Source organism: Magallana gigas, chromosome 9 (assembly GCF_963853765.1).
Source record: "Magallana gigas chromosome 9, xbMagGiga1.1, whole genome shotgun sequence".
NCBI lineage: Eukaryota > Metazoa > Mollusca > Bivalvia > Ostreida > Ostreidae > Magallana > Magallana gigas.
Genome location: NC_088861.1, coordinates 779,526 through 923,704, shown reverse-complemented (window position 1 = coordinate 923,704; position 144,179 = coordinate 779,526). Strand labels below are relative to the sequence as shown.

Below are 144,179 nucleotides of genomic sequence, written 5' to 3'. Positions count from 1 at the left end.
AAAGAGTTAAAATTAAAAGACTTTAAAGCCCTCTTGGCCCCTAATTATAAAGGCCAGCCCCTTTTTATTAAAACAAAACAAACGCTCGTGTAAATCTTAACAACTTATGCATTACATGTTCGTGTAAATCTAAACAACTTATGCATTACATGTTTAAACAAATTATCTACAGGTTAAAAGATATTTTGCAACACGTGTTAAAATTTTGCCAAAAATTTGGTGCCAATTTTTGACCTCGGGCGTGCTTCGACACCGTGCGTATTTTCTACAGTGTCAAATACAGAGGATCATCTACAAACATCCATCTACATATTCCTGAAAGTTTCACGTTTCTATACCCTTTAGTTTCGGAGGAGTTACGTGGACAAAATGGTCCTTAAAAATTCACAAACTCTTGAAAATCACAACCGGAAGTGACGTCATCAGCTCAAAATTTTATAATCGCAAGCAAATTTGGTGAAAATCGACCAAATAGTTTTTAAGCTATAGCTCTTGAAAAATGTCAGAGGGAAAATAATATTAGTTAGTGTCGAGAGTAAATCCTTTATTAATTCCTTAGAAATTCCTTTAAGTAAGAACCGGAGTTCTTAAACCATCTACAAGAATAAATCAAAGAAAAATATTAAACAAATTGAATAATTCTTGGTAAGACTTAACAAAATTCGAAAAATTTCAAGACCGAATCAACAAAAACCTTAACAATTTTAAGAACGACCTACTTAAAAAAACCGAATGTGTTCAAGTACGAATTAACAATTTCCGAAATAGTTTAGGTACGAGTTAATTGAATTTTGAACATAACAATATTTTCTCAACCAAGAACGCGGAATCAAAGTTTCCGAATACTCATATTTTAAATCCCAATATCTCTGTATTGCATCGTCCGATTTTAAAACGCATTTCAATTTTAAATTAAGCTTTATAAAAGCTCTTTTTTGCTTTTATGAATAATATAAAAGTATTGCTCGGAAAAGAATTATTATAGAAAGACAAAGTAGCCCTTCTGGCCCCTAATTTGAAGGGTCAGCCCCTTATTCTTGATATCAAATGAAAGGTCTCGGAAATACATGTATAAACATATTTAGTTCTACATAAGTGTTCACGAATTGTTAACCATGCTCCGGATATCTGAACAACTGTGTTTTAGGGGCAGATCCCTAAACTTCTTACCAGGGCCACAAACATGAAAATTTTAGGTATCATATTGTTAAGAACATTATTTAAGCAACTATTGTTCAAAAATGCTTTTCAAAATATTTCTTTTTAAGATATTATTGATCAAAGTTTTGAACTCCTGGCCCCTTGAAACCCCTAATTACGTAACCTATGACTACATATGGTAATGCATAGATGAACAGCTGTACAATGAACACTTTTGCTTCTATAATTGATAACAAATTATTATTCAGTAAAGAGTTATTTTAAAAAGAATTTAGAGCCCTCTTGGCCCCTAACTTGAGGGGCCAGCCCCTATTCTTTAATATGAAATGAAAGTTCAAGTAAATCATAACAACTTTTGCATTACATGTTTTAACAAATTATCAACAGGTTAAAAGATATTTTACAAAATGTGTTAAAATTTTGCCAAAACTTTTGGTGCTACTTTTTGACCTTAGGCGAGCTTCGGCGTCTTGCGCTTTTTCCACAATGTCAAATACAGAGGATCATCTACAGACATCCATCTACATATTCCTGAAAGTTTCACGTTTTTATTACCATAAGTTTCGGAGGAGTTACGTAGGCAAAATAGCCTTTAAAAATTCACAAAATCTTGAAAATCTCAAACCAGAAGTGACGTCATCAGCTCAAAATTTTGTATTAGCAATAACGTTGAAGGCTCTATTATTCCTGTAAATTTAGTGAAAATCGATCTAATACTTTTTGAGTTATAGCGCTCGAAAAATGTCAGAGGAAAAAAATAATATAAAATAACTAGAGCAAAGCTCGTTGCAAAGCAACGAGTGGGTTTTCCGTTAGTGTCGAGAGTAAAACTAGAAGTTCCTGTCAGAACTGGAGTTCTTAAACCAACTACAAATGTAAATAAAAGAAAAAGATAAAACAAATCGAATAATTATTGGAACGACTTAATCAAATCCGAATGATTTCAAGAACGAATTAACATAAACCTTAACAATTTCAAGAACGACTTAATTTAAAAAATCCCAAATGTGTTCAAGTACGAATTAACAATTTCCAAAATAGTTTAGGTACGAGTCAATTAAACTATGAACATAACACTATTCTCTTAACCAAGAACACAGAAAGCTCAATTTTTAAATCCCAATATCCCTGTAATGCACCGTCCCATTTTAAAGAGGTTCGATCCTCTGATTTTGGGTAGCCATTTTGTGTCACCTCTAGTCTGGAAATTCTGTGTCATATATGAATTCTACTTGTAAATTCCTTTTTTACAATGCCAAATAAACTCTATTGAATAAAATAGTGAAGAAAAAATTCCAGATTTAGAGAGTGTAGTAAGGGACTATATTTTGTGGCGGAAGGTTTTTAAGAAGAAAATGAACATTTTTCATAACTCAGTTGTTTTAGAGTACCGTAATTTTAGCTTTCTTATTTTCCGTGCAGACCAAATTTTCAGATAGTTTATGCATTGGGATATCTTTGTATTGTTTTAAAAAACATATTTTAACAATATTCCAATATTTCTATCGACATATATTGGCATGTTCAAGTGATATTTCATGAAAGTAAAGAAAAAATAACTCCAATTTTCCCCTAACATTAGCTTATTCCATGCCATATCTCAAAATTGTCATTATAGACCCATATTTTTGGTTTTATTTTCTGAATATTTAAGTTTCTTTTGACAAGTCTGTCATAATTTGAGAAAAAGTTTGAGACTTTTAAATTATTTAATTGCATGTTGAATTGTTTATGAATAAAAATAGTATTTTTTCAGTGCAAAAAGGTCAAAATATCAATAAGGTGAAAAAATTGCAAACTTTTTCATTATGATAAGTTTAATTTTATTAATTCTAAATAATGTTAATTTGTATTTGATACCATGGTTCATTTCGATAAAAAATTATAGAGGGAAAAGCGATTTATGTGCAATTTGCACTTTCAGTGCAGAAAGGTCATATTAAATACACCGTAGCACCGAAAGGAGCATATAGACCCCAACATTTTGTTTTGAATTTTGGTTTAGATATGTGTGTAGATATTAAAATAACACTTTAGAAAAAAACTTAGAGACTTTTGATCGCAGGATCAAACGTCCTTAACACGAATTTCAGTTTTAAATTAAGCTTTATAAAAGCTCTTTTTTTGTTTTTATGAATAACGAAAAATTATTGCTCAGAAAAGAGTTATTATGAAAAGATTTAGTAGCTCTTCTGGCCCCTAATTTTAGGGGTTAGTTCCTTATTCTTGATTTCAAATAAAAGGTCTTGCAAATATAAACATATTTTGTTCTACAAGAGTTCACGAATTGTTAACTGTGTTCGAGATATCTGTATAAATGTGTTTTAGGGGCCGACCTTTAAACTCCTCCCTGGGGCCACAAACAACAAAATTTTAGGTACATATTGTTTAGAACATTATTCTAAACAACTTTTGTTCTACATTGCTTTTCAAAATAGTTCTCCTTTCTCAGATATTAATAATCAAAGTTTTGAACTTCTGGACCCTTGAAACCCCAAATCACGTAACATATGACTTAGTTTTTGTACTTTATAGATAAACAGCTGTACAATGAACATTTTTGCTCGAATAATTAATAACAAATTATTGTTCAGTGAAGAGTTATTGTAAAAAGAAATTAAAACCCCTCTGTTTCCTGATTCGAGGGGCCAGCCCCTTATTCTTGATATCAAATGAAAGGTCTTGCAAATATAAAAATGTTTTGTTCAACAAGTGTTAACGAATTGTTAACCGTTCTCGAAATATCTGTACAAATGTGTTTTAGCGGCTGACCCTTAAACTCCTTAATGAGGTCATAAAAAAAACATTTAAGGTTGCACATTGTACAGTACATTATTTTGAGCAACTTTTGTTCTACATAGCATTTTAAAATAGTTCTCCTTTTCCAGATATTAATAATCAAAGTTTGAACTTCTGGCCCCTTGAAACCCCTAATTACGTTACATATGACTTACATATGGTAATGAATAGATAAACAGCTGTACAATGAACACTTTTGCTTCTATAATTGATAACTAATTATTGTTCAGTAAAAAGTTATTATAAAAAGAATTTAGAGCCCTCTTGGCTCCTAACTTGAGGGGCCAGCCCCTATTCTTTAATATAAGATGAAAGTTCAAGTAAATCTTAACAACTTATGCATTAAATGTTTAAACAAATTATTAACAGGTTAAAAGATATTTTACAAAAAGTGTTAAAATTTTGCCAAAACTGTTGGTGCTAATTTTCGACCTTGGGCGAGCTTCGACGCCTTGTGCATTTTCCACAGTGTCAAATACAGAGGATCATCTACAGACATCTATCTACATGTGCATATTCCTGAAAGTTTCACGTTTTTATTTCCGTTAGTTTCGGAGGAGTTACGTGGACAATATAGCCCCTAAAAATTCACAAACTCTTGAAAATCACAAGTGGAAGTGATGTCATCAACTTAAAAATGTATACTAGCAAGCACGTGTAATGCTCTATCAGCCCTGTAAATTTAGTGAAAATCGACCAAACAGTTTTTGAGTTCGAAAAATGTCAGAGGAAAAATAATATGAAATAATAATAAAAAGACACCGTAGAATAACAAGAGGTTCCTCCATTGGAAACTGAAGAATCTCATAATAATAAAAAGAAACCGTAGAAAAACAAGAGGGTTTTCCGTTGGAAACGGAAGACCCTAATAATAAGAAACGGGAGACCCTAATGAAAAAAAATCCGAAGAAAAACAAGAGGGTCTTTCGTTGGAAACGGAAGACCTTAAAAAAAAGAAACCGTAGAATAACGGAAGACCCTAAAAATAGAATTAAGCGTTGGGCCAACATATAAATATTGAGTTTCCTCTCCATTTCATTGCCACGCAAGCGCAAGTAAGCATGACATATATTATGAGCCAGTGGCCTCTCATTGAAATCTGATGTAATCAGAATTACATATTTATTAAGATACACCCTCTATAACATTGATGCATATTTCTTACTACAGACATTTAATAGCTTCAATTTCAGATTCTTTTCTCATTGTGTTAATCCCATCGTTACTATTTTTAGACAGCAATGATTATCGCAATCACCTGACACTATAATCAAAGTCAAAACAACTCGGTTTGCTTGCCTGTGCATTTTCCGGATGAGTTTTGATGACTTGTAAACTGATTGATAATGAATTATGATGCGTGAAACCTTTTGAACAATAAAGTTTAGTATATTTCCTTTAATTTCCGTTGTCATAAGTGCGATAAAATTTAGGATATTTCCTTTAATTTCCGTTGTCACAAGTGCGATAAAATTTAGTATGTTTCCTCTAATTTCCGTTGTCATAATCAAAAGGGAAACACTTATTTTGAGTCACCATATAATTTTAAATTTTGGACTTTTATTCGCCATTGACAAGGTTTTTTCCGATTCTGGTGAAAGTCCGCCAGGATAATCTCAAGATACAAACGCAAATGTTAAGGCCACCAGTGCCCTTGGAGGTGGCAATCTTTGCAAAATTCTGCTACATAAATACCGATCTGAGGAACATCCGCTTACAAATATAGGAGTTCAGTTTTGAACATCATATAACTAAAAGTACAATCATTAAGATGAAATTCAATTTTACATACAACAATTATAAGTAACTGCAATAAGTAATGGACATATAACTAGAGACGAGCTCGTTGCAAGCAATGATTAGGTCTTCCGTCGTAGCTGCGTCATACTTGTGACGTAATACAAAAAATTGATAGCCGACCATGGTACAATATTAGATGTATAAACACTGAGTACAATAAACAAAGTATTATACTACAAGTTTATAAGCAAATACAGATCTATAGTTTGATTCGCCGCATTTTATTCACAGACTGGGACTCTGGTTATGCCCGGTATGTAGGTAAAAAGACCATTGGCAAACATTTTACACGCATTTTTATCGAACACAAGCGCCAATGAATCTTTTAGTATATATGCGGAGATCCTAGAAATTTTACATGGTGTTTTGAAGAATAATTTTGTTTTTCGAGGGGGGGAACATGCGCGGATCAGAAAATTTTTCCGGGGTGACCTGCAGTTAGATATTGTCAAACTCTTATTGATTATGTCAATTTGTTTTGTCTCAAAGAATCATTTTCTTTAATCAATAAAGTTTTACCTTTAAAAAAGAAAGGAATCGGACACAATTTCCAATTTTTAGTAATTTTACAATTTTATGGTCTAATAAAATTTCAAAAAACAACTCTTCATTGCTTTATCCGAAATATTGCAAGAAAAAAAAAGATTTACATCGCATTTTTTAAATTACAAAAGGATATACAATATGAACTTGGATTAACCGCTAACAAACAGGCATAAAGAGAGACTGAAAACTAATTTCTTCTCTTTTTTTCATCAAAAGAAATTCAAGAATAAATCAAAATATATTTTTTCTTTATATGCGTTAATGAAAACGTAGTTCAGCAAGTGGTTCTTTGTCGTGCAAGCACCTACTTAACAGATTGTTACACGGGTCTACAACGATGACAAATATCGAAAAGGCAATATTGTTGGTGAAGGATCAATGTGTAGTTTGTTTTTTAGGTGTATTTTTGATACATGTAATTATATTTATCTGGATCGGTTTTGTTTGTTGGTTTGTTTTTGTTTATTAAAGAGGGGAATAAAGAAAATGAGTAATTTCCATGCACGTAGCATCGTGTTTGAAAGTGGTGGTGGGAGGGGGGGGGGGCAAGCTCATCCAACAAATCTTGACAAGCAAAGAAAAAAAACCGAATTTTGAATTTTCCAAAATCCTCAAAATCTAATCCAAGGGGGGGGGGGGGGGGGGGGGGGGGGCTGTGTATATCTAAAACTTCAATTTTACTCCTAATTTCATGATTTTCATACCACTTTTTTAAAAAACATATTCCCAAATAGTGGGGGGTAGCAACTCCATGATAATTCAATTTTTTTTTACGTAAATTTAAAAAAATTAGTTGCTGCGAGAAAAAGTGGGGAGGGGGCAGTCCCCCCCCCCCTTCCCCCGATTTTACGTGCCTGAATTTTCCGATATGAAGTCAAGCATATTTTCCGATATGAAGTCAAGCATATATTTTCTTATTTTCATAGACTTAAAGCATGTTGGAAAAAAAGAAATATTGTATCTAGCAGTTATTATGCTCAGCTCATGCATGCATTCCTCTATGGTTTTCACAATTACATGTATCATTTTCTACACGTACTACACGAAATACATTTCCAAAGAGATGATATCGGTAACTTATAGTTCATTTAACAGTTAAGTTCCAGCTTGTCTTCTGTCACATGCAAACACGTGTACATGTAATCCTAATTTAGAAATAGGTATCATGACCTGGGAGGGGGGGGGGGGGGTGTCATCGCAACAAGATTGTGTACTAGCGTACTAGAGTGTACATTCATTGTTAATTTATAATTGATGTTAAATTATTATTAACAAACAAAATCATTAATTCATTATAACATGCAGTCTGGAAATTTAACTGGAAGAAGTAAAATGCCAGGGGGTTTTGTTTTCTCTATCTTATAGGGTGTAAGGATGCCCGCCTACTAAATACACAATCATGCTCACACGTCAACCGATTACAAATGACTGTATTATGGATTTATAAATCGTTCTAAAACATTCGATCTGATATATTATTGTTTACAATTCAAAATTTTGAACGATTAAATTGGTTTTTAGCTCACCTGAGCTGAAAGCTCAAGTGAGCTTTTCTGATCACCTTTTGTCCGTCGTCCGTCTGTCCGTCCGTCTGTAAACTTTTTACATTTTGAACTTCTTCTCTAAAACCGCTTATCCAATTTCAACCAAATTTGGCACAAATCATCCTTATAGGAGGGCAAATATAAATTGCAGAACTAAAAGTCCGATCTATATTCAAAGCGGAGAAAACCTTGAAACTGTAGAAAAAGGGGAGTGCATTTTTAAAAATCTTCTTCTCAAGAACTACTGATTCCAATTCAACGTAGTTTAGCATATATTATCCTTATGGGAAGGAAAATATAAATTGCAAAAATTAAGGTCAAATTCTGTTTCAAATCTGAGTTATTACGAAAATAATAATAAAGGAAAGGCGTGTTTCAATCAGTTTAATAGCTTCGGGTTTGGCATCCGGTGAAATGGATAGACAAGACTTGGCCTGGGCAAAACAAAAGATTGGCAGTTATTAATCTGCCAATCTCATTAAGGTGGCTCGACACACCAATGCATTATTTGATGGATCGATGAAGAATCATTTGTGAGAAATGATTATACAAAAATGACACCTATATCGACCTCTGATTATTTTATATGATTTTTTTTGTATTTTTTGATAGAAACCGGAAACATCGTTTTAGCTGCGAACAAGATATATTAGAGCTAAAAATTTGTTATCAATTAATGCACAATACAATTATCTATAAATATATATCAAAAACGGCCAGATAAACTTTGAAATATTTTTGTATAAAAAATATTTATGAAAATGAAAAAAAAGGATTGTAGATATTTTTTAAGTCTATGGATAAAAACTGCAGATAAACTGTTACTCGCATTTAACAATTGCTGTACAATCATATTTCAACAAGAAATTGAAACCAAATAGTGAAATTAAAGAAAAAATGGAAAATTTTAAAATCGAACCGATCCCGATTGTAATTCAACTGATCCCTAACGAAATCACATAAAGTTAGAATGAATCAGAATTTTGCAAAAATTTCAGGTTGTTTAGCTGTAAAATGGTGTCGTCATTTACTAACTTTATAATTTATATCAATTACTTAGAAAAAAACAGCAGTTTATTTGTAAAATTTCAATTTTAGAATAATTCTGATCGGGATCAGTTTTTTTTCAATCGGGATCGGTTAAAATTTGATAAATAGCAATTTTTCCAAAATTTCGCATTTTCATTTCAATTTCTTTGTAAATATCATTGTTTAGTAAATAGTTTATGTGACTATATGTTATTTTGAAAATTTTATCCATAGATTAAAAAGATATTAAAGAATTACAATTTTGATTTTCAGAAATATTTTTTTAATTAAAAAATTAAACGCTTGACCAAACGATCTTTGGCATGAGTTTATTTATAATTATATTACACATTAATTGACAACAAGTTTAAAGCTCTAATATATTCTGTTTGTCTGCCAAACAGTTTTTCCTATTTCACTGAAAAAATACAAAAAAATTCGTATAAAATAACTGAAAGCCGATATTGATCTCTGTTTTGTGGAATCATGTTTCAAAAAAGATTCTCTATCGCTCCATAAAAAAAAAATTTGATGTGTCGAGGAACCTTAAAATTTCAGGATATTTGATGGACCAGTATATTTGTATTTGCTTTAAATATTAATGCAAAATAATGCATATTTGGAATTGACGATTGCCGATCTGCCCCGGCTTTTATTTTGCCACGGCCCGGGTTTGCATACCCATTTTACCAAGACTCGTATTCCATACTTCTAAAATGAGGTTCTTTGTTTAAAGCAGCCCTGACATTATACGAAAAAGGGTCGATCTGACTATGATGAATTTGCTTGTTGTGCAACAGTTCGCGATGAAGGGAAATTTTTCAAACATGCAAAGTATTTTGGTGCCGATTTTGTGAAGTAAATTGAGGCTAAATATTTCAATGCGTTGACAGTTTTCACACATGACGTTGGTGTTAGCTTGTTCTGATTTTCGTTTCGTTTTCATTGTTTATGCTTTGTAACCTGGGAACTATCGTCTGTATTTCGTGATTTTTACGTATCAAATCAAACAGAGACTTCGGTAAATCAAACAGTTAACTGTTTACCTGCGCAAATTAAGCAAAATCTGATGTATCAAAAAAGTACTAAAATACAATTCATTCTATCGGTAATTCGGCATTATCTTTTGCGTAATGGTAGATTAATGCAATAGGTTTTGTTGAGATGCTCGGCATTTTCTCGAGTTTATTCAGTTTAAATAGCGTTTGATATCGCTGTCGGAAATATGTAGGTATAAACATGTATATATATGATTCATTTCGAAAAAATAAATTGTGTTCTTTTTTTTGTTATTATAATAGTGCATGTTTCTTGTGTTTAATTGTTTACAATTTCTATTTACTAACCATATTTGAGTGTTAATCTTCGAATTATAAGCAAGATACAGAGATTTGCTCACAATTCTATGTTTGTACACAGATCTTAAAAACTAACGATTAAAAAGGTAAAAAAAATTGTCAATATTTATTAAGAAAATTTTCAAAGTCTGTTCTTCCAGAAACCAACTTTAACAACTTATTATATTGTAAACTTAACCTTTTATCGTCATTATTACTCCTACTGTACATGTGATCCTTGACTGTGTTTGTGTACATTTGTATAAACTGATTTTGAACCTCAAATACCAGTGAACTGGCCCTGAGTGAATAAAAGAATTGAAAATCTTAGGCCATTCTTTTTTTCTATTTTAAATGCTGAATAGGAAATACCAAGTTAAAAATCTTAAGCTGAATGTAATAAACTCATGTGAACAAAATATGACTCAATCCTAGGCGAACTGTGAGCTCTGTATCTTGCTTATAATTCTACGATTGACGCTGAAATTTTGGTTGAATATTAGAAATTCTATATGAATTAGAGTATGTTAAATACTTGTACAAACAAAATAAAGAATGTATATACCTACTCTCTGGGGCCCCTCTTTATACAATAAATAATGTGAAATCTATATCAATTTTGATAGTTTTTCAGAAACGGGTAAATAAAAACGACATCTTTAAAAAAGTATCCATAGTTCTGACACATTTCTGTTGCGGCGATAAAGTAATTATCGCTATATCTAAGAAAATATCACAGCGGAAAGTTATCCTGGTTTGTACGCGAAGTAAATAACAGTCATTTAATTATAATGGAGAAGACAAATAAAAATTTTGAATGTTTTAAATTTGAGGAATTGAGCACATTGAGGTACAATTTTCTTCTTCACATCTATACATGTAGGAATTTTAAAATAAAAAAAAATAACTATTATATTTGTTTTAAAAATACAATAACTAGTAAGTAGTTGATTAAAAAAATGTACCTATATGCTTTCATATATTTTGACCGCTTTACAAAGTAGGGGGGGGGGGGGAGGCAGAACGAAAATATAGGGAATTGGAAGTTAACAACTTAACAGTGTACTCCTACCAAATGTTTAGTTTTATATCTTGCGTAGGATTTTCTTTTTCTGGTAAAAAATAGTATTTCATGAAGGTACAATGTCAAAGATTACGTGTATGCAAAAAAAAGTGTAAAATTCGAATACTTTACAATATTTTTTTTTTGTTATTTTACCGAGGGACCATACGGCACAATATCTTTTGAATGCCCATTGTTGCTCAGGTGAGCGATGTGGCCCCCTGGGCCTCTTGTTATACATACACTGACCCTCACGAAAGAATCAATTCTGACCAATGGAAATTTTATTTACAAGACTCCGCGCCAGAATGTCTCATTCATTAATTTTTTGCAGTTATAGTAAAAAAGCCGAGACACATCACCCGATGTGACCATATACCGTGAATGCAGTTTACTTTGCGTCTATTTTGTCCTTCTTATCATTGCTTGAAATTGAGGGAAAACCTTGAATATTGTTAATCTTTATGTCATATAACATGTGAAATTGTTTTCATTCCATCCACAACCTTGAAATAATGAAATAATTTTAATGAAAACAATATAAAATAGACGTCATAAATCCCATATCAAACAACATATTACCTTTTGAATCTGCGCGTCTTTTTAATGAATTTATGAACAGCGGCAAATTCTAAAATGTATTTTTAAAGGTAATGTTAGCTGCAAGTCTGTAGCCCTTGTATGAAAAATTTCGGATAGTAGTCAATGTTTCCGGGATCCAGACTGAGAGCTACATATATGCAGCTAAGGTAACTAATAATGCTTCCAATGAAATACTTTGTTTAGTAATGCAACTTTTAAGAAAGCAATACTTATATCTGTTTAAAATATAACACCCCAATACTTCGTCTTACATTCGCTATTTGTAGAACAAGCAGAACCAGTATCAGTCCGACCCTCCCCATATACATTGTTCGAATTTAATTGCCCTAGCATTGCATTGCTTTGCATGTACATTATTTCTTTTTTTTAAAAAGAGCAGAGCTCGTGGCAAAGCCACGAGTAGGTCTTCCGTTGTTGCTGCGGGTTGAAAATATATGTGGTATGGTGTCAAACGATTATAATGACCAAACTTTCAGTTCTGCTTTTGTTATAAAAACGTGTTCTGATTGAAAGCCTGTATATAAAACGTGTTTTGCAAAAGAAAGGAAGAAAATATTTTAGGAAAACTATTTGTCGAACACAGTTTGTGTAATCGTTTCAAAAATTCTTTAAAAGATGGGATGGTTAATGTTTTCAAAGGGTAGCAGGCATTGTTATGAACAGTTATAAACAGTATGTACTCATGATTCATTTCAGGAATTGTATTTTTTTTAAACCGAACCCGCCTTCAAAACACGTAACCTTTTCTCTAAGATAACTTCTTTATTTAAATCTTTCTAAATTTTCGAAGATTATGTGCAAGTTTAGAATTGTTACGTGCTGACAAAATTTAGTAATTAGTCAAAATGATGGCATCTTTGAACTTTTCTTTAGGTAAATGTGTGTCGTCTGATATTTTTTATTGATACGAGTAGACTTTGACATTCAACATAATATATAATCAGCTAAAAAAAAGACCAGCGGGAGAATTTATGCAAAAGCGAGCATCGAAATGTTACACCAGGTGGTGCTGTTTCATAGAGACACCGCTACCCTGTATTTAACGTGTATTAAATAACCTTAATTACAGAAATGAATATTACTTCCTCCGACGATGTAATAATATGCAAAATCCTTATTCTTATGTCAGTGGGTTGACTAGTTAAATTGAAAAAACTTCAATTGCGCTTGCGTAAATTGGAATTCTGGGAAGGAATTAGATAGTCCGTGTTAGAGAAATTCGAAGAAGTTATGAAACAGGTCAGTTTCTAAATCAAACTGCACATTGATGTATTAAAAGACTATCATGGGTATCGTCTGCAGCCACGGTCCGGAATCCGTATTTGCAATCATACATAGTATGTACATCGATACACCTTTACCTCCTCACCTACAGCTATACAAATGAGGGTGCAACCTTCATATACACATGCATAGTATTATAGTTCTGGAAACTATTTATTTTTTATTTTAATATATTCGGTATTCATTGTTCACCGAAAATTAGTATTCTACTGGCTGTAGCTAACCTTGTAAGTAAATTAAGTTGCATTACAACCTCATAATACACAACTTCAATTAAAAGGGTTTTTTAAATCAATTTTCATACAACTAGCAATAAATAAAATCCCCAATAACGCACTTAAGTGTAACTTTGAGAAGCGCATATATTTTTGGGAGGCAGATATGTCGCTATATTATAGTCTGCAAGTCAGGTGAACTATCATGGTCTTTCAAAGAAATAAGAAATTTGTCGACACTTGCAGTACTTTGATGATTTCTATGGCCATCGAATGCATTGCATAATGTAGTCGTATTTCCCAAGAACATAATTTTCTTTTGACTTCCAACTTTCAATTATAATATATAACTAGAGCAGAGCTCGTGGCAAAGCCACGAGTAGGTCTTCCGTTGTTGCTGCGGGTTGAAAATATATGTGATATGGTGTCAAACGACTATAATGACTAAACTTTCAGTTCTGCTTTTGTAATAAAAACGTGTTGTGATTGAAAGCCTGTATACAAAACATGTTTTGAAAAGAAAGGAAGAAAATGCTGTACGAAAACTATTTGTCGAACATAGTTTGTGTAATCATTTCAATAATTCTTTAAAAAATGAAACATCATGTTAAATGGCGAGTTAAATTTTTAAAGGGTAGCAAGCATTGTTATAAACAGTATGTACTCATGACTCATGTCAGGAATTGTATTTTTCTTTTAAAACCGAACACGCCTACAAAACACGTAACCTTTTCTCTAAGATAACTCCTTTATTCAAATCTTTCTAAATTTTTGAAGACTATATGCAAGTTAAGAATTGTTACGTGTGTACAAACTTTAGTAATTAGTCAAAATTGATGGCATCTCTGAACTTTTCTATAGGGAAATGTGTGTCGTCTGATATCATTTAATGATACGAGTAGACTTGGACATTCAAAATAATATATAATCAGCTAAAAAAAAAAAAGATCAGCGGGAGAATTTATGCAAAAGCGAGCATCTAAATTTTACACCAGATGGTTCTGTTTCATAAAGACACCGCTATGTAACGTAATGTATTAAAAAACTAGTATGTGTATCGTCTTGTAGCCACGGTCCGGAATCCGTATGTGCAGTCATACATTGTATGTATATCGATACACCTTTACCTCCTCACCTACATCCATACAAATGAGGGTGCAACCTTCATATACACATGCATAGTATTATAGTTCTGGAAACTATTTATCTTGTATTTTAATATATTGGGTATTCATTGTTCACCTAATATTATCATTCCACTGGCTGTACCTAACCTTGTAAGTAAATTAAGTTGCATTACAACCTCATAATACACAACTTCAATTAATTTTTTTTTATCAATTTTCATACAATTAGCAATAAATAAAATCCCCAATAACGCACTTAAGTGTAACTTTGAGAAGCGCATATATTTTTTGAAGGCAGATATGTCGCTATATTATAGTCTGCACATCAAGTGAACAATTATGGTCTTTCAAAGAAATAAGAAATCTGTCGACACTTGCAGTACTTTGATGATTTCTATGGATCGACTGCATTGCATAATGTAGTCGTATTTCTAAAGAACAAAATTTCCTTTGACTTCCAACTTTCAATTATAATATATTATGAATTATTCTGTTCATAACTATAGAAGTTTAGTGTGTTTAACGGGTTAATTTATTAGCCACACTCTCAGGTAACGATTCCACATCTTTAATGTAAAGATGATTGACTTCGAATAATAGTCTTATTGTTAATACTGTTATTCAATTACATATGTTCTGAGTTGTGTGTGCTAAAGCGACACAAGATTTTCGGTCGCACGTGGCGATTGAATTAACACAGACTGACCGAATAAACAAATGGGTGGGAAAGTAAAACACGTTGAATAGAAAATGTAACACATAAGAAGAAGTCACCAAAAATGATTTTCGACAGTTCTGGATATTTTTTCGCCAATTTAAAAAAAATCCAGCGCGAGCACTTGTCAGCGGGGCGGGAGGAGGAGGTGGGGACGCAGCAATGAGTTCGCTTCCACACTCAAACGAACAACCATGTATTAGAAAAACTACAGAGTGATTGATATGGGACTGATATAATCTAATCTTCAGTTGTTTTAAACTCATGTGAATATTCTTTCAAATAATCATCAAATGCCTCAATTCAGGACAATTCAGGACATTCTTTTATCGTGCTAGCACCTACCGCAAACATGTAACATTCTCAATCAGCTGTACAAGCAAAATAAATTTATCTTTTCATCTTAATCCTATATAATAGTTGAAAACATAATAAGTATAGTTCTGTCCGTGCAAAATATGAAACATGAACGCGTAATAAGGTACATGTAGAAGAACACGAGCCGACTGCGGATCACTTGTCCACTCGCGCTATATCTCCTCGGCCATGTGCGAGGGATGATCATCATTTAATATTAGGGGAGGGGGGGGGTTAAATTTTTTTAGATATACAAACCAGCCATTAATTTAAGTCTGACAATGTTTCCGATTTGGAGTAATATCGTTCATTAATTTTCATTTTCAATCAAATGTTTAATAAAATAAATACAAGATGGACAAACTTTTATAACATAACATTAAAACAGTTCTTGTATTTACGGCTATATAAACTCAAACACATTCTTCTTCATCTAAGTGTGCGTCGCGGTGTGCGAATCTTGTGTATTAGATAACCGCTTACCGCTAGGTAGTGCAGCCGTGGCTCATCTCCTTGGCCGTGGACGAAGGATAGATTACGTAAAGGTTCAACGCACAGACACGCACAGCTCAGAACCCAGGACGATTTGAAAAGTTTGCAGTATAATGACCATATTCTATCAAATAAAAGTTCTGTATTTTAAACTTAAAACCCACAATTGATCTATGTCTAATATTGCTTTAGATTGAGAATGACATTGCTTTTATTAATTAACTGAACAATTTCTTAATTGACACCGAATCGTTTAGTCGATAAACTTTTATGTGTAATCAAAACTAAAACAATTCTTGAGTTGGCGGCTAAATAAACTCGTATATGAGAGACGCAACTCTCGTGTATTAGATATCCGCTGACCGCTAGGTAGCCCAGCCGCGACCATGGTCACCCCTGCGAATGTTATTGTCATTAAAATTTTAGACCACGTGGTTTTATTTGACCCTTGAAAAATTGTACCTCGTAGTTATAGTCTATTTCATAGAATCAAGGTACTTGTAATCAAATATAATCTAGAGGTTTATTGATTTTAAACTCTATCTTCATTAATTGGTGGATAAAATGTGTTCTAGAAATAAATGTGGCAATACAGAAATCGTTTTTGTCTGCTGTTGCAACAATTAACATGCTTAGTAGAGATTCCCCTTGAGGATTAATTTTCGATCCGCGCCTGACCTAGTAACAGTATCAATAGTGAAACAGACTATACTATTTCATGCAGAATGTTCCTTGAAAATGGCAAAACAGACACCCATTATTTAAAAAAAAAAAAACATGGTATTGCACACCACAAGCATCAAACATGGCTAGGTTTTATTAAGCAACCAAATGTTAATATTTTCAACCACTCTACACGTGGTTGAACACGAACGATAACTCTGTTCTGAATATTATCGTTAAATATAAATAACCGCTAGATGGTGGAATAAGACATACATCTTAAAAGATGTTCATGCTTTAACATAAATCAAAGTAAGATATGATATGAAGAACGACCAGTACTCACGTATTTTGAGAATATTATCCGAACACTATACTTCCGCTCGAAATTTTACAGGAACTGAACAAATCTTGCTGAAGTCTCGTGAACTTTCATTCGAGCACCTCTGGATTTATTACATACTTGGCAACGATAAAGAAAACATTCCAAACACATTCGCAGGGGTGATGGTGACCGATTTTCTCGGCCGCGGGCGAGGGAGAGTTTCGTTAACTTGGCCAAATTGCCGCGAGTACTGGTCAACACGTATTACTTTTTCCCTCATATTATGCAATACCCGAACACAAAAACAGTTTTATCAGATCAATAAAGTCACAAACAACATTTTTTGCAGCGACGCCCATATCGAAAAACTTACCGTTTTAGAGTTATGAAGCAAAGACTTTTAAGGGATCTAGACCCCTCATTCTAGGGGCTAGCCCCTTTTTATGGTATCAAATGAAAGCTCTTAATATTCTGCACAACTTTTGTTCTATATGTGTCTAGAAAAAATTTACAACTAAAAAGTAATTGAGCAAAGATATAAGCAAAATTTAACATTTTTTGAAACATTAATTTCGATGTAATTTTTTAAGAAGTATACGTGGGTTAATCAAACATGTAAAACAAGGAGGACAACGTTCAAGATGTCTACATTAAGGATTTGTAAATTAAAACTACTTGCTACGGATCAACTCGGAGCCTTTGCAGGTACACGAGACCCACTAAAAAAATATTCAAAGGGGAATAACTCAAAACCGGAAGTAGCGATTTCAAATTTTTTTGTGCTATAGTAAGCTATTGTCATTGCTAATAAACTCTGAAAATTTGAATAAAATCTAATGACAAACAAGCGAGATATTACAGTTTAAAGAAACGTCTAGAAGAAAAAGAAGAAGAAAAATAATAATGAAGAATTTCCAACAGAATCAGTACAAGGTCTTCCGTTGGAAACGGAAGACCTTAATGAATTATTCTGTTCATAACTATAGAAGTTTAGCGTGTTCAACAGGTTAATTTATTACGATTTCACATCTTTAATGTGGAGATGATTGACTTCGAATAATAGTCTTATTGTTTATAAAAGCACCCTTCCAACTGTTACTCAATTACATATGTTCTGAGTTGTGTGCGCTAAAGCGACGCAAGATTTTCGGTCGCACGAGGCAATTGAATTAACACAGACTGACCGAATAAACAAACGGGTGGGAAAGTGAAACACGTTGATGACAAAATGTTTCACATAAGAAGAAGTCACCAAAAATGATTTTCGACCATTAAAAAAATCCAGCGCGAGCACTTGTCAGCGGGGCGGGAGGACGCAACAATGAGTTCGCTTCCACACTGAAACGAACAACCATGTATAAGAAAAACTACAGAGTGACTAATATGTGATTGATATGTGACCGATAGAATCTAATCTTAAGTTGTTTAAAACTCATGTGAATATTCTTTGAAATAATCATTAAATGCCTCAATTCAGGATATTCTTATATCGTGCTAGCACATATCGCAAACATGGAACTTAGATTATAATTTGATTTGATTTTTAAACTACAGTGGAGCCTCAGTTATCCGGACGCTTTCGTTCCCATGTCCAATCGTCCGGATAGGTGAATCGTCGGATATCTGAAATGTGTCTATTGTTTTCATGAATGATAATGTATTTGTATACAATGGCTCCCAGTGTTGATACTAGGTTTTTTTTGCCTTTTATACCATATAGCAACACATGCTAGAGTTGTCTGCTTATATGAACGTTTTTAGATATAAAGATCTCTGCTTTATTTTATTATTGTGGCATGAAATATTAACCGGACAATAATGATAGCCGAATCTAGCTAATTTCTTTGTGTCCAAGTGTGATATGTGTGTGATACACGGTTGTTTGCAATTTTCCAATTTTTGAAAGTGATTTGGGAGGTCAGTGCCTTTATACAAGCTACTCATAAGGGTCAAGCACGTAAAAAGGTGTGAAACGTAATTGACAGGGGTAATCTTTTGTACTGAGTAGGGTATTATCAAATTTTACTGTCCGGTTTAATGAAGCAAGATTAGTAGTAAATCAGTGTTTTGTGGTAAAAACAGACCGTCCGGATCCGGAACGCGGAATTCCGGATAAATGGGACAAAATAACGTATAAAAAATCTGTTCCCAAATAAAATCGTCCGTAAACTTAAGCGTCCGGTTATCTGGCGTCCGGATATCTGAGGCCCCACTGTACCTTGTATGCTATCGTATTATTTAAATCAATGCTTAATCAACTGTACAAGTAAAATAAATTTATCTTTTCATCTTAAACCTATACAATAGTTGAAAACATAATAAAATATAGCTCTGTCCGTGCAATATATGAAACACGAACACGTGATAAGGTACATGTAGAAGAACACGAGCCGACCGCGGATCACTTGTCGACTCGCGCTGGATCTCCTCGGCCATGTGCGAGGAGGGATGATCATCATGTAATATTTGTGTATGTGTGTGTGTGTGTGTGGGGGGGGGGGGTTAAAAAATTTAGATATACAAACCAACCATTAATTTAAGTCTGACGATGTTTCCGATTTGGAGTAATATCGTTCATAAATATTCATTTACACTCAAATGTTTAATTAAATAAATACAAGATGAACGAACTTTTATAACATAAAATTAAAACAGTTTTTGTATTTACGGCTATATAAATTCAAACACGTTCATGTTCATCTAAGTGTGCGGTGTTCAAATCTCGTGTATTTATTTAGATAACCGCTTACCGCTAGGTAGTGCAGCCGTGGCTGATCTCCTCGGCCGTGGACGAAGGGTAGATTACGTAAAGGTACAACGCACAGACACACACAACTCAGAATCCAGGAAGATTTGAAAAGTTTGCAGTATAATGACAATATTCTATCAAAAAGAAGTTCTTTTTTTTTTTTAAATTAAAACCCACAATTGATCTATGTCTGATATTGCTTTAGAGTAAGAATGACATTACTTTTATTAAATAACTGAACGATTTCTTAATTGACACCCAATCGTTTAGTCAATAAACTTTTATGTGTAATCAAAACTAAAACAATTCCTGAGTTCGCGGCTAAATAATAAATATTCTGCACAAATTTTGTTCTATATGTGTCTAGAAAAAATTTACAACTTAACAGTTATTGAGCAAAGATATAAGCAAAATTTAACATTTTTTGAAACATAAATTTCGATGTAATTTTTTAAGAAGTATACGTGCGTTAATCAAACATGTAAAACTAGGAGGACAACGTTCAAGATGTCTACATTAAAGATTTGTAAATTAAAACTACTTGCTACGGATCAACTCGGAGCCTTTGCAGGTACACGATACCCACTAAAAATATTCAATGGGAATAACTAAAAACCGGAAGTAGCGATTTCACAATATTTTGTGCTATAGTGAGCTATTGGCATTTCCAATAAACCCTGAAAATTTGAATAAAATATAATGACAAACAAGCGAGATATTACAGTTTAAAGAAACGTCTAGAAGAAAAAGAAGAACTAGAGCAAAGCTCGTTGCAATGCAACGAATGGGTCTTCCATTAATGTCGGAAGTAAAGCTGGAAGTTCCTATAAGAAGCAGAGCTCTTAAACCAATAACAAGAGAAACTAAAATAAAAAGATAAAAAAAAATCGAATTATTCCTGGTACGACTTAACAAAATCCAAATGATTTTAAGTACGAATCAACAAAAACCTTTTTTGATTTCAAGAACGACTTAACAAAAAACATCCGAATGTGCTCAAGTACGACTTAACAATTATTTTTGGTACGAGTTAATTTTACCTTAAACATTACGCTATTTTTGAAACCAAGGACGCGGAAACAAAATTTCCGGAAAAATAAATTTCTAAACCCTGATATTTCTGTAATGCATCGTCCGATTTTCAAACGGATTTCAGTTTCGTATTCAGCATAACTAACTCTACAAACTTCATAAACATTTGAAATTGAAACGTTGCGAGTAAGAATTATTTTTCTGGAGGCCATGGCTAAAACGTCAATTGAAATTTAAAAGAGCGAAATTAGTCTAAACACTGTAAAATTGTTACAAGACTGAGGCCGTTGACATGATCTCTATTGAGAAAAACATGATGAAATCAATTGTCAAAGATGACGGTCAATATAAGGGCTTTTTTATTAAATTCTCTCTAGTGTTTCAGCATAATCGGAAAAAGATTACAAATCAAATTTTAATGAAATCGGGATTTACATATTAGTACCAACTCTATGTGTGAAAATAATGTTTAGAGCGCTTTAGGCCCCTAATTAAAAGAGGCATCCCCTTTCTTTGGATGTGAATTGATAACTCATTTAATTTGAAATTTATCTTGTTTTTCAAGTGTTTAGAATTTCTTTTCATGATCAGTTCTTGAGATATATGGAGAAGAACGTTTAAGGGTCTAGCTTTTCGTCTACTTATTGGGGCTGTATATTGAAGATTGATAGGAAGAGTAATGTTAAGAGCAGAATTCTGAGCATTTTTTGCTCAATATTGCTTTTCAAAATATTTCTCCGTTTAGAGATATGATAGAGCGTGCAATTGGACGTCTAGCCCCTTCAATCCCGAATTACGTATGATTCTAGAAAATGTTTAATTAAATGTCTAGGCGTATAACTTTAAAACGAACCGTTTTCCTTCTTTAATGTATAACAAAATATTCTTAGATAAAGAGCTATCAGTGAAAGACTTTAGAGCCCTCTGAACCCTTCACTTTAAGGGCCAGCCCCTTTTTCTTGACGGCAAAGGAAAGAAATTGTCTGTATAAACGTTTTTTGTTCTACATGTCTTAAAAAATAATTCAGAGTAAAAAGGTAATGACAGAAAACTACAAAAAAATCACGGCTCTTTTTTCATCTCATTTTTCGATCCCTGCCGAGCTTTGGCACTTTATGCGCCAGACGGAATCGGATGCAAATGGCACATCTACAATATTCTGACAATCATCCCTGAAAATTTCAACTCAATGCCTTCAATGGTTTAGGAGAAGATGCGTGGACAAAACGACCCTCTGAAAATCGCTAAAACGTCAAAATATCAAAACTGGAAGTGACGTCATCAATTTAAAACAAGCATTCTGAGAGTATTGCATAAGCAATACACGTCCCCTACCGATTTGTATTATTCTATGAAAGCTTCCAAGCACACAACTAATTCAGAGCTATTGTAAACGAGATGTCATGCTTTAATCAGAGATAAAAGAACAGAGGAAATTTAAACTATATAGCTGATATAGAAATTATATGCAAAATAGGTAAAATAATACTCTTTATTTCATCTCCTGTAATTTCGCCAAGTCTATTCTGTATTCGCTGGTAAAAATTTGTGAAAACAATGCACTGTTATGCACAATATCATTTCTTACCGTCTTCTGTACCCCGAATCAAACCAAACAGTTAAACAGCCCAACCCGACAACGAAACCGATTGTAATAATACAAAAAAAACCCTGCCGATTAAATTTACAACACAATGTTTGACACTATTTTACAGAATTTATTTGTTTGTTAGAAATTATAAAAGGAATGGTACAAGTAACACACGATATTATTACTGACTACATACTGGCCTCGTTTATTCTGTACACACCGAACCCGATAACGAACCCGAACATTAAAAAATTGGAATATAAAAAATTAATTTTCTCGAAAATATGTCAATCAGACGCTACAAAAGTGTAAACTTGATCTGTAGTTTGACATTTTGAAGCTGTTCAGCAAGTTTCATATTATTCCTCAAATGCATAAAGAAAAAAAGTGTGGAAAACTGAAGTGGGACAGACAGACGGACGGACGGACGGACAGACGGACTGACGGACGCAGAGGAAAGCTATAGCCCCCTCCGGTGAAACCGATAGGGGACTAATAAGGGTGTAAGGTTCGGATGGGTAGCTTTCAGATCTGAAAGTTTCATAAAAATCGACCGAGCCGTTTTCGAGAAATAAATGGATTCCCCACCTATTTGGAAGAAATGGAATTAAAAACAGACGAACGCATTCAAAAAAATAATAAACACATGTTAAGCATGACTGGAAATTGATATTTAGTCAAAGATTTAGAGCTGTAATGCTCAAAGAAGTTGTTTGATGTAATAATGTGCCGCATAACAAAAATATCTGCTCTAGTGAAATGAACGTTTGTGACTGGGCATTCCTTTTGACGTTCACTGATGAGCCCTAATACATATGGCCAGTCTTGGAGCTTTTGATAGAAAGAATAACATGGTCCTCTAGTAATTTAACTCATTCTGACTTAAGGGGCACCACCTCACTCACTATAGGATAAGCAAAAATGGCTAACAAATATGCATCTTGAAATGATATTGCATCGTAGCATAGGCTGAAAGAGTTATTTGAGGCAAAGTAAATATGATATGAAAAATCATCTGTAATGGGCCTTCTAGTATCACTAGTCAATGTAGAGCTTTTGTAGCCACTGAGCAATATTTCTTGATCAGATATGATTTCACTGGGTTCGACCAACCATTTATATTTATGAAGAAACTCAAGCTGAAAGATAACACTTAACAAATTCTAAAATGGCGCAATCACGTTAATACCTGTATGCATTTAAACTGATAAAATGGTCAATAGGGGTTGGTCACAATTGTTGCAAAGACTTGTCTTCCCTGAATTTGGAAATAAAAACTAGACTGTGTCACTTTTAAGGGTGATTATGCGGCCATCGTGTACATTTGAGGATAAGAATGTGATCTTTTCTTAAGCTGGCTTGTTTCTGCCCGAAACCGGCCAAAAATGTTGCCAAGCGATATAAAAGCAATAGATATGAAGTCCTTCATGTCATTTTGTTTGAAATGAATGCATACAAGAACAGGACAATGCCTTCTTAATTACTTAGAAAAAATTTCAAACTGCACAGCTACAGACTTGTTTAAAGATTAAAGCAATATCATCTGTATTTTCTAGAATTTTATTTTGCTGCAAAAACCTGATAGTATGCTAAGTCTGTATGTAACTTCAACTTTTATGATAAATAAGATTTTTGTCAAAAGAAATATGTATCTTCTAAGGAATATATATCGGTTCATTTGTTGTACAAGCTTAAGACGACAATAATTCAATTTTGCTTTAATTACGGCTTCTAAAGTGACTTTTTCCGCCAAATAAAATAAGGCTAACACAAATTAAAAAACCATGATATTTTTTTGGTCATTTTAGTAGAAAATAACATATTTGCAAAAAAAATTTAACATGGAAATTTCAGCTTATATTGCTTTAAAAAATCTGAAAAAATATGTAAGTGGTTACAATATGCTGGAATATGCTGATATTAAATATCTATGCCTTTCTGCAAAGTTTTGAGTACTAGGGCTCTCAACAAGATCATGACTCTCTTATTTTGTGATATTTTGTTGTTTATTATATGAACATTTTTGGAACAAGTTGCAGGAAATATGTTTTTTCATTTCCTGGGACCAATTTAATGGCCGAGAGAACCAATTTCATTCATCACCAAATAAAACACCACAATCATAAGCTCCTAAACTGTGGGTATAGAAATTACGCGTATCAACCATAAACCAGTTAACAGTTGAAAATTTTGCAATGTCGTTAAAAGATTCTAGATATACAACCCACATTAGAAAACATAACTTTATTTTAGACACTTAATAAATTTTTTTTAGTAATATCATACAGTGCCCAATAATTCTCCTACAAAATGCTCTTCCCGCTGGTAACGCTTCTCCTACAAATGCCAGTGAACCTACCAATAATCCGAACTCTTTTTTGTTAGTTTTTTAATGCCAATGACATTCCTAATCTTTATCAGCAACTCCTCCCCTTTTTCTTTGGGAGAAAAAATTGAACCTTGCAGATAATCAATTTATAGTCATATATATTCTAAGCTACTAGACCGACCTTGTGTTTTTGGGGTGCTGTTTGAAGTACCAAATCTTCACAAAAGTCTTACATGTAAAATGTGTAGACTCTTTGCATTTACTAGAGTTAGCTGATCTAAAAATAAATCATCTAAGTTATCCATTCTCTACTGTAATTTCCAATGTAAAACATTTCATTTTTCAAACAATAAACAAGACACAGAACATCGCGTTAGTCACCACTTGTCCACGTAATATGATGTGTGTGTGTGTGTGTGTGTGTGTGTGTGTGTGTGTGTGTGTGTGTGTGTGTGTGTGTGTGTGTGTGTGTGTGTGTGTGTGTGTGTGTGTGTGTGTGTGCGTGCGTGCGTGCGTGCGTGCGTGCGTGCGTGCGTGCGTGCGTGCGTGCGTGCGTGCGTGCTTCAACCATAAAGGTGGTTCATTATCTCACTATTTTGATATCATTGTTGTAGGTGAAGCAGAAACAGCAAACGTGTATAATGGGATACCAAGAAGCATGTATTGAAGTTATCATTGATCATATTATTCAAAAGGAAGATTGGAAGGACTTAGCCATATCATCCATCATCTCCGAAATACCAGACAAAAATTGGGTACAAATTTTTATAATATGTGATCTCGTTTTTGCTGTAATTCATTGTTTCTAATTTCTATATTTTTATTTTTTATTTTTAAATAGTTTCAGGTACAGATATAGTTTCAGTGTACAATATTAAGTCTGAAAAAGTTTAAAAACTAATTTGCGACCTAGACAGTCACGTTGCATTTTTACACATATAAACTTAAAATGAATAGCAAAAACGGGGGTTCGTACATATGTATCTGGTACTTAAGTATAAGACAGTGCTTAAGTAGGAATTAATTAAGCACATTGTTAGACTTAAGTCAGTAAATAGAAAAGTGACTAGCTGGGACCTCGGCGACCAGCTGGAAAAGGTGCCTAAAATACATGTATGTCTTAGTATTGTAAGCACAAAACTTGGGCCGCATCATGAAAGATGCTACATGTACATGTAAGACTTGAATTTAAACGAATCTATGAATGTGCTTTATTCTTACTTAAGTATACCTTATGGTATCAAGAGAACCCGTACCCGAAGGAAAACTCGTACTTTAATAATAGAAGCTGCGGGTTTTCCTAGAGATGTCGTGTCCTCTCTTAAAGTAGTCATACTCTGGAGAAATTTATATTTTCCTGTTAATGCTATAAATAGATATAATTCATGCATATCAATGTACTTATTCAAGGATATGTTGATATACAGTAATAAGTTTTGCAATTTTTGACTTTTAGATTTAATTAAAAAGTCTATTTATTGTAAACTTAGAAAGAATTAACATATGCATCATTTTTAGTTTAAATAGGGGGGTTTTTTTCGTTCATTTTTGTACATACTTTGTCCGATTTTTTTTAAGTTGCTTTCTTAGCATATCCTTTAAAACTTAAATAAAAACACAACTGTATGACTGATTATAAGGATGAGTACACAGCTAACTGAAAAAATGATTTTTTTTATTTTTTTATTTTATTTCAATGGTGGGTATATATTGCGTCGTATATTTTAATTTTGATCTTTAAATCAAATTTCGCAATTATTTTTACCACTGTCCCAAAACAGAATTTCAGATAAAAATCTGTTTTGAATATAAAAAAAAAAACTGGGGAGGGGGTCATCCATACCCCCTCCCCATTCAACTTCCCTGTTTTATGCATGCATCACTTATTCATATATAGACTGTCCATGATTAACTACAAAATAATGTGTAAGGTTTACTACTTTACCAATATGTTGTGCCAGAAAAATATATGTAATTAAATTAATACCATATTTTAAAAGCGTTGATATGAGATTCGGGCTCATTTTAGCTAGGGGTTTATATATCCCTTTGGTTTTAAACTCACGAACTCAGAAACATATGCATTTAATAGAGGAACATTCTAAACATCTTTAACAAGCTTCTGAGGACTTCTATCATATTTAAATGCGTTCATTCAGCTTACCAGAACTTTGTCAATCTTAAAAAAAACTTTTCAAAACAATATTGTGGTGAATGGTGGGGCGTTATCACCCTTTTCTTTAAAATATACCTCAAACGAATTACAGGGCAGTGCAGGAGACCGAAAGGGCTAATATATCCAGGTCTCAAATTCGGGCTGTACGGGTACCACTATGTGATTCCGAGGGGTTTTATCATCCTTTTGATCACAAGACGCATTTATTTGTCTTATCCAGGCGATCCTTACTGCCTCCAAAGTTGTCAATTCTCCTACAAATTATTGATGCATTAATCGAGTGCTCTTAGTACTTTAATGATTTTCCTTACTGGCCGTTAGCTTCTACTGGCTTAAGAGCTGCTGCTAGCTTCAGCATGGTTCTAATACCTAAAAACTTTAATTTATAAGGGGGTCATTATTCTACAGGGGTAACCTTTCTTCGTGTAGACTGAACTCATTTTTATGAAAATGACACTTATTCTTTATGCAAAAGGGACATTTTTCTACAAAGAAAACAAAGGTCATTATTCTACGGGGGTCATTATTCCTCATTACACCGGATAACTATATCAGCGCAAATTTAGCATTTTCAATCTTAGGATGCAGTTCCGTAAATATCCATTCATTCAAATACATTGTCTAAAGAGTATATACTCTGTAACTACTTCACTCTTGTTTGTTTTTTGTCTTTCCAAATAGGTGAGATATTTACATTAAAAAATAGAAATCCTATAAGAAAATAATAATTCCTATGAGAGAAATAATTTTCCAGCAAGAAATATTGTTAATCCTATAGGATTTTCTAAAAATCATATACAGGAATTATATTTCTATAAGAGAAAAATTTAATTCAAGCATGTAGTTTTTCTAAGGAAAATTAGGATGACCGATCGGATTTTTAAATTTGTTCAAATCATATCGTATTTAAAATTCGTATAGGAAGTTTCTTTCATTCCGGTAGGAAATTCCAATTATCCGTAAAGAAATTTAAATTTCCTTTTGAAAAATTATTATATCTGTAGGAATTTATTTTCTAAAGTTAAATTTCCCACCTGACAAGTGAGATACATCAAATCAAAACTTTAATATTTACAATGCTGCAGAAAGGCAATTAACAGGCAACAGAAATTTGAGTGTCATTTGTTGAGTTATAAGCGTGTTACAGGGCTTGAAATTCCTCGCTGTGTAAACAAAGCGTTTGTTTACATTTTGAACGTTGAAGTAAAAATTTCAGTTTAAAACCTAAAATGAATGTTTTAAATGTTAGGAACTGTTTATCTATGCTAAAAATAAATAAAAAAAGATAGACAAATAAGCTGGAAAAAGATTTTTTACTGGGGCTTTGTAAACAAAAACAGGGCAAGACTTGTAAGTCCTGTGTCTTGCTTATAACTCTACGGATGACTCTCAAATTTTATTTGATCATTAGAATCGCATTTCTAAAGCATTGTACATAATAAAAACATAAAAATGGAATTTGACCAAAATCGTGACCATGCCCCTTTAAAGCAACGGTCTAATAAATGGCATATTGAAAAAAAAATTCACACCGTCGACGGTGCAAAAATTTCACCTTAGACAAAGTTTTGTACCCATATTGAAACGTGTAACGTTATAAACAATTGATTTTTATGGTTTTATTTTATTGTCAGACAGTTGGTAAGATATATTCGTAACCGGGTTTATGGTTGACCTATTATGGTTTATACGCCATGAAATAATTCCATATAAATTTTACAGATCACATTTAAACTTAATTTAAATTAACTGACCACATATTAACCATGCAAGATCAACAGCTCATAGGAGCTTGAGGACATTACCCTCCTCCCCGATTTAAACCCCGGTGGTAGTTCGACTTTTTAAATAGAAATTACATTAATATCGTGCACAAATGTTCCATTTTAAATATCTAAAAATTAACGGAAAATTAAGATTAATGTATAGCACACCTTGCATGAAAAAAAGAAAGGGATGCTAAACTCGTTTGTTTACATTACATACCTATTCGTCATTTTGGGACTATAAAACAAGTATCCGCTTTATATATCTAACAAGCACGGGATAATAATATCGCATTAAATATATCTCTTCCGAATTATGCTTTTAAAATGAATTTATGTATTTCTGTTAACGTACTATATCATGTTAAAGGAGTTTTCCGAAAACAATCTAGAGGTAATTGTGACGGAAGTCGACATCTTTCAGTGACGTAATAATATAGTCCGAGGAGATTTTTTGCTCGCCAATAAAATTAAATTGGTTTTCTCGGATGTTATCGTACCAAAGTGACCGTGTTGTTTACTTCCGTCACAGCTACTAAGGGGAGTGGCATGCTTTTCCTCTTTTATATGCAGATTCGGGTGGTTTTCAAATATGAATTCGGTTTTTTTCCCATTAATTTTCAGATATTTGATATGGAACATTAATTTTACTATTACAAAAAAGCGTCAACTACCCCGTGGGTCTAAATTAGGGGAGGGGTGGGTTCTGACCTTAAGCACCTGTGCCACAAACCTTGTAACATGTACAAATAAGGTTTTTAAACGTACATGGTTCCCATTGTGTTTTTTAAATGGTGTTCATCTATTGTTGTGTGGCATCTGTATTCGGAAGCTACATAACATTTGCGACGAGAACGGCCGGTCGAATTGGAAGAGTTGATGCTTTTGACCCCACGCTTGAAACTCATATAAAGAAAGGTTAGACAGTTATTTCTTGGTAAACGATATCGAAGATGAGAAGAAAGTTCCTGCGCTTCGGAGCCTCGTGGGCACCAGAACGTACTCACTTTTAAGAGATTTAACAGCCCCTAAACAACTAGCAGAAAAGACTTACGGGACATCAAAAAGATTCTTAAATAACACTACGCACTAACACCGTTAGTAATTGCGGATCATTTTCGTTTCCACAAACGTGAACAACACGAGGGGAGGCTGCAGCCTTGAGAAAGTTTTGTGAAGTTTGTGAGTTTAGGCCAGGAAAACCACATTTCATGAGCTAGATGACAAAGAGGAATTTATGTATTCACAGAAAATAAATGAAGAAGGAGGATTTTAAAATTCAATTTAGGTACACCCCAACAAAAATGGAAAAATTTTACCCATGTAACTTGCATTTATACAGGTTCAGCCATATCAATTATAAAGAAGATGTGTTTCAGATGTCAATTTAAAGGGTACATCCATTAACCTAAGGGCATACTCAAGTGAAAGTATCGCACTACTTGGAGTGTATACGGTGACAGCAGACTTGAATGATCATAAGCAGAACTTGATCTTGTATATGGTGTACAAAACGAAGGACTCAAATTGCTTGGTTTAGAATAGTTAAGAAACATAAAATTAAACAGGACAGAAATCAATCGGGCTGTAGAAACTGTGAAAAAAGGCGTCGATGGCTGTTTGGACAGATACACGTATTCTTATGCGGATCAATTCAAAGATCAAAGTTAAAGAGTTAGCGACACAAAAATTATGTAAAGCTCGTACGGTTCCATTCGCACTGCGGCCCAATTGGACAAGGAATTGGATCGTTTAGTGGAGGCTGGAATCCTTAGTAAAGTAGAGCACAATGATTGGGCTACCCCCATTGTTCCCATACCAAAGAACGACGGGTTAGTGAGAATCTGTGGGGACTTTTAAGTTACCATTAACCTTGTCCTTGTCGTGGATCCACTTATCTTCAAAAGCTAAGGAATATTTCTACTAGAGGTACTATGAGCAATCTCACAAATGATACCCCCGCTAAGACAAAAATCATAACTCAAGTATAAGGAAGTATAACTACTATAGAAACTGACGGATGATATCTATTTAACAACTGCTCTATTTTTTTCATTGTTAATGCAAATATGAGTACCAAACCAATTTCTAGTCATTAAATTCCATTTTATTTGAACTTTACTGCACATGCATGATGACATGCATGTTGCATTCTATCATGTTGCATTCTTATGATAGCAAGCATGACTGGAATTTAACGATAATCCACATGTCAAGCAGCCATTAAATGTTTTAAATTTTTGCTATACCGAGCCCGATTTTTTTTTCTAAAAAAATTTTCACAAAATTATTTTCTCTTCTAAAAAAGGTTAAAAACAATAGGGCGGGACATTTTAAAGGTGCGAACGGGGAAGAGAATCTAACAATTAATTTCAAGTGGCGAGACACAAGCAAGCTTTGTGTCAATTTTTACTTTACCTTCTAATCATTTTCATTAATACAAGAAATGACTCAGGCAGGAATTAAGCATTTTTAAACCTTGACCTTACCCAGATTACCTTGGTTCAAGGTCATGACACGCTTGCTGGTCATAGGCAACCATTGTGTGAATTTTAAAGAACTTCCAATGTTTTTTACATAAGAAGAACCGGAGACGAATTTTGCACTTTTTTCCACCAGTAACTTTGATCCTGCAAAAATGAATTTTAGTCAAGGTCATTACACAGCCTCAGGGCATAAGCAGTCTTTGTGTGAGGTATTGTCTTCCATGTTTCTCCATAAGAAAGCTATGGATCGACACGAATTTTGTACGTTTCTGTTAGAGACCTTGCCCAAACCTCTAAGGTCAAGACCAGGATACTTCCTCAGGTCGTTAGCAATCTTTCTATGATGTAAGAACTTTCAATGTTTCTCCATAAGAAGGATATGAACCGGACACAGATTTTGTACTTTTTCTGCCAGTGACCTTGACCTTGCCAAAATGACTTTTGGACAAGGTCATGACACACCCTCATTTTAATTGCAATCTATGTGTGAAGCAAGAACTTCCAATGTTTCTGCAACAGAAAGATATGGACCTGACACGAATTTTGCACAGACAGGCGGACAAGGTGATTCCTATATATCCCCCAATTTTTGTTTGCGGGGAGTATGCAAATAGATTTCTAACATAATGCATATATGCAAACAATTGTCAATATTCTTTATATAAAAAATCTTAAAGTCAAATTGTTGCGTTGTTTAAAAACTACTCGTCGTTGTTTTAGAATAAATAATGGCATTCAGAAGAATGTTACAAAAAAATAAACAAACGAAAACATAATCACGCAAGGTAAAAATGCAAACCAATTTTTCTGATACACGCACGCATGTTACACGAACGATCACCTACGGTACAGGAACTTTGCAACACGTTTGGATTGTCAACAATATCGAAGTAACCACTGTATTATGTCATAGACAGTATGCATGAACGACTAATTAACCAAGTGATTATCAAATAAAGAGTTAAAAGCATCAGATTGATTACATCGTCGTACTTCTTGATTCTATCGCTTTGAGCAGAATACAATGGTTAGGTACATTTGTAATATACTCATGTTACCTTGAAGTTTTTGGAATGGATATCAACGATACTTAGCAATTGTATCTATATTAAACAAGTGCAAGTACAGTTCGAGTGCGCATAACTTCGTGAAGCTTCTTACTTTTGTAGGTAAAAAGTTATGTTTTGTTTGTAGTGTGTTTTTTATTCGAGTTGTAATTTGAAAACTTTATTCTATTACAAAGATAAAATGGTGCTAATGCCAACATCGCTTTCCTGTACATATAGTGTAAACTATGCATAAAGCCGAAGAATAATTCGCTCTGTCATTAATTTAAGGCAGCCATGAATTTTCATGTAGAATGTTTTAACAAAGCATAAAAAAATAATTATGATACAATGTTACTCTGTGTAAAAAAAACAGCTCAAATTAAGATCGACATATCAAATATTTATGTTGGTCATTAATATATCTATTTTAGGTACAGGCATTGATCATGCGTTTGCTCCAACGAGGTGCCAACCCGTCGGCCACAGACAGAAATGACTGGACCCCTTTACACTACGCCGTGGAGAAAAAAAATAAAGGAGTTTGTCTAAAACTGTTGGAACACGAGGCGTTGCCCGACGCACGTGGCAGGGATGGAATCATGCCGTTTACACTGGCGTACAATGCCACAGATGACGACATCGCCGCAATGCTCATTAAGTTCATGGATAATGAGAAGTATGTTAATCATAACATTAAAGTTCAAAGTATTTTATTTTACTACATGCAAGCATTATTTTTTTTAAGTAAGAAAATTTATAAATATATGCAAGGAGTACTTTATGTCTCATAATACCCCTATTTAACCAAAGTTACTCTCGACATTAACAGGGCACAATATCATGTCGCATGAAAATATTACACCTCTATACTATATTTTTTTATTTCAAATTATTTGTAGCTACTTGCTATTTGTTTCAGAGTTCGAGAATTATACAGTTCTCAAGAAAGGAATGCTGAATTTAAACTTCATGACTTGCTTGATAAAAAAATGACGGTACGTAGAATTCATCTCTATTGCTGTTGCAGATTTGCTAGCACCCTTGCATCCATTTTGACAGGAAAAACGCTTGCTCAGATAAATTCATTAATTATTATAAATTCCGGTAAATATGCACTCGTGCTAATTTTTATCTTTGTCTTTCTGCAGTATATGCTTGTTAGTAATTGCATCCCGCTCTAATTAAAATGACGTATTATACTATATACTACGAAAGCTCGTTAGGCTTATACGATGTTCCAAATACAAGACTCGAGATTTGAAATTCGAGATTCAAATCATGGATTTAAAAACCTGTATCGTTGCAATTCAAACTGTTTTGAATAAAGGTCATTCGTTCAGATAGGTAAAGATAATTACTAGTAACTGGCTACTAGTAACTGGCTACGAGAAGTAAGAAAAGCTAGCTACTAGTAACTGGCTACGAGATGAAATCAAAGTTGGCTCCTAGTAACTGGTTACTAGTAACTGGTTACTAGTAACTGGCTACGAGAAGTTAGAAAAGCTATCTAGCTACTAGTAACTGGTTACGAGATGAAAGTTGGCTACTAGTTACTAGTTACTGTCCAAGTGAGAGAACATACCTAGGATTTCTATTTGTATTCTTAATATGTACATTGCACTATATCATATTTACTCATATTCATATCATACTCTCATCGGTAATTGGTGCATTTCGTTTAAAATATATCTATTTTAGACAATATTGTCCAGTTGACTCAAGTAGCTGTACTGATAATTGAAAATATCAACAAGTGTTATTTTTTCAAAAAATTTATCAAGTTAACCGTATGATATAACAACAAAATTACTCAGATATCTCTCTTAATCTCGTCAGCAACCAGTGCATTTCGTTTCAACTACTTAGTATCTCTACTTTAAAGACAATTTTTTCATGCAACTGCATAGCCGTGCATAAAAAATGAAGACAAAGTTAATATCAACATTGTATTAGGTTATTACGACTCAATTACTCAAATATCTTTCTAGTCAGCAACTATTGCTTTTTGTTACAAATATCTTTATTTTTTGGCGGTTTTGTCAATATATTTCAAGTAGCTGTATATGTATATATTGAAGATATATGCCAGTCTTGCTAATATCATCATTCCTTCAAGTCATTTACATAATATTAAGACACAATTACTCACATATCTCTCTTTATGTCATCAGCTATTAGTGCATTTTCCTATAAATATCTTTTTTTGGCAGTTTTGTCAATATATCTCGAGTAGCTGTATATATAAATTGAAGATATCTACAAATATGGTCAATTTGAACATTTTATAAGGACACCTACATGATTTTATGACACAATTACTCACATATCTCTTTAAATCTTGTCATCCACTTGTACATTTTGTTATAAGTATCTTTATTTTTGTAAGGGTTTTGTCAACATTTCTCAAGTAACTGTATATATAGATTGATGATATGTACCAGTATTTGAACATTCGATGAGATGACATTACGGCACAACTAATCAGATATCGCTCTTAATCTCGTCAGCTACTTGTGCATATCGTTACAAGTACCTCAATTTTTAACAGTTTAGTTCACCTCAAGTAGCTGTATTTACAGATTGAAGATATCTACAAGTGTTGTTATTTACAAATGTACAACATTTTATGAGGTACAATGTAATCTACATGATATTACGTTACAATTTCTCAGATATATCTCTTACGAGGAGTATGAATTGCCAGCTCCTAGTACCTGACTGCAAGATGAGTAAGAATCGGCTACTAGTAACTAGCTAATAGTAAGTGGCTTCAAATTAGATTTAAAGAGATATCTGAGTAACTGTGTCGTAAAATCATGTAGATGACCTGAATCAAGTTTGAAATTGACAACGCTTGTAGCCATTTCAATCTATTTGTACAGCTACTTGAGGTATATGGAAATTGTTCAAAAAATATGGATGTATATATTTCTAACGAAATGCACAAGTAGCTGACAAGATTTAAAGAGATATCTGAGTAATTGTGTCATTATATCATGTAGGTGACCTTTTAGAATGCTCAAATTAACCACACCTGTAGATATCTTCAATCTATATAGACAGCTACAGTACCGATAAGACCCAACCTAACAACAGAGAAAACCTCGACTAAACTCCGGGTTTACTTTTGGGGTTTACTCAGGGTTCACACTGGGTTTACTTTTTGAAATTTTGGGTCCACCAAAGGTTTACTTTGGGTTTACTTTGGGTTTACTTGGAAATTGCTTTTAAGGTCAACTGGACGCACTTAAGTGTAAAGCAGACCGTCTTTAATCTTTTTATCCTACTGCCTGTAATTCCTGCCCCTTGTGTATTCCGAATACAGAGTAAGCGTCTGCTTTCAGGGGTATACTTCTGACCACTTCTTTATTCTCTGTGTCCACTCTGGGTTAACTTTGGGTTTACTCTGGATCCACTATAGACAACCCGGAGTAATCACAGAGTTAACCCAGAAAGTAAACCAGGGGTTTAGTTGGTGTTTACTTTATGTTAGGTTGGGCCTGATCGGTACTGTACTTGAGATATGTTGACAAAACCCTAAAAAATAAAGATATTTGTAACAAAATGCACTGGTAGATGACGACATAAAGAGAGATATCTGAGTAATTTTTTCATAATATCAATTGTATGACCAGATAGAATGTTGAAAAAAGCAAGACTAGTACGTATTATCAATTAATATATACAGCTACTTGAGATTTGTTGACAAAATCATAAAAAAATGAAGATATTTGTAAAAATTCTTAATAGTAGCTGACGAAATTTAAAGAGATAGCTGAGTAATTGTGTCATAATATCATGTATGTAATCTTAAAAAATGTTCAAATTAACCAAACTTGTAGATATCTTCAATCTATATATATAGCTATTTGAGATATATTAACAAAACCGCCAAAAATTAAGATATTTTTATGGAAAATGCACTAGTAGCTGACTACAGAAAGAGAGATATCTGAGTAATTGTGTCGTAAGATCATGTGGATGACTTGAAGGAATGTTGATATAAGCAAGCGAGGCATGTATCTTCAATTTATATATAAAGCTACTTGAGATACATCGACACAACCGCGAAAAAATTAAGATATTTGTAACAAAATGCACTAGTAGCTGACTAAACTAAGAGAGATATCAGAGTAATTGTGTCGTAATATTATGTAGATGACTTGACAGAATGTTGATATTAGCATGTCTGCCATATATCTTCACTTTTAATATACAGCTACTTTAGATATATTGACAAAATCGCAAAAAAAGATATTTGTAATAAAATAAACTAGAAGACGACTACATAAAGAGAGATATCTGAGTACCTGTGTCGTAATATTATGTGGATGACTTGACAGAATGTTGATATTAGCATGTCTGGCCTATATCTTCAATTTATATGTACAGCTACTTGAAATATATTGACAAAACCGCCAAAAAATAAGGATATTTGTAACAAAATGCACTAGTAGATGGCTACATAAAGAGAGATATTTGAGTAATTGTGTCGTAATATTATGTGGATGACTTGACAGAATGTTGATATTAGCATGTCTGGAATACATCTTCAATTTATGTATACAGCTAGCTACTTGAGATATATTGACAAAACCGCCAAAAAAAAAGATATATGTAACAAAATACACTAGTAGCTGACTACATAAAGAGAGATATTTGAGTAATTGTGTCGTAATATTATGTGGATGACTTGACAGAATGTTGATATTAGCATGTCTGGAATACATCTTCAATTTATGTATACAGCTAGCTACTTGAGATATATTGACAAAACCGCCAAAAAAAAGATATTTGTAACAAAATACACTAGTAGCTGACTACATAAAGAGAGATATCTGAGTAATTGTGTCGTAATATTATGTGGATGGCTTGACATAATGTTGATATTAGCATGTCTGGAATATATTTTCAATTCATATATACAGCTACTTGAGATATATTGACAAAACCGCCAAAAAATAAAGATATTTGTAACAAAATGCACTAATACCTGAATTCATAACACAGGGCGAAAAACCATCTTTAAGCAAGTCCTTAAAGGTGGCTTAAAGGTGACTTAAAGGAGCTTAAAGGCTATACAACCTTTAAGCCGCCATTAAGTCACCTTTAAGCAAGTGCTTATAGGTCCTTAATGTCCAAACTTCTTTAAGCTTCCTTTAAGCCACCTTTAAGCCACCTTTAAGCATCTTTAAGTGGCATTTACGCTCTCTTTACACTGCCTTTACACTGTCTTTAAGTAGCCTTTAAGTCAATATTGATCAAGCTGAACAATAAAAACATAAATTAAATGCAAAAGCTCTTTTATAGAGATGGGAGGGGGTCATCCGAGTGATAATATAATTTCCAAGGAAGGGGAGGGGGGGGGGGTGTTCCAGGCGGTTTTAATCGTCGCTCCATTAAACACAGATCGCTATCATCAGCACCGCTCTGATGGACACAGATTGCCGTTATAAAATTCTTTATAATTTTTTGGGGGTTTCAAAATTATTGTAGGTATGAGCGCAGTCTCTGTATCTTAATATGTGCATAAAACTAATTAAAGTATGTTTGTTTCCTATTATAAATTAATCGGTGAAAAAAATTTCTCTCTCTCTCTCTCTCTCTCTCTCTCTCTCTCTCTCTCTCTCTCTCTCTCTCTCAGTTCATCCGGTTATTAAACAAAATAAAGATAATGAACCAAAAATGCATGATTTAATTTGTTAATCGGTTTAAGGTTTGTATTTTTTTTCAATTTTCATTATTTCTAACTCTAGATCTGCTAGATACATGTTAAAGATGAAAAGACTCTCAACTGCCTTTGTTATATCGGGCAGGATATTACTGCTTTGTTTGTATAGACATAGTTTTGTTCGTTTGTGTATATCTAATTAGAGTCTATTGTTTGTCCAACTTAAGAAAACCCCTGGAACTAACACAGAATATACAAGATATACACAGCAGTTGTGTCGTGTGCCCAGGTGCATGTTTGTGTATATCTAATTAAAGTCTATTGTTTGTCCAACTTAAGAAAACCCCTGGAACTAACACAGAATATACAAGATATACACAACAGGTGTGTCGTGTGCCCAGGTGCACGTCAGGGTTTCTAAAGGCGTTGAATCTTAGTATGTACAGTGCTGCTATCGTGAAAGTTGACAAAACTATCCTATCCTATCCTATATCCTGTATCCTGCATCCTATCCTGCAAATAAGCTCTATCCTATCCTATCCTATCCCATACTTTCAAAATATAGGAATGCAAGTTAAATGAAACGAAATTTAAAAATAAAATGATCTTATCAATTAATGTAGTACTCAAAATGCATAATTAAATCTTATAACCGAATATTCATCGAGCGGGATAACTTACTTACCTGTGCTACGGTAAAATTAAATCGTACGCGGGATGGACACAATAACGTAAACAAACAGGTAGGCGATTAGATTTTTGATTTAATTATATTTATGCATAAAAAACAGATAAATAACTTCGATGCACTTATTGAGGAACTGTTTAGTCACATATTTTTATCAAACTATTTTCTTATCACATATAACTGAGCGTAATTCTCATTATTCGAGCGATTCGTTCGGCGATAAATGTTAACACGATCTGAAAATAAATAATTCCTTTAGGAAGTTTATATCGTTTATAGTTAAACCACTCGGAGTTATTTTTAAAGTAAAAATTCTTAAGCATTTATAGCTAGCTAACATTTATTAATTCGATATGTTCAGGTTAATATCGGACCAAAATATATGTCCCTTTTATTGGGCATCGAAGAAATTATACGAAACGTGGAGCAATGTCTGTTTCTTGTATACATGTTTATCTTTTAAAATGCCAAATAAGTCGTTTATAAATTCAAGCTTTTATTAATTTGCAGACTTTTAATGAAGTAAATACAGAAATCTATTTCTGACGTTGTCAAATGTTGCAACGAATTCTCGCAGTAACTCCGTACTTGCGTACGAATGGACAAAGATGAAGCGCCGACATTTTAGCGCGCATTGATGTTATGCACCGCGTTCTTGATATAATAATTATTTTTAAATGGTTTAACTTGTAAAACGTATTAAATTGATATTGAAAATACATTGTTTAGTCAAGTTTCGTTTCGCAAAATAACTCTGAAATTTATACTCGAATCTGATTGGCTACAGGATGCAGGATAGGATAGGATAGGATAGGATAGGATAGGATAGAACTTAACTTTTATATTTCTATCATGTATCGTGCATCCTGCATCCTATCCTATCCTATCCTTGTTAACTTTCAGGATAGCAGCACTGTACGAGTATACGATAAGTCTAGTGAATAAAAGTTAATTTACATTTGTAATTCATTTTCAAAGTATTATTTCCTAGCTCTGGGTTTCAAAGATGTTACGTCTACAAATTAACGATACATGTATGTAAGAGCAAAATCTTGAGGCTAATTAATTAATGTACCGGTGATCATAAATAGGGGTTGATTATTTAGATATATGTATAAGGGTAAATATGTCAAATATACCCGGCCTGCCACATCATACAATTGTATGTACAAGTCATTTGCAATTGCCACATGCAGTAAATACGTCACCGGTAATTGGTAATTTTGTTTGTTATGGAATTGATAGTTTAAAAATCATGTACATGTACATACAAATACATGGAAATATTTAAACATATTGGAACGGCGCCGCGATCATGAAAACCGGGAAATTGCGGGAAATTGAACAAATACCCTAATAGTATCAATGCATTTAATAAAAGAAATGATTTCATTTTCTTTCTTACATTTTTAAAGCTATAAATTAGATGAACGTATATCTACTCGGTTTAAATTTATTAACTAAGAAAGCCTACTATAGTGAACCTAACGGTTTCAATTTAGGTATAATATATTTTTGTTCACTGAAGACGAAGTTCCGTATTTCATTCTAAATACATGCATGCATGTAATTTATAAATTAGATATAATTGATTGTTACAAACTGAATGGTTTGTCAAAATCTTTTCAAGCAAACACATTCAATACAGTGATTCAATATCCACTGATATATAGGATATAAAAACGCTCATAGTTACGTAAGTTGCCGTGGCGCAGAGGATGTGTTGTGATGCTAGTAAACTAAGGGTCCCGGGTTCAATTCTCGCCGTGGCCGGTTTTTTTTTGTGTTTTTTTTTTCGTTTTTCTTTCTAGAACAAAAACCGTTTTAATACCTTTTCTTTCATAAAGTTAATACATTTTGTTGGAAATTAAGCACAATATTGAATTAAATTTTTTTTAATGGCTTAAAGGTGGCTTAAAGGTAGCTTAAAGGTGGCTTAAAGGTGGTTTAAAGAAGTTTGGACATTAAGGACCTATAAGTTGTCCTTAAAGGTAGCTTAAAGGTGGCTTAAAGATAGTCTTTAAGCTGCCTTTAAGCCATCTTTACGCTTTCTTTAAGCCACCTTTAAGCAATACTTATAGCTTATAGGTAGCTTAAAGGTGGCTTAAAGATCGTCTTTAAGCTACCTTTAAACACCTTTAAGCTATCTTTAAGGAGGACTTAAAGATGGTCATTCATCCTGTGTAAAGAGAGATATCTATCGTATTATCTGATACAATGTTGATATTATCAACCCTTGAAGATGTCTTTATTTTTCTTATTCTTTATGTACGCCTGCTTGAGTTGCATGAAAAAAAATTGTCTTTGAAATAGAGATAGTTGAAACGAAATGCACTGGTAGCTGACAAGATTTAGAGAGATATCTGCGTAATTTTGTTGTAATGTTAAGCGGATGACATGATAGATTGATGATGATTGATGGATGAACTGATACAATGTTGATATTATCAACCCTTGAAGATGTCTTTATTTTTCTTATTCTTTATGTACGCCTGCTTGAGTTGCATGAAAAAATTGTCTTTGAAATAGAGATAGTTGAAACGAAATGCACTGGTAGCTGACAAGATTAAGAGAGATATCTGCGTAATTTTGTTGTAATGTTAAGCGGATGACATGATAGATTGTTATAATTAATAACATTTGTTGATATTTTCAATCTATAAGTACAGCTACTTGAGTCAACTGGACAATGATGTCTGAAACAGAGATATTTAAACGAAACGCACCAATTATCGATGAGAGTATGACAGGAATATGGGTAAATAATGATATAGTGCAACGTACATCTTAAGAACACACATAGAAATCCTAGGTGTGTTTTCTCACTTGGACAGTAACTAGTAACTAGAAGCCAAGTTTCTTTCATCTCGTAGCCAGTTACTAGTAGCTAGCTTTTCTTACTTCTCGTAGCCAATTACTAGTAGCCAGTTAATAGTAGCTAACTTTACCTAACTCATTCGTTCATGCTCTTACCTACAAATAAATATTTTATCTAATATAATGGTTATATAATGGTAACATTAATTGTAATGAACTACCCCACACAGTAAAAGAAATTGAAGTAGTGATAATATTCTGTGCTTCGCGAATCTAAGTGATTTTGCTAATCATTTATGTATTCTCCCGAAGATACATTTTACCCGGAATGTATTCGCCCTGATTGCGTGCAAATCAGATTGCGAAGAAAGCTAAAAAAAAAAAAAACACAGGCCTTGCCGGTCACCTGAGTACCATAGCCATTAGATTGACATGTCAGCGTCTCATATTTGCATTCTAAATTTCATATCAAGTCTAAACCCTAATCTGAGACTCCTCTGATTGTTACCCCACTTCTATTATTTCATGTTTGAATATCATTTATTTTTGAAAATGTGTGTGTGTGGGGGGGGGGGGGGGGTAGAATAGTCGGAGGAATCTCGGATTATCTATACCTTAGCTCCAGGGGCAAAAAACTGTAAAATTTAGGTAACAAGAGACCTACAGGTCTTTACTAGCCCAGCTTTAGTGATTTTCACAGTTTCATTTATAATGCCTAACAAAATATATAAAGCTTTTTCTACAAGTATACAATGCACGGGTTTTTAAAGCAGATTTCCTCAAATAGAGCACATATTTAATTTAATTCAATATTTTCAAGTGACAAATTACCATATTGTTTTCAAAAAGGAGTTTACTTTTTTTGGATGACAAAAAGAAAAAAATCTAAGTAAAAATACATGTTCAATTTTTGATCATATTTATAGCCCCCACCCCACCCCGTAATACCCATCAATTATAAAAAGCCTCAAGTCCGGACCCATTGTCCGGGCAGTGAATTTCAAAATTTGACACCAGGACATCAAGAACATATAAAAATGTATGGTTTTATCTCCCACTACTTTGATAGTAAAGAAAAGTAATATCAAATCAATATATTTTCACTACGTGGCCATATTGGCCCCTTCTAGGGTCTAAACCCCTGTCTCAGGTACCATGAATTTTACAAGCTAGAAGGAAGACTTCGTGGACATCATAATCCTGCATTTAGATTTTCTCAAATAAGTTTTGGAGTAGGAAAGAAGATTTTCTACGATTTGATACATGCCATATATTCCCCGCCCTTGGACCTGAATGCCCTTGCCAGGGTGCCCTGAATTTCATAATTTAGTATAGGACCACGTGGGTCTGTTCCTTGTTTACAAATTAAGGTCTGAGGTTTATTACCAATCTGTAGTATTATTAAAATTTATGAAATTAAATAACGCCAGTTTATGCATATTATCCAAAGTTTTCATATCCAAAGTATCTGCCCTACCATTTCCGCCATGGTGTAAATTAGTCAAACTGCATTCCTGGGCACCCTATTATTTTATGTATAATCCAAGTAAGTTCTTAATAAATGTATTCACTGTTTACGTAATCATTCAATATTATTTCATTGCAAATATATATTTTAATGCAAACTCCCATTGACTTGGATCCGCCAAAGCGTGTTCACCACCTTATTCTCCTTTTTTGCTATTTCACACTGGCTATCGAAAACGTATGTAATGTATTATACATTAATTACTTTATTACGTATATTTCAACTACAGCTTACGGACATAATATAATAAATGTTGAAGTATTAAAGGTGTAAGCAGTTACCCTGGTGCAGGCATTTTTTAGTTTGTTGACAAAAAGTATTGATATAATAAAGACGTCATACAAGAAATGGACTGTCATTGGTTTAGTGTTGTTGTTTGTTTTTTTTGTTGTTTTTTTTTTCTTTTTTAATTTTCTTTGCGTTGATGCTTAATTGAGATTTTTTTTACTTTGCTGATCGAGTTGTTACGTCAGTTTGGCTTCTTATAGAAAACAGTGGAATCAGTGTTGAATAGCATGATAGATCAAAACGAAAATGGAGGGCAAACAGTGTATTATAACATATTAGAAGCAGACGAACAGGGAAGAGACCCAGACCACAATTCCTTCGAATCTAATTCCAAGTCCGGACTTCACAAGATAGCAAAAATCGGCAACAAGGCAAGTGTTTTGTTTTATACTTTCAGGGGTTTTAAAGTCTCTTTTGTTTACATATATACAACATAAATATTAGAACAAAGGACGTGTCAGCAATCAATAAAGATTGAGCTTAGTCGTTTTTTAACACTATTATTATTAATATTATTTGAGAGTAATACCAACACGTGTAAATGAAGTATTTAAATAAACTGGCAAAATATTAAAAAATGATTTAAAAAATATCTACAATGTGTCCAAATAAATTCAAAAGTTTTCTTTTAATATTCGGAATAACTTCTATATTCGTGTTCCTTATATGCAATATTTTTACGTAAAGTCAAAGCAATATTAGATGTATTTCTATATCAATGTTTTGCTGCAGAAACTTGCTTTCGTGATAATTAAATAAGCATTTTTGATAAATACTAGACTTTACCCCGTGCGTGCACGGGTTGACATTGCATATCGGACATTTACGAAATAGGTACATCGACACACCGTATTATTGACATGTACATAACAAAGCTATAAGCCTACGATAATGCTATTAATTTCACTACACTTTTCTTAGATTGTATAATTTAACTGTGTCTCTGGAAAGGCCCTCACCACAGTTAGAATGCCTCCCATATACATGTACCTGTATACATGTACATGTAGCAGAAAATTGCAAAATCTCTCCGGAACGATTTAATGAAGTTGTCTTGATAAAAAAAAAACTAGTGAAATTCATCATAATGAACCTTTTATGAGACTGTAAATACCTCTCATCTAAAAATTTTTAATCCATATAATGGAAGAATTCAACACTTTTTCACCAACGTACACGTATTTTCTTTGCTACAGAGACAATACACGGAACGCATTCTATCGAAAAACTGGGTCCCTAGGACATAATTCATTTTTACGATAAAACATATTCTATCTTCACTCTCCTACGAAATATAATGTAAATTTTTTTGCATGTTATCAAATATTTTTTGTCATCACGATAACAAAAGTAAGTATATGTACTTAGCTGAAATGAATATTTGTTAATTTATACTTTCTCTCATAAGAAATCGTTAATACCTTATATATGAACAGAATATATAGCAAATTTCCCATGAAAATTTACCCATATTTGTATTATCATCTCTGGCTCCACCGTCACCAAAATTTTCAAATCCCCCAACTCATTCCTCAACTCAAATCCTGTAAAGAAAAATGCATAAACTTGAGGTCAAACCTCAGATTTGAGGCTGAGTTTTGACTTGAGGAAAATTGGTGACGATGGAGCCTGAGTTTATTTATGCAAATATGATATTGTGGAAACATAAACTGAAGTTCCCGTTAGCGTGAATGCACAAGCGCAAGATTGTAAAATAAAAAAAACCCAGATGATTTTCGGGATTTTTTGAGGAATTTTCGTTGATTATTAATTAGCGAAGCTTAATTGAGAAAAAATAAAAAACAAATTGGTAATGTTCAAGTACCAATGATGTTTGAAATATATAAAAACAAAAGACAGTATTCTTCCGATTTTTCGGTATTAAAGACCCAAAATTCGAGTCTATTATTTTTTAATATAGTAGTATAGAAGAGTTTAGATTTAAAAAAAAATCATAAAACATTATCAGATGAAATATTTAAATACTGAAGTGATCATTAATAAATAATTAAGCGGAATTGATAAACCCTTTTGGTTCTCTTACATGTAAGTGGAATATTTGAGAGTTCCTGTATACAGCATAGTACTTTAGTATATATCCTATCCTATCCAGTCGAAATTAATGGATGGCGGCATTTGGTTGAAACCGTAAGAAATGTTTATAAATAGAAAACATAACGTACCGGACGTCGATAACCACAATAATTGTGCAATTCTCTCCTATTTGTGCGATACGGTGCAATATTATCATTTTGGTTAGACATGCTATACGTGTTATAGGTCATGGAAACGAATTTTCTTTGCTTTTCTTGTATGATAAATAAGTAAAATATGATTTCATTATTGGTGCTTATTGAAATACTAATTGTACTTAGAAAAGAAACAGTCGAAAGGTGAACTTTTTTTTCTTCAGATTTTCTTTACAAGATAGTTTTAATAGAGCTAACTTTAATTATGTATTCTTTATATTGTAGAATATAGTGTACAACGATGTTGTTCGGTTACTCATCAGAAAAAAATGGAAGGAATTTGCAAGATTTCGTTTCATGTAAGTTCATTTGTTAGCTCAAAAAAAACAATATCAATTTTTCTGATAATTCTTGCACCTTCAATATTCATTTAATTTGATAAATTTGTAATTATAACATAAAACATCTTGATTTAGATATTGACTAGAAGTTTCCATAACATATATATATATATATATATATATATATATATATATATATATATATATATATATATATATATATATATATATATATATATAACTATATTTGTCTTTATTAGCATCAATTACTGTTTCTGTAAATTATATTCTTTTCAGATCCAACTTTTTATTTTACTTGTCAACGCTAATCACAATGACATTTTCTGCTATTGTGGCGACCAAATGCTCCGATCCTTATGTTTATGACATTTCTGCACTACAAATTGCACGTATAATCTTCGAGGTTTGGACGGTGTTGATGGCTATCTATACACTATTTTCTGAACTCAATCAATTTCGAAAGTACGTATAAGTTAATCTTCATAAGAAATATTTTAACTAATAAAAAACAACAACACCATTCTCTGCTCTCTGTTTCTTTCATATTTCAATATTTTGTCTATCTACATTTCCAACCTGTTTTAGTAATCTGACCAACCTGTTTTAGTAATCTGACGCTACAAAATTGGATTATATGAAATTGAAAATATCCTGACAAAAATACATGATATATTCTCGTTTTAGGCAAAGGTTAGAGTACTTGAAGGATATCTCCAATTGGGTAGACCTGTCCTCCTCGATCCTGATACTTATACTGCTGCCATTGCGGGCATATCACAGGAATGAACAGTGGTTTGTTTTCTCCGTTGCTTACTTGTTGTGGACAATTCGGATTATGAAATACGCATCAGTGTTTAGGTAATTTTAGTTTAAGGAACCAACGTAACAAAAACTATCAAACATCTACGTACTTTATCTCACAAACCTACGTATACAATTATCAGTTGATGGTATTGAACTGCATTCCTTTCTAAAATATAAATAAAAATAAAAAGTACATTGTAATTTTTAAATAGAAGTACTGAAGGGAGTTGATTAACATTTATTTTAGAATCAACATTATGTTATTTTGCATGGCAAGTAGTTTCTTATCAGTACTTAAATGACGCAATTTTTTTTAAAAATATGAATTCCCGGACTTGTCCGACAAGAATTTCGAGAAAATCCCATATGAATCATGTTGTGTAATATGCAAAGATAAAATAAGTATCAGTAATCATATATTTCTTGAAAATTGTATAGATCAAAGTAATGTTGGACTCTTGTCTCGTTCAACAAGACGTTCGGCTGTCTCCATAATATCCAACAAGCAAGGTAGGCTCTTTGTCGGAGATTTACGGAGACAGCCGAGCGTCTGGTTGAACGCTCTCGCGTGGGAATGTAAACAACTTTCAAAAAATATCTTAATTGTTAGTACCATTTAAAATATAACCTTTTTTAAGGGATTTATAAATATGTTTCCTTGAAAACACAACGCTTTAGAATATATAACATCGATATTATCGATTATTTTCAAGAACTAAGTCTTGTCAGCGGTGATAATCTGTGCTTAGGTCCAAACACTGTTTCACTTCCGATTTGCCAGGGTAACTGCATTAGAGATTTGATTAAAATTAACTCCTCAAAAATGCAACAGTTTTAAAAAAACAGTCCTATTAATTTTTCACAAAATTGCTTAAAGTCCTAATTACAAACCTGAACCTGTATTTGCCTCTCTATGCATTGACAATACCCATCTTCACTCTGACTAGCCCTGATATTTATATTTATTGTATACAATCAATTTTCCCTACTTGGAATTGTCAATTTAACAGAGTGTGATCCGATTTTCAGGATCACCACACTATGTTTTGCCGATTCCGTATAACTAATCTCTGATACTGATGACGTACTATGCATTACATAAAGTTTGTATTTTAGCGCGTTTTAAAAGAGTTCGTTTCAAATAACTTTCTCATATATATATATATATATATATATATATATATATATATATATATATATATATATATATATATATATATATCTATATATATATATATATATATATATGAATATATATATATTTATATATATAAATATACATATATCGCATAGCCCCCTAACTCCGTCACTACCCTAACTCCGTCACTTTCGGGAAACTCCTCGCCGTTTGAAATCAAGTGCGATTATGACGTCATTTTTTACATGTCAAAAATCTTTAATCAAATGTCAACAATTTGCAACGGTTAAAGTTAAGAATGTGTCAAAAAATAACAGAATTAAACCTTGTTCATTTTATGCACCATTAATTGTAGGAAATCAGCTAACACTTTTTCACGGGTGCACTAAAATATCGATATTTCTGACATGCGGGCCCATTCGATCATTTACGGTGGTCAGCCATTTTTAGAGAGGTCAAGCTGAAACATTTCACATGTAATACATTTTTGATTAAGGTAATTAATACATTTTTTTCAGTCCGCAATAGCCTTTATGCACTACTCTTGATGATAACGTCAAATCGCTCATGCCGATACTTTTGCCTTATACAGGGTATAGATATATCCGGTTTATCGCTATTTAGAATATGCTACATTTCTAAAAATGTAATAAATAAATAATATAATAAGTAATTAATTAATTAATGATATAAAATATTTTAAATATGTAAGGACATAAATCAAACGGCATCCATACATTCTGAAAAGGCCATTGTGATTGTTGTTACATGGACCCATTTTTTAATCGGGCGATCATTTCATTTCGATGAAATTAAATACAATTTAAATTGTATGCACCATTTTTACTTATTATAACTTGGCCTAGATACAAATGGAGTTTTAACTAAATTGTTAATGTGTCTTCATTCCCTGCCATATCATAGAGCATGTGGGTGACGGAGTTAGGTTCATAAGTTATGATAGCACGTGTGATAAGCGTCGTATTCAGAGGGCTTATTTGAATAAAAATAAAAAATATTTTGGTAATAATTTTATAAATTATATTGTTTCAGATTATATTTAGTGATTGCAAATGATAAAAACCACAAAAAATAATTTACATAGAGACGTGGGAGGTTTTCTGCTTATGGTGACGGAGTTTGGGTACTCGGGGATATATATATATATATATATATATATATATATATATATATATATATATATATATATATATATATATATATATATATATATATATATATATATATATATATATATATATAATAAAAAATAACAGAAAGCCGATTCAAAACTCCACCGGTTTCATTATAATCTTCAGGAGTTTTCAACAATCACCATAGATACATAAGTACATACATTTCAAATGATCATTGTGACGTCATATAACATCAAGTATATGTTGCCCTTTTCAGAGTTCATTATGACGTCATAGTATAAGGGTTTTGTAATAATACAAGGAAAACATAATATATTCAAATATTCTATAATTGAACAAGAAAAACATAAAATATATTCAAACATTCATAATTATAATGCATTCAGTTTTGGTTTATATAATGAAATGAAATGTTTTGTTTCACGCTCTTTTTCGGTTGTTGTTTTATAAAATTTATAGATAGGACACACTGTAAAGTTCGGAAAAATGTTCTTGGCACATTTCAGTGTCTCTTGTACATAACTATATACATGTATATATATATGTGAGGAACACACCATGCAGCGGCCATTTCGATATATGCGGAAGTGGACTGTTTTATATTTTCCCTTTTTATAAAGTGAAAGAAAATCATTTTGTTAAACTGTTTAAACCTAAATTAAATTCTTAATATTTTGTATTTTTAACATCTGAATATATATACATGTATATAATTATGTACAAGAGACACTGGACTTTTAACATTATAATTGTGTTGACTCTTTTTATGCATTGTATAATGTTTTGACGTCACAATGTTTTGACGTCATAATCACGTCTTCAACAGCTTGTTTTTATTACGTTGCCTACCTAACGTCACGAGATTGACGTCATAATGTTCTTGTTTACTTTGTTTTCTAAATTTACTGAAGAGCCCGGTAGGGCGAAAGCGCTATAGATAAAAGTTTTTTGAGCATTGGACTTATTTTTGTGTTTATTCATCCCGGTACCAAGAAAAAGGATTTATTGAAAATATATATATATATATATATATATATATATATATATATATATATATATATATATATATATATATATATATATAAGTAAACGCTATGCAGTTGATTTTAGATAGACAAGGGTATATGATAATTTCTTCATTATAACAGTTTCTTGATCCAAAGGGCTCGTACCAGGCGTGGAGCATCAGATCAAAATCGACGCAAATCTGATGATCCGCGCCTTGTAACGAGAGGTGATCCGACCCTTTGGATTAAGTTACTGTTATTATGATGTGTATAGGCTAATGCTTTCTTTCAAAGTTCATTAAGGATTTTCATTTCCCAGTATTCGAAGTGTGAAAAAAATACTTTAAATCCTATTTAAACACCCGTGTTATATTTTATCATATTATCCGTAATTACAACGGACACAAAAACTCTTTTAAATAATTACCATTACATTTAATGCATGCATTTTTAACTATTGGGACTCTATAAATTTCTTTCCAAGTGTACATAAACGTATTCAGCTCTGTAATCATGCAACCTTGCTTAGGAAAATAAATTACTCGGAGAATTTGTGCCTTCCGATTAATGAAAAAAAGAGGAAGGAAGACCAGAAAATGCATGTCTTTAAATGTTCTTTTTTAACAACGTACATCTAGTCTGATAACTTAATTTATCAATTACACTTATAATATGTGCTTACTCAGTTACTAAAGATATCTTGGGAATTAATTCACCGAAAACCAATCACTGAGACTCTCTTTTTCAAAGAATTCTGTATATTAACACGCAAACAAACCCACATACAACAATTACCAATTATATATTTACTCCACAATTAGTTTCACGAGAATATACTAACAGAAAACTTGTAAAATGTTCCTTATACAATTTCATAAAATAGATAGCAAAAAGGACTTTATATGATATGGGCCTAAATTGGCCCCCTAAAATGAACATCATTATTTTACTGTAATTCTTTGTATAGATATATATGTGATGTTTTTACATAATGTTTATTTTAATTCAACTGTCCACAATTTAGAAATATGACATCGTAAAGACAACCTTTTACCGCCATTTTTGCATTTTTAGCATATAACGGCTTGTTTTCAAGCAGTTTTTCTTTCAGAAAAAGTAGAGCGCATGCTTGACAAACAAAATATTTAATCAGATATGTATCTAGCCTAGGCTAATAAGTGACGAAAAAATTTTCCTTGTTCAAGCATGTGCTCTATATTTCCCATCAATAAAAAGATTAGAAAAATGTCAATTTTTGACTGATTTTGTTTGAATTGTAGAAATGACGTCACTTTTGACGTCATATACTGCCAGTGAATGCATATAAATCAAATAAATAGATGAAAAATATATTTTAAATCAACTTTCTAAAATATAATTTAACATTTCATTGTACTCGCAACACTTTAAAAATGGCGAATTATGGGGGCCAAATTTAACTCATATCATATAAAGTTCTTTGAAATAGAAGTTAGCGATATTTATTTATTGTATGATACACACATGTTTTATGACTAATTTTACTATACAAATTTACGACAAATAGACATTGAGACAAAATTACTTGAAACAGAACTAGTAGGGGACGTTCTAAGAGTCTAATGTATCGTTTTTTATACACATAATGACCGTACAATAGAGATACTCAAAGAAAAATACATACATGCAGACCTTGACAAGACGATTTGCTGTTTAGTGTCACTTCGTGAAGTCAAATAATACATACTAAATGATATCTCACGACCATACCACTTTTAATTTTAACTTGACGATATTTTGGACAGTTTTGTTTTTGTGTCATTTTGTGTATAAATTCGGATCATAGACTGTTGCCGAAATAATTCAATATGAAAAGATAGTCGCACGAAGTTTGCACGATCTAAAGCAACCGTTGTGCGAAGCAAACGCATTAAATCGATATATCTGGCGTTTTAATGCGACTGTTGTACAATGAAAGCGAGTGTTGAAAGCGAGTGTTGAAATATGATGCGGTAGGATCACATGAAGGATCAGGTAAAGCCCCTTTCACAATTCGCGCACGAGCAGAAGCGACTGAATATTCGTGCGACCGATAAAATTAGATATGAATCGTTAACTGTTGCCGAAATAATCGCATTTGAAAAAAAGTATTCGTACAAAATTTGCACGATCTAAACGAGCGTTGTGCAATGTAAACGCATAAAATCTTGCGATATATATTGCGTCTATATGCGAATGTTGTACAAAGAAAGCGACTTTTGAAAGATAATGCGATAGGATCGCGCGAGAGACCAGGTGATCGGACGATTGATCGTGCGAAAATGCGATTGGACGTGCAATCATGCGTTCCATGGTACGAATGCTTGTGTGAGTCAGAGGGGGTATATATACCGCCCATTTCCGACGCTCTTCAGTAGACATAGTTGAAAGCGAGAGAACATGCCGTCCAAGAAGAAACAGAGAGGCAGCAGCATTTATTATTACACCTCAATATGATTATTCTATTATATTTGATTGGTCTAGAGAGTCACGTGGCAGGGCGATTTCATAGGAATGAAAAAGCCGATATGAGCATATGACGAAGACAAGTATAATTAAATCTATAATATTTAATCAATATAATTCTCTTTATATCACAAAACCAACTTAACTATCTATGATTCAGAATTATGAAAAAAAAAGTGAGAGAGTAACAGAGGAAATTAAACAATTTTTAAAAATCAATGTATAATCATATATTGTTCGTTTATTGCATTAATGCTCAGAGAACATGAAGATTTATTCCCCCTGAAAAACAAATTTTCCTTGGGCGATGCCCTGGGGAAATATGATTTTTCTTGGAGAAATAAATCTTCATATTTTCCTCACATGAAATAAATGTATATTGTGGAATTGTGGTCTGAAACAGAGATGCTTTTACAGGGTAAATAAACTAGTGGCAAAGCATGGCATATCACTGATAAGACGTGCAATGATAGTAAAACGTTGCAAGATAACATGAGAAATGTTGAGCAACAGTCTCATGGTCGCACAATACGCGCATTAACTACTACAATTTATCTTACGACCTTTAAAATCGTGCATCGCTCTTGCGAGTACACAAAACGTTGAAAAACGTTCGTACTAATGTTTGCGCTTTCCACTGCAATGATTTGGATCGCACTCGGTCGCATCTGAATAATGAGCATGTCGACTATTTATAGGAGACTTGATGCGAGCTCTAAAATGCATGCAACGAATGCGAGAGCTCGTGCAACGTATTAGAGAGCTCGTACGAATCTAAAAAATTTCGGTCACAAAATGTTGTAAAGTGCTCGTGCACCAATTGTGAAAGGGGCTTAACTAGACGATTAAATGTGCGCCAATGCGATTGGATCTGCAAAGCTAGCGCTCGTGTGAGTCAGAGGGATTATTATTAAATAGACATACGAGACAGAGATTGAAACAGAGATGCTTTTTCACGTATATACACTAGAAGGAGATAATGGCATATGAGAGCTTATAATTCGTGCAACGATAGTAAAAAGATACAAAATTACATATTTAGGCACGTTGAGCAAAAGTCGTATGGGTAACACACGCATATACATCTTACGACCTTTAAAAGTCGTACATCACTCAAATGTTGTAAGACGTACGTAATATTTGTTTAAACCATATACTTGTTTTAAAAAAAACCAAATCAACACAACATATCAGGTATGGCAAGAAAGACCAAAGATAATAGTGTTTTGCGTGTTATTGTGATAATGCGGATTGCTTTTCGTCTTGTTGCGATCACTAAATCGCATGCAAGGATTGGGATACATCGTTTAACGTATACAGAGCTCTTGCTAAGCTAAAACAATCCAGATCGGTCTTAAAAATTTCTTTAATTGTAAAAAAGTAAAAATGTGCAAGGGAGGTCCTAGGAACAGCCGCATTAATTGATATCTTTAAAAAAAACTGTTGAGGCCATACACATCGTTTTGACTGGAACTAACATGTGAAATTGTAATGGTTTTAAAACTTTTTACGGTTTTTAAGTTGTACTTTCATGATCAGTGCAAGACAAATAGGTATTTCTGATCTGATAATATACTGATGACGTTCGTGGTATATTGGAGAATAATGTCTGTGGCATCTCTTTGTTCTCAGCAATAACTGTTGTAGAATACAGAATAATGTACGAAAATGTGCTATATAATTATATTGTATCACAACAACCTCAAAACTAGTGCGTTTACATGCAACAAAGACTCTAATTAATGAGCGAAATAATTTAGAACAGCATGTCTTAAATGTTTTTTATTGATCTTACAATAAATATGAACAAAATAAATTGTGTTCTTAGTTACGTGTCTTACTTTGAATGAATCTCAAATAATATTTCAATTGAAAGTAAAGAAAATAATCTTTAAAGTGTCATTTTACACAAATATAGTAAAATATAGTAAAAATATATTAAAAAGGTCCGAAGATCTGCTTAAGCACAGTATACCTCAGGGAATGTAAGAGGAAGTCATATAAGGCAATAGGGAAAATGATCGAAAGTCAAGGTAAACTCGTGTAACGTCGGTATAAAACAGGGGGTACTCACTAAATTGTTCCTATAAAACTTTAATTAATAGAATATCCTTGCATTTTTGTTTGATAAATTTACATATCAGTTTAGTCCTTTTCATTGATATGTGTTTCAGATACACAGGGGCATATGTTCGGATTTTATGGCAGATTCTCATAAATGACATGTTCCAGTTTACAATGTTATTCGTGTTCATTCTCTTGACATTCAGTGGCTCTTTGCTGCTGTCTCTTCGAGGAGAAGGATCACTAGAACAGTTTTCTGAAACCAGGTATCTCTAGACTTACAGATTTATATTTAAGAGGATTCTACATCTTAGAAACGAAGAAACTAAATTTCTATTACATGCATCTTTAAATTGATATCCATACATTATTAGTTACATGATTTGAAGTGGACCTAATATGGATTATACGTGATCAGTAAATTTCATATCGGGCGCGAGCGGAACGTAAAGACGAAAAAAAAAATTTGGTAAATTTTTCCGTCAAAAAATTGATAAATGGAAAAATTATCAAATTTGTTTTTAACAATAATTTTAATAAAACATTTTCAATTCATAAAATATAAAGTTATTTATCAAAAATATTTTTAAAAATGTAAATGAAGCGGCGCGTATGAACACAAAACTATAACAGCTATACAATATTCAAAATTGAATCGCCTTCAGCTGATGCAAAGCTATTTAACACAGTTCTTTATTAGCAAGAGGATTTTATTCTCTTATAAATGTGCTCATTTATTTTCTTATCACATATTACATGTATTTTTTTCATTACAGTTCGTTTTTGTCAATCCTGTTTGTTGGAGTGAGGATTCTGATCGAGGCTGAAAAAATCATAGAATACACTGAACTCCAGTATGTTAAAGAATAATCAAAATGTTACTTTTTGTTTTAGTGCTATTATTTATGATTTGTTTAGCAGTATTAAATCAAAGAGCATTACGATGTCCACTTTCACATACCCTAGTATACAAAAGAATTTGAATGAGTCACTCGGGTAACCTATTGTCTTCGTCGTGCGTCGCCCAGGGGCATATTCATAATTTTGGTCATTTTTTTTTTGCTTACTATGCTTTAGTTTTGCTTTCTAATGATCAATCAAAATTTGAGTGTCATCAGTCGTTGAGGTATAAGCAAAATATAGAGCTCACAATTCTTTTTATGTAAACATAACTTTGTTTATTTACATAATTGCTCAATACACCCGTAAAGGCTCTTTTTAAGCTGATATTTTTATCTGCCCATTTTTTTTTAGATGAACAGTTCTCAGCGTTTTCCACATTCATTTTAGGTTTATCAGCTTACCAAATGTAAACAAAAAATGACATAAACTGTGTATGTATAGTAAACTGACTGTGAGCTTTGCATCTCGCTCATAACTCTACGACTGGCACTGAATTGTAGTTGACTTACATCTCCGCTAGCCACGGGTTTCTGATCCGAACCGCTTCTCTCTAGCTCATATCGTGTCACCTAAAGTCGGGGTTTTTTTTCTTGGATGTTGATTAGGGTTTACTGAAACAGTTCGACAACTCAAAAAATGCAAATCATATTTTTTTAACGAAAATGTTTTCGTACTGTTTAGATATGAGTGTCTCCAACACGAATTGCTCAAACTCCTTATTTTTCTAGTCTTTTTGTCTGCGCCTTCCTAATGGTGTAGTAGACAATGGTGCAATAACAAGTGCACATGATTGTATATCATTAGAGGCATGCACACTTATATTAAGGAATTACCGCTCCCAGTAAAATGAATTCTATATGTAACTTTTATATTTTTCCTATTAATTAAATACACTGGGCATTTAGCGTTCCATCAACTTGCCAAATTCAATGTCTCTGAAAGCTGCCATTACTGCACATATCCTTCGTCGTTTATCCGATTTATAGAAAGGCTGAGAGATCACGGAATGAAAATAAACCCCGACTTAAAATTGCACGATATGCCAATGGTTCATGAGGAGTGGTACGGATCCAAAAGTCTTGGCTATTAGCGAAAATGGCATAGGCGTTGGAACCGGGGGGGGGGGGGCACTTTTTTTGCAAAGTTAGACCTAACTATTAAACACATAGCGTCAGGGAGGGGACACCCCCCCCCCCCCCACACTTTTTATTGCAGCAAACATAATTGTTCCTAAAAAAAATTTAAATTTACCTTAAAAAGAATGCAATATCAATTATAGTGATATTGAAAATCCCCTCCCGGATTAGAATTTCATGATTTTGAAAAAAAAGGTAGGTACTAATATTTTGTCGGATTTTCAAGATTTTCTGAACTAAATTTTTTTTTCTGCTTTTCAATATTTCTGATAATTAGTCTAGCGCCCCCCCCCCCCACTTTCAATTTGCTTCCGACGCCACTGAATGATTGACTTACTGCAGCACTGTAACCATTAAAAACGAAACAAATTAAATTTGACAAAAAAAAGTTTTTCAATTCTAACTTAGTGATAACTGCAAGGCAAATTATAACTATTTTTGTTTGAAGAATTTCTAGGATAAGCGGGAGTTAAGTTGTGAAATATATGACCTTATAACCCCTGGGCCTCTTTGGCGTGACAAATATGCAAGAAGTGACAGCTTTTCAAGATTTGTTTTTCCTACACACATGTGGTAAAGCTAAATACATAGTAAGAATAATTATCCATAAAAATGTATTTTACAAGCTATTCACAATACCCTCTACCTAAATGGGAAATTAACAGGCCCAGAGAAAGAAGTTAAGAATCTGAGGCAGGGCCAATATGGCAACAGCAAAAACAGATTTAATCTTTGAAAATCCTTTTCTTTACTCTCATATTTATTTTAGAAAAACTAAATGCGAGGTTAAAATGCCCTCGAAGCCTTTCAGCTATAATGTGAAATCCATGGCCATAGGTCAGGGTGTTTAGGCCCTTGGGCAGGGCCGATATGGTTATAAAGTGAAAATGTATCCACTTTTAGAAAAAATCTACAGTTGTAGTACATAAACAAAATGCATGACTATAATGTTCATGAAGCCTCTACTACGATTGTGAATTACATGGTTCCTGTGTCAGGGATTAATACGCAGAGCCAATATAGCCATAAAGTGAAAATGTATTAAATCTTAAATAAATTCTTATCTACACCCCACATCAGAGAAATATAATCTAAATGCATGGTTTAATGTCCGTGATGTTAAGTTTACGACCCATGGGTCAGGAGTTTGGGCCTTTGGGTAAGACTAAATTGCCACATGTGAAAAATGTGTAAACTTTAAAATATTTTCTTTAATCTCTACTTTTGCAGCCATAAGAGATTGACTATATGTAATGCATTATTGTCCTGTTCATAATGCTTAATGTCCTCTTATTTGTGAATTTATGACATATTATAAAAAACCTCATAGTAAATGCATTAAATTTCTGTTCCTTCACAATACTTTATTAGCTGATGAGGATTAGAAAGTGCAATATCAAATGTAAAAATGGGCCAGGGCTATGAAATTTCACAACCATCTCGGGTACATACTCATTGACAAGTGACCATTCAAGATCTGCAGGCCCCCTTCTCACCAAAAGTTAACCATTGGTGGCCCCTAATGCTAGGGTATAAATAATTCGAGATTCCTTTGACTCTTGCCTCTCTTTTATAAATTGATGTTCGAAACATTAAACAATAAAACGTAGATAACAATTAGATGAGTCTCGAATTTGGGTTTAAAACTTAAAGCTTAAAATACAAACAAGAGGCTTCCAGACAGGTCACTTTACAGGCAGGTGTACTCAGGAGACGTTCAAGGCCTCTGGGCCTTTTTGTTCAAAAGGTATAATTAACCGTACTTAATGTTTTTTGTTTCCAGCACGATGAGTATGATAATTATGGTGGCTTTTCTGTTCACAATATGCGTTCTTCTATTGAACATACTAATTGCTCAACTAAGCGACACGTATCAAAATGTACAACAAGATGCACAACGAGGGTTAGAGGTCAGTCTAGCTTTGATTGTGTCAAGGGTGGAAAGCAACAGTCTTTGGTTTTGGAAGGTGATTAGTTTATTAGAAATGTTCATTTTAACACTTGAATTTTAACGATTTTAGTTAACATTTTATTTTTCCTTTTTTCATGTTCAATGCTTCAACATGTCATTTCGTATAGTAAACTAAATTTTGAGTGCAGACCGTCGTGTAACAATTCTTAAAAAACGTTTACGTCATGTTTTTATGTACCTTTCAAATGGTGAAGTTGATATGAAAACATGTTGACTACCGAATATCGGAGCATAATTAACGATGCTATTAAATACGAATTAAGTTATAACCATGGGAAAGCACGGAATGTTCTATTCATAGTGTTTTGTAAGAATCTGTACCGGGAGTGAAAAAGTCGCCGATTTATATGAAAGCTTTCATGCCATAAAGCCAGGTATCGTTGTCGTGAATAATGCGAACCAAACAAATAAAATAAAACAGAGCTCATTGAACCTTTAAAAGCAATAACCATAAGCAAGAACGAATATACTAACAGGATAGGCAACTTCTACATTCGCCATGTTTACTTCCCATGCATTCACGCGAGCCTAGACAAGTTTGCAGAACTATGTGTAATCCCAGTAAAATATATAGGCTTTTAAAGCGATCTTGTTAGACCATCGTTGGGGAGTTTTCTTTTAAAGTTTTTATTTACAAGCACTGCGATTGGATCAGCTACTCCCAGCTGCAGCCAATCATAAAACGGAGCTTGTCACCGAGTTTTCGTAATGAAATCCGCCAAGGGTTTATGGGGAGCAAAGTGGACCGAAAACCCTTGGCTAGCGAAGATGATTATATATGTACAATGTATATAATTTTAATAATAACAACGTAATTGTTATTTTTAAAACGTCTGAAGATTTAATTAATGCGCTAACGTTTTACTTTATATATATATATATATATATATATATATATATATATATATATATATATATATATATATATATATATATATGTATATGTATATCAACCTTCGTCAGAATTTTAACCTGTTGTGGGGCCAAAGAATTTTTCGGGAGCCAGTGTATATTTTTTAGAGTCAGCAATATATTATACAACTTCAAACAATGCTTACATACAAAGGAGACTATATATTATAACGCTTATGCTGTTAAGAATTCGTACGTAAAATTAGACCCCCAATATTGCCCCAACTTACCCCCAGGGATTTTACTTTTTAATAAACTTGAATTTTGACAATTGGATATTTACATGTACATGAACACTTCTTGGAATTAATGGTCAAATAACATTAATCTAATAATTTGATTTTTCCTACTTGTAAATTTTTATTATATTTATATATTATATTATTATATTTTATTTTTATGATATTGTTTCAGGTACACAGAAAGAAATATTTTACATCATGTGAGATATTTGATAATATAAAGGACGTCTTAGATAAATGGGAATGTCCGCCATTCAACCAACTGAATAAGAATATCGAAGATATGTGGAAAAGTCTTGATTCTCAAAAGATGAGCTTGCGCAACTTTGGAAACAGATTATCCCGACAAGAAAACATTCTCTCTCAAATAAAGTAAGTGAATTAAAAGAACAAATTAAAAATTGAACAGTTTTAATACAGCATTTCAAAATATTTATATCAAAATACAATTGTTGATCATATTTGAAGCAAGATAAAAAATCATATGTCATTTGACGAACTGATACTAGCATGTAAAAAATTTTCTATTAACGTATGCATGACATTAAAAATAAATATTTTTTTCCCATTATTTTTGTGTTTTTTTTCAAGGGAAACATTGGACAAGCTAGACAAATAACAAGAGATGAAGACAAAAAACTGTTAAATGAAAATGCATCTGTTGATAAATTGGTTTACGTTGAATTCATTGTAATCAGAGTCGTGCGTATGAGATGCTACAGCCACGATGCGTATAAATAAGTAAAAAAAAATATTAGATAGTTGAACAATGAATGGTTAAACTTCGTTTGGTGTATAACACATTAAGGAGTAAACTTAAAGTTAGTTTATGCACTTTGTCTTTATACTTTGTATCTTCTGTGTATATTGAAAAAAATATTTAACAACATACGTTTTAAATTTACTTTGCTCTCATAATATTTTTAAAAATTATCCATATAACAGGAATCGCATTTAGTTTGTATTTTATTTACTTTATAATATTGAGTACGAGTGACATGTACATTGTGTACTTTAGAACATTGAGTACGAATTGTTTGCATAATTAATATAAATTATATATGAGATGATCAATCTTTAATGTATTTTACCTGCTCAGCAATGATATTGTTCTGAGGTTATTTAACACCTTGATAAACAATCCCGGTATAGCCACTAGCTAGCAAAAGTGTTATTAAGGTGTATTGTAGGCTTTAGAGTATAAGGTTGAAAATAACGACACATATAAACATGTATGATAAAACAATATTTAATAAAATCATTAACAGTAACTCTTTACAAGTATGCTTGCACAGAAATAAGAATGCAGTAATTGTAAAATGGATAAAACTTACAAATTCATATGTATCAAAGAGCAATTCTACAATTAATTTTGATGGACATTTCAGAAGATGCTTAGATTAAGAAGACAGCAAGCATTATTCAAACAGGGAGCAAGTCGTTCTTATATTGCATTACAGTATTAAATGCAGTATAAACATGCATTCTTGATAACACCATGCAGCTTTATATTCAAATATTAGATTCAAAACATAATTTTCAAAATATCCCTGTTAACAACTTTTAAAACATCTTTTGTAAAAAATAAAATCCTTTATAGTATTATGAGGTGGAAATTTCGGTCGGAGTGTTGTCAAATCCAATAATACCCGATGGGCTTTATGATAAATTTGAATGCCCCAACCAAACTATAACCTTATAATATTCAAAGAATGATTTCTTATTACTTAGTTTTACATTATATCCAATATCTACAGTTTAATACAGCATTTTGAAATCACTATTTTTTTCATGTAAGTGTAAGTATAAGCTAGTTAATGCAATTGTATAATAAGTTGAAATGAATATAATGCAAATATGTTTTTCGGGAGTATGATCTATTTTATATGTTGCATTAAACCGACCAGGTTAAACTGTTTCCATGAAATGTTTAATTTGGCTTTTAAGACAATAGTCTAATTTCATACATGGACTAATTATATTTGATAAAAACTAACAATTACAATTTTGTCAAAAAGTGTAATTATATTTTTATCTTTCAAAACGGTCACGCTATGCTGAACTTGTTCAGATATATGGCATTGTACCTCGACAGTAAGCGAGCAGCACACTCAAAAGAAAAATATATAGTTATATATATATATATATATATATATATATATTAATATATATATATATATATAGAGAGAGAGAGAGAGAGAGAGAGAGAGAGAGAGAGAGAGAGAGTGTGTGTGTTAGGCAAAAATGTATGATCTATGATGATTTGTCATTAATTTTAACTCAAAGTGTGATTTGTAGTGTTGGTGTACTTGAAATTAAAACTTTACAACTCTTCTGTTGGATCAATTTTCACTTACATTTCACGCACGCACACAAACGTTTTAAATTTATCCGAGCTGAAAGTTCAAGTTAGCTACTCTGAATACCTTTTGACAGGTGTCTGTTTGTCTGTCTGTTTTCTTTGTGTCCGTCTTTCTTCAAGGGAAAAATAATAAGGTAAAAATGAAATTATAGTCGGGTGTTTTTCAAATCTTCTAAAGAACAAAATAAATTGTAATAGCTAAATGTTGAAATTAGTTTTCTGATATATGGTAGAACTTATTTAGGGGGTCAAAAAGAGGCTTTAAAATTTGCCCACAGTTCATTATAGAAAACAAAAGTTAAAATTTCTTCCGTCAAACAAAAATGCTATAATGTGACAATCAAATAGAGAAAAGCTAGTATGAGGAATTTGAAATTCAATCATGCCTTGACCTCTTGTAGACATATACAGACTTGTATTATAAAGAAACGATCTTATGAAGAAAAAAGTATTTTTTCAAGTTTTTATTGTGTTTTTATTCATTTTATAATTGGGAGTATATTAATGTTGTTTCTTGATTTGCTATGTAGAAATGAAATTGATGAATCATACACATACCACTATTGAAGGGACGCTATGAAGTTATATGCATTCATATTGTTTACATAATTATGAATCATCAATGCAATAGTCTTATAATTAGTTTTGGCACGGTAATGTTAAAGTAAAAAAGAAATATCTGCACTCACTAACATTATCGGCTGCAGAAGAGGCCGATCTATTTTTGTGTCTCGTTAGAAAGTGCACATGGGTAAATGAGACGTTATTTTTCTGCTCTTCATAGGTTTTTTTTTTCAAGTTATAACATTTGTAAAAGAATTGAATAAAAAATTTAGGTTTCTAATGAATGTTTTTTTTTTTTTTTAATAGAAAAGTATAATATATTAGGACTTTTATAAGATATTTTAGTCATTTTTCGGGTTACAATAAATGTATTCCAGAAGTGGAGTGTATAAAATAAAAATCAACTGGTTATGCATATTAGTTTACAGATGTTTCTTATAAAATTGTTTTTCGTATATTCTATATGTAGTACTTTGCCCTTACTTTGCTTATTTGTTTGAAATGTTTTATCTATTTTACCTTATCTTGTAAAACGATGTCATTTTTTCGAGATAATTCTTAGCCATACCAAATGAATGCTCAATATTTATAAGTTAAAGGAATTCGGGAAATTCAGTATATTTTCTGTGACCAATAGATGAGCAATTCTGCAGATGGTAAATCCATATACCATATACATTTGATAGTTTACCTACATTAGTTTATATCCATGATTAATTTGATAGTTGTGTGTATATTATTTTGATTCTAGAATTGAACACTGGGTATTCTAATCAGGTTGTGATTTAATGATATGCGATTGTGATTCAATTCAATGATTCAATAAATTATATTGTATCTGTTTTCGGACAATTACAGAATAAAAAATCAATTATGTCAACAATAAGGAATTCTACTTTTTGGGAGTTTATTTTAATCAACTCTCCTATGCACGTACTCGGGCAAACCGAAAGTGAAACAGTGTTTGGACCTAAGCACAAATCAATACCGCGGACAACACTTAGTTCCTGAAAATAATCGATAAATTCGATGCAATTTATTCTGAAACATTGTTTTTCAAGAAAACCTATTTATTAATACCATGAAAATAGTAAGATTTTAGATGGAACAAACAGTTTAGATATTTTTTGAAGTCCAATGCATGTATTCATACGCTAGACTTCAATGTACTAGTCTCTTTCAACCAGACGCTCGGCTGTCTCCGTTAATGTCCGAGAAAATAGAGAGTCTCTCTTGCTTGTCGGAGATGAACGGAGACAGTCGGGCATTTGGTTGAACAAAACTAGAGTTCAATCTTGCCTGGATCCATACAATTTCTCAGAAATATTTCGATTACTGATACATCTTAATATGCAAAATCACATATCACTGATTTTAAAATAAATGATAATCGATAAAATCAACTCCCGTCAGTACTTCAGTACTTTGATTATTATTACTTGATCACAGTTTACATACATTTAAGGTAGAGATTGATAGGTTACATAAACAATTTACCCATTGAAATTTTCTAGATTTTATATATGTTTAAGTTGAAACATTATTTGAAATTATACTAGAGTATTAGACAATGTCATCAAGCTAGTTTTAGAGAATTATGTAATTTCAATATGACCTCCTCCAGCCCCTAAAAAACTGAAAAAAAAGATGAAATAAGTGTATACGACCATATAAGAATGGCCATAAAACAATGATTGGAACACATTAGACCATTTGTCACACATATTTTCAAAAGTCATTCAACACAAGTTGAAATTTGATATCATGTTTATATTTGGCAAGATATGTATGAAAAATTGGAAACACCTTATAAAGCCATATGGTCAAATTTGCATGAAATATCAGATCTGCAATACACATAAAGTCATGCTTTTCATTGGACTGAAAAAAAAATATCCATCAAATTTCTCACTTCACTCCACAATATAGTAATTCAATAGATATCTTAAATTTCATGTAAAAATATATAATACCCCCAAATGGAGTTCAATCTAATGCTGCCATTACTTTTATGAAACCTTACCCTGTTCAACATTAGATGCATTATTGAAGAATTACTGTGATTAATCATAAATACAAAGAATTGATTGGAAAATGCAACAAATATGTGTAAATTCTGTGTAATAAGTCATTTAAAATACAATATTTGCTGTTGGTAAAACAAATAATTCTCATCCAATCCAAAAATTGCATCATTAACCTTTTTGCACTTAAAAACTTCAAGATAATAATCTTTACAATTTATTCAGATAAATTCACTTTTTGTCACCTAATAAATAAAGGATATGTCAAAATAGATTAAAATTATTTATTAATCTTATAAAATAAGACTTTAACATGTAATTTAAATTAATCTTATAATTTATAAACATATAGTTGTAATGTATAATTGAATCATCACAAAAATTCATGTCAACAAAAGATCATCAACAATTTTCAAAACAAGTACTTCATGATTCATCAAATAATGGAAACATTTGTTTTCTACATTAGAATTAAAGACTGAGTGTGCATAGATGATACACATATTCTATAATCTTATAATCAATAAGAATTAAATAATCTTATTCTTCTGAATGTGTGTCCTCAAAGAAAGTTTGGAAACAACGTACGGTCTTCCCTTTAAAACCACGCTCCTGAAGAATGCTTTTAACACCAGCATTTCGATCTCTCTTGAATGAAAGATGTAAGTGGTTTAACCCAAGTCCAGAGTTTGCAAGCCGTCTACAGCCTTTGAAATTTTCTTTTCCAAAACCAATGATGCATAGCTGGCTCTAATTTTGCCAAATAAAAGGGAAATATGTCTATATTTCTGCAGTGACTGTGCAGTTTTTCTTCAAACAACTGGAATAAACTCTTCACGACTTCTAAATCATTATGTGCATCATAGTCCTTTCCAAGAAATGCTTTAACCAGAGTGGAGTGTTTGTAGTTTGGAATTTCACTTTTGGAGAAGACTTTCCTCGCTAGTTTTAAAGTGTCTATGCATCCACTGATTAACTGTGTAATATCAGAGGACCTTGACAACCCTGTTGCTTCAATGTCATAAGCAATTAATGTTGTCTCCTTGGAGAGAGTTGCAAAGGATGGAATCGATTCAATGACAGGAGACGTTGTAGGACTTGCATTGGTCCGATACGTCTGTCCTTCCTTTACAGTCTTCACTGTCTCCTGTTGGAAATTCTTTTTCTTAAAAGTAGTAAATAAATTCTGTTAAAACATTACTCACATAATACTTAAAATAGAAATTTTATAAACCTCATATTTACATTTGAGAATGGCCAAATCATTCAGAATCAATACTGGTGTGCGACAGTCCTCGCCGAGTACCATATCTCGCCAGTACATTGTGACATCATTTTATCAACACATAAAATTATGTACTAAAAATGACGTCACAAAGTACTGGCGAGAAATGGTACATGGCGAGAACTGCTCACACGCCAGTAATGTAACTGATTTTACGTTTACAATTTTGCCCTCAAGCGATAAGCGTCTGCGGTTATCATTGTGACATCATGGAAGCATTCACACAGAATTGAACATTTTTGCTATTCTACAGGTTCATATAAGGAAGCATATTTGCAAATGTAAATATAATAAATTTTGACATACAGTATGTATATTTCAATAAAGCTTGAAATCCTTAAAACAGAGTAAAATCACCGTGACAATGCTTTTGAAATGACATTTAGACTTTTCTAGATTGTGAGATCCCTATTCTTTGGTGCTTTACTCGCAACAATATTATTGAAGTTTTCGTTTGCTTGAGTTGAGCCCGTGCATATATATCAACTCTGATACCCTTTTCTGCAACTTGTAAGTTGTCTCATTCAGCTCATCTCTTAAAGCTTCATTTTGAAGTGGTTTGCCTCGAGGTAAGTGCTTGTACCTTAAAAAAGAAAGATGTACATATTGATTAAATATTCAATTGTATGACAAACCACTGTCTGTATGTGTTTCTTTAGAATATCTTAAGATATCTCTACAGAAACATTTATCAACCTTTAAGCTAAATTTGTTTTCTTAAGTGTCTTATTATTTAGAGTCCTTTATTTAGATAAAGATACATCTGAGTAATATTTCATTTATGAAGCCTAATTTTTTTTCTCAATTTTTTGTTCAAAAAGTATAAATAATCTGACCTGTAAGTTGATGGTGATTTGTGATTTGTAATATGTACACCATTTTGCTGAATGGCATTTACTATGGTCTCCATACAGATGGGGCACAATAACCTCCAACTTATTGGCAAGTTCCTCTGCTGTAGCACACTTACTGGAGATTGGGTACATATAGCAACGAGTCAAATATGGAATAACTCCTGCTGTCTTCAGTTCTTTATGAATCTGAGAAAGTTTGTAAAATTCCTTTTAAAGGTTTTTCTTAAAGTGATTCTTGTCATTTCTCTTCTTTAAATCCTTAAATTCTGGTTTTAATCTAGCCATTGTTGTCGAGTCACTGTCTCCATGAAGTGCGTTTACCTCTTATCCATGGGTCCGAAGATTCCTCAACATGGCTGAGGCCATGTCTGGTTCCATGGCCTTGCTGGATCCTAATAAATTTGACAGTAGAAAATGTTTCAAATTTTATTTCAATAGTTGATATGATTTATAATTGTAAGAATTTAAAACATTCCATTTAAATATTGATATACAGATTATTGCACATTGCAAGATTAATGTACCACACTAAGGGTATAATTATTATATTATTAATTACCTATCCAGTTTGAGATGCTAGATGTTTAATTTCCACAATTCTTCTTCCATCATTCGATCGGACATTTTCTGAATCGTGGTCCTCTACATCCAAATATCCAAATGCACAGCAACGTCAGGCACATCGACCGGCGATGGAGCCGGTGGACAGGCGGCATTTTTGTCATAAAAATAGTCATGGTCGTTCTCTATTTCACCTACATCCCTTTTCCTGTTCATATGTTTTAATCTAGATGACCACCACGATTTAATACAACTTGCAAACTTGCCTTTTATTCGTGATATTTGTTTCGACTCTGAATCGTCTGCCCCGTCGGCCATTTTGTGTCGATAGACTATAATGTGTAAACGGAGATGATTATCTGACGGCGTTCAGAAACCCGGAAAAATAGCTCGTGCTAAATAGCGAAATCTGTCGATCACGTGATTGCTATCCGTCTCTACCTTAAATGGTTACATCTGAATAACTGATGAATGAAAATGGTTCCTTGATGTTTAAAAAATTGGGAAGTACATATCAGGCTATCTTGCTTGAAGAATACCTTTAATCGTTTTGTATTCATATTGTATTCAAAGCCACAGACTGAAAACTAAATTACCCCTCTCTTGTGTATTCAAAGGTGCTAAGAATGTTTCTTTTACTTACGTTAATTCTCTCAAATCCTTTAAGAAAGATATTCACATTACTATTTTTGTAACCCTTGTTGTAAAACAAGTTTTGGTTGACGTCTGATTGTATTTGAAAGCCATAAATTTCAACACTTTCATCTTTTACACATGCCATAAAAAATATCATAGTTACAAAGCCAAGAAGTTCTTTAACGATGGTGTTTGAAAGAAAAAAATAATCCATTGTCAACTTCGTAACTCAGCTAGTAATTTAAATGCTGATTTATATAATCATTTTTTGAGTGACAACCCAAGTTGCGACATTTGTGGAAAAGATTATGAAACATGTTCTCACTTTTTTTTGAATGTCCAAAATACTGTGTTTAAAGACAACTACTAATCCAAAATGTAGATTCCTTAAGACTGCCAATACCTTTTTCAGTTTAACTCATTCTTATTGGTGACATTAGTCTTACTTATAAACAAAATATTGCAATATTTAAATATGCACATGAATTTATTAAATCTACCAATAGATTTAAATAATCCATCTAGTCCTTCTTATCGTCTAACAAAACAACGTAACGTGAACTTGTGAATAAAACATTTTGATTTTTTTTCTTTCTTTTTTTCTTCTAATTATTATCATAACTAGTTACTACACATTATAATATTATATTAGGTATTATTATACCTATTGTAATTTCTGGCCATATAATTCAAATATACATATATGGATATATTTATCAATATAATATTTATTGTAATATGATTGTCAATAATGCATGGCACTAAATGTTGTACAGTATATATATATATATATATATATATGACCTTGACCTTGTATGTCGGAGAGGATTTATATAGACAATGCCTGCTATCCCATCCCTTTATGTGATCTATTAAAAATACAATCGCGTCTTTAAATAGTTTTTAACTTGAGCAGGCTGAATATCTCTTCAAATGTTACGTAATTTATTTTCATTCATTCTATGTAAAGGCAGAAATCATTCAGAAATCTTTAGATTAAGAAAACTTTTTCTATCAGAATTCATCAAAATGCATAAAAGGATTTACGGTGACATGCAACAAGGAAATATAATCTGAATTAAAAGGATAGCTTTAAAAAATCCTCAAACGTTCAAACGTAAACTACACTACACAAAAAGGACATAATATAGGTTAAGCTACATATTATGTATTGTGTCATTACGGCATATGTGTTGGATGAGAATAATCTGTACAAGTGAAGAAAGAAGAGGTTTTTTATCTTTAACATAGTTTAGCTCCATTTGTATTGTATTGGTATCTCATACGGTTTAAGCACGTTATACATCCGCTCAAACACTGATGAATAAATGGTGTGTAAAAGTGAATTCAACTGACTTTCAATTTTGTTTAAAGAAAGCTTAGAGGTTATATCATTATACAATTTGCTGAATAGAATTTTTAAAAAGCCAAGGTGTGTAATATCAGACTGATAATAAGGGATGATTATTTGATAGTTTTATTCTTTACACTATGTGATATGTATCCAGTAATCTGCAGGGTAATTCAGAAGGGACTCAATGGCCTCATATAGAAACACGCTATTACGGAAATAAACCGAAACAACCTCCTTCAAATGTTATGACAGAAACGCATCGGAACCGATCATTGTGCGGAAGCACAACTCTCACTTAGCTAAAGGAAAGTTTCTGGGTGATTTGGAATCAAAGCAAAAAATGGCTTTGTCAAAGACTGACTGGGCTATAGTAAGTGCAGTAAGAGTATTTATGTTTTATATTATTAAGATAATTTAGTAAAGAAAACTTTAAAAAAAATTCGCTTTTAAATAACAGTATTAAATACCTGTAAATTATGATGAAAATTGAAGTTAAAGTAATTAATTACATGTATCACATGGAAGGAACATAACGCAAGTTATTTACAGGGCGCCAAGGTAAATAAAACATTCAAAACACTCCCTCCGTGTGCCTACACTGCCAGCAGAGGCATAGAACGATTGGCAACATTCTCCACACTGGCGAATAATGTTATCATAGAGAAGATATCTGCTGTCCGCCTCGCGGCAACTGGGTGTATATTCAACGCTGAGGAGGATTTCGTAGAATGCACAGACTGTGGAAAAATTACTCTGTTGGCCAACCGTAAGAGTATTTCTTAAAAATTAAAGTTTTAAGAATTATCATGCGAAGTATTTTTCTTTTGAAAATATGTCACCAACATGGCTTGAGTGTTTTTGTAAGAAGAACTAGAAATATTAAATTTTATGAACCTTACTGATTATTCCTATCAGATTGTATTGTTTAGAATAAAAACAACGTAAAATAAATTGTTTACTATTTTTAGTTTCAGCTGTCACGACCTTCTTCGACGTAAGGGCCCTTCATACATGCAGGCCAATGTGTTTTGGTTTATCTATACCTACATCATGAAACAGGGAAATGAAGAACGGGACGAAACCTGCAACGGTATAATTAGCAATAAAATGTCTGTAAAGCTTTAGAAAAAAACAAACTTTGTGATTAACATGGGGACATGTGTTAATCGTTTACATTGAAATTGAATGTTTCGACACAATATTGTACATTTTTACTTATTTTGAACCACCAAATCTAAATATAAGCTAGTTAATGTAATTGTTTTATTAGCTGAAATGAATATGATGAAAATATGTATGTCGAAAATTTCATTTATTTTATATGTTGCACATTAAAACCGACCAGGAACTGTTTTTCATAGAATGTTTTAATTCCGCTTCAAAGACAGAAGTCTAATTTCATACAGATATGAAATTTAAAACCAACAATCACCTTTTTTTTAAAGTGCACTTTTTTTCAGAACAGCCAAGCTATGCTGAACTTGTTCAAATATATGGCATTGTACCTCGACAGTAACCGAGTGGCATATTCAAAAGAGAACGCACACATACAAATAAATGCATACATGTATATATATATATATATATATATATATATATATATATATATATATATATATAGATAGATATAGATATAGATATACTCTTATTTTGTTTGACAGTGTAAGGCATAAATGTATGATGTAATATTTGTTGTTTGTTTGATTTTAAAGTGTTATTTGTATTGTTGATGTACTTAAAATTAAAACAAATGTACAACTCTCTTGTTCGATCAGTTTTTACTTACATGTCACGCACGCAAGCTAATGTTTTAAATTTATCCGAGCTGAAAGCTAAAGTTTGCTTGTCTGAATACCTTTTTGCAAGCGTCTCTTTGTCTTTCTGTTTTCTTTGTGTCCGTCTATTTTCAAGGGGAAAATAATAGCGAGCACAGCTCGCGGGCGTGCAACGCCGGCGTGAAGCGAGGTCTACTGGCAAGGCGAATAGAAAATTCGGACTTGCTGCACATTGATTCAACGGATTTTTTTGCCGTCAGTTACTCAGACCAGTAATGCCCTGTTTTATTGGACCAGCAGTTCTCTATAAATATGGTTTCCCATTTCACACTCTCACGAGCACAAGATAAAAATAATCAAAGACTATATACATGCATTGTAAATATACTGCTGACACAACGTAATGTCCATTACATAAGACTAACGGAGTTATCGTCCTTTTCAGTGATGTCACAATTGATTTCTTACACCTTGATCCGACAGAATTTTTCGGCGTCAGTAAATTTCGACTCACAATGCAGTTCCAAAAATGCTTGGTGTTCTCATCTTCTCGCGAAAATCAAAGTAAAACGTTTGAGAAAAATAAAAAATGTGTCATTCCAAAAACATCATGCTTTTTAAGTAAATAAAACAGTATATTTCGCGTAGTTTTTCTTTCAGGGTAGTTTTTAAAGACAGACAACACTTGACCGACGTGAACTTTGACGTCACATTAAGAGGAAACTACTCTAACTAGTTATTGTTAATTTGCTGCAATATAACCATCAAAATCTTCTCAAAATCTTGCAGAGCTAACGAATGGGGACACTTCTTTAGAGATAGGAAACAGTTGTTACTTTCTCTCATTTGGATGAATGCTCACATTTATTTTATTCACAATATTTACGGTAATTTCCAGGAAGGTTTTTTTATAAGGGTGCGTGACAGCCTCATTCAAAAAATCTTCATAAACAAAAAGAAAAAAAAACCCTGTCGGAATCAGAAACATTCTAATCCGGTGTGAGGAATGGGGAGTGTATAGTATGCATTTGGCTCTTGAACTGCTCAATGGTATCTTTCTTTTTACTTAGGGGGGATTTCATTTTCCTTATATAATCAGCAATTTTTTTAAACGAAAGTTCAAAAAAAAAAATTTAAACGGGGGGGGGGGGGTAACTCTATGATAAGTCAATTTTTTATATGTACGGTTAAGAAAAATGTCTGCTGCAGAAAAAAAGGAACTAAACTGCAATGAACATTATGTTAAAATCTTTATCATTCAGAAAACATTGTATCTGAGATATATCCTACTTATGAATAAATACAAAATTATATAAATTATGAATAATAAAAACTTACTGAAAAATAGGTAAGTTTTATTTTATTTTGCATTCAAATTCAGTTACGTTACGTTGCTACTTTTTTAAAATTGATTTATCATAATTCATTATTTAATCACATGCTGCGCTCGCCTCAATGGTCGCATCGTAAAATATATTATAAAGGTAAAAATGAAATTAGAGTCGGGTGTTTATGAAATCTTCTTAAGAACAAAATAGCTTGTAATAGATAAACGTTAACAATTGTTTCCTGATATATGATGGAACTAACTTTATAGGTCAGGCTCTAACACATAGTTAATAATAGAAAACAAAACCTAGTTTAATCATGTCTTAACCACTGTTATGCATATGGTTTTTATTGTATAGAAATATGGTAAAGAAGCAATCTTATGAAGGAAAAAATAAGTAGCTTTTTAATGTTTTATAGTGTTTTTATTAATTTTATAAGTGGTAGGAAGTTTAATGATCCTTCAAATTTTTTCGATTTTAGGGCTGTTTGTTTTAAAGAAGAAATGAAATTGATGAATCATACACATACCTCTATCGAAGGAACGTTGTAAATGACATGTGGTGATAACGAACAGTGTTCAAATTCAAAAGTCCAAAGAAAAATTACAAAACAGGAGAAGAGAGAACACGGACAACATAAAAAAAATAGAGGTAGGATCAGGTGCCATGGAGGAGTGAGCATCCTCTTCTGACCAGTCACACCTGTGGTGTGCTCTTTGTCGTAATCGGGAAAAACGGAAAAGTCCGTACACATTAGGTGATTAATTATGGTCTAACAATTAGTATGAAAAACGTCAGTCAGCATGCGACCCAGTGGAAGATTGTATTTGCTGACAAGGTCGTTGTATTGACCATAGAACTTACAATAAGATGACTTCAAACGAGACTGTTGATAGTCCTGTTTTATCGACTTGTTTTCCAATAGCTTGCCTCGCCATAAAAATTGTTCATACGAGGAACATGCCCTTGCGTATCGAATAAACTGAGAGACTAAAACACCATATGCAGGTGATAAAGGTATATTGCTACATAAGTAAGGAAAGTTGACAATAGAAAAATTGAAGTCATCACGTTTAACAAAGGTTTGTTGTTAGGTTATACACAGAACTCTATAATTGACGTCACATTTATATAGAGCGTATTCATCGAGAAATTTCGATGACAATAACACAATATGGAATGATTGACTTACACTGAAACTAATGTAAACAGTACCAGACTTTATCTTCTGTAAAATTTGCCGAAAGGGCTTTTCGTACGTATGTTATATTCAAATGAAAGATTTCGATATAGAACATTTTAGCAGGTACCTACAATTAAATAATATTTCTTGTTAAAGCAAATATTTTCCTCTTTACAAAATGTAAAATTTTTCATATGCGAGAAGCTTTATAATGAATTGTATCTAAATTTTATACATGTATAATTTCACTACAGTCATCTAACGTAAATGTACGAGTTGGTTAGTTTATCAGAGGAAGGTTTCTACCCCAAGAAGGCAAGTAGGTTATCGTGATATTCGAATTGATTAAAAATCTAAAATTTATCAAGGTTATAAGCTAATATTTTCAAAGGAACTGATTTTTTTCGGCTGTGGAAACAAGTTATTACTTGGTTTAACTGGGGATATTTGCTCATCAACAGAACGTATTTTTGATGTTATTCCACTTATGGATCGGTAACACAGCCACACATTCTGAATAAATTTTTTAGAAGCATGGCCACGATTTGGGCTAAAACGATTTCATTTTTTTCATATAGGCATGTCTTCAACATTGAAGTGTCAGTCGTCGAGTTGAATAAAGACACAGGGGTCACAATTCTTTGAAATATATTGTGAGTTCAGCAAATGTGTTTGAGTGCTGAGTTTCCATTTGAGGTGTGTTTTGTCGGTGCGGCTTACGGGTGTTATATACTAGCTGTTTCTTCTGTGAAAGAGGATTACGAAAATGGGAGCCTGGAGACAATCCATGGACAAAACATGTCCGATAGTTCAAAGTGAGACAAAAGGCCGTTTTTAAAGCGCGGTGATATTATGGTCGATATTAACATGTTAAAATACAAAGCTAGTAGGTCATTTCTCAACCAATTTTTTTTTAAACAAATCACGCTTGAATGGCGTCAGCGTGAATAATGCGCGATGAGGGAATTGCTATAGTGCATTGTATGTGAGCAAACATTATACAGTGAAATCTTTAGATTCCGTGGTGGCTCAATTTTCGTTGAATCGAGGGTACCTCTCATCCACGAATTTACATCCTCAACGAATTAATTAGGGTTTCATAGTTATATTTCCTTTTGTAGGCATAAGAGATTACTCCAAATTACGTCTTCACAAACCTGTCATATTTACGAATCCACGAAAATTGGCCCCACGAGTTTAAATGATTCCACAGTAATTGACATTTAGAAGATAAAATACTTTTAAGTCTGTTTTGATCATTTAAAGATGACACTCTAGCAACAAAGTGATGTCACATATTACGTTAAATGACGCTCGCACTATATTAATTACTACATGTAATTTATCGTGCTGTCACTTACCTTAAAGGATTATATGAAACAGAAAACATAATAAAGACTATAAAGACATAATATGGCTACTTATTCCAACCAACTTAAGATATTTCAAAAATGTTACTACAAGGTATATATATTGTAGCTGATGTATATTAACGACATGAACAAGAATCATGCAACATATACAAAAGAATGTCAGGTATTTGAAGCATATATTCAAGAAATTTTCTGATTGACTTGTAAAAAAATTCATGAAAATATTTTTCTTCATCAGGAATGCAACGGAAAGTTGTATTGATGCTTGAAATGTGAATAAGATAGACCCATTTAAGCCTCCCTCGTAAATAAAAATCCCATTGATAAAAAGGCATATGGTACACTGAATCATGAGTATGTCAGTAGGCTTGTAGGTTACTAGGTCATTGTAAACCAGGATGAAGTTCGGTTAAATATAGCAAATATTATGTCACAAGCACCATAAAATAACCTTCCTACAAATGTCACGTGGTCCTGGTAATTCTATTTTGAACCTAGTTGTCAAATTACGTAAGAAATCGTTATATTAATTGATGATAGTTTCGTAGCTTATCTTCCTAAATTAAAGGTACAAACTGCAAATCGTTTAAAAGATCGTTTACAAAACATTTCCTTGTGGTTAAAAAGATTTTGAAATCTAATTTCTCCTTAGAGGTCAAAGGATGGTGCTAGAAATACTAACATATAAATAAACAGGGGCGTTACTCGGTTTTTTTCATTTAGCAAAAGGCAATTGGTCCACAATAATCATTAGAGTATAACGCCTTCTCAAATGATCCTAAAATTGCGGATCGATACTTGGATAGTCGTTTGTTTTGAGGATAAATCCTAAATCGGTTATAGAACACACCTGAGCATTTTTTAAATTCATCATGATGCAACAATTGATACGTATCTTATAAGAATGGTAGATCTAAACGATAATTCATGTTGAACAATTTAGAAACATAATTTTTCTCACACTAAAAATATATTTACTCAGATTTATCTGATTTTAATTCTAAATAATCAATTATGGAAAGAGGTTCATTTATCTTGTAAAATGTTGTCTTGTAATTTTCTTAAATATCTCTCCAAAAAACCCAGTGTAAGCATGCATTCAATATCCTTAATAAATCCCGTAAAAAAACAGGAACAATTTTGGGAGTGACAAAAAAATCTTCTTAGAAAAATTCATAATGTTTTTATAACATCAACAGAGTTTCGCCCTAAAACTATATATCATGGATCATGATCAATACAAATCTGCACTATAGTTCATCACATCAATGTACTTAGTTCGGATTCTAGACGCCAAAAAGCTGAGCAATATATTTTCAAGATGAAACTGAAACTAATTATTTTTAATTAAACGCCTATTTTGTTTTACATTAACGTGAATCAAAAGGATAGCTTTAGAAAATCCTCAAACGTTCATCAAATTAGTCATGAACTACACTACACAAAAAGGACATAATATAGGTTAAGCTACATACTCTGTTCTGTGTCATTACGGAATATGTGATGGGTGAGAATAATCCGTACAACGGAAGGAGGAAAAGATTTTTTTTTAGCTTTAATATAGTTTAGCACAATTTTGATTGTATTTGTATCTTATACAGTGTAAGCACGTTATACATCCGCTCACACAGTGATGAATGATTAGGGTTTGTTAAAGTGAATTCAACTGACTTTTAATTTTGTTTAAAGAAAGCTTAGAGGTTATATTTATACAATTTGCTGAATAGAATTTTAAAAAAGCCAAGGTGTGAAATATCAGACTGATAATAAGGGATGATTATTTGATAGTTTTATTCTTTACACTTTGTGGATGTGTATCCAGTAATCTGCAGGGTAATTCAGAAGGGACTCAATGGCCTCATTTAGAAACGCTATTACGGAAATAAACCGAAACAACCTCCTTCAAATGTTATGACAGAAACGCATCGGAACCGATCATTGTGCGGAAGCACAACTCTCACTTAGCTAAAGGAAAGTTTCTGGGTGATTTGGAATCAAAGCAAAAAATGGCTTTGTCAAAGACTGACTGGGCTATAGTAAGTGCAGTAAGAGTATTTATGTTTTATATTATTAAGATAATTTAGTAAAGAAAACTTTTTAAAAAATTCGCTTTTAAATAACAGTATTAAATACCTGTAAATTATGATGAAAATTGAAGTTAAAGTAATTAATTACATGTATCACATGGAAGGAACATAACGCAAGTTATTTACAGGGCGCCAAGGTAAATAAAACATTCAAAACACTCCCTCCGTGTGCCTACACTACCAGCAGAGGCATAGAACGATTGGCAACATTCTCCACACTGGCGAATAATGTTATCATAGAGAAGATATCTGCTGTCCGCCTCGCGGCAACTGGGTGTATATTCAACGCTGAGGAGGATTTCGTAGAATGCACAGACTGTGGAAAAATTACTCTGTTGGCCAACCGTAAGAGTATTTCTTAAAAATTAAAGTTTTAAGAATTATCATGGGAAGTATTTTTCTTTTGAAAATATGTCACCAACATGGCTTGAGTGTTTTTGTAAGAAGAACTAGAAATATTAAATTTTATGAACCTTACTGATTATTCCTATCAGATTGTATTGTTTAGAATAAAAACAACTTGAAATCAATTGTTTACTATTTTTAGTTTCAGCTGTCACGACCTTCTTCGACGTAAGGGCCCTTCATACATGCAGGCCAATGTGTTTTGGTTTATCTATCTACATCATGAAACAGGGAAATGAAGAACGGGACGAAACCTGCAACGGTATAATTAACAATAAAATGTCTGTAAAGCTTTAGAAAAAAACAAACTTTGTGATTAACATGGGGACATGTGTGAATCGTTTACATTAAAAATTGAATGTTTTGACACAATATTGTACATTTTTACTTATTGTGAACCACCAAATCAAAATATAAGCTAGTTAATGTAATTGTTTTATTAGTTGAAATGAATATGATGAAAATATGTATGTCGAAAATTTCATTTATTTTATATGTTGCACATTAAAACCGACCAGGAACTGTTTTCCATAGAATGTTTTAATTCCGCTTCAAAGACAGAAGTCTAATTTCATACAGATATTAAATTTAAACCTAACAATCACCTATTTTTTTAAGTGCATTTTTTTTTCCAGAACAGCCGAGCTATGCTGAACTTGTTCAAATATATGGCATTGTACCTCGACAGTAACCGAGTGGCATACTAGTACTCAAAAGAAAACGCACACACACAAATATATATAGAGATATAGATATAGATATAGATATACTCTTATTTTGTTTGACAGTGTAAGGCATAAATGTATGATGTAATATTTGTTGTTAGTTTGATTTCAATGTGTTATTTGTATTGTTGATGTACTTAAAATTAAAACAAATGTACAACTCTCCTGTACGATCAGTTTTTACTTACATGTCACGCACGCACGCTAATGTTTTAAATTTATCCGAGCTGAAAGCTCAAGTTTGCTCGTCTGAATACCTTTTTGCAAGCGTCTCTTTGTCTTTCTGGTTTTTTTTTTTGTGTCCATGTATCTTCAAGGGGAAAATAATAGCGAGCACAGCTCGCGGGCGCGCAACGCCGGCGTGAAGCGAGCTCTACCGACAAGGCGGGAGTGAATAGAAAATTCGGACTTGTTGCACATTGATTCAACGGATTTTTTTGCCGTCAGTTACTCAGACCAGTAATGCCCTGTTTTATTGGACCAGCAGTTCTCTGTAAATATGGTTTCCCATTTCACACTCTCACGAGCACAAGATAAAAATAATTAAAGACTATATACATGCATTGTAAATATACTGCTGACACAACGTAATGTCCATTACATAAGACCAACGGAGTTATCGTCCTTTTGAGTGATGTCACAATTGATTTCTTACGCATTGATACGACAGAATTTTTCGGCGTCAGTAAATTTCGACTCACAATGCAGTTCCAAAAATGCTTGGTGTTCTCACCTTCTCGCGAAAATCAAAGTAAAACTTTTGAGAAACATATAAAATATGTAATTTCAAAAGCATCATGCTTTTTAAGTAAATAAAACAGTATATTTCGCGTAGTTTTTCTTTCAGGGTAGTTTTTTAAGAGACAGACAACACTTGACTGACGTGAACTTTGACGTCACATTAAGGGGAAACTACTCTAACTAGTTATTGTTAATTTGCTGAAATATAACCACCAAAATCTTCTCAAAATCTTGCAGAGCTAACGAATGGGGACATTTCTTTAGAGATAGGAAACAGTTGTTACTTTCTCTCATTTGGATGAATGCTCGCATTTATTTTATTCACAATATTTACGGTAATTTCCAGGAAGGTTTTTTATAAGGGTGCGTGACAGCCTCATTCAAAAAATCTTCATAAACAAAAAGAAAAAAAAACCCTGTCAGAATCAGAAACATTCTAATCCGATGTGAGGAATGGGGAGTGTATAGTATGCATTTGGCTCTTTAGCTGCTCAATGGTATCTTTATTCTTACTTAGGGGGGACTTCATTTTCCTCATATAATCAGCAATTTTTTTATACGTAAATTGAAGAAAAAAATATTTTTTTTTAAACGGGGGGGGGGGGGGGGGCAACTGTATGATAAGTCAATTTTTTTATATCACGTTTAAGAAAAATGTCTGCTGCAGAAAAAAGGAACTAAACTGCAATGAACATTATGTTAAAATCTTTATTATTCAGAAAACATTGTATCTGAGATATATCCTACTTATAAATAAATACAAAATCTGATAACGTATGAATAATAAAAACTTACTGAAAAATAGGTAAGTTTTATTTTATTTTGCATTCAAATTCAGTTACGTTACGTTGCTACTTTTTTTTAAAAATTGATTTATCATAATTCATTATTTAATCACATGCAGCGCTCGCCTTAACGGTGGCATCGTAAAATATATTATAAAGGTAAAAATGAAATTAGAGTCGGGTGTTTATGAAATCTTCTTAAGAACAAAATAGCTTGTAATAGCCAAACGTTAAAATAGTTTCCTGATATATGATGGAACTAACTTTATAGGTCAGGCTCTAACACATAGTTAATAATAGAAAACAAAACCTAGTTTAATCATGTCTTAACCACTGTTATGCATATGGTTTTTATTGTATAGAAATATGGTAAAGAAGCAATCTTATGAAGGAAAATATAAATAGCTTTTTAATGTTTTATAGTGTTTTCATTAATTTTATAAGTGGTAGGAAGTTTAATGATCCTTCAAATTTTTCGATTTTAGGGCTGTTTGTTTTAAAGAAGAAATGAAATTGATGAATCATACACATACCACTATCGAAGGAACGTTGTGAATGACATGTGGTGATAACGAACAGTGTTCAAATTCAAAAGTCCAAAGAAAAATTACAAAACAGGAGAAGAGAGAACATGGACAACATAAAAAAAAATAGAAGTAGGATCAGGTGCCATGGAGGAGTGAGCATCCTCTTCTGACCGGTCACACCTGTTGTGTGCTCTGTCGTAATCGTGAAAAACGAAAAAGTCCGTACACATTAGGTGATTAATTATGATCTAACAATTAGTATGGAAAACGTCAGTCAGCATGCGGCCGAGTGGAAGATTGTATTTGATGACAAGGTCGTTGTATTGACCATAGAACTTACAATAAGACGACTTCAAACGAGACTGTTGATATTCCTGTTTTATCGACTTGTTCGGCAATAGCTTGTCTCGCCTTAAAAATTGTTCATACGAAGAACATGCCCTTGCGTATCGAATAAACTGAGAGACTAAAACACCATATGCAGGTGATGAAGGTATATTGCTACATAAGTAAGGAAAGTTGTCAATAGAAAACTTGAAGTCAGCACGTTTAACATAAAGTTTTGTTGTTAGGTTATACACAGAACTATATAATTGACGTCACATTTATATAGAGCGTATTCATCTAGAAATTTCGATGATAATAACACAAGATGGAATGGTTGACTTAAACTGAAACTATTGTAAACAGTACCAGACTTTATCTTCTGTAAAATTTGCCAAAAGGGCTTTTCGTACGTACGTTATATACAAATGAAGGATTTCGATATAGAACATTTAAGCAGGTACGTACAATTAAATAATATTTCTTGTTAAAGCAAATATTTATGATTTTTTTTTGGTTGTGGAAACAAATTATTACTTGGTTTTACTGGGGATTGTCGCTCATCATCAGAACGCATGTTTGATATTATTCAATTTATGGATCGGTAACACAGCCACACATTCTGAATAAATTTTCTAGAAGCATGGCCACGATTTGGGCCAAAAAGATTTCATTTTTTTCATATAGGCATGGCTTTAATAAGGTAATTCTCATAATCGAGCAAAACCGAGTCGAATATAGATACAGTGGTTACAATTCTTGTAATGTATTCTGAGTCCAGCAAATTTGTTTGAGTGCTGAGTTTCCATTTGAGGTGTGTTATGTCGGTGCGGCTTACGGGCGTTATATACTCACTATTTCTTCTGTGAAAGAGGATTACGAAAATAGGAGCCTGGAGACGATCCATGGACAGAACATGTCCGATAGTTCAAAGTGAGACAAAAGGCTGTTTTTAAAGCGCGGTGATATGGTCGATATTAACATGTTTAAAACCAAAGTATGTAAGTCATTTCTCAACCATTGTTTTTTAAAAAAAAATAATCACGCTTCAATGGCGTCAGTGTGAATAACATGCGATGAGGAAATTGCTATAGTGCAGTGTATATTGAGCAAACATTATACTGTGGAATCTTTACATTCCGTGGTGACTCACTTTTTGTTCAATCGTGGATACCTCTCATCCAAGAATTAACATCTTCAACGAATTAATAAATTAGGGGTTTTCATGGTTATATTTCTTTGTAGGCATAAGAGATCACTCGAAATTACGTCTTCACAAAGCTGTCAAATTTACGAATTCACGAAAATTGGCTTCCCCGAATTTTAATGATTCCATAAGATACACATTGTCAAGTAAGTTTAGATCATTTAATGATGATATTTTAACAACAAAGTGATGTCATATATTACGTTAAATGACGCTCGCACTATATTAATTCTTACATGTATTTTATCGTGCTCTCATTTACCCTAAAAGATTATATGAAAGAGAAAATATTAAGATAGGCATTAAAGACATGATATGATACCACAAGGTATATTGTAGTTGAAGTATATTAACGACATGAACAAGAATCATGCAACATACACAAACGAATGTCAGGTATTTGAAGCATAGATTCAAGAAATTTTCTGATAGACTCTAAACAAATTTTACATAATAATATTCTTCTCCATAAGGAAAGTTGTATTGGCGTTTGAAATGTAAAAAGATAGACCTACTGAGACCTCCCATGGAAAAATCTCCACATGATAAAAAGGCACATTAAAGGAAATCATGTGTACACTGAATCACGAGTATGTCAGTAGGCTTGTAGGTTACTAGGTCATTGTAAACCAGGATGTAATGCTGTTAAATAAAGCAAATATTATGTCTAAGGCATCATAAAATAACTTTCCTACTAATGTCACGTGGTCCTGGTAATTCTATTTTGAACCTAGTTGTCAAATTACGTAAGAAGTCGTTATATCAAATGTTGATGGTTTTGTAGCTTATCTTCCTAAATTAAAGGTACACACTGCAAATCGTTTAAAAATCGCTTACAAAACAATTCCTTGTGGTTCAAAAGATTTGAAATCTTATTTCTCCTTAAAGGTCAAGGAATGGTGCTAGTAATACTAACGTATAAATAAACAGGGGCGTTACTCGGTTTTTTCATTTAGCAAAAGGCAATTGGTCAACAATAATCATTAGAGTATGACGCCTTGTCGAATGATCTTAAAATTGCGGATCAATACTCGGATAGTCGTTTGTTTTGAGTTTAAATCATAAATCGGTTATAGAACACTGTACTGAGCATTTTTTAAATTCATCATGATGCAACAATTGATAGGTATCTAATAAGAATGGTAGATCTAAACGATAATTCATGTTGAACAATTTAGAAACATAATTTTTCTCACACTAAAAATATATTTACTCAGATTTATCTGATTTATATTCTACATAATCAATAATGGAAAGAGGTTTATTTAGCTTGTAAAATGTTGTTTGTAATTTTTAAACCACCTACAAAAAAATTCATTGTAAGCATGCATTCAATATCCTAAAAAGGAGAAACAATATTCCGAGTGAAAGACAAAAACAACTTCTTAGAAAAATTCATAATGTTTCAATAACATCAACAGAGTTTCGCCCTAACACTATATATCAGGGATCATGATCAGTACAAATTTGCACCATAGTTCATCACATCAATGTACTTAGTAAAGATGCTAGACGCCAATAAGCTGAGCAAAATATTTTCAAGATGAAACTGAAACAGAAACGTGCTCATTAGCGTTATACACATAGATACAAGAGAGAAAGAATATATATATATATATATATATATATATATATATATATATATATATATATATATATATATATAGATAAAAATTAAATAAGAAAACACGAAAAACGTTCAATATAGCTTAAGCGCTTTCATTTTAAAATCTTCAGAAGCTATATTATTATATAGCTTCTGAAGATTTTAAAATGAAAGCGCTTAAGCTATATTGAACGTTTTTCGTGTTTTCTTATTTAATTTTTATCTATAACTCGCCGACCACTGTGGATTTTATTGTGTTTCAATATATATATATATATATGCATGAAGATGCGTAAAAGTCTCTAAAGAAGTAATTTTTTAATTTGTTTTTAAAATCGTGAATTGATTTGAATGCTTAATATGAATAGATAGTTTATTCCATAGCTTTGGTCCAACAGTAGAAAAACCTTTGTCACTTACAGTTTTTCTTTTATGAAAATTAACATTGTAACAGCTTTAAGAACTTCGAAAGGAACGTAGTTTATGATTTATTATTTGTTTTGACAAAAGTTCTTTTAAATACTACAGCGGTTGACTCAATGACGTTTGTACATATATGTTAAGATTTTAAATGATATTCTTCATTTGATTGGTAGCCAACAAAGTTGACTCAATGACGTTTGTACATATATGTTAAGATTTTAAACGTATTCTTCATTTGATTGGTAGCCAACAAAGCTCGATGGGAGCTTCATTAGAACTGTCTTATTTTCTCTGATTTAAACCAAATTTGCACACATATTTTGAATTTTTTGCAGTTTAATTTATAAGTTTACCTATTTACATGTTTTTATTTCTCCTAGTGCTGTTCAAGATAAAATGCCGTTGCATTAATCTAAATGAGAGTAATGACTACGGTTAAGACTAAAATTTCCGTTGCTTCCTTTGTTAAAATACAGTTGATCGTTTGATAACACTGGTGTACGGCATTTTGTGTGTTTATGGTATTTAAAATTAAGAGTTTTATCCAAAAAAGCACCAAAGTTTTCTGTAATGTTTTTTGCCTTCGTAGTACATATTTCTAATTACCTTTTACCACCAAAAAGAATGAATTCTGTTTTTGATGAATTCACCATTATTTAGCGTTTTCGTCATTCTGATCTGCCTGCCCTTCTTGTTGGTATCATAAACATAACACATCTCTGTTACCTGTACCCATCATATTTAACACACATAATTAAATCAGAGTCTTCCACCATCACCAAGAGAAGTCTACATAAATCCATCATTAACTAAGCACGTGAGATGCGGGATTCAGTTGATCTCACATTTTTTCCATTGTTGCAGTGTTTCTCTATATATTAATATACAGATATTCTATATATTTAAAGGACCATCTGTGCATTCCCTAAATTTTTCGAAGGATGTTTGTATACTAATATAACAAATAAAGCGATTCCAGATATACAGTTCACAAGTTTAAATTGTTTTAACTTTACATGTATATACGACACTTCGCAAAACCGAGTTTATTTTACGTGATTATGTCTGTCAAAATGTAATGTTTTAACAAGCGGATTAAAAAAATAAGTTTACGCATGTTAAGATGTATCAAACCTTTCCAACTACTGTGCCAACGAGTGAGATTTTCTTTTTCTTATATTCCAGGAAAAAGCTCTCTATTCTTCAAATCAGCTTTTGTCATGTTTATCGATAATTGTACAAATATGGCGTGATTTAATCTGACTGATATAGCGATCGCCATTTAAAACCCACTGCATTTGTGAACAAAGCTCTTTGGATATATACCAAACGGAAAGTGTCAAACATATAGTGGATACATGTATACTTTTAAAAGACAAATTTTGCTTCATATTAAATAAGTTATTCAAAACTTTGAACAATTTGTAAGTTTCACTTTATAACACCCCTTTTTCCACAGAGCATGAAAAATGACTTCCGTGTTTTGTCATTTATGCACGCAATAATCGTTGTGTATTGTCTGCAATACAATGATGCATTTTCAACAATATCAAACAAATTCTAAATTTTGACAATTAATATTGATATAGATTCATAATCTATGTGTCTATTAAAACTTCTAATATTTACATTTAAAAAATAGATACACATATATGTATGCTAGATCCTTCTGAGATCCACTTCTCTTCTGATGACTCATTCGCCAAACATTTTTTAAACATAAACAATTAGTCAACGTGTTAGAATCATTTCTTTACAAGACATACTCTCTACGTTAGTATTTTTCTGAAATGCAAAAGGCGTTAACTTGTAAACCTTATCAAAGAAACTTATTAAAAAAATGTTGTCTTCTTATTAACTTTTAGTATATCTCTGTCTCCCAGATCTCAAGTACTCAGTAACTAATTGCGAACCAGTCATATTCAGTTAACATATACTTTTGTTAAGAGGGAATAAAAGGGTATTATTCTGTTCTTCTTGTATGCATAATTTGCATACAAAATAACATGCAGAACATCATGCTTATCGCTTTTTTATCTGTTTACAACAGTTTTGGTCAGTTCTGAACAAAAACAAAACCGTTTAAGAAATATTCTTTTCCTCAAATGTACAAGATGGCAACACATTCCGTATAGCTGGTAGAAATTGTCTAAGCATATAATAATATTAAACACATAAAATCTCTTCACTGAAACCGCACTCTTTCCAGTACACAAGTATCTCCAAAACTTTTAAAATTTAGTGATACATATCTTATCATTCCGTTGAAGCCCTTATGGCTATAAGTTTTCTTTATATTATTGATTAAAGTTTTTTATCGTTTTAACCGCATGACTGAGATTTCATGTGAAACCTTTCTGTGCGGGGTTGATCGTATAATGTTTTACCATTGCATTTATTAAACAACATAAAACATGTGTGTTAAATTATCAAAATGGCTTTTGTTCTAAACACTTAAGTGAAATAACTCTGATATGTTTTATGACCATGCATCACAATATTGACTCGTGCATTCTCCTTTAACCAATCAAATACCAAATAAAGCTAGATCATTTAATTGGCTGGCATACAACAGATAAGGTCCCCGCTAATGATACATTTATATCCCTGCTAATACTAGTGCAGCAGAATTTCTTGTGAAAAGGATTGAATCATTCCTTGTAAGTAAGTTTGAATTAGAACAATATTCTACGTTATCGATCCATTCTAAATAAAACAGAGGACTTTCTTGATAATAATATAGTATGACAGCAATTGTTTCTTCGAACGGAACAAATGAACCAAATACGCATCTTTAAAAAAATTGCAACTTGCACAACTATTGATCTTTATTATCAGAAACGAATTCCATAAGGCCATTTCATTAAATAGATCTGCTTATGTAGAAGTATGATAAAGAAAAAGAACAAATGAAGTGTTTCCGGTATTTCCCATTCGTCAAGATAAAAAAATTGTGTTATTTATCATGTTACCAATATGACTGTTATGCATCAAAAGTAGTGCAGTATATCGGTGTGAGACATTCGTAGTCATTGTGATTGAATTATTGATGGGGGAATAGATTATGATATAAGATCACATCCAAAGAACATTACAATAATAAAAGTTATATCCGTTTTAGGGGAAGTTATTATGGGAAGTTCTAGTAAAACAAGGAAGTATAAATGCTATGGCATGGTCCCTCTAAGTTATTGTCCGGAAGTTTGCAATGATACATGTAGTAAGACGCGATCATTATATAAACCTTTTTTTTCAAACTGAGCTATAACACATGTTAATGTAAAAGAGTATCACATTCACACCGATAGACAATTATACAAACATTGTAAGAACTATAATAGGAGGAAGTAATGTTCATTCAGACTATTAGACAACATGAAATGTATTATTTGATTTTAAGTCTTTATATGTGAAAATTATGTGAGAAAAAAATACACTGTGCGTTGCTCCCATCTGATTTTTCAACATGTGTTCAATTACACACACACATGATCACCGAGAATATCACAGGGTGTACACCAATAAACAGTGTTCTTTATACTTGCTAAAGTTTCCGATATGCTGATCTGTGAAGCTTTTTTTATCCTGTTTTTTTTAACTCTAAAAAAATGAACAGACTGTAGAATTTTTAAAACCTAATTAAATTGAACACAGATAATAACAAAATTAAATACGTCAAAAAGGGTTGAAATTAACAAGGTTTCGATGAAACAGTACATACATTTTTTTGTACAAAATCGCCCCTTTAATGATTCTTAAAAAAAACCGACCCAATTTATATAGTTGTTTAAAAATAAATGTCTTTAAAAATTGTCATTCATCTTATCTATAATAAACCAATAGATGTATTTTTTGCCGTTAACAAATGCATCCAAATGTTGAAAGTTTAAAATACAAGTGTGGCAACATTAAAATATGCGAGTGACAAAACCTAGAATACCAGTCAACAGTAGACCATGTCATTATTTAATGCGTGTTGTGTATGCATTTTAAATATTCTGATAACAACTGGGAAAACGGAAGCATTGGTGTTTTTTCCTTCTTTTTTTTGAAAATCAATTCAACACATCTTATTAATGTCGTAATACATGTTGTACCCACAACTTCAGACAACTACGTGTAATTTTCGTAAAAAGTTTTCAACATCAAACAATAGGAGAGGAACACTAGGAGAGGAACATGTAGGTTTTAAGAAGAACTTGTTTCTAATTCTCTTGTCTAATTACACAATAAAATATGCTCAAATCAAATCACATGCTCTATCCACAACTTCAGACATCTACAAACAATTTCCGTAAGAAGTGTTCAGCATCAAATAATGTACTTAGGTGTAAGTGTTAATTCCATCACCACCCCTCTAGCATCTAGAACATCGATATTTGAAACGTTACAACATGACATGCATTAAAATGAAGTAGTAAGTTCCGACCCCATTAAGGTTATAAAATTATTTGTTCAGTCCTTTTGATTCATTACGATGAAGACATACAGGATGTTTTGTTGGTAAAGTGAATCATAATTTATCTTCATAAGAGACGAACAAATATTTTCATTTTGAAAATTTTCACAAGGTGCATTGAAAATAAACAGATTGCCACGTGATTTAAATGTCTCCATTTATATCAATACACTCTGGTATTTGTAGTCTATTTTAGTCGTTGAAACAGAGTCAACACAGCAGGAGTGTTTTTTAAATTTTCATTCGCTGTAAGAGTCATTTTGTTCAAAGGATCTGTTTGGAGAAGGTTTATTCAATTTATGAAGTAAGTTTAAATGATTATCTCTGAAAACGTCACCTTTTACTCAAAATTAGATACGAAACATGCTGTTATTGTTTACTTTTGTTTTGACTGATGTTTTGGTGGTGTCTAGTGTTTATCGATTAAGTATGCGATGACTAAAGTAACTAATTAAGTAACTAAATATATAAATCCAGTTCAAGTAGTAAAAAGGAATGCCGGTTATTCTTAAAACGATTTGATTTGTTCTAAAGGGAAATTACCTTGAATAATACTTAAACATGATTTGCATCAAGATTTGTCTTTTATTTGCTTTTTTCTGAAAATCATAGTTTTGAAAATATAATTCCAATGGTCTTCTTCAAATTGAGATACAAGAATACTTGAATTGTAGTTTAGTTGAAAACTGGGAAACACATTAACTATACATACTTTGTCCTGTAACACATATTTACACCAATCAATAAGATACCCTACATTGATAAATGTTTCACACACAACTTTTCTCTGTTTGTGAATGATTGAGTAAGGGATTACTCGATTTGATGTCACTCGGCTTGTTTTTGTAATTATGGCTTTGAATTTAAAAACCTTAATGTAACAAGTGTGCTAACCTTGAAAGTACACTTTTTAAAACAACAAACACCTCAATTTTATTTTTAATAACATCACTTTCATTACACATTACCCTTTAGGACATCCGTTCAAATTCAACAACACAAAGAGTAAGATTTTAATTATTGAAGGGTTTGTCTTTTGCTTGTAAAAAATCAATAACTTTGAATCATTGATTCACGCTGTTTTGGTAAGGTTTGGTAGTGATACATAAAGGTGCCTTTTGTAAAAATTATAAAAGGATCCTATTTTTTTTTTTTTACTAATCAATTATTTTTATGAAGAAAGGTTTATTTGATGCGACAAGACAACGTTTTTACTTCATCATTAGTTTATTTTGGAAACAAAATCTTATTTTCATTTTCTGCATAAATAAAATAAAAATTCAGGAAAAATAGTTTCTGCTAAGGTCACTTGCAGTTATACCATGAATACAGCTGAACCCATGCAACGTTAATTATTAATTTTTATGTCACTCATATATGAAATTTAATTTGGTTTAAATGTCATAATGATCGTAACGATTTTAATTCTTTAATTCATCTTTATTGCTCTAAGATAAAGTGGTAGTTCTTACAAATATTTGATGAAGCATACCAATTTGGGCAGTTGTTTATGCTATGCATGCAGACTTAATAAAATGACGAAATCTGTGTTTGTACAAAAAACTTTCATCAGTAGAGCAGTTTATTCAAAAAACATTTTCAGATTAAAGCTTAAAAATTCACATTCTTAGTTCTAAAAATGAATTTTGAAAAAATATGATTTGATTAGTTTATGAAAAATGATAAGTGTATACATTCTAAGGACATACTATTTCTTTATACAAGAAAGTTTTATCTAGGTTAAAAAAAGCTCCTTAAAATGGTTAACCATTCAGTATAGAAGAACTCCCTCAAAATAACACTTTCTTATTTGTATTGCAGGGATTTAATTTTTCTAAAGCTCAGGGCTACCTTACCACATTCTTTAATAACAGTGTTGATTTCAATCAAAGCCTGGCGAGAGAGTTGTTCAGAACCCATCACCAATTTCGTGGTTTAACGAAATCAGTAAGTGTTATCGCTCTTTGACCAAAAAAAGACTTTCAACTTCTGTATCGTCCTCTGTATTTCTCATTAGTCTCTGTCAATAACGTTTTAGTAAACAAGGTTTATTTTGCTATTTTTATTACATTATAGAATATGAATGATGTAGAAGAGTTATATTTTCTTTTCGTATTTCTTGAATATATCTTGACATCAAAACCAAGCATGACGGCTGGTGTAGTGGTTCCTGTATTTCAATAATTATATGCAACAAATATTCACAAAATTTATATAAAACTCATTCTGAAATTTCTTTTTGCAAAATAAATTGTGTATTCTGTGATATTTACATAACAGGATATGCTAGTCCTTTATATTATATTCTCCTTATTGCTTAAAAAAACTTTCAAATATAAACTGACAGTGTAATATTGAACGCGAAGAAAATTTAATAGACTTTTGTGTTTGCTATACAAAAAATTGTGCATCAAATACAGAATTGTGTGCAGAAATTAGTAGTTTTCTGTTCTTCATCTACTGTTTTGTGTATCATTTTGTTGTATGAATGCATGGTACCTTGACTTTACATTACTTTATCGGTAACCCAATTACTTAAAGTTCTAGTTCTATGACAAAAAAAGAAATTTTCTAATTTATAAGTGTAAGAATATGAAATGATAGTGTATGTATATGTAATACATGTACACTGTTATTATGATCATATTAATTTGTTATGTTATCTAATGAAATATCAATTGACAAATATATGACTGAGGTTGTTGAAGATTTTTTTTTATATTTTTTGGAATTAAGAATTAAGAATTTTTGGAATTAAGAATTAAAGCTACATTTTAGATTGCATTAGAACACGTTTGATTGTAAAGACATCGACATACAATTTGTGAATATCATACTTTTGGCTATGAACTCTATTTAAAATGTTATGTCATTTTGTAAATTAAGAAATGAAATGATACTTTTATTGCAGAGCAATGGTATTATCCTGTTTGATATAAATGGCCTGGATACAGATATCAGTTGTTAAATTTCATCGAGACGATTATCGTTCAACACCTGTGCACTTTCTCCTGGATATTATAAGTAAAACACCATCTATTTCCTACGTGTCTGAATTGAGTACGGTAGGGAAACATCACTGCCACCTAGCTAACGGAAGTTTCTGGGGGATTTGGGCGAGTGCGGATCATGGCCTCGTACACGACAGACTCGATTAGAGAGATTTCTGGAGAAAATATGCCTGTAAGCTTGTATATTTTTAAATCAAAATTTGGATTAAGATATAATTTTGATACATTCACATATTATGGTATATGTAATAGATTACTAAGAAAGAAATCTAATTCTATGAGTCGACAAACACAAAATACCAAAAGGTATAATGTGTTTATATTTTTTATACAGAGAGGCAATACAAACAGAATGAACAGAATACTGCCTCCATGTGAATACACCGTTAGCACTGACCTACAAAGGTTGTCGACGTTCTCCAAGTTAACAGACCAGGACGTCACGCATAAAATTTCAGCCGTTCGCCTTGCAGCAAGTGGATGCGTGTACAACGCCGATGAGGGTTATATTGAATGCACTGGATGTGCAAAAGTATCCATGTTGAACAACGGTATACAATAATTTCAATAATTTTATTAGAAACAAAATGCATGACAAATGTTTAATGAAATTATGTTCTCACATTAGATTATTTGATTTATCTTTTTGTATTCCCGATATACATTTTCAACTTTTAGTTCCTCAACTCAACTCCGTAAATGACATTAAAACATACCATCAGAAACCATGTCCTCTTGTATTGGAATACATCGAGAAGCAGGAGAAAGAAATACGTGAAGGAATGATTAACCTTCACGAGCTCAAAAGATTCCACAGACGTTCTCATGAAAATGGTTGGTATACTTCATCTTATGAGTTGTTTCAATGTAGGATGATAATAAATTGTGAGACCTTGAGAGATATTAATGTACATTGTAAATGATACATAGAAGACATTTATGCGATGTAAAGAAATATAATATTTTTAAATAATTACAATTATCAAATTACGAATTTAGAAAATATTAACACTTAATTGTTAAATTTAATTGAATTCCCTTGTTACATATTATACAATGAATATATATTAGACTATGATTTCGCATTATTTTTCCTTTTTGACTGAATGGAATATCTATAAATCCAGAAAATGGGAGGGTTATCAGAGAATACTGTATACAGGAATCTTTTCGCTCCGTGTAATGTTCGCCCTTCTACTCTTGCAAACATTTTGGCTTATCTTGAATTCGCCCAGAAACACATGTGTTTAAGATAGATAAATAAGATATTAGAATTTGCCAAGACTCGTATTCTCTTGCTGAAAAGGAGGGCGAAGAGGGCGAAAATAAACGAGGGCAGTTACTCCCCTTTATAAAGTATATTAAGACAATTTTCGTACAATTGGTTTTCATCTGACTCATGTAACAGTTTGCATACTATAAATTGAAAGTTGGAAAATATTCATAAATGTTTAAAAGGTATTGTATTTCTATTCCAGAAATGCCCACTTACGATGAGCTTGTTCGGAGGTATGGCATTGATCAACGTTTAATACCAAGTGACTAAAGTTACTCAAAACAAAGTGAACATACACTGGATAATATTGATGGGTATTCCTTTGATATGTTTGACGTTGAAAACATTAGATTTCAAAAAATGTTTTATGTATATTGGTAATTTTTCTGTTTAGTTTGCGAGAGTTATCTTTCTTGCTATATTGTGACGGTGATTTTATCATATTTGTCTATATATCAATAGCATAGCTTTTGTGACTTATTTTATGCTATAGAAAATAGAAATATAGCATTGCTTTTGTATAAAGTAGCTTAAAATAATGAATGATTTTTTTGATTTATTCAAATGTATAACCAATTAAAAATTTAAAGTCTACATATTGTAATGTATCTCAAATAAGTTTGAATGTACTAACATACATATACATGTACTGCTGTTAAAAGTTAACTGACATTGTAAATTCTGCAGTTTTAAGTAAGAGTTACAGCTGAAATCTTTTTTATAATTTTTTTAATATTTTGAAAATTTATAATAAGGTCCCAGATATGACGGAACAAGAGTCGGATCAGCCTGGTTTCAAACCTTTTTGTTCTTATCGACTTTGTCATCTTTGGATAGTTTAGAAAAACAATTTGTTATTATATAACTTAAACGTATTTTAAAAACATACCATGCAGAGATATTTGCGCAAAAAGTCTATAGTCTATTAAACAGAAAACTTCAGTGTTTTTTTAAAATGACTAACACCTTACTTATATCTATAATTAGATTTTTGTTTTATTGATTGTTTAATAATCTTCTACTAGATGTATCCATATCTTATTTTTTGCTAAAAGAGCTACATTTTCTTTGTTTTTGACAACATAATACCGAAATATAGTTAATTTTGATTTATTAACGTTTATCAATATTTTCTTTTTCAAAAACATTGAAGCTATCATTCTAACAAGACATAGTGAACATTTTTATGTGCATTGTGTGTAATGGAAAATTAAAATAATTGTTTTTACCATTAAGTTCATAGACCAAGGGGGGGGGCTGTGTTGGGCTAGGGGTGGGGCTAGGGGGTGGGGCTTAGCCCCCCACTTTTTTGGGACAAAGTTAGACCTAACCATTAGGCACATAGCAGCATAGAGGGTTCAGCCCCCCCAACCACTTCTTCTTGCAGCTAAGACAATTGATACTAAATTTACCTTGAAAAGATGAAATATTGAGAACTTGGAGTCATAGGTATACTACGCTATACCTATACTGACCCCCCCCCTCCCCCCCCCCCCCCCCCCCCGATTAGGAATTTCATGATTTTGGGATTTAGGGGGGTTTGTTTTTTGGGTTTTTTTTGCTTGTCAAAGTGTCTGAGGATTAGTCTTGCCCCCCCCCCCCCCATCCTCCTTTCAATTTGCTTCCGATGCCTTTGAAGTTTAAGACCAGAATATGAGTTATCTGGTATTTATCTGTTTGTTCAGTTGGTGCAGGATTTGTGTTGGTTTACTTTGAATGTAATATGGTGTGTTATGTGTGTTATATTATATAAGGTACTGCTTATGTAAAAAACAAATTTAGTTCAAAAAGTGGGATTACGTTTTATATTGATCAATGTGAATAAACGTTTGCTATGAGAAAGATATTTTCAAAAAAATAAAGCAAACACAAAGATGAAGTGAGACCATTAAGGCCATCAAATGAAAATGTATTTTTGAAGATATTTCTCTCTACCTCAATGGTGGGGAGATAAACTGAATGCATGACATAATGTCTATGAAACTTTTTTTTGCACTGTCACATGGATAAATTATTCTTACCCTTGGGTATGGCTAATTTGTTCATCTTGTGAAAATACATAAAATGTCTTCTTCTTAAATTGCAAAATTTACTGCCAGTGGGTCAGGGGTAAAAGTAATAAAAGCCGGAGCAACAGTCAGAGGAGTCATGGATTAGGTTAAATACAGCTTAAATGCAAACATGATACTTCCTGACAGGTCCAGGCATCTACGGACTATGATACTCTGGTGATCACCAAGATCTGGGTTTTTTTATCTCATTAAAATAATTAGTGAAAAAAGATTTCATAGTGCTAAAGTAAATTATCGGTACAGTATTTTCATATCCACAGTTTTGAGCTGTAACTGAGCAATCAAATATATCTTCACTTTTCGGAAAACACGGCACATTATTCACAAGTCCTAAAATAACATTGAAGTCTTAGATGTCCTTTTTTTAAATTAAAAATCCGTTACAATCTAGAACACTGATATCGATAAGTTATGTCTATTTCACATTAGTACGGACTATACGTTTTACTTGGTCCACAAAGTGAATAGTCTGCAATCCACTGAAATCACAACAACAATTCATTATACTGAGAATCTAAACAAACCCTTTCTCACAGTATCGATTGATTGATAAAAAGTATGATACGCACTAATTTTGCCTTCAGCCAAGGAATTGATTTCCTTGTATTTTTAAACTTTACTAGACTTTGACCCGTGCGTGCACGGGTTGACATTGCATATCGGAATTTACGAAATAGGTACATCGACACACCTTATTATTGACATTTAAATAACAAAGCTATAAGCCTACAATAATGCTATTAATTCCACTATTCTTTCCTTAGCATGCGCGGATCTAGATGGGGGTCGGGGGGGGGGGGGTCCCGACCCCCCCTGGAAAATGAAAATTTATTAAATTTACATAGTAAAATTATCGCGAAAATATGCCTCGGACCCCCCCCCCCCCCCCCCCCCGGCAAACACAATTATCCTTCGGACCCCCCCTGGAAAAATTTTCTGGATCCGCGCATGCTTAGTTTTAATAATCTCGCTGCCCTCACGAAGCTCACTGGTAGGATTTTGCCTGTTTCTCATTTTTTTAAAGAAATTGATAAAATCGTCGACTCCTGTGGTGTGACATTATTCATTTTTACGATAAAACATATTCTATCTTCAATCTCATAACAAATATAATGTAACTTTTTTTGCATGTAATCAAATATTTTTTGTCATCACGAAGACAAAAGTAAGTACTTAGTTGAAATGTATTTTGTTATTTTATACTTTCTTTCATAAGAAATCATTAATATATATAAACAGAATATTATATATAGAGAGAGAGAGAGGGAGAGAGAGAGAGAGAGAAAGAGAGAGAGAGAGAGAGAGAGAGAGCAAAAGTCCGATGAAAATTTACCCGTATTTGTATTATCATTTCTGAGTTTATTCATGCAGATGTGATATTGTGGAAACATAAACTAAAGATCCCGTTACCGTGAATGTATTGCGCAAGCGCAAGATTGTAAAATCCAAAAAATCCAGGTGATTTCCGTGATTTTTTGAGGAATTTTCGTTTATTATTAATTAGCGAAGCTTAACTGAGTAAAAATAAAAACAAATTGGTAATCTTCAAGTACCAATGATGTTTAAAATATATAAAACAAAAGACATTACTCTTCCGATTTCTCGGTATTAAAGACCAAAAATTCGAGTCTATTATTTTAATATAGTAGTATAGATAAGTGTATATTGTAATAACAATATATTTCCCTTTTTAGACCGAAAGGAAAATACATAATAATCAGGATGAAGAGAAATCTAGAACAAAAACGGGCACTTCTCAATAGGTTTTCATCAAGTATGTTTTGAACGTTTAAGAAAACTATATATTTACAAATTTAAGTAATTTTGGGAAACATTCTTTATAATATATATAAGTTTTAAACAGAATATATTAGCTATATCCTAATATCTTTATACGTTTTGAATTGATTTTTTTTAATAATTAGTCCATTATATTCTCTTCTTTAGTTGAGTCAATGTCTCAAGGTTTTTATCAAACCTATAAAGCTTTGAATATAGATATCTATAGATTTGATAATTTTGAGTATTTCTGTTTCTTTGTTTAAATCGCCAACACAACAAAGCACCTAAAGTTAATACGGCATAAGTCCGCATCCAAATGAAACGAAAAAGTCAATAGTTATGTTGAACATTTTTTAGTTAGTCTGTGATAAAAAGATAACGTTAAGTCCCACCAACAATTATTTGCGTTTTTAAATTCCTTACAGCATTTTTTTTTTAGAAATGGCACATTAATTGTTATTCCACGAGAAATATGACACTGATACACCTAGTTCTCTCTCCGTTTAAAGTGCGGAACATCTAGTCATAAACCCCAGCTGTCTTCGCGTTTTCTCGTTCTAACTTGGGGTTTCCCTACCGGAATGTCCGATTTATATCGAAACAAGTTTCAGATGTTTATATTTCCCTCTGTTGATTTAAATCCAATGATATGACGTATTTATAGAGCATGCAAATAGAGAAATTCACGTGAAGTGTTTTTCAACGGATACTGGCTATTAGAAAATACATTTTGTCTATTTATTTCTTTTTAATTGTTTTATTATTTAAAGATTTTATAACGGTGCGTCTTTTTACCCCAATGAACCCCAATGATACCCCAATGAACCCCAATGAACCCCAATGATACCCCAATGAACCCCAATGATACCCCAATGAACCCCAATGTTACCCCAATGATACCCAAATACACCTAATGATACTTCTATGATACCAAATGATATCCCAATGATACCCTAATGAACTTTGAAATATTAATACCCCAGTGAAACTAAATGTGTGCATAGTTAAAAGATCTTCCGTGCAAGCGTGTGAATGAACACCGTACATGTATATAATTAATATCAAGGTTTTTTTTTTTTTCCTTTTTGTTTTTGTTCATTTTTGACCGAAAGTTTTCTTAATTCTTTTTAGCTCACCTGAGCCAAAGGCTCAAGTGAGCTTTTCTGATCACAATTTGTCCGTTGTCTGTCGTCGTTGTCGTTGTCGTCGTCGTCGTTGTAAACTTTTTCACATTTTCATCTTCTTCTCAAGAACCACTGGGCAGATTTCAACCAAATTTGGCACAGAGCACCACTAGGTAAAGGGGATTCAAGTTTGTTCAAATGAAGGGCCACGCCCTCTTTAAAGGGGAGATAATTGAGAATTATTGAAAATTTGTTGGCATTTTTCAAAAATCTTCTTCTCAAAAACTATTCGGCCTGAAAAGCTTAAAGTTGTGTGGAGGCATCCTCAGATAGTGTAGATTCAAGTTTGTTCAAATCATGGTCCCCGGGGGTAGGGTGGGGCCACAATTTGGGGATCAAGTTTTACATAGGAATATATAAGAGAAAATCTTTAAAAATCTCCTTCTCATAAACTATATATTAGGCCAGTAAAGCTCAAATTAAAATGGAAGCATCCTCAGGTAGTGTAGATTCAAGTTTGTTCAAATCATGGTCTCAAGGGGTAGGGTGGGGCCACCATGGGGGGATTACGTTTTACATAGGAATATATAGAGACAATTTTTAAACATCTTCTTCTCAAAAACTATTAGGCCAGGAAAGCTCAAATTAAAATGGAAGCATCCTCAGGTAGTGTAGATTCAAGTTTGTTCAAATCATAGTCCTTGGGGGTAGTGTGGGGCCACAATTTGGGGATCAAGTTTTACATAGGAATATATAGAGAAAATCTTTAAAAATATGCTGGGAAAGTTTTCGGTCCAAAACTTAGTACTTAGTGTGAAAGCACAGGTTATGCAGATTAAAGTTTGATGAAACCATGATTCCCTAGAGAAAAGTGGGGCCACGAAATGGGGGGGGGGGGGTATATAGGAATATAGAAAAATCTTCTTACAGGTACAACAACAAAAAAGGCTTGGTATTTACCAAAAAAAGAGGTGGATAAAAATTGGCAGATTTTCAACTTTTTTTTTTTAGCAAGATCTATTGTACTTAGTTGCCAAGATATTTTGATACTGTAATGCTTATTTGATCAGAATTAAGGCAATTGTTGCTCAGGTGAGCGATGTGGCCCCTGGGCCTCTTGTTTTAAAAACTATTCTTTAAAATTAAAATAAAAAATCCAAACCATGGCTGAATATTTAGACGAGCTGGCAGGGTTTTAAAACTTCCACACTGAAATGGATGATATATTCAATTTGTTCCAATGTCAAATTTCTCTATAATTTTTTTATTACTGTCCCAAATAAGAATTTAAAGCAATTGGGGAGCAAAATTAAAAAGCAATTGGGGAGACAGGGGGTTATCTCATTCAACTTTCCTTTTTCTGCATTCATCATTTATTCGTAAAGACGTAGAAGTAAAAACTGAAGTCTTTCTCTAATGGAAAAGAATCAATATGTCTCTTTTTCTTAAAGTTATGTTGAACTAGCACAAATGACCAAAGCTCCCATCAGGACATAATTACAGGTCACAAACAATCTTTGAGTCAAATTTTAGCTTAAAAAATTCTAATAATTTCCCATCACAAGATGTGGCCCAATCGGTGAAAAAACGGCACGTAGTTGAAATTTCATTTGTTTAACATGTTGTTACATAAAATTCATTAAGTGTATCAATTATGAACATACTTAGTATCATTTAGGTATTTCAAGGTTCATTGGGGTATCATTGGGGTTCATTGGGGTATCATTGGGGTTCATTGGGGTATCATTGGGGTTCATTGGGGTTCATTGGGGTATCATTGGGGTTCATTGGGGTAAAAAGACGCACCCATTTTATAATGTTGCGAAGTAATTGTAATAAGATTTTTATTAAAAAAAAAACAAAACAAGACAAAAACAAATATCTAGAAAAATGGATCCATTATAAAAGAATATACTTTCAACATAATGAATGCCATATCAGAAAAAAAGTATTTGAAACATATTTTAAATAAGACAAAAACTATATAATATTCAACATGAGTAAGAGCAAAAAAAACAGATCAGAATAACTGGATAGAATGTTTACAGAGGCACGTAATTAGTTTTAGTTTGGGTTGTTTGGATTCAAAAATTCAAATCAAAACTGAAACTAATTACGTGTATTATGTATAAAAAGCTTCCCAACTATACATGTTGCCTAACTTTTCCAGAAATACATCATACATCAGAGAAACGACTTTTCAACACAGCAAGCAATGTTCGGGGGCTGTTTATGCAAAAAGGAGATATAAATCGCAGAGATGCTTGATTCTGTAGATAATTTGTTGTAAGCTAAAAATTAGTCTTCAAATGAATGCGTTAATCGTTAGGAAATGTTTATCTAAGTTTAAAATGAATAAAAAGATAGACAAATCAGCTTATAAAGGTTGTTTACTGGTATATTAAACCTATGTAAACATAAACAGGGCACGAGCCTTGTTTACATGACGAAGAATTGTGAGCCCTGTATCTTGCTAAAAACTCATCGAATGGCTCCCAAATTTCATTTGATCATTAAAAATACATTCCTAAAGCATTGTAAATAATAAAAACCGAAAAATAAAATTTGACCAAAATCGTGACCATGCCCCTTTAAATCTAAATATATAATAAAAATACATGTATATCACACTTTTGCAAGAATTATACATGTACATTGTTAAGCACTACTATGACTTGTGCATTCATGTATTTTATAAAGGAGATGATGTTGTTTTGTTCATAAGTGAGATGTCAAAATTTTGATAAATAATTATAACTAAGGAGAAGATAATGGCTAGTTATTGAACATTTGATATGTTAAAGATGTATAATTTTTTTGGTATGAGTGAAACAAGGCGAGGCTAAAGGCGTAAGAGAAAGCTTGGGTCAAAACCCGCCCTATAACTCATATTCAAATAAAATGATTAAGTGATGTTAGTTACGTAAACTTCTTATGATATAACTTGGGCTTGTGACATAATTTTCTGTGATCTCACTTACATGTATACACATGTGCATTAGTGCATTACCACTTTATCAAAGAGATGATTCTACGTAAAGTAAAATTTTGGTCATTTTTTAAACAGCTAAGTTTGAGTTTTTTATATAACAATTTTAAATACACTATCTGTATCATTAGCTCATTGGAATACATTTTAAGTAAATTTACCATTTAAAGCACATGTTATCAAATTGTTGAATGAAAAAAATAATAATACCAGGTTTAATCGTCTAAGTGAATACATATTCAGGCTTACAATTGTCATCATGCACAACACACATTAACTATTGTTATATGATGCATATTTTTATCATTCTTAATATAAATCTATAAAATCAGGGCGTTGTATTTACATCACGGCATATGATGATTTATAAAATTTCAACTTCCCAAAACATGGAACAACTGTCCTTTAGATCAGTGATTGACATTTAAAATATCCAATCAATTTTAAAAAAATTCGTAGACAAGTTGGCCTTGAATATGCTTTGATTCTTCCCGCCATTGTTTGATTGATTATCAATGGGAAATTAATCTAACAACAATTTCACATCACCATTACATTGATTAAAGTAGTTGTCAAAATTTGTATTTTTTGTTATACAATATATAATTAAGCGAACGAAACTTGAGTATTAAAGATTATATAAAATTGCAATAAATAATGTATGAATCACAGTGGTATGTTGTACAGTCAATTCATGTTAACATCATGGATGGGCTTCTGTCATTTTCCTTTGTTTCCACGTCGATTTCATCTCATTCATATGTGATTAAGGGAGCTCTTCATAATCTAATGAATGTTCTAAGAAAGAACAAAAATACTTTTAAAACCTTCCTGATTTAATTTCAAATAACCTTGTTTAAAATGGGTCTAATATAACTTTGCATCACTCTAAACTGCCCCGAATCCAGTTTGAGTATTCGTTTAATATGAGCTCCAGAACCCATTTGTTTATTATATCATGTAACTAATTTTTTCTCATCAAAACTATGCATAACAAATCAAGAAAAACTTTAAAATATATTTTAATTAAGACTTAATATAATAACGTGTAACAAGAATATGAAACTTAAATTTAAAATTTAAAATACAAAGAATGTAATCGGTCTAACTTGTTTTATAACCTAGAAAGTAAGTGACATAAAATCTAAACACAGACCTTGTTGTTCAGTTGTAGAAATATCATTACTTGTAGGTATATTTCGTTTTAGATATTCATGGAGACAGGAGTAAACCAGTCCATAAGCTTTCTGTGGAAATGAAAAGTCATTCAAACGTAACGTTTATCTTAATTGAATCTCTAGTAACAGTTCTTAAAACAGAAATTACGGATACATTTTTAAGTGTTCAACTTAAAGGCGATATATGACTCAAATATGTGCTGTTTTAATATCAACCCCCTCACCACCACCAATATTATGTATATTTACCTTTGAGATAATTGACATTCGTTCATCAAGAAGGTTTAAGGTAGCCGCCGGTACATCGATGACCTCTGATCCAATTTCAATTTTCTGTATCAAGTAGTCCACTAGTACAAATATTCCACTCCATTCTACCCCAGATCTACAGAAACATTAGAATCGTTACACTTTTTGAATCGAAATGGCTTGATTTTATAATATTTACTTCTATTATAAAAAGAAAGCATGGCTTGATATTGAAAATTTGTAAGACTTGTGATAGGAAATAAAGTTCTCATAATGTATTCACTGTTTTTTATATAAACCGGTTATCTTGAGAGGAAGATTATGTTTTTAAAAAAATACTTTTTTAACAGAAGAACTATCTGAGAAAATGCTTGTCAAACATGTCTTAATTAACTAACTCCAATTTCTAGGGACCATACAGAAATTCTTCCACCATGAAATTTAAATGAATAAAGAAACTGGTACAATCTCTTAATTCCTCACTTACTTATTTTATGACGGCATATTAAAAAACACGAACAGAGTTTAGCTCTTGTTCAGCATATTTAAAGAAGAAATATATACAATTTTCTTTAAATTAAATTGGTTAAAAACTGATGAAAAAATATAATTTTCCACCAGTTTTCTATCCTTTTGCTTAAAAATCAAAACATTGAATAGTTCACGACATGACGTACCCACTATGGACCACAATAGGACTGATGTGTCTGCTGGAATGGACATTTAACTTCACACTTTTAATGCAGTCAACAATATCTTGAGCAATAGAAAGATGGTTCCAAGCATAAACATGAAACTGGGTTATTCTTCTGTTTACCCTTTCCTATAAAAAACAAAACAATAAAAACACTTTGTTTTCTTTATTAAATCAAAATATTACTTAGAAATGAATCTGAAATCAACAAAAGCGCTTTCAGTTTTTAGGAAATGTCAGGGATCCATAGGGTAATAAACAATAATATTCGTTTGTCATAAAATAATAAAGAAAGTACGTTTGTTCCGTTGCGAAAACATTATGCATATCAACTTATCAACATATAAACTTACCCTACTCACAACAAAGTGACGGATTTTCATATTCTGACCATACATAAAAGTGGCAATCACTGTGATCTTGATGTCACCATACACACACTCTCTCCCTGGTTGGCGACTGTAATACCGAAAACACTACAAAGAAAAACAATGCAATGGACAAATAGGTCATCTGAGTAAGACTTGTTTACTTTAACCACAGCAAAAAATGAATCAGTTCGACTATTTAGAAATTCATATGAATGTTGAAATTTACATTAAAATACTAGTAACTTAAGGAGGCCAAATTGGGTTTTTTTGCGGAAAAACTACAATAGCATAACTCTTTATTTTTTAACCATATGTAATATAAACCAACTCTAGTTTATTTGCGAAGGTTCATGAAAATTTTCCGCACATCAAAGCTGTTTACAAAAATACTACAATAGCTTTTTTTTCTCAAATTGTTATATTTGATTTGTAATATCATTTCCTACCTTATACGTAAAAAACACAAAATTCTACCGTCTGGTTTTTAGTGGGGACCATCTCAAAATATTAAAATGCACCAAATTTTGCTATATATTTGGATCATCACGAATGATGATTGGTATAATGGATTCATTCCAAAAATGAGGAAAATGTCCTCGAAAATAGCATCATTCTGTGTATAAAATTTCAACAGCGTACAATTTTTACTTTTTCTTTTATGTTATTTCTTATAACGTACTCCTACAAAGCTTCATTTTATCATAACGTCATAGAAGCGCAATGGCGATGCCCCCCTACCGCACAACGTAAAAATCGTGTTAAAAATAAAAAGTCCTTTAAAAATCTAAATATTTTTATCTGTATTTTGTTTATTGTGTTAGATTTTATAAATGATATCGAAAAAATTCATAAGAAGTATAAATCAACTGTATTATATTAGAATGCGCAAAAACATGCGCAATGCAGACTAAAGTCGGCCTCCTTAAATCAAGGATTTGTATAGTACCTTTCTGTTATCTTCACAAACTCTTTGCTGTGATACAATAATACTGTATCTTATTTTTGGAGTTTCATCTAATTGTAGAGAGGACTGGATAGTCGTGGCCATTTGTAGACTATATTAATTTCATTTAGATAAAGAGTTCTATTACAAGATTAAGAAAAAGTTCAACTTACTAATGGTCTTGACCAAAATATTTTATTCAAACTTTTAAGTTAGTTCTAATTGATAATTTGTTGACCATCAAGTCCCTTTAATGATAAAACTTATTTAGACATCATACATGTAACAAAACCCTAGTATAATATGTACCATTTTCATTTCATTTAATGGAGCCAACATAATTATAGTTGTGACGTTTTGCTCCCACACCATTCTCCAAAAATCCACCATCGTTCGACGTTGAGGAAACTGAGTTATTATGTATCTATTTTGCTGCAAATTTATTAAATACAATCTTATAGAAATCGCATCAATTACACATAGTTAAGTGCTATGGAACTGTGTTCATATCATTGAAGCTTCTTAGAAAAAAGCTAGTGTATTTTGACTTACAAAAACATGGCTTGCATTTATATAACTCCCTTCAAGCATTCCATTTTCATCCAACAGTTTTACTCTGTTAAAGTCATCTGTATTATAAACATTTTTCTTTAAGTTATAGATATACATGCATAAACAAAATACATTGTACTACAAAGGTGTCCTATGTTTCTGCTTTTTTTTAAAATTAAGTTCTGAAAATATCCCAATTACAATGTCATTTACATGGAATTGTTGAAGTCCTGTTCTTCTCTACATTTTGAGGGTAGTTCCCGACAGTTGCTATACAACTTGACACTAGCGCAGCTAACTCCTACAATGAATTGATAATCGAATTTTTTTTAAAAAATCTGTTACGAAGGCAGAAATACCTAATTACCTGAAGAATCAATATATAGGATACGCACTGTATATTCTTTGAATAGTTCAATTCCATCGTCTCTTAGCAGTTCGTGGACATGATTTTGGAACATATCAATTTTAACTGGTCTAAAAAAATAGTTATAAGCGTATATCAGTTAGAGTCCGCTTTGTTTCACTTAAAAATACAACCATATTTTTAGATTATATCATTAGACCTGATCTCAATCGTAAATTTGCAATAAGCAGAAGTTACGATAGGAATGATATATAAGTATTGAAGAAAAATGAGACTAACTTTATTTTAGATACTGTTGTAATGGGAGTATATCCAATGGCACTGAAAAATAAACAGGTAGTCTAATTCAGGAAAGACATATCAGAGAAAAACTAATTTTGTTTTCATCTTATGGAATGTTGAAATGGCTATAGTAACTATACATGAAACATTTAAATCTCTTTCGATTAATGTGTTTAATTCTTTTATGTTCTCATGAATTCTGGTTTGTTTTTGTTTGTCTTTGTGTGTTTGTGGTGTTGGAGGGGGGATTGGGCGGGAAAGTATTTTTTTAAATTCTATGAATAATTTAATAACTGATCTTACCTTGCAGTGATATCAGAAAAAATCAAATCGTCATAACTTTTGACATTGAATCCTCCTCGTCTGTAAAAACAATTATTGTTTGTTTAGTGTAGAGTACACTCATTGTTTTTAATTCATTTTTTTACCTTACATATGTCTCAAGATATGTGTTATAATGATAAATAATGTGAAGGTATATTTCTACTCCAGAAAATTTATGTCATTTTTCATCAAAGATAAGCGTCTTAAATGTGAAAAAAATAGAAACTACCTCTTTGTATTTTTTTAACTTTATTTAATAAACGCATGTGCAAACATGTGTATTGCTCAAAACTGATTTTCAGTACACATTCTGATAACAATTTCGTATCATCTGTAAAAACTCAAGAAATATCTTAAATATAACACATTGATTATTGTAATCAACACTTTATCGTAATAGAGTTGGATATTTTATCTTAAGAAAAAGATTGAAATATTGATTTGTACTACCCACGAAGGCTCAAAAACTTTAACAAATTTGGTTGTTTTTTTTTCAAACTTTTAATTTGACTACAATAATCAAGATGAATTTTGAGCAAAAGACATTAAACGCTTGTAGTATTTGCCTGTACACATTTTACTTGTGGATTGATTATATATAAAAGGAAAAATAGGCTTCTTATTGTTTTGGGGTCTTTCTTGTAACGATTGGTCTGTCTATCCGTCTGGCAAATTTTATAATATATCTGTCAACATCAATGCCAGACAATTACATCATATTTACATGTATCTATGTTAAAAAATTAGAGGTAATTGTCATGAGATTGCTAAAGGGGCATGGTCACGATTTTGGTCAAGAATACTTCTCCGAATTTAATGCTTACAATGCTTCAGTAAGTCATTTTTAATACATGTAGGCAACCAAAATTGAGTGTCATTCGCTAAGTTATAAGCGAGTTACAAAGCGTACAATTCTTTGCTATGTAAACAATGCTTTAGTTTACATTTTTATGTTAAAGAGAAAATTCAAGTTTTTAGACCTAAAATGAATGTGTTAAACAAACGAAACTGTTTATTTATGCTTTAAATGAAGCAGATAGTCAAATCAGCTTGAAAAGATTTTTACGGGTATATTGATCCTATAAAAACAGAAACAGGGAACGAGCCTTGTTTACATCACAAAGAATTGTGAGTCCTGTATCTTGTTTATTACTCTATGACTAACTCTTAAATTTCATTTAATCATTAAAAATGCATTCCGAAAGCATTTTAAATGATAAAAAAAAAGAATTTCACCAAAAACGTGACCACGACCCTTTAAGGTCATGCAATCATAAACTTTGCTTCTATGCCACATGATCGACGGTTGAAAATTATTTTTTTTTAACAAAGACACTTGGTTTTCTAAAATATGTTTTCTTTATTTATTTTTTCTTATAGAAGCTGCATATATGAGTGTATCTAGAATGTCTTACCCACATTTTCTGTAAACCAAGATGGCAACAACTAACAATAGGCATTGAAGAAATACAACACCCATCGTTACAGCGATTGTTATGTTTTCCTTTGGCGATGTTTCATCTAAACAGCAATAAATTTTTTTTTTTTAATCATGTACAAGAAAAGTCATTGGAATATACAGACATGCATGATGTTTGTCGAATAATTTAGGAAAAATATTGACTGTAAAGGTTATATTTCTATTTGTTAAAAAAATGTACTTTTAAATACCACTATAATGCTTATTGCCTAGAATACGAGTATATATACATACCCAATTTACATTGGTTTTCCGCGTTAATGGTCCCAACACAATGACAAGAGCCATTTGTACATACCGCACCTGTGTATCCGCCACATTCACCCAGGGTCAAGCAACGATCTCCTAGTTCTGCCTCAGCAAACTTGAACAATAGGAGGCTTACCTGCTTTTAAAATCATATTTATCAAAGCAATAATTGCTACAACGCAGTATACGTATTTGTATCAAATGTTGGTTTTTTAAATATGGTTTTCACAAAAGAAGATGTAATTTTCTTGGTGATTTCGGGTTTAAGGTTTGTTTTGGAACTATTTGCTTTGTTTTTCTTTTAAAACAAATTCAATGTAACTGAGCGAAACACGATGAACGCAATTAGACTGTCAAAATTGAAATGCCACAAGTGTTATGCAATGAAAATGATTAGCAATGGTATTTAACACTGTGCCGGATAATTATGCCAGTGCCAAGGTGGCATATTTGCACCCGTTTAAGCTAAGCTTTAATCGAAAAATTCAATTATGCCATATGATAGACCATTGCTTAAATAGTTAACAACCACCTTTGTTATCATTGTATCTCACTTGTCAGGTGATATATTTACCTTTCAAAGATAAATTCCTATAGGAAAATAATTTTTACAATATTCCTATGGGTTATTTGAAATTTCCTATAGGAATACCAAAAATTCCTATAGAAATTTCAATTCCGAAAGGATATGATAAAATCCGATAGGAAAACTAAATGTCTGAATCAAATTCCTACAGGAAATACTATGCTCCTATAGGAACTATAATTCCTATAGGACTTTTAAAAAAATCATATAGGATTGTCAATATTTCCTGTAGGAGAATCAATTCTCCAATGGGAATTATCATTTTCCGATGGGATATTAATTTTTAAAGGTAAAAATCTCACCTGTCAGGTGAAATACACTAAAAACAAAAGTGGTTATATACTCTCTAGACAATGGTCTACCATTTGATATATATGGATTTTTCCGAAACTGCATCTTTAGCGGGTGCAAAAATGCCACCTTGGCATTGGCATAATTATCCGGCACAGCGTTATTTTCTATTGCACTGAAAATTTGAATTTCAATCTCTCAGTTGAACATGCTTCCGTTAAAATGGATTTTTGTGGAACTATACAGATACGAATGTAAGTTGTTTCATTACGTATCAATTACTAATTAAAGGCCTTTAAAGTTACTGACTTTAAAGTAACATGTACGATGAACGTTTTAAAAGAACAGTGGGTTATCTAATTCTAAAATCGTAACGTGAATATTTAAAAGATTTTTCTTTTTAAATATCACAAAAAATACGCATCCTTAAATGTCATTCCAAACTTTTTTATTATATCATATACATTGTTGATTAAGGATTCTGATTTTAAAAGTTCTGATTTTAGAAAAAAAAAAAGAAAAGTTGACGTGAAAAAATCCAAATATTTAAAACTAAATCAGTCTTTTGTTCTTACCTGTAAAACTCTTTGTCGTGTTCTCCGCATGTTTTAATTTCAGACAAGGAAGCATATAAAATCACGTTCTCAGTGGTGAGACTGTACTTTTTCAAGGACGAATTGAGTTCTTAAGTTCTCATGTACGCAGAATGTAGGGTTGTGCAATGGATTAAACCATAAAGAGATTTGGTTTACGTCTCAGTTATATCAGTTCTATATTAGCATCATATCATATGCAAAACATTTAAGAGACAGAAACATCATTATTAGATTCCCATGGAATTGGTTAATGACAAAAATCTTATCAAAGTTTAAATCAAACATTTATAAAAAAAAAAAAAAATACACATTTGTTTGTAATTGTCTTCTTAATAATTATCAAACGAAGCAGCACTTTAGTGTTATGAGAATTATATACATGTATGAACAAATGTTATCAATTATAAGTAGTTTCTCAAAATCTTGAGAAACACTAAAAGTTATCATCGTATCTATTCGATACTCTGAATATATGTGAAATAATTCAGTGATTCCAGATACTTATAACGAACGCCACTGGATTTTAAATCTTTATATAAAAAGATTATCAATACATTAATTTATTTGCTCTAAGCAACATGCATCCGCATGGCCACTCATATAAGCAATGCATAAACCAAATTTCAGCGTGGGAGATTTAAGTTTCAGAACGTGTGCCCAATTCCAATTGTAAATTAATATAAAAGAATACATGTACAAATCAAACAAACGAGTGGCCGCGTACTTCTGACGTCATCGCATTTTAACAGTAATGTAAATTATACCTATCGTCTGCCTGTTCCAAACAAAGAAGATCGTGCAGACAACCTAGTATTAATTTCACGATGTTTTTTTTTTACAATAAAATGTATATTTTTGAATAGACCTGATAAAGATATAAACACTTGAATTTATCTTCCTCGTTGAGTTAGGTTTTCCCATTTTTCTTGTTTTGTACTACATGTATATGGTTATCAATATGCGTATCATTTACTTTAACTAGACTGAGAAGCCTTCACAATTAGTTATTTGGTGTGGGGTTTTTTTTACACTGAAAGATTTGAATTTAATATTGTCGTATCTAATTTTCCGACATTAGGAGGACTGTGTAATCATGGCCATTTTTAGACTACATTAAAACATGAAAAAGAAGAATACTGTGTAAACTGTGTAAAGTTATGGAAAACAATCATGCAAATTCAAAGCTTAAAATATATCAGAAATTTCTTTGATACATCAGGGACGTATATACGTCCCTGGATACATGTACGCTGAAATTTTAAAGCTATAATTAAACTATTATTTAAAAAAATATGTTTCATGGTTAGTTTGTTAACACTTTTTTTTTTTTTTTTTTTTTTTTTATTTGCAGTTTTTCATTTTATAATACACTGTACATATAACACATTCATACACACATACATACAAGTCATGATCTCATAATTTTTGAAAACTATTCAAGTTGATACAATTTTGCATAAACTGAAATGAATAAAGCTCTTGAAGTTAAATATTAAGAAAAAGATTTTTCCATTCAAACCATCTATCATTATGTTTATCATAAGAAGAGTTTCTTATAGCAACACATTTTTCTATTTCATATCTAAAGTTTAAGTGACATAGTAGGCCTGCAAATATTGGAACTTTTTTGTTGTACAGACATTGAAAAATATATTGTTTAGTATACAGGATCAAAAAGTTGATGACTAAGTTAGAATTAGAAGGAGGAGTCTCTCCAAATAATATGTTATACTCATTAAAGCCAACTCTTTTTGAAACAGCATGACATATATGCATACTTAAACTACTCCATAAATCTAAAGCAAAGGAACAGGATGTGAATACATGTTCAATAGTTTCAACTTCATTATTACAAAAAGAACATATATCATTATCAACTATTTTTATCTTTTTTAGATACGATTTTACAGGAAGAATTCTATGTAGAGTTCTATATTGTAGCCACTGTACAGTAGTATCTGTTGTAACTTTGAAACATACTTTGAAAATATCCTGTAAAATTAGTTCGGAGTAGCCTCTCATGACAATTTTTGAATTCCATCGAATGATTGAGTTTGGAATAATACATTGGACATTTGTATTGATTAAATTATAAATAGGTTTAGTGCATTTCTTGTACAAAAGTAATTCAACACAGTAAAAGGGTAGAAAAGGACCAACAAAATTGACATAGTTCTCCTTTGAAAAATTTGAGTCTTTAACAAACTTTCGAACAGCACTAATTATGCTGTTATATTGCATAAAACATACTTTGTTCAAATGAAATCTTTTTTCAAATTCAGATTTTGATAAAAATGACCCATCATCATGTAAAAAGTCTTTAACAATTTTTACACCTTTTTTATACCATTCTTTATAAAACATAGACTTCTTCTCTACTTTGATGTTTGAGTTATGCCATATTGGAGAAAATATTATATTATTGTTAGAATCAGAAATTTGGTTAGAGTGTACGTTCATAACATTAAGCCAAGCATCAAAGACATCTCTCCAAAATATATTTTTGCATTGTTCTATAAGTTTTTTAATAAAATTATCACCAAACTCTAAAAAACCAACCCCTATGTCACCAAAGATAGCTTTAAAAATGCTCATCCATGATTGTCCCCCTTGCACCACTCTTTTGATCCAAGAACATTTAAGCGAAATTATAAAATTTTTAAAATTTAACATTTTCAAACCTCCAGTGCAAAAGTTTTGGGTCACAATTGAACGTTTGACTTTGTCACACTTGGATTTCCAAACAAATCTAAAAAACTCATTATTCAAAAATGTAATTGTATCTTTCTTAGGATTCGGTAGGGAAATGAGTAAATGGTTTAATTTAGGTACAATAAGACTCTTAAGTACTGTAATTCTTCCAATGGGAGTAAGAATTCTTCTTTCCCATTGTTGAATCAAAGCAATAATTTTGGGAATTTGAATGTCATAATTTAAATCTGGAATTTTTTCTAAGTCCACTGAAAAATGAATACCTAATAGTACAAATTCAGTGGCCCCCCCAATCTAGTTTCCATCTAGAATGATGGAAAACTTCAGAAGAGAAATTTTTTGATCCAAACCATACAATTTTAGTTTTTGAGCTATTAACTTGCAGACCAGAAATTTTTGAGAATAATTCTAAAGTTTCAAGAGCGTTAAACAAGGATAAAGCTGAACCATCAAGGATAAGTGACGTATCATCAGCATATTGGGAAATTTTGTGTTCCCTATCATAGACAAAAATACCTCTTATATCCTTATTTTGTTTTATAAGTATAGCTAAGATTTCTGCACAGAGAATAAAAAGATATGGGGCTACGGGATCACCCTGACGACAACCTCTCTGTATTTCAAACTGCTGCGATAGAAAGCCGCTTTGAAGGATTGAAGCTTTAAAATTTGTATTTAAAATTTTTACCCATTTTATAATATTGTTTCCAAATCCAAAAAAGTGCAGCACCTTATAAAGAAAAGACCATGATACCGAGTCAAAAGCCTTTTCAAAATCAATAAGCATAAGTAAACCAGGCAAATTATTAATTTCTGTGTAAGACATTAGATCATATATAAATCTAGTGTTTTCTCCAATATATCTGCCCTGTATGAAACCTGTTTGTGTATTTGAAATAAGTAGGTCTAAGGTGGATTTTATTCTATAACTGATGCATCCAGATATTAGCTTGTATAAAACATTAAGTAAAGTAATAGGTCTCCAGTTTTTTAAAAATTGCCTGGGTTTATCCCCTTTTGGCAGACATGATATGATTCCTAGTCTCTGGGACACTGGCAACTGACCATGCACAAAGATATGATTAATAGCGCTTGTAATGTATATTTTTAGATCATTCCAGAAAAATTTATAAAATTCAGCTGAAAAACCATCACTCCCTGGAGACTTGTTATTTTTCATACCCTTTAAAACATTTAAAATTTCTCTCTCACTAATATCTCTATCTAGAAAGTCAGCTGTTATATTGTCTAATTTTGGTATGTCTAAAGGCTGGACAACAGACTGTATATCTATATCTACAAGCTCTGAGTCTGAATTTTTAAACAACTTCTCATAGAAGGACTTAACCTCTTCCATAATTTCTGATTGTTTATATAAAATCTTTTCTTCTGAAACAAACACTTTTTTAATAATTTTATTGAGAAAATTCCGGGATTCTAAATGACAAAAATATTTTGTAGGTTTTTCACCCTCGTCAATCCACTTCGCACGAGAACGTATGAAATGTCCTCGCAATTTTTCTTTTCTTAAAGTTTCTAGAGTTGCTTGTTTTTCTTCTAACAATGAAAAGTCAAAATCAGTGCTATTTTCTAATTCATTAATATCAGAAATTAATTGTTTTTCAATTTTATCATTTTCTCTCTTTCTGTATGATGAATAGGAAATAGTTATTCCTCTGATTTCCATGAGAAGGATGTCCAAAAAGGCAGACTCATCAATAGAGTTATTATATTGATCTTTAACAGACACAATAAGTTTTTTAACTTTTTCAACATATATTTTATCATGAAGTAAATTATAATTAAATTTCCATAAGCCTTTTCCTCGCACAAAAGAATTAAATTTAAGTTCATAAACAACAACAGAGTGATCTGATCTATAGCCTGATTTGATTGAAACAGTTTCAGTAATATTTGAAAGATTTTCTGAAATAAGGATGTAATCAAGACGCCCTTGTTTAAATGGGGTTTTTCTTCTCCATGTAAAGATTTTTTTGTCGGGATTAAGGATTCTATAATAGTCAATCAAACCCAAGTCACTCATAATCTCTAGTAGCTTTTCTCTGGCTTTGGGATTATTTACATGAGAGTAATTATGGGTGTCAAGAGTTTGATTGAGGGCTATGTTAAAATCACCACATAAAATAAAAAAATCATTATCAAGTTCCAAAAAACATTCTCGTACTTTATCATAAAAATCTGGACAATCTGAGTTAGGCCCATAGATATTGACTAAAGTGATTCTATTATTATCGATACTCAAATCCAATGCTAACAAGTTGCCTTCATCATCTTTTTGTGTAAACTGTGTAAAGTTATGGAAAACAATCATGCAAATTCAAAGCTTAAAATATATCAGAAATTTCTTTGATACATCAGGGACGTATATACGTCCCTGGATACATGTACGCTGAAATTTTAAAGCTATAATTAAACTATTATTTAAAAAAATATGTTTCATGGTTAGTTTGTTAACACTTAGTTAAATGATTTTAGCTGGGGTTTTTTCCTTGTAATTTTTGTTTTTTAAAATATCTTACCTTCTCCGCAACATAATCGTAAAAAAGCAACACAAAATCTTTAAAGCAGCGCAAGTTTTAATATCTCGCACACTCTATCTGTCAATCCATCAAGCTTTTCTGATTTTGAGCCACGAATTTCATAAATCGTTGTACATGTAAATGTTCTATTTAATTCAATCATGTTGACTTTTTGGATAAGAAACATACATCCTACACTTGATCATTGATCATTTACAAACAAAATTTAATAAATTTAAAAAAAGAAAGAAATTATTTATACCTACAGTATTGCCATAGGTCATTAAAGTGGTAATTCCAGATCGTAAACTGTGATTCATATTACAAAGGACCCATTATCGTAAAATGCACTAGGGTGTGTAACAGAAGTGATTAGATATTGATGAAGCAGAATTTGCCGTCAATTTTGCGTCAAGGTCCCTTTATGTCCGATTTCCAGATTCAAAGACACAGGATAAATAATCCACTTAGCTATAATGACCTTCTGGTTGACAATAATCAACACACTCGCTACGCCCGGTCCCCGAGCCATGGCAGTCAGATTTTCCTTTGCTGGCCCGAATTCTGCTACAATTAAAGCATCATGCAATCGATGAATGTTGTCATTATTAAGGATTCTAAATGATAGTCAAGTGGCGTCCAATAAAAGTTGTCACTTACCTGATGAGATTGACGAGTGACGACAGTCGCCATTACAAAACCACAACTGATGGACAGAGGCAAAGTTCTCGCAAGATTTTCAGTGCGATGGATTGGTTTTGTAAGCAGCATATAGAAACCACAGAAACTCAAACATTGGAGTTATAATGAGTTCGTGTTTATCTTAATGCTTTGAAAAGAAATTAATAGGTGAATTTCGAGAGATGCGAATTATTATCATGGTCACTTATATAGTTGGACCTGTAAGTGGGATAATAAATATTACAGATCTAAACAAGACAGTGCCAGGAAATGAAACCAATTCACGTATAGCAGGCACTGACAATGAACTTTATTTTTCAACCGGTGAACTCGTGGCAGAGGGACTAGTTCTGACTGCCATATGCATTCTAGCTATTACTGGAAATACTTGTATGTGGATTATAGTCATTCGGAACAAAGATCTAAGAACTGTCACAAATTCGTTTCTGCTGACGCTAGCAGCGGCGGACTTAATGGTGTCCATTATAAACATGCCGGTGACAATTTTAACCATTTTCAGGGGTCAGTGGATATTTTCGGAGACTGCATGTACAGCGCTGGGCTTCATAAATATGCTGACCCTTGTGACCAGCGTATTATCTCTATGTAACATAAGCATTAATAGGTACATCATGGTCTGTAAACCTACCAAGTTTAAGGATGTTTACACCAAGAGAAACGCCATCATAATGATTGCAGGTCAGGGTTTATTTTTATAATGCCAATTATAGTCTGTCGTCTGTCCCAGATTATTGCTTCCATCACTTTTTGATGATTTTTAATAAAAATACACATACCTGTGAAAGACATACAGTTGAAATCGATAAAATGGAATATATCCAAGATATCTTCATTGAACAATTATTATTTTTCACTCATAAAAGTTCATAGGAACGAAAACAAATTTCTTATGTAGATTTATAATGGGAAATTTTACATCGTTTCTCCATTCGGAACAACTCGAGACACTTCGCGCAATTTTTCAACGTTATCATCCGGGCATATTAATGGCTGATGCAATGCAAAATCCCCGTAGACTTTCTATTTTTGGATGTGTATTGAAACCCGAAGCGGTAGAGGGGGCGTTTGAAAACAGATGATCTGGACATTTTTCATAGTAGTGGATGAACGTAGTTTGAGCACAAAGGTATTTATGACTATCGAAATATCAAGCAAAAAGTGGTGGAAGCAAAAACTCGGGACGGAGTATAATAAAATATTTGGTTATCATCATATATTGTCTCAAAATATATATTTTAATATAATAAACAGTTACCGTTACTGGCATAGGACCAATCACATGTGTCAGCTAAAATTTACCTGATGCATGATAAATTGAGATAAAACATGATACAGTTTTACTTTTTTTTATTTCTCAATATTATTTTGTAAAACTTTACAATTTAAAACCTAACTCTCATTAGTAGAGCATTTCTAAGAACATCCTTTTTTGATTAGTTTGTTAAAAAATCACTTCGTAAGTCACAGCCTAGGTAATAACGGCGTACATGTAACATGATAAGCTACTAGTGATTCATTCATGAATTCACATGAACTCTTCCATCAAAACATATTGTAAAATGATATCACTAGTAAGTTATAAGATAATTAATTAAATAAGTGCTGCTATTGTATCGATCCATATTTCGATCGGGAATCGTAATGTATTAATGTTTTACACATGATTGCACGAAAGTCCGTTTCAATCGAAAATTGTAAATTTCGAAAAAAATTCACTTTAAGTTTATTGTCATTATATATATATGTCGAAGTAAATAATCATAGTTCTTCTAGGTACTTTTGATTCATATCATATCTATAACTTATTACGGTATGATCTTGATCGTCGAAGAATATTAAAACATGTAAACTAACGGGTAACATATTAATTGATATTCATATGTGTAAAATAGCATTGAAAATCATTTAGCAAAGTTGAGATTGTTTTATTCACAACATTCGACAGCAAAAACCAAATCTCAAAAAATCAAGCGTTGAAAAACCGAACTCTCAGTTAAGAACTTAGTCCTAGTCGAACATTATCCAGAACCATTACATGTCTATTGTCAGTTAATAGCTTAGCAATATGAAATTTCCGATGTAAAATCTACAAATCGATATCCCATCACATATTACTAAAAAAAGGACACCACTGGGGTCTAGGCTATTTAAATTTGGTATATTGGTAGATTATGTGGATGCTTTCGCATTCAAGCATATGTTATCTGTGCCACTGGGCAATTCAGAGCGTTCATTGAACTGAGATAGCAAATACCAGTTTTCGCCCCTTAGCAGCAATTTCTGTTCGAACGGGAAATCCATTTGATCACACTAGATTAGTAAATAACTGCAAAATTATTAATTTATAATAGTGACCACCCCAAAAGGTGTTGTGTTGACGTTTAATTTTGCGTTTTAACATCAAAGTTCGACACCTGTTTTAAAATGCCTAATCATGCTTAATATAATAGACTGATCATTGTATTACGTTACAAAAACAGTTTTCCAATTTTGGATCGAATGACAAAATGGAATTGTGCCTCCCATAGCTCACCCTCTCCGTTTTCGGCATTTCTGAATCATATGTCATATGACATTTATTTCACCCAAATAAATGCCATATCACATACTCAAGTATCATATTTGTGTAGAATATACTAGCATTGCATATTCATTCATTTCATTATTAATTCTAGTCCCTTATTTTTTTTTTTTTTTTTTTTCAGTGTCCACCTCTCTTGCCTTTGTACTTTCTCTTCCCCCGATTTTCGGCTGGACCAATTACAGCTATGCCCCTATCCAATCCATCTGCTTTAGTGATTGGGCCAAAGCACCATCCTACGCCATTTTCATGATCTCGTGCTGCTTCGGTTGTCCACTCTTCGTGATGCTGATTTGTAATCTGATGATTCTGCGCGAGGTCAGGAGAAGGAACAGAAGGGTCATGAACCGTAAAAAGATTCACTTTAAGGCGGTAGTCAACGTGATAACGGGAGGTAATAATCTGAACAGAAAACTAACTCCGGCAACATTCACAAACATTGGGGAAACGTCTTCCGGCGGAAGTGACACAATGACAATCTGTAGTGAAAGCGAGGTTATTGAAAAACAAGTCGTGTGTTCTATTCCATTGGATGATCTTTTATCAACAAAAGAAGCAACAAACCGGGCATTTCAAATTCAGATAAAATCAACACCAACTGTTAATGAAAGTCATTGTAAAAAAGAGAAAGCTAAAAAGACAGATAAAAGTCGAATTAGTCAACCGCCAACTGTTTCTGCAAGTCGAAGCGAGATTCATCTAGCCCGGATGTTGTGTATCGTCGTCGTTGTTTTTGCAATCTGTTGGTCACCGTATTGCGTCAGCATGTTGTTTACAATATACTGGCAAGAAATATTTCTACCTCGATCATTTCATATGACGACTTTATTAATAGGATATTTTAATAGTTCTTGCAATCCAATAATTTACGGAGTATTAAACAAACGATTCGGAAAAGAATATAGACGGATTTTCAATACGTTCCGACAATGTTCAAACTAACACTGTTGTTCTAGACATTTATTTATAATAATGACAAACTTAGTGGGTATAAAAACTAAACTTACTTATATATGATTTTATCTAAATTGTTCAGTTTTTCTGCCTAGCGGGGTTAAATTATCGTGCATTGTAAGATTTGGAAGTTTTTCTTCAGTTAACACCTGAAGGTGGCATCGACACACTAGTGCATTTTTTTTGGGGGGGGGGGGGGGGTCATAAAGAATAATTTTTGAAAATGATTGTACAAACACCTGCGAACAGGATAATATAGAGCAAAAAAGCCGGTAGCAATTTATGCACAATCCAGTTATTTATAAACACATATCAAAGCGGACAAATAAACTTTACATTATTTATATAAATAATATTTTTGAAAAAAATATGAATATGAAAATCAACAATTATAGATATTTTTCAAACCTATGAAAAAAAACTACAAATCAACGGTCACTCGCATAAATGCTTAAAATGATTTTTTTTTTATTTTTGGGATTTTATTCATACTGTTATAGATTTAGAAGATAAAAATAATACCAATTTATCTTTCAAAAATATATTTTTAATTCAAATATAAAGAAAAACTTGACCACAACATCTTCGGCATGTGTTCATTCATCAATATATTACACATCAATTAAGATCAAGTTTTAAGCTCTATCATACTTTTTTTTACCGTCATAACAATTTTCCCCATTTCACTGAAAAATTACAGAAAAATTTATATTAATAAATATTATAAAGCCGATATCGGTCTCTATTTGTAAAATCATATTTTTTTCAAAAACGTTTCTTTATCGATCCATCAAATAAAATGTTTGTGTGTGTCGAGGAACCTTAACCACGACATAAAAGGTAATACGATGACAAATTTTAATTTTTAAGTCATATGAGTCCCTCTGGTGACCTTTTTATCTGTTTTTATTTCGTCGTAGTTCGTCGTAGGTCGTTCGTCGATCGTAAACTTTTGAACATTTTTAGCTTCTTCTTTGGAACCACTAAATCAATTTCATCCAAATTAGAAATAGAGTATTTATGGGTAAAGGGGGGGGGGGTTAAAACTGTCAATTTGAAATTCATGACTTCGACCCCCCCCCCCCCCCCCCCCCCCCCCCCCGGGTCTGAGGGTCTAAAACCAAAAACATTTAATTTTATGCCATCTTTAAAAATATTCTTTACTCTGGACATCAAGCAGTTAAACTGCTGACATGATTGTAATAAGCATTGATCTTTCTGCCAAAATTGTGAAATTTATTGTCCCAGGGTCAAGGGCTCTGATGCTATGGTAGGGCTTTAATTATTATATTTTATTAGTAAAAATCTTCTGCTCTGCTCCTAGGTATAAAGCCCATAAACTAAGTACATAGTTATGATGAGGAAGAATGCCTCTTCCAAAATTATGAATTTCATGGCCTCTTGGTCAGGGCTTCTGGTGTTTGGGTGAGCTCTCATGATTATTTAATGGAAATACATTATTTCTTTAAAATATTCTGCTCTATTCTTGGGTATTCAGCCGATAAAATGATTGCATAGTAATGAAGAGGGAGAGTGCCTTTTCCAAAATTGTGAAGTTCATGGCTCCTGGATCGGGGGTTCTGGTGTTAGGGCGGTGGTCATTTGATTATATAGAGAAAATGCATTAATCCTTCAAAAATCTTCTCTGCTCCCGAATATTAAGTAGATGAACTAAGACCACAGTAATGACAAGGAAGAATCTCTTTTTCCAAAATTGTGACGTTTATGGCCACTGGATCAGGGATTCTGGTGTTGGGATGGGGCTCTAAATGAATGCAGTAATTCTTTGAAAATCATCTCCTTTGCTTCTGGGTAATACTAAGTTCGATGAATGAAGTACATGGTTATGATGAGAAAGAGTGTCTCTTCAAAAACTATGAATTTCATGGCCCTGGGTCAGGGGTTCTGGTGTTAGGACAGGGTTTTAATGATCATATGGGGTAGGGTGGTGTAATTAATATTTCGACCGAATTTTTTTTTTGGTATTTTAGAATTGTTTAACTATTATTACTGACTATTTTGCCACAGTTTTTTTAATATATGGGTTTTTTTTTTCAAATAGAGAAAGTTTATTGAATTAAACAATCCCAGATATTACAAATGATTTCATTAGCCTCGTAATTATGTTGCGCATGAATATGCATTGCAAAGGCCACACTGCAGTTAATCAGGTGACCGATAAGGCCCATGGGCCTCTTATTACTATATGCATTGAGTTTGAGATCGTTTTACCTTTACATTTTTTTAAGTCATAACCCCACTATGCAGCTGAAACTGTTTATCTGTCTATCTATCTACGTGTAGTTCGTTCTACTAATCTAACTTCCTTATTTTTTAAGTAAAGTTTTGTCCTACAAAAAAGTGATAATAAAAATTGCATATTGAGTGGCAATCGTACGTTTTGGGGCTTTGCTGACAAACGAATAAACAATCGGGAGAGGTTGTTAGTGCTTTACTGGAAAATCCAGGGAGGCTAATGATTGATTGAGCTGTCGTTTCTATCTGCTTTTGTTCTAGTATAACTGGTTTTTTTTTTCAGGGGGGGGGGGTGTCATTTTTTTCGTCTCGTTATAATTAAAAGGACAGGATGGTTGTGCCTATTTAAGACTATATTCATTTTCTTGAAAAAATGAACTTTGTATCAAGATAAAGAAAAATGTTCAAATCTAAATTTAAAATTTGAGTTATATGGATTTTGTTTTATTTTTTTTTTTCATCTTGACCTTCAACACCGCCGTACTAATATGTCCGAATATTTTTTTTTTCGTCTTGCCTTTCCACGCCGTCGTATAAAAACCATTTAAAACTCTTTTCAAACTTGACAGTTTGCCATCCTTTCTCTTTGTTTCAACCATCCTGCATCGCAGTGACAACAATTTAGATCTAGATTTTCATTGGGATTGTTTTTTATTTGTTCTTAAAATTGGGCAATAACAAGATTCAGCTATATATATTCATCATTATCATAGGATACGATCAATCAAATAGCAAATGTTTCCACAAAACCTAGGTACGGACAGGTTAATATAGAGATATTAAGAATTGCAGTTAAAAACATTTTTAAAACCTTCCGTCATTTATTATTGCATCTTAACGTGTTCTGAGATTATTAAGGAAACTATTTTGCGACATTGAGTAATGCATCAAAATACGCAGGTCATGGTTAAAATAAATCCATTTTCTATAGTATTCACAGCAGAGGAAAAGTGCAATGTGTATGAAAGAAAAATTAACACAAAAATTAACAAACTTTTGATTAATCCTATAGATTAACCATTTCATGTAATCTGTGATTTAATGTTTTATTGATTAAAATATAACAACAAATTGGAATATGTCGTTCTTAAGGAAACGGTCTAAACATTGTAAGTTATGTTGTTCTCTTCCTACACAAATTTTCTACAGGATCCTCAAATGGAATAACAACCTCCTCTCTCTCTCTCTCTCTCTCTCTCTCTCTCTCTCTCTCTCTCTCTCTCTCTCTCTCTCTCTCTCTCTCTCTCTCTCTGATGTTGTTTGTATACTGAAAAATAGCAAACATATACAACATTCCTATTTTGTTCTCTCTCTCTCTCTCTCTCTCTCTCTCTCTCTCTCTCTCTCTCTCTCTCTCTCTCTCTCTCTCTCTCTCTCTCACACACACACACACAAGACAAAGAGACCCAGTGGCCACATCGCCCACCTGAACAACAATAACCATAACTCTGATCAAATTTGCTTCCTGGTATCAATTGAAAATTAATATCTGAAAAATTTAGTAAAGTAGATGCTGTTTAATAGAGTTTCAATTTTTCCTTACAAATTCTTATATTAAACATTAAGCCTATTTTATTGTTTTCCTTGAATGGATATTTAATTATTCCTATGTAAACGAATTTATATATCTATTTCTATGTTAAGAAAGCTCGACGGTCGTGGCCATTTTTAGACAATATTGGACTCCTTCAGAAGAAGAGCTCTGTATGAAAATATAGAAAAATACCTTTAAAAGATGAAATGTATAGATGGTTCTTTCTAAATGATAGTTTATAACTTAACAAATTATATCTAAAAATTTTAGAAAGATCTGATTGTTAATATGTTGGCTATCCAACCTCCTTAAACTAAAAAAAAAATGTGAATCTACACTTCTAAAGGATTTTTCCAGATAAGTTTCAGCCGTTCATGCCAAATGGTTTTTTGACAAGAATATTTTAATTTATTTTTTTCTATAATTTTCAGTATAAAATTTTAACCTTACATTGTGGCCCTACTCTACCAAGAGGGTCATGATATTAACTCTGAATCTACACTACCAGAGAAGTCTTCCTACAAGTTTCAACCTTTCTGGTCAAAGGGCGTGATTTGAAACTAGAATCCTCTTTATGCTTTGTGCCAAAATTAATTAAAATTGGCATGTTGGTTCAGGAGAAGAAGTCAATAATGTAAAGAGTTATTTGACGGTCATGTACATGTAACCGGAGGGAATGACGCAGGACAAAAAGATATTAGAATAGTTCACTTAAGCTCTAGCTCAGGTGAGCTAACAAAATCATTTCAGTGTTGTAGAAGAGAGTAACGAGCGAATACTGTGGGAAAGATTTTACATTCCTGAAGGTATTAACGTTTGATGTTGTATCACTCTATGATACATGTAGCTATTGAAGTACGTGATCATTTCCACTTTATTCGTACATAGGGTCAATATTTAGAGTAGTTGATATCGGTTGATTCAGATAATTAAGTGATCGCACTTTAAGAACCTATTAAATCTATCAATTCAATTGTCACTCAGACTTGTTAAATTATGTTGGTGTGGGCAAATTTAATGGCTTAGGATTAAAAGTTCACCTCGGAATAGAATCTAAGTATTAACAATTCATGAGTTTTATTTGTCTATAAAATATTTCCTTTACAACCCATCAAATCATGATGTACTATTCAGGTTTTATATCTTAACAGTAATAAGACAAATCCAGGTGTGTATTATCATAAATTCATAGTGTATGGAAAGATCGACGTTTTCCTATCAAAAATACTCAATTTCTATTTATATGAAAGACACGCATATTTAAGTGCACATTTTCCCGCTCTCTTGGTATTTTATCTTTACAATAAAGAAAAAAAACCTTAAATAAGAACTTTCAGATGATCTTCCTCTCTTTCCGGCTCAATATAAGTTACGTGTACTGAAAGCATCATCGCTGTATATATAAGTACTAGTTATGTATAATATAAACAGTTAATGCAACGTGAGCTGTGATTTTTACATTGGAAAATTTTCATGTAAAATAGTTACTCATATCTTGAATGACAGAAACAGGTAGACTCACTATGTTTCGATATTTATATATATATATATATATATATATATATATATATATATATATATATATATATATATATATATATATATATATATATATATATATATATATATATATATATATATATATATATGTATATATATATATATATATATATATATTGAGGGGGGGGGGGTGTTACCGGTTCTATTTAAAAGTTTTGACCGAAGTTTGTTCAAATAAATGGCGGTCTTCCTGAAAAAAAAATATATTGACATATAATGAATAGCTATGAAATCTTAACTTTCATGAAATCATACGTAGTGTATATATATATGAAGAAAAAAAAGGGCATGAAATTAATTTATTCAAGATTTGAGATTTCAGACGTCCAAGGCATCATTATGATATACATATATCTGTGATGCTTTTGATTTGTAAGACGGTTGGTACGTACAAGTACCATGTCTCCATATGCAGTTAAGCTGAATTTTTTTTAACCATGACTCACTCATTAGTCAAAACACGTCAGAGACAGAAGAACAAAATAAAACTTCAGCATTCACAAAAAAAATGATAAAATATTTTAATTAATCGTACATTCGGATCACAGGGGCATCGTTTCCGCTCTACACTCTATGACACACACACATATATATATATATATATATATATATATATATATATATATATATATATATATATATATATATATATATATATATATATATATATATATATATAACGTTATGTCATGGAGTGTAGAGCGGATACGATGCCCCTGTGTTCGGATATCACAATCAATTAATGCAATGGAAGCCTACTTTCGCTCTGTCTGCGCCCTTGTGCTCACCCCGCAAAGCTCCAGTGACCCCCCTCATGGCCTCTTAAAAATTAACAAGAGGTGACAGATCGGCGCTGTAGTTCTCCCTTTTTTACACAATCTGAGCAGATCGTATGTAATATTGCAGACAGTGCACCGGTTACAGACTGCACACACGTAAGTATATACTTATGCTTTTATGAAAATGTTACAGTATTCGTATAAAAATATGATAATTAAGTGTATAATAAGCATGCATTTTCCTAGGGAAAGAGTTCATTAAAACATTGTCGTTGTTTTGAATCGTAGGTATGTGTTTTGATTAAATGTCATTGTTTACATTACTTTGCGAGTTTAACTGTCAGGTGTTATTTCAGCGATGCATGAAATTATTCATTACCGATCTTTATAAACAAAGTGACGATACATTTTTCTCGTGTATACATGTGTTATTGGGTCGCAGGGAGTTTTAGTATACATATACATGTACATACTGTTTACGACAGCAAAGTAAAAAAAGGAAAAATATATATATTATTCAAGAGCAAGGCATTGTTTCACCATATACCTTAAGTGTTTGATAGTAATGTAAGTGAATGGCAATTAGTTTTTCTCAAACGTCGTCGCGTAAGAAGGAAGTACTTGCTACTAGCTGTGTAAAACCATTTGAAGTTTATAACACGTACAAAAAAATGTACATTTCTTTTTTTCACCAAAGCCGTAGATAAGCAGAAGACAGTAAGGAGGTTCCATATTAACCCTCCGTTCACAACTTTATTACAGCCGTTAACAACTTGTCACACACATGGTCGCGTTCTATTCCCCCCTAACCCCCACCCCCCACCCCATACACACGTCATTTACGCCATTTCCCTAAGTTTCGTAAATGCTACTTGCTTTTGTTGATTTCATTCAGAAAACTTTTCTTTATCCCATTAACCACCATCATCACCCGACAAAAACAAACAATTAGAGTAAGACTTGAGGCCCCGTGATGACATTGACAAACACTAGTATACACATACATGTATATATGAGTATTTGTTCATATGAATTTCCTTGAAGTAGATACTACTTTTTGCTTTCGCTAAATTGGTTATGTCACTGTTAGGAGTCACGCCTTACTTTTAATTATTTCCAGCTACGCTGCCTACCTGACTTTAATAATAAGTTGTAACTGATATGAAATCAATATGACAATGGAAATTTTATTTATCTATTTACGGAATTTTTCTCTGTCTGTTTGAGATGTGCCTGTAAATATATAACAATAAATATAAGCATTGTTACAATTTCAAAATTACGAACTTTGAAATTTTTTTTCAAAGTTTGTTAATTTTGGGACAAGTTAAACGCGATTTGAAATAAAAATCAAACAGTGTTGAAATCGTCGACATCAACGCACTTTGAAAAAAAATCAACTTACTTCAATTGCATGTGCTTATAAACAAACATGATGTACATGTAAAAAAGAAAACGTTAACGTTAGTTATGTTTTAAAGAAAACATTATGATCTTTTAGAACATCAGCGCGCGAGAAAAAGGCTCTACACCTTTTTTACAATGCAGTGATTTATTTGACTACACGATTTCTTCTGTAGAATTTGATTTTAAAAAAGTGTTTATGTTGAAACACTTCCAAGTTCTTTAAGACACATGTGTCATTGGAGAAATTATTGGTTGGCCAGCTCCTTTTTTCAATATCACTGTACTTAATTAACAAAATGGCTTCTTTCTTTTTCCGTTCTTATACGTTTACTTCAAGTTGCTGAATAAAGTATTTTTGGAAGGAAAGATAAGGGGTATGATATATTTTTCCTGTTATCAAATAAATGATGTACTGGTAGTTGAACTGTATCATTGGTTAACCCTCAAAGTAAAGATGTATATAGACTGAACATTCATGCATTAATCACAAAATAAAATTAATTGAGCATGGTAAAATCCATATACTAATTATTACTTAGGCACAATGATACTGAAACCTGTTATTGCTATCATTTTGACAAATCACGTGATCAGTTTATGAACAGACAAGAGGGAGATGAAAAAAGGTGGGAAAGAAAATCGATATTTTCCTTTAGCTTAATGCTCTTATGATCGTAATGAAGAATAAGTATTTGAACGCATATCTAAACAAAGGTGTGGTTCATATGTATTCAACATCAGATAGAAATGCTGAGAAGCAGACCACTGATTTTCATGGAAAGGTAAAAAAAAAATGTGGAATTCCCTTTTTAGAGGCGTAGCAAAATATGTGTAACTGTGTGTATCAACGATTTAGCTACCATCAAATTCTTGTGAGAAAACATTGTCATTTAATGCCTGTAAATTTACGTACAATTAATGTGAATTTCATATTTTAGAACCATGAGCAATGAACCCAGAAGACACAGAAGAGCATACAGCGACGGAAACCGTCCTCGTTTTCATCATGTGCCACTCAAGGAAATCCCTCGGAAACACCCAGGTAAGTAACGTTTTAGAATTAGTATATGCATAACAATTCTGCAGTTCATTGAGACACACAAGGCATGTACCTATATTGAGACAACATTTCAAGTAAAACATCTCTCAATTTTGTAGATGTTCATAGCGACGAGAACCTAACGGTACACGAGATTTCGCACATGCGCAGATCAAGCTCTATCCAGTCCCTGAACTCGGACTTCGTCGATGCAGCTAGTGACGATTCATTTCAGAAAGAGGTACATAGATTGTTTATCATTTATAAAGAAATTATACGAACCATTATTAATTTGGATCTATACTATAATTATAATTACAAGCCTTTATAAAGTCCTATGGGACACCTCTTTTTTGGGAACATACACTTTCTTTCTAAATAAACTTCATGAATAACTATAATCGCATGTGTATTGCAAAATATCTATACCCACTTGAGTTTTAACTTTTTATTCTATTTGTTAAGAATTTAACAAATGTACTTGATGATCCAATTACTTAGAATTGTAAAATCTAAAAAGTCAGTACAATTTGATTAGTATGTTAGTCATCTGTATTGAATTTATACATCAAAAATTCCCCAATTACTGTATTTATAAATGGTATTATTACACTTTCATGTTAAATACTGAAATCTGATTGGTTTAGACGCACTATTACCCTCAGCGTTAGCAACACACTTGGCAACGGGTAACACAACTAATTGTTACATGCGCGTAAATTATGCGCGTACGGTTCGCCGTGAAATTCACGTCATTTCTATATAAAAGCAGTAAAAAAATCTTTAAAATTAAGACATTCAGTATAATAAAATAAATAGTGCTTGTTTGGGAGGATAACAGTTGAAATTGACACCCCTCGAAAACCATTGTCAACCTCCGCTTCGCGTCGGTTGACAATAGTTTTCTCGGGGTGTCGATTTCAACTGTTATCCCCCAAACAGGCACTATTTAAGTAATATTATATATCTTACTGAACACAGGGAAATATTTTCTTTTCAACTTTTTTGCTCTCATTATTAGCGAGCAAAATTTAAGACTGGGCGATCTCGAGACTCTTACTGTGTCGGGGGCGATTTCAAGACAGGGAAATACTGTTTTCAAGTGTACATGTCGAAAAAATAATGGGACGAAAATAACGCTGTATACAGTATGACCTGAGACAATGTTTTGAGGCATTCATTTGATTAATTTACTTTAGGTAGCGGAGAAAACTCAAATGTACTTCGTGGGAAAACAGGAAGCGGAAACGGAAGTATTCTTAGACAGAATCATCAATAAAGAAGGAAGTAAGGACCGTGCTCTTTTATTCATCGTTTCCGAAATACCCAACGAAAACAAGGTATTTGATGAGTGTTCGTCTAACTAATTTTCCAAATGGTTGGTTTAACACATTCCCCGCCAAAAAAAAAACAAAAATGAAAAACAAAACAAAAAATATTAAAACAATCAAGTGAGAGATATTGATCACAAAAGGAAAATTCATTATTATCAAGGATAGAGATTAAGATTAGAGGAGTGGGAAATTTATTTTAGAGCAACACAATTAAACTAATACTGGTATACTTGCATGTATGTGTAAATATTTTTATTACCTCCTACATAGTAAATCAAAAATATGACATGGGTTTGACAATGAAATAATTTTCAAACTGACAATGATTTTTTTTTTTTCAAATTCACTTTGATCTACATATGTAGCTTTGTCGATCTATAAACTCTGTTAAGAAATATAAAGATATATGGCTGGTTGCTTTTCATGTGTTACAAGGCGAGTATTAATAACTATTTAACCTAGTAAGTTACAGTATGTTTGTAAAACAAGCATACCTTTTAAAGGAATAATCGGCATGTGTTATAAATTGTCAACATAAAATGTTTTTAGATAAAAATTTGTTAAAAGCACGACTTGCATTAAATAGGATATATCGCGTTGTTCGTTGCTTTCTGAAACAACAAGGGACGAATTAACTTAAAGTTTAATACAAAGTGTACTTCCGAGCGAAATTATTACGCATGCAAAGAAAAACAAAAATATGGTTTAAATCATTGTGTAACTGTGTGAATGGTTAAATCTCAAGTCAAATACATCAAAATATTGTTCCTTATTTATAACAGTATTAATTAAAGATTAACATAAAGCTGTCACTGTATAGTTAACAAAGTAGTGCAAAGTGTAATGTGTGCGCAAATAGTGAAGTTTGCCGGATGCCTCATATGGACACAACTGTGATCGGCCCAAGCCGATAACAAAAAAAAAATATATACACTCTAGTATGATGCAATTTATTTTAGGTACAAATGTTGATCAACTGTTTGCTTCATCGAGGTGCAAACCCATCCGCCAGTAACAAGGATCTATGGACTCCATTACACTACGCCGTGAAGAAAAATTATAAAGGCGTTTGCTCAAAACTCTTGGAACACGAGGCATGGCCTGACGCACGCGACAAAAAGGGAGTCATGCCTTACACACTTGCGTATGAGGCCGGAAATGACGATATTGCTGCAATGCTAATTACATGTATGACGAACCAATTGTAAGTAAATTTCAAATTTTCCGATGTCGTATACGTTCAATGTTGATACATACAACTCTATTTTTAAAGCAATGACTCTTGTAAGAAACAGATTTGACCCTTTAATAAATTAATTGTGTTATTAATTTTTTTAGCGTGCGCAGGATATATAGCAGCGATGGAAATGCGCCTGCCGAATTCAGCTTTCACAATTTGCTAGAGAAAAACATGCCTGTAAGTTTATGTGAAATGCAATTAGCGCGTGAGTTATTTATTACGATTGTGACAAAAACAAAAATTTAAGAACTTATCCTTATTTCCTTCAACCTTTAATCTGACTCATTGATAGTTGACATAGTTCTATTTTTTATGATGCATAAATATGTGAAATCAGCGTTATTTTTGCGATATTCTTAAGATGTACTGCGATGCATTTTTTAAATCACAATTGCATTTTTTTTGGCTTGATTTACTTGTTCCAGAAAACGATTATAGCCGTGCTGGATTGTATGATAGATCCTGTGAGCCCCAGTGGAGACGTATGCGTGTATTACAACGTGTTAGACGCAGACGACAATGGTCGAGTCCCGACCGACTCCATGTTTAATTCTCGATCCAAATCCGGGCTTCAAATTATAGCAAAAAGTGGCAATAAAGCAAGTTCATTTGCGAATTTTGATGTATTCAGAAAACATATTAAGGGTATTAGAACATAAAGCTTTGAGGATAACAATCAATAAACCTTGAAATACCTAGATGACTATTTATTGGTAGTATAGAACGGATTTTATTAGATGACTAGAAGCGCTTTGCTTTAATCTGTCAGATGTGTACAATCTTATTTTATTTTTTATTGTAGGCCGTAGTGTATCATGATGTTGTGCGATTACTTATAAGAAGGAAATGGAAAGAGTATGCAAGATTCAGATTCCTGTAAGAGCATCACATTATTTGCTATATTTTAAAAATCTTTCTTTACGTATCGTTACAGTTTAGAATTCGTCTTTTTAATTTGAGAACACATGTAGTTTTAGCATTTGGAGTCAGTTGCCGAAAAATCTTGCACATCTTTATTGAGCATCATTACTTAGATTTAATCCCTGTGAAATATATTTCAGACTCAACTCTTTGTTTTACATGATAACTCTCATCACATTGACCTTCTCCGCCATTGTGGCAAGCACAGTCCCGGATCCTACGGTGTATGGTGTTTCTGCTTTACAAATTGCGCGCGCAGTTTGCGAGGTTTGGTCCCTTGGAATGGCTGCCCTCACACTAGTCTCTGAATTAAACCAACTACGTAAGTACGTATAAACAAGAACAACACTAACCACATTTTTGTACCACTTGGTAAAAAGTAAAATACTTTATTTACGTTTTATTTTTAATGGAATGCTTATACAATGTAAATGGATGTCCATGCCTATCGCTGACTGTTACATACATATTATGAAAAGAATTATACAGCGTAAAAGAGAGTATCAATACATATTCAAAGACATTTGTAAAATTTATTCCCACATTTTTCTAGACATCGATTGGAGTACTGGCAGGATGCCTTTAACTGGATAGACCTGTCTTCTTCTATCCTGATACTTCTACTGCCGCCATTACGGTTCACTCACAGGAATGAGCAGTGGTTCGTGTTCTCAGCAGCATTCTTATTGTGGACGATTCGGGTATTCAAATACGCTGCGGTGTTCAGGTTAATACGATTCTAAAAGGCAATACTAAAATAATGAATTTTTTTGATAAATACGTAGGTATTTATCTTCTAAAGAGGTTTAAAATAGTTTCTACTAAATCGTAAATATTATCTAAAAAAATCCCTTTTAAAATTATGCTAAATACATTTACGGATATAATATATACAAATGTTTTCTAAAGTTTTACTGGTTATATAGTATTTATCAATGTTATAACCATAAGTATACTAATTTTGATGATGGTTGCATTTCAATGAACAAAACGAAAAATGCTTATTATACTCTCTAAATAAATACATTTTAGACAAACAGGAGCGTATGCCCAGATTCTATGGCGGATCCTCATACATGACATTGTACAGTTTACGACTTTCTTTGTGTTCATTCTCCTGGCCTTCAGTGGTTGTCTTCTACTGTCTCTACGGGGAGAAGGGTCTTTAGAACAGTTCTCCGAAAGCAGGTACTTTTTAGCTCACCTGAACCGAAGGTTCAAGTGAGCTTTTCTGATCACCCGTTGTCCGTCGTCCGTCCGTCCGTCCGTCCGTCTGTCTGTCCGTCTGTAAACTTTTCACATTTTCAACTTCTTCTCAAAAACCACTGGGCCAAATTTAACCAAATTTGGTACAAAGCATCCTTATGGAAAGGGGATTATAAATTGTTAAAATAAAGGGCACAGCCCTTTTCAAAAGGGAGATAATTGCGAAACAGTGAGTATAGGGTGCATGTCTTTAAAAATCTTCTTCTCAAGAACCACTGCACCAGAAATGCCAATATTTACACAAAAGCTTGTATATATAGTGAAGATTCTAAATTGTAAAAATCGTGACCCTCGGACCAAAACTGGGGCCCCAGGCGGGGTTCAAAGTTTAACATAGAAATACATAGGAAAATGTTTAAAAAATCTTCTTCTCAAGAATCACTGCACCAGAAATGCCAATATTTACACAAAAGCTTGTATATATAGTGAAGATTCTAAATTGTAAAAATCGTGACCCTCGGACCAAAACTGGGGCCCCAGGCGGGGTTCAAAGTTTAACATATATAGAAATACATAGGAAAATGTTTAAAAAATCTTCTTCTCAAGAACCACTGCACCAGAAATGCCAATATTTACACAAAAGCTTGTATACATAGTGAAGATTCTAAATTGTAAAAATCGTGACCCTCGGACCAAAACTGGGGCCCCAGGCGGGGTTCAAAGTTTAACATAGAAATACAAAGGAAAATGTTTAAAAAATCTTCTTCTCAAGAACCACTGCACCAGGAATGCCAATATTTACACAAAAGCTTGTATACAAAGTGAAGATTCTAAATTGTAAAAATCGTGACCCTCGGACCAAAACTGGGGCCCCAGGCGGGGATCAAAATTTAACATAGAACTACATATAAAAAATGTTTAAAAATTTTCTTCTCAAGAACCACTTCACCAAAAATGCCAATACATACACAAAAGGTTGTATATATAGTGAAGATTGTAATAATCGTGACCCCCGAACAAAAGTGGGGCCCCAGGAGGGGTTTAGATTTTAACATATATAGGAAAATGTTTTAAAATCTTCTCAAGAACCATCGTGCAACTGTTTGGGATATTACTATGCATACATGTACATCCTTAAATAATGTAGATTCAAAAAATTGTAACTCCCGGACAATTGATGGGCACCAAGAGGGGTTCAAAATTTAAACATTTTAAAAAACAAAGGAAAAGTTTAAAAATTTTCTTCTCAAGAACTACAATGTTTTAGTTAGTGGAATATCTATGCATGCATCCTTCGCTTATGTAGATTCCTAATTCGTAAAATCGTGACCCCCGGACCAATAATGGGGCCCCAAGATGGGGTCAAAGTTTATTATAGAAATATAAAGGTAACATGTTAAAAAATCTTCTTCTCGAGAACTACAATGCTTCAATTTGTGAGATTACTATCATGCATACAACCTTGGATAATGAAGGTTCGACAGTTTTAAAATAGTGACCCCTGGACTAATACTAGGGACCCAAGATGGGTTTAAAGTTAAATGTAGAAGTACCGGTATATATGGAAAATGTTTAAAAATCTTCTTTTCGAGAACTACAATGCATCAATTTGTCAGATAACTACGTAAGCACCCTCAAATAGTGTAGATTCGAAATTATAAAAGCCGTGACCTCAATCTAATACTGGGGCCCCAAGAGGTGTTCAAAGTTTAGCATAGAAATATAGAGGGAAAATGTTGAAAAATCTTTTTCTAGGGAACTATAATGCTTCAGCTTGTGAGATAACTATGCAAGCATCCTTAAATAATGTAGATTCCAAATAATTAAAACTTTAGCACTGGACTAATACTGTGGCCCCAAAAGGGGTTCAAAGTTTAACATAGAAAGATATATTGAAAATGTTTTTAAAAAGTTCTTCTCGAGAACTATAATGCTACAGTTTGTGAGATTACTATGCAAGGATCCTCAAATTGTGTAAACTCTAATGTAGTGGAACCAAGAGTTATCTTTCTTAATGTTCTGTACAGTCTGAGAGTTATTCCTCTTGAAGTGGAACTCTTCTACGTTCAGTTTTTCAGGTTGTGTACGTGCGGTCCCACCGCAGTGCTACACATTTTCATTCCTATGTTACTATTTATGTTGTTCAAGCCAACCATAAACCTCGGACCATTACTGGGTCCCCAGAAAGGGGTTCAATGTTTAAAATAGAAAAAGCATATGCTACGAAATGTAATGTTACAAGGAACTGCTGTTCAGGTGAGCGATGTGGCCCATGGGCCTCTTGTTTCTTCTCCATCCCTTACCAACAATACTTCAAAACAAAATCTTAAATGAATTGCCTAAAGCGCACTTAATAAGATAACAATTAAAACGTTATGAATAACATTGAAACGTTTTAGTAATTTTATTCAAGACATTGTTTGTTGTTCTCTTTGAGTTGACCAACCAAGATGCATTTTACTTTCTTTTTACAGTTCGTTTTGGTCAATTCTTTTTGTTGGAGTGAGGATTCTGATAGAGGCAGAAAGAATTATAGAATATACTGAGCTTCAGTAGGTTGCAATTTAAACATGTATTTCGTTTTGTAAAGTTGATGGCAAAATTCGTTATATTGTATTTTTACATTCGATTACATTTTTCACTTGGAGTACGGAAGTGGCTACTGAGAAACTATAATAAGATTCAAATCAAGTTTTTTTCCTAAGAATGTTCATACTTCAGGCCATTTAAGAGAATGAATTTACCAAAGTATGTTATTTTTTTTTTATTTTTGCAGAACGATGAGTTTGATTATCATGGTGGCCTTTCTGTTCACAATATGCGTTCTGTTATTAAACATATTGATTGCTCAACTCAGCGACACCTATCAAAATGTGCAGCAAGATGCGCAACGAGGGTTAGAGGTTAACCGAGCTTGGATAGTATCCAGGGTGGAACTCAACAGTCTTTATATCGGAAAGGTGATCAGACTCAGGGGCCATAATACACTTTTGATCCAAGTATAACTTTTACAAAATTGATGTAGCAGAACAGTGAGAAAATTGCAGATGTGACTGATATCAAAGTTTAGATTAAAGAGCTATTACTCTTTTGCTGTTTAGGAAGCTGTTTTTTCATGGACAAAGTTAAAAAAGTCTTGCATCGATTAATGTGTTTGGGTTTTTTTTCCTATAGATGAATTGATTTATTAGTTATATTGTTTCAGGGACACAGAATCACTCATTACAAAGAAAGTGAAAATATATATGATGTCAGGGACGTTCTAGAAAAATGGGAATGTCCGCCATTAAACGAAATGAACAAGTGTATTCAAGATATATGGGAGAGTCTTGATTCTCATAAGATGAACTTGCTTACCGTCCGGAACAGACTGGCCCGTCAGGAGTCCACTCTTTCCAAAATACAGTAAGAACCATTAATTGCTTATAAATTCAACAAATGATTAGTTTTTAATTAATTATGATTCTGATAAATATGTAAGGTTTGTCCATTGGTCATATTCGCACGTTGGAATAATACTGAACAAAATACTGTTAATATCTAACACAGAAAAAAGCGAGATTTTTTTTTAAATTATGAAACTATTTCAACATCATATTAATACGTTTTAATTTTTAAAACTAATTCTAATTATGTTGTAAAAACCCTATTAAACAACTTATTCGTGATCTTTTTCAACAATGTTCTTATTGGTCATTTATAATAAATTTTGAGTATCAAAATCAGCCCCCATCAATTTTAGTGTTTTTGATTAAAAATCAAAAAGTGTTCATTTAAAATAAATCATGTCTCTACTAAATTGCTTTGGGCGTGATGAAAAATTACCAACAAAATGTTGTTCCAAACAACAGTTGCCCGCAACAATTGATAAAAATAAACATTTGCGATAACAACTTTTATGTTTCTGCTTCAGAGAAACATTGGACAAATTAGTGGAACTACAAGAGAAAAAGACAAATGATGCGAAAAGTGACTGAAAATTTGAAATTCTTTAAAAGCCGCTTTAAATATGATAATGATGTTGAATCATCGCATTAAACTGAAACATATGAACATTTGTTCATTCAATATTTATATTTTGAATGATATCTATATGAATTGTTGTTCACGCATTTGTACATGATAAATGTTTGCAATTCAAATTTCAAAGTGTATTTAATTTTATAGTTTTATTTAAATTACATAAATTTGCAAATCAAATCGCTTGTTGTTGTTTTTTTTAACAAGAGGAAAATAGGTTCTAAAGGTATACATGTAGCATTTTAAGTTAATAGTTTATTAAAGATGTTCCCAAATGAGTGGTCCATTCAATCAAAGTGTAAAAAAAAGTCCCCCTTTTCTCCCTCTGCTGTCATTCTTCAGTGATCCATTTCTATCATTCATGATTTTCTTCCACTCTATATGTAGCAATACTGTAAATTCCTAATAAAACGCGAGGAATTTATATCCGCGTAAAATCGCGAGAAGCATCCCTCGTGGATTTTAAAACCTCCCAATTATTTTCTGAGAGTTGATAACTATAAGAAATATGGATAAATGTTCCGCGTTCGCGATTTTATATTCTCGCCATTTGATACAAAACAGCGGGATCGCGGAATTAAGTACTCGCGTAATATAAGGAATTTACAGTAATAAACAGAGTTATCCTATATTACATTTTTATATTGAAAAAAAAACACGCATCTGTTATAGGATTATATGCATTGAATGTACATGTATGTACCTTGTACCTTAAGGGAAGAACTTCCATAGGCAATGGCTGCTGCCCAATTCATAAATATATATATTTACATGATAATGAAACATGTTCAAATCACATTTAAAGATTAAACTTGCATGAAAATTTTTTTAATCAATTACTTTTTACATGTACATATGTTATAACGTCTTGATTTTAAATTATGCGTCCATGCAATAGGCGAATGAAATTCAATAAGATTGACTACTTTTAATTATAGGTTTTTTCAGCTGTTTTTAGTTGCGTGAACAGTTACAAGGCTACATCAACGATGAATGGTTCATTGATTATTAACTAAATGACTTTCATAGATATCGCCATACTAGAATATGAAACGAAGGTATTATACTGCTTGTCATTAATTACGTCATGTTAGTGCATTGTAATTAGAGATCTCATTAAAAAAAAATTATATATTACAGTAAATCTACATTTTCATATACAAAACCTAATTGGGCAAGTAAATGTATTAACTATAATACCAACAATTTATCTATATAAGATGAACACTGAAATAAACCAGCTGATAAAATCAACATGTATATCTTATCTTAAAATCCTTAACTACGTAGGTTTCATTAGTTTTATAGTTTAACAAAATTTCCAAGGCGCTTTATCCAGAAGATGGCCCGGTAGGCGTTTGTCCTGTGAAAGTGTACAGGGATGGTAATTGCTTCTATAGGACCCTCTCTTAAGCCAGTTTTGGGCATGAAGAGAGACATATCGAACTTCGTGTCATGACCGTATTAGAACTTGTAAAAACCTCGAGGAAGTATGCGTCACAGGCAACTTATGACAAGATGTGTTCTCATCTCACAATATGTTTGTGAAGATGTCAATATCGGACAGCTCACTTCTACCGGGGAATTTTCTCAAGTCGATTCAGAATGCAACTCTAAATTCAATCAAATCAGGGGAATAATATTTTTTGATTGATTCTTTCGCAGCGGCAAATGCCCTGACACAACCAATATATAGCATTTATCCAACAATATAAAATGTTGCTGTAAACAGACATTTTCTTCATCAAGAAATAAAGCCATTTTCAGATGAAAAGGTACGACAAGGTTCCCCCAAGGCAATCTATATCATGTGGTCACACACTGAAAATAGCAATCCAAACAATTGGTCACCAAATCAATAGGTGGTTTGTTGACCAGCTGGTTTATCTACTGAATCTGATGAATTGGAGTCAAAGTCAAAACTTTGTATTGATTCAGATGATACCTTTGAAATCACCATGGACTCACAAAATGAGATATACTGGTATCAAGTCAGATGACAATGAAATTATTAAGAGAACATGAAACAGGATTTTTCTGATTTTGGTAAAATTGTAACAGGTGCAATAAAGTTGAACACAATGTCCTCAGCTAAAATGATAAGTTGTATTCTGAATCAACCTTTGCCAGATGATGTTGCCAAGTTAAAAACGGGTCGTGATCAAACAACGAGTACGGGTGAGTTAAAAGAAAAGTTATCATTTATATCTTCGTGGATGAATCAGTGTTCATGGTTGGCCTTCCGCAAACTGTTTTAAAATGGCGGTCTGTGTAAGTTTTGTGTCATGTTTCCTCAGTCAGATGTCCAACATTAAAATACATTAAATTTTGTTACGCAACCTTTTACTGCAACACCACACGGAAGCCAAATCTGTTTATCTCAAATCAAAATGACATCCGAAGTGCCAACTTTGTCTCTTCCGTATAAACTCAATCAGCAAAATCAGGCACAGTATCAGTACAACTTATATAAAGTTGCTTAAAAAAATAATGGATGCGATCATTCTTTGTGGGAAACAAAATATTCCTCTCCGAGGACACAGGAATGATACCACAAATAAAGGTAATTTCTTTGCAATATTACATTATGATGAGCAACTCTGGTCGCATCTACTAAAAGCAAATAGGAACGCCTTATATACCAGCAAAACCATTCAGAATGGGGTTATCCAACTCATTGGAAATCACATCACAGGTAAAATTTTGAAGGGTTTACAAGGGAGGGGATTCTATTCCATCATAGGTAACTGACAAGTACGCTAATAAAGAAGTTTTAGTCTTGTCTCTCAGATTTCTAGATACTAGAGAACGTCCTGCCATTATTAAGGAGGAATTTCTTGACTTTGCAAATATAGACAGAACTACTGGGGATGCAATTTCTGATAAACTTATTGAAATCCTCCGCTTGCTTGAAATTCCGATTGAGAAAATGTAAGGGCAAGCATACGATTTTGCAGCAGCAATGGCATCGGAAAAACGGGGGTGTCAGGGACGAATGAAGTCTCTAAACCAATTAGCTTTGTACACACACTGTCGGAGTCATGTATTCGATCTGAGCATCACTTCAGCCTGCAAATTACCCCTTGGGAATATGATAGATGTCCTTAATTCAGTGTTTATTTTCTTTGACAGTTCCCCTAAACGACAAGGTTTCTTGAGACTATAGAAAATGATGGGTCTGTAGATTTTTCAAGAAAGAAACTAGTTAGACTCTGTAAGACTAGGTAGGATGAGCGTCATATCTGCTTTAATGTGATCTACACTATGTACAAGTTCGTCATCAAATGTCTGCAGCACATTCTAAATCAAAACCTTTATGAAAATACCAGAGAAAACTGGTCTTTGGATAGACAAACTAAAGTGCCCGCACAATGGCTTTTAGCTTCGATGACGTTTTTCTGTTTTGGTAACATTTATGTTTATAAGGTATGTCCTAGAAACAATAAAGCCTTTGACTATCACACTTCAGAAGAGAGATATGGACATTTTTATTGCAAGTAAGTTAGTTCAGGAACACGTGGATAGGATCAAAGAAATTCGTAGAGCGAAAGATACCGAATTTGAGTCTTGTTTTGAAGATGCAAAACAGATTGCAAACGACCTTAATATAGTGATTAAAACCCCAAGAGTTTGTTCTAAGCAGCAACACAGAGAAAATATTTCCACAAATAATCCAAGAGATTATTATAGATCTGACGTAGCCATTCCTTTCTGGACTTGTTCCTCAGTAATTAAATACGAGGTTTCAAAAAGAAGACCTGACCACGTATTCGATATGTTCTTTTTTGCCTGTCAATATTGGAGACATTATTGTGTTAACATGAGCAAAGAAACTTCAGACAAGCTCTGCAGTTTACTCAATTTTTTCAACTTTGTAGATGGGGACGTTTTCCCGAACGTGAAAATTCTTCTTCACATTGGATGTGTGTTGCCTATCACAACATGTGAGGCCGAAAGATCCTTTTCTGGATTAAGATACATCAAGATTTACATGCGCAATACTATGCAAGAGGACAGATTGGCTGGGCTTGCACTAATGTATTTTCACAATTCATAAGAAATTGACCAAAAGGAAACCGTACTATCATTTATCAGGTAAGGAAAACGAAGATTATTTAAGTCAAGTCTTTTTAGCTAAATAACATTTCCTCACTGAAAATATCACTCACTACAAAAAGGTCACCCGTATGGCACAGTGGATATATTAAGCGTTTCCTTCAAAGGTTAGAAAATAAAGAATTGAACATTTTATCACTGGTTTGATTTTGTTCAAATGTTCGACACCCCACCCCAGGTCCCCTTTGAAAAAAATTTCTGAATCCGCGCATGAAATTGAATATCAATGTTTGTAGCTGAATATCTCTATCTAACAGTTCTGAATAAAAACCTATCCATTATCTATATTTATTAAGCGCAAAAAGGGCACTGCTTTTTTTTTAAATTTATTTCGCCGTATATTTAAGCTGCAATCTCAAAATATCACCAACCATTATTTAACTAGTCCACGAACAAAACATTTCTCCAAATTATTGTTAATAGCCCTCCTGTTCTTGACATTGAGGGCTTCGAAAACACAAATTTGTATACGGCCATTTAGGGTGATAAGACAATTCAGTTCAACTCGCTTTGTGCATGACATGGGATATTTGGTAAGATGTTGTAGAAGAAATTAAAGAACATGTAAGAAACAAACAGTACATGTAATATTCTGAAATGCCACGGAGAATTGAATAAAGAAATAGACAGTTTTTAGTGCGCAGTAAATATGCATTTACAGGTCACCTCAGTGAACTCATGTGACCAATTGCTTTCTGTCGTCGTCCGTCGCGCGTTAACAATTTTACATTTTTAACTTCTTCTTAAAAACTACAAAGCTAATTCTTACCATTTTTGTGTTTAGTATCTCTATGGTTAGATGAATCTAAATTGTGAAATTCATGGCTGTACCACTCCTGGGGCGCCATAGGCGGGACCAAATATGCAAAAAAAGCCAAATTATCATAAATCTTCTTCTAAATTCCCGCATGATGGCATGGTTAATAATGTCCATGAAGCCCTTTACAAAAATTGTGAAATCCATGGGCCCTGGGTAAGGGTTCGGGCTCTAGGGAAGGGCCATTATGGCCATATAGTAAATATAAGAAAATCTTCTGTACTCCCATATACGTCTCTGGGACATGGGTTTAGGCCCTTGGGCGGGGCCAATAGAGCCATACATGTATATCGAAAATGTAATAAATCTTAAAAATCTTCTCTACTTCCGCACATGTGGGGAAAAAAAACTGAACGCATGGTTATGATGTCCACACAATCTCCTCTACCTTAATTGTGAAATTCATCATTTCATCAATTTTGTGGGTCACGGTGGGGGGGGGGGGGGGGGGGTGGAGGAGGCAATATGGCCATATACATGTAGTGTTAATGCATATTGTTTAAAAATTTTCTTCTCTACTCTCACACATCTGTAAGACTAGTGAAAAGCTGTCAATGTGACAGCAAACCGGGGTTTCTTTAATGTGAACTGTATCCATAATCCATGTCAACCCTCAATTGATAAACACTACCTACTGTATCCAGCGAAATGGAGTACCCACATGCAATATTTTGCCTAAAAATGACTAAGTTCAAAGGCTAGTTTTTTTTCATAAATTATCAGAAATCAAAATCCTAGCAATATGCACACATTTGATATATGTACAATTGATCTGCAAAAGAACAACTTTCTATCTTTAAAACTGTATGAGGAGTTCTACATTAAATAGGGGTACCCTATATGCAGGCTTGGGGCGAATTACATTGTAAAGTAATGCATTACATTACCATTACTTCATGAATTTGGGCATTAAATTACCATTACCATTACTTGATTTTCTTGAAGTAATGCATTACATTACCATTACATGAGTAAATTAATGCATTACCATTACCATTACTTTGTTTTAAAAAAGTAAAGCTCATAAAGAATTTTTGCAAATGTTTCAAATTTAAAACACTCTTTAACATATCTCCAGGTTCATGCTCAGTATCAGGTTCAAATTCAATGACTATACAAGAGTCATACTTTATTTGCTTAATATATAATCATTTTGTGGCATTATGAACAACATATTACATAAGTAAAATTATATTTATTGACATTTGGCATGATACAATGTAGGATACGAAATAGAGACACAGAATTACATGCATAACAAAAAAACAATTTATGGAATAATGTTGCGATTATCAGAAGCTAAATAGAGATATTTCCCCTGATTACACAAATCTTTATAATTTTGGACACTTAATTGTATTAATTCATAAACAGATGGTTTTTCCCAGTTATATTTCTTAAGATACTGTATTTGAATCGTATTTCTTTCTACTGAGGACACTTTAAGACAAAAGATTGCTGTTGCACTTTATGATCAAAGTTTCAAAGGGTTCATCTTTTAACTGCATCCTGTTAGTTTGAAAATCTTCCCAGCTATACTAAATAAATGTTCTACAGGAGCAGTCGAAGCTTGGACTGAAAAGTACTGTTTGACAATCTTTGTCTTAGGACATGAATCTTGTATCTTCTATCAGTCCAAACTAATGTACAGTGTACTTAATATACGAGAGAGAGAGAGAGAGAGAGAGAGAGAGAGAGAGAGAGAGAGAGAGAGAGAGAGAGAGAGAGAGAGAGAGAATTAGGAAGTAAAATTATTTTCATATGGGTTATAATATTGGAAGTGATATTGATTTTCATCATTGATGGACTGTGTATTCATTTTGCTTTTAAAGGTGCATGTCTGTCTCCTATTCTATTGGGACATAGCGAAGGGAAGGGGATTGGGGTGTTTAGTACTTCTTATAACAATAGATTGTTTTGATACTTAGATTATCCTGAGGGCATAGTGTGTTGTTGACACATTTCTTACTGAAATGCAAACTAATTGGAGTAAATTGTTTAAATGATTAAAAAACTCTTTTTCATTCATTCATTCATCTTCTAAGTATCCTGAGTTTGCATTTTAGCACTGAGAAAAATCATAATCCTTACTCATGGTGACGCGACATCGCATATCTGATTACTGAAATGTGTAGAAAATGGAAGGATTTCTCAAAGAGAGGACGGACTAGTCTCCTGCTGAATGAAGTAAAAAGAAAATAGACATCATGATCATTTAGAAGGTGGCCATTGTAAAGGGTTGAACTTAGTATGAAAAATGGCTTAGCTTAAAATTGATTTTGCATTTGATATAGAATTTTAATTAAAGACCATGCACATTTTTTAAAAATCTTTTTTAATAATACAATTAAAACATTTTTATCTCAAGAATTATTACTTCCTTCTTAAAAAATAAATTAAGTCAAATTCAATTTCAACTATTCATTTATTCATCACATTTTTTAAAGTGAACATGCATAAATAAGCAATGTAATGCAAAGTAATGCCAGGTAATGCCAGCATTACACTAGATTTTGGAAAGTAATGAATTACATTACCATTACTTGTAATGCTAATTTTGTGGCATTACACATTACTAGCATTACTTTGAAAACATGTAATGCATTGCAATGCATTACCATTACATTTAGCATTACCCCAAGCCTGCCTATATGCAATATTTTGTCAAAAAAAGACTAAGTTCAAAAGCTGGTATTTTTCATAAATTATCAGAAATTAAAATCCTACATGTAGCAATATGCACACCTCTGATATATGTACAATTGATCTGCAAAAGAACAACTTCCTATCTTGAAAACTGTAGGAGGAGTTATCCGTAGAGTAAGAGTACCCTATATGCAATATTTTACCAAAAAATGACTTACTTCAAAAGCTGGTATTGTTTTCATAAATTATCAGAAATCAAACTCTTAGCAATATGCACATTTCTGATATATAAACAACTGATCTGCAAAAGAACAACTTCCTATCTTGAAAACTGTAGGAGACGTAATCCGTACAATGCGGGTTTTCTATATGCAATTTTTTGTCAAAAAATGACTAAGTTCAAAATCCGGTATTTTTTCCATACATTATCAAATATTGTGCTTTAGGGCGGGATCAAAATAGTCAAATAGTGTTAATGTTTAAAAGAATCGGTGTTTTTTTTCTTTACTTCTGGCTGCTGATATTAGCGGAGCCAAAACACTCATATAGTGTATAGGGTAGGGGTTTTAATGCACGGTGTGGCCAAAATGCACGTTTAGTGTTAATGTATATAATGTTTAAAAACGTCTACTGGCATAGAATAAATCCTGACTGCATATTTAAAAAAACACAAAACTGTCATGTTTAATAATACTTCGTGTAACCTACATGTAAGGCAAGGGTTATGGCTGGGAGGGGGTGTATGTTTGTCTCATCTGTTACTAATAAAATTAAAACCATTTTAACAAGATATTGGACTTTCAGTAGGATATAACTATATATTTCTTGCGTCAAATCAAGTTTAAAATGGCACTGGTTTCAAGCGAAATAATCACCAATTGCATAGTTTTAGCTTAAAAGCCAGACAAATCTTGTTGATTTCAAAGAACCATGGCTGAGTGGCTTGCAATGAAATAGACACACTTACGTCACATTGCTATTGGCCCAACTACCAAAAGTCCAAGCTCTTGTTAAAATGGTTGTAATTCTCAATGAAGGTTAAATATTCATAAGCTGGAGCAGGAGAAGTACTCAAGTTTTTGTTGTTGTTTTTTTTATGTTTTTATTTTTTTGCTTAAAAGGCCCACCATGGAGAGTTTCTGTCTACGCCAGAGGATGAGGTTGTTTTATACAAAACATGTGTACTAACCACCTTGTTTTAGTATATC

The 144,179-nt window shown here is 32.4% G+C and overlaps 5 protein-coding genes and 2 long non-coding RNA genes across 13 annotated transcripts; 6 read left to right on the top strand and 1 right to left on the bottom strand.

Moving 5' to 3' along the window:
- The first annotated feature begins 31,341 nt into the window (after positions 1-31,341).
- LOC136271405 (transient receptor potential cation channel subfamily V member 5-like) lies at positions 31,342-60,300 on the top strand. The gene is made up of 12 exons (XM_066071384.1): positions 31,342-31,398; positions 32,670-32,914; positions 33,158-33,233; positions 43,431-43,601; positions 45,705-45,778; positions 46,058-46,243; positions 46,466-46,639; positions 54,546-54,701; positions 55,212-55,289; positions 58,258-58,441; positions 59,773-59,972; positions 60,192-60,300. The coding sequence occupies exons 1-12, from the start codon at positions 31,342-31,344 to the stop codon at positions 60,217-60,219; spliced, it is 1,629 nt and encodes a 542-aa protein (XP_065927456.1). The 3' UTR covers positions 60,220-60,300.
- A 9,151-nt stretch (positions 60,301-69,451) lies between these two features.
- Positions 69,452-70,801, top strand: LOC117692195 (uncharacterized). Of its 2 annotated transcripts, XR_010709854.1 has the most exons (4): positions 69,452-69,610; positions 69,790-70,006; positions 70,209-70,330; positions 70,701-70,801. It is a non-coding gene; the product is annotated as an uncharacterized lncRNA (long non-coding RNA). The 2 variants fall into 2 exon arrangements; XR_010709853.1 differs by having other exon boundaries at positions 70,209-70,798.
- A 5,773-nt stretch (positions 70,802-76,574) lies between these two features.
- Positions 76,575-78,099, top strand: LOC117691353 (uncharacterized). Its single transcript, XR_010708968.1, has 4 exons — positions 76,575-76,938; positions 77,118-77,334; positions 77,537-77,656; positions 78,030-78,099. It is a non-coding gene; the product is annotated as an uncharacterized lncRNA (long non-coding RNA).
- An 8,183-nt stretch (positions 78,100-86,282) lies between these two features.
- On the top strand, positions 86,283-93,718 carry LOC105335385 (uncharacterized). 3 transcript variants are annotated; one of them, XM_066071731.1, is made up of 6 exons: positions 86,283-86,392; positions 90,013-90,138; positions 91,103-91,374; positions 91,537-91,753; positions 91,881-92,036; positions 92,681-93,718. In XM_066071731.1, exons 3-6 carry the CDS (start codon positions 91,321-91,323, stop codon positions 92,746-92,748), a joined length of 495 nt encoding a protein of 164 aa, XP_065927803.1. In that variant the 5' UTR covers positions 86,283-86,392; positions 90,013-90,138; positions 91,103-91,320; the 3' UTR covers positions 92,749-93,718. The 3 variants fall into 3 exon arrangements, with proteins under 3 accessions (XP_065927803.1, XP_065927802.1, XP_011437532.3); XM_066071730.1 differs by having other exon boundaries at positions 86,305-86,396; XM_011439230.4 differs by lacking the exon at positions 86,283-86,392 and adding an exon at positions 88,333-88,495.
- A 6,928-nt stretch (positions 93,719-100,646) lies between these two features.
- LOC105335386 (receptor-type tyrosine-protein phosphatase alpha) lies at positions 100,647-108,716 on the bottom strand. Of its 3 annotated transcripts, none has more exons than XM_011439232.4 (14): positions 108,587-108,716; positions 107,120-107,270; positions 106,821-106,926; positions 105,385-105,444; positions 105,079-105,120; positions 104,828-104,909; positions 104,646-104,733; positions 104,433-104,509; positions 104,190-104,312; positions 102,920-103,042; positions 102,550-102,695; positions 101,873-102,008; positions 101,602-101,692; positions 100,647-101,243 (listed from the first exon to the last, which is right to left on the bottom strand). In XM_011439232.4, exons 1-14 carry the CDS (start codon positions 108,614-108,616, stop codon positions 101,212-101,214), a joined length of 1,287 nt encoding a protein of 428 aa, XP_011437534.3. In that variant the 5' UTR covers positions 108,617-108,716; the 3' UTR covers positions 100,647-101,211. The 3 variants fall into 3 exon arrangements, with proteins under 3 accessions (XP_011437534.3, XP_011437533.3, XP_011437536.3); XM_011439231.4 differs by having other exon boundaries at positions 107,120-107,273; positions 108,587-108,697; XM_011439234.4 differs by lacking the exon at positions 104,646-104,733 and having other exon boundaries at positions 104,800-104,909; positions 107,120-107,273; positions 108,587-108,697.
- A 5,393-nt stretch (positions 108,717-114,109) lies between these two features.
- On the top strand, positions 114,110-119,088 carry LOC105335387 (tyramine receptor Ser-2). The gene is made up of 2 exons (XM_011439235.4): positions 114,110-115,239; positions 117,267-119,088. The coding sequence occupies exons 1-2, from the start codon at positions 114,723-114,725 to the stop codon at positions 118,082-118,084; spliced, it is 1,335 nt and encodes a 444-aa protein (XP_011437537.3). The 5' UTR covers positions 114,110-114,722; the 3' UTR covers positions 118,085-119,088.
- A 5,050-nt stretch (positions 119,089-124,138) lies between these two features.
- On the top strand, positions 124,139-135,574 carry LOC105336392 (transient receptor potential cation channel subfamily V member 3). 2 transcript variants are annotated; one of them, XM_034477301.2, is made up of 15 exons: positions 124,139-124,381; positions 126,571-126,674; positions 126,791-126,912; positions 127,871-128,011; positions 128,965-129,209; positions 129,344-129,422; positions 129,671-129,844; positions 130,048-130,121; positions 130,307-130,492; positions 130,720-130,893; positions 131,199-131,354; positions 133,847-133,924; positions 134,149-134,332; positions 134,578-134,777; positions 135,286-135,574. In XM_034477301.2, exons 2-15 carry the CDS (start codon positions 126,575-126,577, stop codon positions 135,347-135,349), a joined length of 1,977 nt encoding a protein of 658 aa, XP_034333192.2. In that variant the 5' UTR covers positions 124,139-124,381; positions 126,571-126,574; the 3' UTR covers positions 135,350-135,574. The 2 variants fall into 2 exon arrangements, with proteins under 2 accessions (XP_034333192.2, XP_034333191.2); XM_034477300.2 differs by lacking the exon at positions 124,139-124,381 and adding an exon at positions 126,291-126,414.
- The last annotated feature ends 8,605 nt before the right edge of the window (positions 135,575-144,179 follow it).

Bases quoted from the DNA above. Each gene is read 5' to 3' on its own strand.
- LOC136271405 (XM_066071384.1), top strand. From the start codon at position 31,342: ATGAATTTTAGTCAAGGTCATTACACAGCCTCAGGGCATAAGCAGTCT. The intron at 31,399-32,669 runs GTATTGTCTTCC...TATCTATTTTAG, and splicing joins ATAAGCAGTCTTTGTGTGAG to GTACAGGCATTGATCATGCG. The intron at 54,702-55,211 runs GTATCTCTAGAC...TTTTCATTACAG, and splicing joins GAACAGTTTTCTGAAACCAG to TTCGTTTTTGTCAATCCTGT.
- LOC105336392 (XM_034477300.2), top strand. From the start codon at position 126,380: ATGCTGAGAAGCAGACCACTGATTTTCATGGAAAG. The intron at 126,415-126,570 runs GTAAAAAAAAAA...TTCATATTTTAG, and splicing joins CCACTGATTTTCATGGAAAG to AACCATGAGCAATGAACCCA. The intron at 134,778-135,285 runs GTAAGAACCATT...TTTCTGCTTCAG, and splicing joins TCCACTCTTTCCAAAATACA to AGAAACATTGGACAAATTAG.
- LOC105335385 (XM_066071731.1), top strand. From the start codon at position 91,321: ATGGCCTCGTACACGACAGACTCGATTAGAGAGATTTCTGGAGAAAAT. The intron at 91,375-91,536 runs GTAAGCTTGTAT...TTTTTTATACAG, and splicing joins TTTCTGGAGAAAATATGCCT to AGAGGCAATACAAACAGAAT. The intron at 92,037-92,680 runs GTTGGTATACTT...TTTCTATTCCAG, and splicing joins CAGACGTTCTCATGAAAATG to AAATGCCCACTTACGATGAG.
- LOC105335387 (XM_011439235.4), top strand. From the start codon at position 114,723: ATGCGAATTATTATCATGGTCACTTATATAGTTGGACCTGTAAGTGGG. The intron at 115,240-117,266 runs GTCAGGGTTTAT...TTTTTTTTTCAG, and splicing joins CGCCATCATAATGATTGCAG to TGTCCACCTCTCTTGCCTTT.
- LOC105335386 (XM_011439231.4), bottom strand. From the start codon at position 108,616: ATGCGGAGAACACGACAAAGAGTTTTACAG. The intron at 106,927-107,119 runs GTATGTATATAT...ATTGCTGTTTAG, and splicing joins GGAAAACCAATGTAAATTGG to ATGAAACATCGCCAAAGGAA. The intron at 105,121-105,384 runs GTAAGATCAGTT...TTTATTTTTCAG, and splicing joins TTTTCTGATATCACTGCAAG to TGCCATTGGATATACTCCCA.